Source organism: Sorex araneus, chromosome 2 (genome assembly GCF_027595985.1).
Source record: "Sorex araneus isolate mSorAra2 chromosome 2, mSorAra2.pri, whole genome shotgun sequence".
NCBI classification, from domain to species: Eukaryota; Metazoa; Chordata; class Mammalia; order Eulipotyphla; family Soricidae; genus Sorex; species Sorex araneus.
Genome location: NC_073303.1, coordinates 136,015,692 through 136,157,304, shown reverse-complemented (window position 1 = coordinate 136,157,304; position 141,613 = coordinate 136,015,692). Strand labels below are relative to the sequence as shown.

The following is a 141,613-nucleotide window of genomic DNA, read 5'->3' as shown; positions in this document are numbered from 1 at the left end:
ATTCTCAGGGAGCTGTGGCCCTTGGGCTGGGCACAGAAATACCTCTCCACAGGCAGAGGAGAGTTATCCCCAACCCTCCTCGGGTTTTCCACAAGCATCACCTTCTCTCACAGAAAAAAAAAATTTAAGAGGAGACAAAGAGTGAAATAAAGGAGTTTTATTTCAAGGACTATGAGAAGAAAAGAGAAAGTGATGCATTTAGAGAGAAGGGGGCTTCTCCGAAAGGGAGAGAGCTGGGAGTCCAAATCTCAGGTGCCAGCCGCCCCCTTTCCGAAGATGGGGAAATGTGCCGCTCTCCTCCGAGATGCTGGGGTGTAGTTTTACTCCCAATTGCCTCACAGGGACTTTCTACATAGACGAATCCATTGCTGGGTGTTGCCAAGGGGAGAAGCTTTGAAGTTTTGCCAGTCTACCTTCATGTCCTTATCACAGCTGAAGAGGAGTTTCTCCTCTCAGGAGGGCGCCAACCTTCTCTGGGTCAGCACTGGCACTGGTAGGAATCTCCAGGTCCCGTGCCCACAGGTGGGGCTTGCCCTCAGCTTCTACCTGCTTTAGAGCAGTGACAGAATAGCTTCTTTAAATCAGAGAAACTTTGGGGTGCAGTGCTTCCAGCAGGTCACCTGTACCTACAAGCGAGGGCATCAGAAGCCTGTGCCTATGGTCAGACCCCAACTACTTGGGACCGTTTCCGAGAAAATAAACAGCCAAAAGTTAGGTGTGCGGGAGCCACACTCACAAACCACCTCCGGCTCAGCTATACAAGCTCATTTATCAGCCTTGCTTCAGAGACCCATAAATAAATCCTGAAAGAGATCAAAAGCCACAGTTAATCTCTGCCCCACCATGGATGAATAGACCGAGGGAAATCGGTGGGGGCGGGTTGGCTTGATGTCTGCCCAAGCAGAGCCCCAGCAGCCACTTGCTTCCACAATCCAAAATCACTGCCATGCCCCCAGCCTGACTCCACCATCTAGGGACGGACCTCACCAAGATATAATCTGCTGAAAATTCTGGTATGCGGGTTTTGTAACTGAAATCTCCAGGCTTTCTCGAAGTTAGGATGGGCTACCTCCCCCCACTTCCCAATATTCCTGGAAGTACCGACAGTAACCCCCCCACACACACCATGAACCAACTCCTATAAGCACCACCGTGTAAGCTCTACTACCGGCCTTACTTCAGAGACCCATAAATAAGTCTCTAAAGGGAATCCCTGGCACCACATATGTCCCCCAGAACCCACCAGGGGTCACTGCTGAGCACAGAGCCAGGAACAGCTCCTGAGTCTTCCCCTCCGAGGAAACACAAACCCGTGGGTACGGTGGAGCTGGGGAGATGTCTCAGGCAGTAGAGCTCATGCCTTGCTTGTGGAGGCCTGAATCTGACCCTCAGCTGCGTCACCCCAGAGCCTCTCTAATGTGGTCCCTTTAAAAAACTAGAAGTCACCAACCTGGTGAAATCTATACTATGTGGATTGAACCACAATTTTAAAATAAAAACATGTGTAAAATGATGTCATTTCTATATTTAAAATGAAATTTTTGAAAGTAGACCCTATAGGGCCAGAGTAAGGTAAGGCACTTGCCTTGCACGCGGCCAAGCTGGGTTCTATGCCTGGCACCCATATGTTCACCAGAATACCACCGGAGCACCACCAGAGCACCGGAGCCTTGAGGGTAGAGCCAGGATACTGCCCCCAAACAAAAAAACGAAAAGCTGCCCTGATCCATGTTACAACTATTGTTACCACCACAGCAACAGGAGCTGAATCTCCCCCTTCGGATCTGACCCAATGTCTGCATCCATCAATTGCTGAGGGGAAGTCACATGACATACTGACTTACAGGTGGAATGTCTTCTGGAGTGGAAAAAACAGAGCCTTTGACAGCAGGAGGGCCCAGAGTAGAGATCTGGAAGAACCAGAGACTTTCTGGGGGAGTTTCTCTAGGTCTCTGAAGCTGGCACAGCCTCTGATGGTCTAGCTTCACTGCTCTGGGGTGGGCAGGGATTTGGCATTTGCCTGAAGTTTTCTGGCCACTCGACCATGCAGCCATGGGGCTACTGCACTGAGCCTTAAGGCTGCAACCCTCGGCCTCTCCAACTGGATTCTGGGCACTGCCGCTGCCAGTTGGTGAGAGGATCTAGCTATTTAATTTCTGTTTCTCCAGGCTTCCAATTTGGGGTAATAATGGTCTCTGCGTCAGAAGGTGGCAAAGAAAAAGCCTGCATTTAGCTAGTGCCTAAGGCACATTTAAATGCTAATTGATATTGTTATCAATAGAATTTGGATAAAACAGGGACAGAATTCTCATACACGTGCAAAAATTATGAAAATGTTTAAAATAACCTATCCAAAGTTTACCATTAACATTTCTGTCAGAAGTCAGGGAAAGACCTGTGTCTCCAGAAGAATTTTCCTTTCTAGTACATAAATCTGAAGCACAGTTTTTCTGCCAAGTTCCTGCAAACCCCCATCAGGCATCAGCAGGCGGTGGGGGAGGCTGAGAATAACAGCGTCCCTGCCCTTGCATTTCTCTAAACCCTGTGCATCCTTCATTGATTTGTGGTGAGTGCTGCACGGCAGCCACTGAAGGATGTCCTGACAGAGGAGAAGGGACAAGAAAACAACCCAGGGCTGCAGGAGGAAGCCTGGCTGCTTGAGTGAGACCCCTCCAGACCCAGAAGACAAGACAGAGGCTCACCAAGAGCCAAGAGCCAGCGAGCAAGGACTCAGTCAACGCTCGCAGGGAAAGAAGGTGCGAAAGGAACAGTCAGAACAAATGAAAGTTGGGTAATAAACTGGCACGCATTCCTCTGAGAGGCAGAACCTGAGGGAAATATAAATGAATTCACAAAGGGTCTGGGCAAATTAAAGCCAGAGATGCAAATAGATTCCTGAGGGAGCCGGCACAGCTTGAAGGTCAGTGTGGAGAGGGCAGTGTGTGGTGTGTTTCCTTTCCAGCCGCAGACTCGGAGACCAAGGGCTGTCCAATGGCACCTTCCCACTGTCCTGTGTCCCCAGTGAGGGACTGCGGAAAGAGTGTTCAGTGCAGGGATACGGGGAATGGTGGGTTGGCTGGGTTGGCTGCGTGTTGGTTTGTCTGGGCACATGACACTGGGTCAGAAGGAGGGGCTGAAGTAAGCCCAAGAACCACCGTATGTTATATCTGTTCTATTCAACCCTTTCCTTTAAAGTTAGTAAAACCTTGGGGGCCGGAGCGATAGCACAGCGGGTAGGGCGTTTGCCTTGCACGCGGCCGACCCGGGTTCGATCCCCGGCATCCCATATGGTCCCCCAAGCACTGCCAGGAGTAATTCCTGAGTGCAAAGCCAGGAGTAACTCCTGAGCATCGCTGGGTGTGACCCAAAAAGCAAAATAAATAAATAAATAAATAAATAAATAAATAAAGTTAGTAAAACCAGAGCAGAGGGGGACACTTGTCTTCCATACAGGAGACCCCCTCAGATCCCTGGAATGGCATATGGCCCCCGGGCACCACCAGGGGGCACTCTTGAGCACGGAGCCAAGAGCAGCCCTTCTCAGGTAGAACAGTGAAGACCAATCCCAGAAGGCTAGGGAGAAAGTGCCCTGACAACCTCAGCGTCAGTCCCTCTGAGTCTGCACACTAGCCTATGTGCAAGACCAGGACGCTGCATTTTGAGGGCTCCTCTCCACCCTGCCCCACACCAAGAGTTCCATAGTAATCGCTGCTTTCCCCAAAGACCCCCAGTTAAGTTCTGCAAACCCCCACAGAACCTGGGACCAGGCCAAGCTCTTCCCCTCTGTCCTCTCTTGCTTCCTTCCTTTCTTGTTTTGTTTTGTTCGGTTGGGGGCCACACCCAGCAATGCTCAGGGCTTCTCCTGGCTCTGCACTCAGGAACTACCCCTGGTGGTGCCCAGGGGATGGAACCTCAGCATGCCACATGCAAGGCCAGTGCCCAAGCCACTGTCCCCAGGCTCCAGCCCCACCGCCTCGCTGTCTCCTTCCTCTTGCTCTGCAGTGCCCACTCCTGCTGGGGTGTGAGGCCTTCCTACCAAACCGACTTCCACGCCCGATGTCTGCGGAGAGGAGTTGATCTCCCACAGTGCAGAAACTTCCGCCCGGATTTTCCTCCTACTGCCCTTCGTGGGGGGATCATACATGTCTTGGGAAGAGGAGGTCTCAGAGATGGGCCAGGCACCAGAGAGCACAGCAGCCAAGGCCTCCCATGCTGCTACCCAGGTTTGATCCCCAGCACTCCACATGGGCCCAGAGCACTCACAGGAGTAATTTCTGAGAGCAGAGCCAGGAATAAGCCCTGAGCATAGCCAGGTGTGCAGGTGTGACCACAACCCCCCCCAAAAAAAAGAATGGAAAAATAATGACTTTAGATTATAGCTCTGTATCACTGTCATCCCACTGCTCATCGATTTGCTCGAGCGGGCACCAGTAATGTCTCCATTGTGAGACTTGTTACTGGTTTTAGCATATCAAATACGCTATGGGTACCTTGCCAGGCTCTGCCATGCAGGCGGGATACTCTCAGTAGCTTGCCGGGCTCTCGAGAGGGGCGGAAGAATCAAACCCGGGTAAACGCCCTACCCGCTGTGCTATAGAAACAAAAATTCCAGGGAACAAGAAAATTGAAGGGAAGCAAGAGGCAACAACACAGAAGGGTCAAGCCCTGGGCGCCTCTGTGGCAGAGGCAAAGCATCTATATCCATCCCTGGACCCAACGCTGCTGAAAGCATGGGCTTAACAGCCAAACGCAGAAATGTGGACTGGGAGGAAAGCTGGGGTCACTTTGGTGGAGTGATGGGGTCATAGGGTGGTGTTTTGGGGCTGGGAACACTGAATGCCTGAAACTTTATTATAAACAACTTTGCAAGTCATAGTGTTAAAATAGAAAGAAAGAAAATACCACCCAAATATGCACATATATTACACTTGTTTAAGTCCTTTGTTGGTGTGGGTTTGCTCTGTACTCGGCTCTGGGTGACAGTGGCCCCACCTGCTCCTCCTCCAGGTTGGCTTCATTGCCTGTGGATTTCTTTCCCTTGGACCCCCAATGCCTGCTGCAGAATTGGGGGCTTTGCAGGTGAACGTGAAATATTTCTTGAATGAATGGGCAAATTTCTTCGGCTGGATTTTCTCTTCAAATTTAGAAAAATCAGTTAGCTTTATCTCCCCCACCCCTCCTCAAAAAAAGCTTCATGGCCAGCCAGGACCACAGGCTAAACGTGGCTCAGCGCACGCTGGTCTCTGTCATCACGGAGTGGCATCGAGCAGCATGTGCAGAGCAGAGCTGGGACACTGCAGGGGGCTCAACGCCACTTCATCACTTTCTTTCTTTTGCCTAACTAGGATCTCTGCCTCAGAAGGGGGGAACATCAAAGGCTTCGCACAAAGAAATTGATGTAAAATGAAAGCAATTTGGAGTCGGGGAAAATGACAGTGCATCCGCGACTGGTATAATAGGGGTATCTCAGAACCTCACAAGGGCTGCGGGGATGTTATTTATTACAGTTTTACTTTAGTCCTCATCTTTTCCCAAAGCGGATGAGAGGCCAGAATTTAAAAAATAAACAACCCAAGCACTCAGGAATGAGAGAGCGGCAGGCAAAGGAGAATCAGGCCTTCCAGATGGGTGGGTTCAGAGGGGTAGAATGGGACAGCCCTGGGGGCTGGGGAGGGCAGGGATGGGCCTGGGTGGATGCTGGTGAGGAACTGTCATAACCGGGGTCATGGGAATAGAAACTAAAGAAGCTTCTGGACGACAGGGAATTTCTTAGTATTCTTTGATGGACCTAAGAAGCAGAGACCAAGGGAGAGAGAGTTCAAAGGGCTGTCGCTCATGCCCCGTGGGAGTGAGACCCTGGGTATGTCCCCCGTCCATTCCCCAGGGGACAAGCACACAGAAGGGACCCTGGTGTCCCTGTGACACCGAGAGCTCCAAGCAGCCCCATGTTGCTGAACCACGGCACAGAGACATCAGAGGGGCTACTGCCAGAGGGGCCTCTCAAGAAAGAAGACGAAAATGGGAACCTGGTTAAACGGCAGCAAAAGAGGTATGTGGGCAGAAACGAACCTGGAAATGAAAAATACATTTTCAGTTTATACAGCTCTAAAGGAGGCAATTTGCACTTATGCAATTGAATGGTGTTTGCCATGTTAAACACCGGTTCCTCTCCTTCCCTCTGCCTCTCTGTAAAGGGGGAGAAAGCCTGGATTTTTGGGGTCTTGAAGTGACACAGGAGGATAGATGTGTGTCAATGAGCAGACAAAGGGTCATGGAGCATAGAAGCCAGGGGAGTCTGTGCTAGGAGAAGGTGTGTGGTCTGACTGGCCCAAGACACACACGAATGCAGAATGTGGCTAGACTCTGGTCCGGCACCAGCAGGGTACGGCTCCCCTGTAAGGGAGGGCAAACAGGATCCTGGCTAGGGCCAGCACGAGGCTGCAGACACACACACCTCACACTCGCTGTAGTGCGCACCAGCCCTCTGGGGGAGGGACACAGAGTCCAGAACAAACTTTGGTGGTGGGGTGGGCAGACCCAGCTGTGCTCAGGGCTTACCCCTGGTTCTGCACTCGGATTACTCCTGGCGTGGCTCAGAGACCATATGTGGTATCGGGGACTCAGCCCAGGGCCGCTGTTCGAAAGGTTTTATAAACCCCACTGTGCTATCTCTCCAGGCTCTGTAATTGACAATGTTTTGCATTTTAAATGAGTATGAAATACCAAATTGTAAGAACTGACTTGAAAGTGACAAGGACGCAAGGGTCTTACAACAGGGAAGACGGAGACTGGAGCTGGGAATTAACCTGAATGATGAGAAAAATGAAGTGACATGTTGGTGCCCCGTGGTGGTGGTGTGGAATGTGGACCTGCTCTTCTGGTTTGGATGGTTGCTGTTGCTATAGTAACATCTCAATTAACAGGAGAACAGACTTCCTGAAGCTCCCTCCCTGTGGAGGACACAGCTGTTTCGAACAGCACTAGCCCTTGACCCGGAACACAGTGCGGGTTGAAAAGTGTTGAAGGATTCCCACTAAGACTTGTCAGTCTGGGTGCCAGGAACCTCCTCTCTTCTACCACTGCTGAGTCTGGGACCTTGAAGATTCATTTACGCTCTGAGAGAAAGCGTCTGAGGGGAGCACTGTGGACATGCTGGGGAAACACGCAGTTTCAGGGTTAGGGGATAAGTCACTCTGGTTTCGGGCGTTGATGCTCCCTTGACTATGTCTCTCAGCCCTCGGTGTTACTAAGTGTCTGCTATATGTATTTTAATGGCATTCAACAGACTATCATGATCAAAAATAGGCAATCCCCTTAGAGAAGAGAGGGGGCTCAGGGCAAGCCCCTTGGAGCAGAGAGGGGGTTCAAGGCAAGCTCCTCAGAGCAGAGAGGGGGCTTGAAGTAAGCCCCCGGGTCAGAGAGGGGACTCACTCATATGAGTAAACATATTCCTGGACACATCATAAAACACTCCCTACCCATTCTCCATAATTACCACACCATGTTTGATGGGATTCAGACAAGAAATCATAGAGGGAAATATATATATATACATGCATATATATATATATTTTTCAGATATATATACCAAAGCTCACATCACCCAAACTTTAACAACATGTTAGTGATATCCTTTAGAATGTCTTAATGGCTCTTGCCAAAACAGAACAATCTTCACACTGTTTCCTATATCAACACTTTTTTGTAAGCATGTTCAGCAGTTCCTTATAATAGTCAATACGAAATATATTGTTTCGGTTGTGTTTGGGGACAGGGATTGGGGTCTGGGATAGAAACATCGAGAATTTGGTGGCGGGAAGGTGTCATGGTGGTGGGATTGGTGTGTGAATATTGAATGTAATCAAACATAGTGAACTAACTTATAAAACTAAAAAAACTTTTAAAAAAAGTAATGTGGAGTTCATGCCCAATTCAATCAGCTTAATCAATGGCTGAATAAATAGCAGTGCTCCTACATCATTAGAAAAAAAAAAGAGGGGGGGCTCAGAGGGCTGGAGTGCTGTTCTGCGTGCAGGACCCCCGGGTCAATGCCCAGCACTGCATGTTCCTCTGAGCATCATAGAGAGTAGCTCTTTAGCACTGCCAGGTGTGGCCCTCTTAAAAACAAACAAACAAACAAACAAAAACAAACTCATCCTGAAAAATGAGTATAAGGAGCAAGATAAGGAGAAGAAAAGGGGGGAATGAAGGAACAAGGCCAGGGGGTGAAGCCAGCCAGCCCTGCTGGCCATGAGGCCTGGGGCAAGTGAGCCCTTGGCTCTGGACATCTCTCTGCTCCCAAGGACTGTGCTGGTACTGCACGGGGCTCTGAGAGCGTGAGTGACAGGACTAAGTAGGAGGACTGCAGGTCCCAGACACTCCACAGGCCATGGAATCGGTCTGGTCAGTGAAGATTGTCAAAGGAAACAAAATATCTTGTCATCTACTGGCAACATTTAAAAACAATTACTTGGGGTTCTGGGACTCTTCATTTTCTAGAAGGATGTGTTAGAAATGGCGGAGAGGGTGGCTGGCGAGGAGAGGAGGGCCTGGCACCGTGCTTAGAACCACAGGCACCCAGGATAGGGCAGGACTCTTCTCTATCATGCCCAGGGAAATGGTGGTCTTTAAGCTGCACTCTAGAAACCCTCAAACATAGGAGCGGAACCTCAAACTTGCACTGGGAAGATGTAAGTGTAAAAACAGGAGAAACCAGGTATGTCATAACAGAGCAGGTGATGCAGGCTGGAATCTCTCCCAGGGAACACGGGTGGCAAGACTGAGGGCTGCTGGGGAGGCTGCGAGCAGAGAGTGGTGCCCAAGAGACCCAGCGGGCAAGTCTCAAAAACTAAAAGGCCTGAAGGAGACTTCAGGAGCTGCCTGGCTGTCCATGGCACCGAGGCAGCGCAGGCATTTTCCAGGAACCTGTTAAATCAGAACTTTCTTTTCCTCCCTTCCTCCCCCTTTTCCCCTGCTGAGACCACAGAGAGGAGGAGATCGGGAGGAGAGAAGCGAAGGCAGACAGACCACTCTGGTCACCGGAGGCAGATCGCTGCACTGCAGCCAGCAGGGAGGGCAGGGAGCATTTATCTGAGAGCAGAGATGGGGTAGCTGACAGCTTAACCGGCTAGTGTGGGATGAAGACTGCTATTGCCTCAGAAAGGACCACACACTGCGTTATTATCTAGGTTGAGTAGAGTTTACCCAGCAACAGCGGGCAGATTTCCTTCCCTGACAGGGTTGGAGAGCCCTGGGAAGCAGGAAGAACTAAGTTGTCTTTATTATAGCATCCTGGGAGCCCTGTTTGCTGATGGTGTGTTGTTTCCAGATGTGGACACTCTGGCTGTGCCGGGAGTTACCCACTGGGTCCTTTTCTTCTCTTTCCTTTCGGCCATCTCATTCTGGCCACAGGCAAGGGAAGACAAAGAGCCCTGAATTTGCTCTGGTGCATACCACGAGCCTAATTTCTGAGTGGCACAGAGAGTTAACTGAGAGACGGAAAGAAAGAATAGCACTGCCATTTGGCAGATGTGGCCCCTGAGATGCCCACTCTCCAGGTGGGACACTGACGCTACACTTTCCCACCTTGAGAGCAGGGCTGGTTTGGTGGGTTCATTCACCCCAGCAGCCAGTGAGTTCCTATACCAACCCCTGGAGCTACACTGATTCTATAAGCTGTCCCATATCCTTCAAATAAATGCCCTTTCCCATACGCTGAGCACGGCACTTTCTGCTACTTGCCCTGGGAAGATGTAAGTGTGAAAACAGGAGAAACCATGTATGTCACAACAGAGCAGGTGATGCAGCAAGTGTCAGCCGAGGAGAGGAGACCCTCAGTTCCTTTAATAGAAATGTCACAGAGCAGCACATCACAGCTGACATTGATGATGACCAGCTATAAAAGGGGGCAGGCAGGTAGATGGACACAGATCGCTAGGCACAGAAATAGATATGGGCAAAAATATATAGTCATCTTCTCCTTGGTTCCCTGCTAGTTGAAAAGGCAAATGACTGTAAATGAGCAATGGCAATTAATGAAGCCATGAATATTCTGAAGGACTGCTTTGGTATTTCAAAATGAGACAGAGTTAGAAAACTATGCCAAGTTAGTGAAAAGTTATCACTTCTTAGTCTTAAAGCCATAGGCCAAATTTCTGACTTTTGAAAAGTAACTCTTGGGCTAGAGCGACGGAACAGTGGGTAGGGCGTTTGCCTTGCACGCGGCTGACACAGGGCTGATTCCCAGCATTCCATATGGTTCCCGAGCACCGCCAGGAATGATTCCTGAGTGCATGAGCCAGGTGTAACCCCTGTGCATCACCAGGTGTGACCAAAAAAGAAAAAAAAAAGAAAAGAAAAGCAACTCTTTCCTGAAAACTCTCCTGAGCAGCTTTATAGAGCTTTCGTTTTCTAATCAGTTAGTTATATGTGAAACTTTATAATCCCTCTCAGTGTCTATGAAGCAAATGTTTTGGGCTTTGAGCAACATACAATAGACTCAAATAAATATATTAGTGAGCTGGAATGATAGTACAGCAGAGAAGACACTTGCCTTGCATAATTGACTGCATTGGGACCCCTGAGCACCACCAGGAGTGACTCCTGAGCACAGAGCCAGGAGTGGCCACTGAGCCCAGGCATAATAAACCCCAAACAAAGTAATATAAATTAGCATTGAGTACAGGCATAAACACTATTGGTGATCAGACCTACACCTGTTTCCCGTTTTTCTGCCAATAGAAGATGTAATGTTCAGAAAAGGCATCTTGTATTTTACAATCGTTCCCTTCCAATGGACAATCTTAGCCATTCAAAATAATTTAAAGGATATGTGACTAAACTTTTCTGTTCGTTTGTTTGATTGGGGGCCACACCAGGCAGTGCTGAGTGTTTACTTCTGGCTTTGTGCTCAGGGATCACTCCTGGTGAGGCTCGGGGAGCAATATGAGATGCTAAGGATCAGCAGGGTGGGCCCCACACAAGACAAGAACCCTACTGGCTGTGCTATCACTCCAGTCCCGAGTGACCGAATCTGCCAACGGGACGGTCGTGTTCGTCATCTGCAAAGATTGTTTGAAGAAAGTTTCTTTGTCCTAAGCACAGGAAAGCATGTGGTTCTTTTCTGTCCATTAGGGTGGTTGCCTTGTGAGGATGCAGTACCTGGAGAGTGTGCAGCCACCTTAGCACTGTGAGGAAAGTTAGCAAGTGTAGGTAGGAAAAACAGAACTTGGATCACTGAGAATGATCTTAAATTAACACATTGACCAACTCACAAATGGTTTTACCTCTAGCCTTTTTGCTTTGTGAATTAATAGTAAATTTATTGTTTTTTATTTAAAGTTTCCTCTTATTTGAAAGATTTTTCCCTTGGTGAGCTTGTGATAGTTTTTTAAAATGTCACTGAATGCATCTTTCAAAACTAAAGGCACCCGTTGCTCTCAGACAAGGATTTTTTCCTAACTGGAACAAACATCTTTTCGAACCTTCCACAAAAGCTTAAGAACCACAGAACTCCCTAGGTAAGCAAAGCTATTGTATTACTAGATAATTATAAAGTGCTCCCTAAGGTGATGGTCTGATAATATTTTTTCCCACTTACTGCCTTCCCTCCAGCACCCTCCCTCCCTCACTCCCCCCATGTTACTACTCTGATCTGACCTAGGCAGCAGGGGGATAGTCCAAATATGAAGTATTATTACAAAACAAATGTCACGAGCTAGCTGCTCTATTATGTAGGCACACAGCAGAGGATTTCTGCAGCCTGTGGCGATATTAAAGACCCAGCTTTCCTAGAGTTTGTGCCCAGACTCTGCAAAAGTCAAACATGAAAAAGAACTTTAAAAACTTGCGACCTGGGGCATCTGGAGATAATTGTTATCTGGTGAGGAGAGGAGGGATAACATCAGCATGTGTTGAGCCAGTTGCTGTCAAAACATTCCTGCATCACTCCTTGGCAAGACCTGGCTAATGCTTCTCTCCCTTTGTGTCTAAACAGTCTGCAGGAAGAAATGCAGTGGCTCTTCGCCTAGCTCAGGGGCTAGAGATGCAGAAATAACTGACATGTCTCCCAAACCCTGCCAAGCAATTCAAGACACTGGGGGCCACAGTGAAGGAAAAAAGGCTCTTCTGGAGGTCAGACTCACCGGGGAGAAGGCAGCTCCGACTTTAGTTTTGCTAATTAATTTTATGGAAGGGCAATATCAGTACATTGCCCCCAAGAGCAGGCAGACTACAACCTTCACTTGGCTCTAGAAAGAGAAGCTAAGAGCCCAGTGCAAGTTGACTCTGGGACTCTTCCCTGAAGACTGACGACTCAAAATCGAGAAAGGAAGAAGCAAGCGCCAAAGAGACGGCAGCTCACAGCGCTCTCAACTTCCCATGGGGGCACAGAATCTCTGCACGAGTAAACGTAGGTGCCCCTTGGATACTCTGGCTCAGGGAGACCGCCATTAAGCCAAACCAGCCGCTTGCCCGTGCAGAGAGCTGGCCGGAGTGGGCTGCGTGAGGACCGGTCCAGATAAGCTCTTCAGGCCCAGCTCTACTGCAGAGCGAGTGTTAAGGCCCCGGGGCTGAGGAGGCATCCTGGGTCTTCACCATGGGACCCCACCACCAGCTGGGCACCCCGTTGCCATTTCTTCCCTGGACCAGCCTGCACCATCTACAGCATATTATGGAAGAAAACCTCTCTGAGCCCCAACCGCCCTGAGCACCAACTGTCTGGAGAGGGGGCGTGTGCCCCTTGGTCAGGTTCAGCTAGCTGGTGACTGCAGCCCACCCAGAGTGCCCAAGCTGCCTCCTGTAGCAGCCCTGCACTCAGTTCTGGCCCTGCCATGTCTGCTACTACTATCACACTGGGGCCCAAGAGGTACAGAGCTGCCAGCAGGTCAACCTGGACCTGTGGGGCAAGTGCATCAGCAGCCTGATAGTGTCTGCAGGCTTCCTGATGCCTCAGAATTGCCACTGTGCCTCTGGCCAGACCCCCACAATTCAGGACCAAGTTTCCCTGAGAAATTAAATGGCCAAAAGTTTGGTATATGGGAGAAACTGCCACAAACCACCTCCGGCTCAGCTATACAAGCTCATTTATCAGCCTTGCTTCAAAGACACAAATAAATCTCAAAGAAATCAGAAACTGCAGTTAATCTCAGACCCACACAAGGCTGCACAAAGGGGTCCATCACAGGGGGCTGGGCTTGCCAGCACCCACCCAAACAGCAGCCGCTTGCTCCCACAATCCAAAATTGTTGCCATGCCCCCAGCCGGTCTCCACTGTCTTGGGACAGACCTCATTAAGATATTAATCTGCTGAAAATTTGAGTATGTGGGTTTTGTAACTGAAATCTCCAGGCTCTCTTGAGGTTGGGATGGGCTACCCTCCCCACCTCCTTGTACTTCCAGAATCCCTGGCAATACATCCACACCCCAAAGCTGCCACTCAGTGGCAACTCATAATGCATGAAAGGAGAGAGAGAAGAAAGGTGCCTGCCAGGGAGACAGACGGGCTGGGGCGGGAGGAAGGAAAACTGGAGACATTGGTGGTGGGAAATATACACTGGTAGAGAAATGGGTGGAGGAATCGTGTATGACTGAAACCCTATCATAAATAGCTTTCTGATGGTCTATTTGATGGTGATTCAATTTAAAAAAAAAATGCGAGAAAGAAGGGCTAGTGTCCTGAGAGTGAGGACCAAGCGGCATGAAAGGTGAGAGGAGCCAAGCTCTGCAGAAGGGAAATGATAGGCAGCATGAGAGAGGAAAAGGAGGAATGCAGAGAGAAGCAGAGAGAAGAGACTTTCCCTTGGTTTCCCCCAAGACGGCAGCCTGGCTACAGTCCATCCCCAGGGCGTGGATTCCATTAGAGACCCATCAATCTCTCCATGTTTGCCTTGCTCAGCAAAAATCATTTTCTGACACCTCCAACCAGCATTTTGTCATCATTCGACACATTATATATACAACGGGGTGTGTTGCACTCTGCAACAATTATGTTCTCAGTACCTACTCTAGAGATGGGGGTACACAGCCCCCAAAACTCATGGTACTTAGCGCCCGGTGGGAATCAAAAAACATTTCACAAATAATCCCTCAAATAAATGTATAGTGACTCTTGGTTCTGTTCTCATGGGTTATTCGAAGAAGCTAAATTGTATCCCATAGACAGCGGGACCCTCAAAGAGCCGGGAGCATCTGAATGGGGTTACAGGTCAAGTCCTGGCACTTCAATAGTTAAACTTCAGTCAACTGGAAAATGCCCTGATCCCAACAGCTCTGCCAGACAGGTGGGGTGTCTTGCCTATCCTGGGCTTCACACTTCTAGTCATCACCTTTATTGCTCTCTTTAAATCCTGGGGTTTCAATTTCTGTTTCCATCAGAACGATTCTGCTTTGAGCAATCCCAGGCTTTTCTCCCTGTGATTCTGTAGCCCGGGGCGGGCACATCCACCTCATGGAAGAGAGCCATCACTTGCTGCTCAGACCCCAAGGAGCTGCCTTGTCACTGATTTATGACTGCCTGTCCCCTGCTTGTTGAGGAAAATCACTTTATCCAGATGAAAGTCGGGCTGGGGGTGGGGCTGGGCTTCCGGTTTGGCTGCTCCCACGGGCACTTACATCAGGACTGCGTGCAAGAGATGCGGAGAAATGGCCAAATATTGATCAAAGGCGTGTGCTCTATTAATCATGCTTTTCAGGATTTAAATCCAGGATGGGGAGGGGTTGCAGGATTCTGAGTGTAGACAGAAGGAGCGGCTGCAGTCTGCCCCCAGAGGGACATGCTTCTGCCTCGTCATCCCAGCCTTGAAGGGAAGCTCACCTGGGCTCCTGAGCACCATCTCCACTGCCATGCTTGCGATGCATGTGGGGCTTTTAGGACCAGAACGGGCTGAGCACGGCCCTGCTCCTGAGATCATTTTTCTTTTCACAAATGAGGTCTCTGAGGCTCACTAAGGTCAGATTGTGAAACGGGGGCCAGATGCCAGCTCTTCTGGCTTCCCATCCAGGATTTGCAGGACTCCGCGTGGGGAGAAGCACCCAGCGGTTCCCCAGAGCACTCACATGAGTGAAAAATGCACAAGACGGTTTCCTTATAGTTTATTCCCGCTGAAGGAGTCGTGTAATCCTATTTGAAAAACTTGGAAAGTACGGTAAAGAATTAGTTCCATCATCCTAACACATTTTGTTCTTCTTCATTCTAATATTTTCTCTTGCACTTAATTCCCTGTGTGTGCTGTTATGATTAGCTACCCCCACACTGTTGGATCCTGTTTCTATTTAACTTTATGGCCTATGCATTTGTCCATGTTTCTGCTCTGTGCTCATTGCCATAATGTTAACAATGACTTAATATCAGTGTCTGACAGCTTATTTACCCATTCCCTGTACCATAGGCCATATAGGTTTCTCCACTTTATCATTAATATAAATAATGCTGCAACGAACATCTAATGTGTAGAGCTTTCCTCCTTGTATCCATGTGATTTCTCTCAGGAAGCTTTCAACCATGGAATAATTAGGTCAATGATTCTGAGCAATTTTACAGTTCTTGATGCAAATTGCCAAATTGTCTGCAAAAAGCCTCTTACCAATTTACATAAACAATTTTGAATAAGGGTCAAGAAGGTGACCAAATAAAAACACAGCAAGGAACAAACTAAGAGCCGTGCCGCATGGATGCAGGTGTACTCTGAGCTGATGGGGAGATTCCTCCTTCCAGGTAGGAAGAAAGGAAGAGAGGAAGGACCAACCCCCCCCCAGGCTGGTCACACCATCCTTTCCGGTTCTGAGTGTGTGTGTGTGTGTGTGTGTGTGTGTGTGTGTTGTATGTGTGTGGTACTTCCTGTGATGCTCAGGGGTTACTCCTGGCCCTGCGCTCAGGAACTATTTCCGGCAGTGCTCGGGAGACACATAGTATGGCAGGGCTCCAACCCTGGTGGGCCGTATGCAAGGCAAACACCCTACTCACTGTGCTATCTCTCCAGCCCCCTGATCACACCATTCTTATCTCCCAGCTCTGTGTAAAGAGACCAGGGGACACCTCAAGGTACATTCACTGGTGAGCAGCCAGGCCAGGGAAGAGTTTATTTGTGCTGAAATGTAATACTCTTCAAGATCATGAAGGAGCCAGGGAGACGGTTCAAAGGAATTGTCACATGCTTTGTATGTGGGAGGCCTGGGTTCAATTCCCAGCACCTTTTCATCCCCTAAGCACTGCTGGGAGGGACCCCTGAGCCCCGTGTTAGGAGTCGCCCTTTAAACCGCCCATGATATCCCCTTCCCCCAGAAGATGATGGATAAAGAAACTCCAGGCACAAAAGTGTCTGACTGAGGGACATGAAGAAACACTGCATGCGGCTTCACCTGCATGTGTATCAGAGGCATCCTAAAGATGCGACACACGGCCAGGGAGATGGCTCTGAGCACAGTAGACATCTGCATACGGTAGCCAGGCTGAGCTTGGGACTCGGCCATTGCTCCTGGTCATGCTGAGAGGGCCACGTGGTGCAGGGAACAGAACCTGGGCTGCCACATGCAAAGCCCTTTGAGGGTACTTTGCAGCCTCTCAACTTTATTGATTCATTTATTTATTTATTTATTTCAATTCCAGAGGTAATCAGGCGTTCTGGGATCCCTCCTGCAGAACCCCCCAAGGATGCCATGCTGTTTGGATCCCGGAGCCAGGGATTACCTGGGCCGCCCTGGTAGTTCTTGACAGTAGTCCTCGGGGCCTTTGGGCTGCACCCAGTGATACTCAGGGCCGGGTGATGCTGGGCATTTTTTAAAGTAATTTTTTTATTCAATCATCATGAGATACAGTTACAAAGTTGCTCATGCTTAGGTTTCAGCCATACAATGTTCCAACACCTATTTCTTCACGAGTGTACATTTCCCACCACCAGTGTCCCCAGTTTCCTTCTTACCACCCCATTCTCTCTCTCTCTTTCTCTCTCTGCTGAAAATTGAACTGTATCCCTAATCTCAAGTTTATCTTCCTTCCTTCCTTCCTTCCTTCCTTCCTTCCTTCCTTCCTTCCTTCCTTCCTTCCTTCCTTCCTTCCTTCCTTCCTTCCTTCCTTCCTTACTGTTTTGGGGCAACATCTGGCAATGTGCAGTACTTACTCCTGGCTCTGCACTCAGGGATAACTCCTGGTGGGGTTCAGGGACCATTTGGAGTGCCAGGGGTCAAACCTGGGTGAGCCACTCACAAGACAAATGCCCAACCCATTGTTCTATTGCTCCAGCCCCCAAGTTAATTTTAATATGGAGAAGACAGGGAAGATAAACAATAGTGAGAAGAATCTCATATATTTCTCTTAGAACTGTTACAGTTCTAAAAGGCATTAGCACTTTCTCTTGAGCACAGGCGGGTCAGTATTTTTCTTGTTTAGCAGGAGTGTATGGACTGGTGAGCAGTGGCTTGAGTCCAGGGCCCCGCTGCAGCCTTCACCCATCTCTTGAACAATTGCACATATCTGAATATATCCCATCCACAGCCGCTACCAGGGAAGCTCATTTACTGGCACAGCTTTACAGGCTCATGATTAAATCTCAGAAGAGGTCAATTAGCAGCAAGAATTCAGAGACACATGGGTCCTCTAGTTGAAAACTCTGGGTGCCCTTGGGAGAGGGTGGGCTGACTCCCCACCCTGCTGAAGCCTGGATAGCCTCACTCACACCCCAATAGCAGCTGCCATGCCAACAGCTGGGCTCCTCCACCGAGCTTCAAAGATGCAAACTGCCCAAAACCTTAGGCACACCAGCCTCTAGGCTGAGAACTCTGGGGTCTCCTCAGAGCAGGAGTGGGCAGCCTCCCCCCATCCCTCTATATATCCAGAAGCCCTGGAAGCCACACACACACACACACTCCAATCACTGCCTGTAAGCTCATTGCCCAGTTAAATATTCTGGAGTTTCTGAACATCTCTAAACTCTACAATGCTATAAAGTATTCCAGCAGGGAACATTGAATTAGATAGAAAAGTAACAGAGAAGCCAACGAAGCTCAAAAAACAAAAATATTAACACAGAAGGCTCAACTAGCAACAACAGTTTAGTAAACCTCAGACAAGGACTTAATGTTCCCATGGTGAGACTTAACGATTGTTACAAATTTTCTTTTACTGAAGTATGTTTTGATACTTGCATTAGCCATTTAGTTGTAACAAGCAGTATAAAATAAACTATTTTGTGCCTGCTAAGGAGACAGAATTGGTGGGTAGTTGGGTAAAATGGGGACAATGATAGAGGGAATGTCATACTGGTGGTGGGATTGGGGTTGGAATATTGAACACCTGCAACAAATACATCATGAACAACCTGGCAAATTGTTGGTGTTTAAATATAGGGGGAAATGTCACTGTCATCCCATAGCTCATCGATTTGCTCGACCAGTAATGTCTCCATTGTGAGACTTGCTACTGTTTTTGGCATTTTGAATATGCCACGGGTAGCTTGCCAGGCTCTGCCGTGCGGGTAGGATATTCTCAGTAGCTTGCCTGGCTCTCTGAGAGGGGCGGAGGAATCGAACTCAGGTCGACCTCGCGCAAGGCAAACACCCTACCCACTATGCTATCTTTCCAGCCCAGGGGGGGGGGGGGGGCGGGGAATAACAACAACAAAAAAATCCCAGAAGAGCAAAATTTCCATGTTCCAGAAACACTGATTCCCATTTGCCATGGCCCCGCCCTTATACAGTGGAGTTGTGAGTAGATGTTGGAGGGACCCCAGGGTGTGGCTCCCCCAAACATTGGGGTGAGGAGGAACTGGCTGGCTCATTGGAGCACCCCTCAAGTTATGACCCACCTTTTTGCCCACCACACCAGGCTGGCCACTGGGGTTGGGGCCTGGAGGGAGGGAGGAGGAGGGCAATGCTTCAGTCCCCCTCAGCTCCATGAAATGCCACACTCCTGAGAGAACCCGCTACAGGCCATCTGGAACCTGGTGTGCACCTGCACTCCTGCAGCTCTCCCCTCCACGCCCCAATCTGCTGTGCCTCGGTGGTCTTCCTTTCCTCCATGTGCCCCACAGCCTGTGTCCAGAGGCAGCCTACAACTCCGCCTTATGGATTGGGCAGATGCTCAGAGGGCTTCAGCACCCCCGAGTGCAGAGCTGCCCCCCAGTCCCAGCACCTCCCAGTCCTCTGAGCTCGGCCAGGACTGACCCCATGGTCACAGATGGCTCCCTCCCACACCCAAGGCTGCAGGAACAAAAGAAAAACAAAACAGCCTAAACATGCATCAAAGTAAATGGAATGGACACTGTCAAACGTGGGGGTGGCTAATAGCAGTCCTCTTAAAAAATTCATTTATTAATTGTAATGATATGCGCTTGATCTATAAATATAGAATATCCATTTTAATAAATTACTTATTTGCTAATAATTAATTTACCACTGAAATGTTTAGTTTTGTTTCATTCTGGGCACTGAGCGCTGCTCAGGACCCACTCCTGGCTCTGTGCTCGGGGGACACCTGTGCTCTGTGAGGCTCTAGGGGCTGTACGTGCCTACAGGGATCAACCCTGACACACCAGGCGAGCACCCTCCATGCTGTACGATCTCTCTGGTCCTATCATGACTGTTAAAAAAAGAGACTAGGGGCTGGAGCGATAGCACAGTGGGTAGGGCATTTGCCTTGTACGCGGCCAACCCGGGTTTGATTCTCAGCATCCGATATGGTCCCTCAAGCACTGCCAGGAGTAATTCCCAAGTGCAGAGCCAGGAGTAACTCCTGTTCATCGCTGGGTGTGACCCAAAAAGCAAAAATAAAATAAAATAAAATAAAATAAAAAATAAAAAGGAGACTAACCATTAATGACTCTTCTTTGCCGTTATTTTTTGGCAGGGGAGCCTTACCCAGCAGTGCTCGGGTGCTGTTCTGGGCTGTGCTCAGGGATCACTGCTGGTGGTGCTCAGGAGACGGGAGTTGGTGTCAGGAAGTGAACCAGGATCAACAGCATGCAGTGAGTACCTTCATCCCTGCACTGTCTCTCCGGCCTGTTTCACTTTGTGTGTGTGTGTCTTGGGGGGCACACTGGGAGTACTGGGAGGAGTACTGTAGGAGACCATCGGTGTAGGAATGAAATCGGGGGTCCTGTGCCTAGTCTCCTCAGCCCCTGCTGATTGGTGTCACCAATGGAGATTCTAGGTCCTACCATCCAACACACTGAGAGCTGGGGGTGGCCCCAGGCTGGCTGGGCAGTGTGATGCTGCATCTCCCTGACGTCCCGCTTTCCAAGGACACAGATTGTCTATGAGGGGTCAGCCATCTTCAGCAGGAGCAGGCTTCCCACAGAAGCTGGGGTCCTTAGGCAGGGGGATTTCCGGGGCGCTTGGATCAGGCAGGAGAGGGGGTGTTATGTAAAGAATGAAAATAAATCTCTCAAGCCACACTTAACACACATGCACGTTATTGTGCGCAGGTTATGCTCCAGTAAACATTAAATTGAGAGCGAGCTAGCACAGGGTCCCCTGGGCTCTGGTGCTGCCTTCCGGAGCCGGCTAAGTGCTTCATTCTCCTTCCCTGTCCCTGCCCTGGATGCTCCATGCTCCACAGCACCCCTGCCCCCACCACATACTGCCAGCTACCAGCCATTATCCCAAAAAGGAAAAAAAGGTACCCAATCGAGTCCCTGGCAAAGCTGGCATGTTTCCTATCAGCTTTCCATTCTTCCTGGAGATGTCCAGATGCCTGCATGGTCACCCCGCCTGGTCCTGGTGTTATGATGATGGCCAAGGGAGTCCCTGGGACCCAGTAGCCATGGGGAGGCTTTGAGTGGGTGTGAAGTCAGCAGGAGCTGACTTGTTGACACATGTGGGGTGTGCAGGGACCCGCAAGACTTTCTTGTGGCCTCTTCCCACTGTTGAGTCAGTCAGCAGGCCAGTGGGGGATGTAGGGGGCAGGGAAGAGGTGGGCAGGCTATTGTTTCACAATTCTCTGGCGCTGTCTTTCCCACTTCCCCTCATTTTTCTTTCTTTTTTCTTCTTTCCTTCTTTCTTTCTTTCTTTCTTTCTTTCTTTCTTTCTTTCTTTCTTTCTTTCTTTCTTTCTTTCTTTCTTTCTTTCTTTCTTTCTTTCTTTCTTTTGTATGCGTGGGGGGTACACCCATCTGTATTCAACCCTCCTGGCAGGGTTCTGGAAGACATAGAGTGCCAGGGATCGAACCTGGGTCAGCCACATGCAAGGCAAGCGCCCTCACCACTGTACCATCCCTCTGTCTCTCCTAACACCTTCCCGACTCATCCAAACACTCCCTGAGAGTCACTCAGCTGTGAATCCTCCCACTGGGGAGTGTCCCCATCCTCTCCGAGGGTTTTTTATTTCTTATCTGTGGCAGTGCCTCTGCCCCTGGTACTTTCGTGGAGGCTGGCCTCCCTTGCTGTAGTACTTTGTTCATCAGTGGAGTCTCCTGCTGAGTGACCAGTGCCAAGCAGGTACACTGGAGCAGTCAGTTCAGAGATGCTTGTTCTGCCAACAGCTCCTCTGGCCATTATTCCTCTGAGCTATGCCCACACTCTCCACCACACTCTCCAGCAGTTCTCTGGTGTGGTGTGACCTTCCACCCCATGCCCACAGGCACCACTATGCTAGAGGAGGTGAGCAAACTGCCCCCAGCAGGCTGGCTGCTGAGATTCCTTAGTTCAGCACCAGGGAGATGGCTCTGGGGTAAGGTGCTGGCCATGCATGTGGCTGGCCAGGGATCAATCTCCGGCAACACATACCATCCACAGAACATAGTGTAGGACACATAGTATCCCTGAGCCCAGAGCCAGGAGAAACCCCTGAGCACTACTGGGTTGCCCCCAAAACCATAATCAAAGAGGGGGGAGAGAGAGTTAGGAATGGCGGGACAGGGGCTATTGGTCTGGCCATCTCTCCTCCTTACCCAGAACCCCAAATAACATTAGAATCCTACCCCATATCCATGACTGTGGCCTTCTTTAGAAACTACCACAGGCCAGTAGTGGATACCCTGAGCCGTCTCTGGTGAGGTTGACCACTCTGACTGGTGTCCTTACTTACAGGGTACACCTAGGCCCAGAGAGACAGTATAGGGGCTACTCACTTGCCTTGCCTGGGGCTCACCCTGGTTTGATCCTCAGAACCACATACGGTTCCCTGAGCATCACCAGGAGTGATCCCTGAGCAGAGCCAGGAGTAAGCCTTGAACATGGCCAGGTGTGCCCCCCTCTGAAATAGAAATAAAAGATGGAAAATGTCATTCTAAGGTGGGGGGGTGACATAAGGAACAGGTGGCAGCCGCACCTGCTGGCAGACTACCAGAGAGTAGTCTACACTAGATGTTCCCTTCCCCTTTCCTCTCCTCATCGCTGCTGTGGTGGGGTGCACACACTTGACTGTGACACACAAACACTTGAGTTGTGGTGCTAGCACACATACTTGTTGGGAACCACACTTGGCAATGTGGGGGGATGCCAGGAACTGAACCCCAAGTCTCACACGTAGGTGATGAGTGCTGCATACGAGCAAAGTCTGTGTTCTTGCCACGCTGCCACATCCCAGACCCTCTCAGTCTAGTATTTTCCCTCTTCCCTTCATTGTAGTGGTGCCAAGGGTGGGGGCATTGCATATTTGTTTTCTCTGCTCCCTGGGAGTCAGCTATGTGGTTGGTGTGCCAGGTGACATAGGGGTGGTGCCAGGGATCACACTCAAGGTCTCATATATGCAAGACAGGTGCTCTACCTCTAAGCCATACCCCAACCCCTCTAAATTTATTATTAATTAATCAATTTAGGTCTGGGGGCCATACCCAGCGATGTTCAGGGTTTACTCTTGGCTCAGTGCTCTGAGATCACTTCTGGCAGTGTTTGAGGAATCATATTCCAGACTGGGATTGAGCCAGGATCCTGCAGTGTGCAGGCCATGCTGTCTCTCTGGCCCTTGCACCCTCATCTGGTCCCTACCCACCTGACCCAGAATGAGGCATGCCCGGAGCTGAGTTTATTTCATCTATTAGGCTGCACATTAATGATTTTTCATAATTGGAATTAGCAGAGGAGAGCAGGCCTTTCCAGACAGCAAGATTTATCAGGCGCTCCAGAGCCTTTTCGCTTGTGGGAGGAGCGGCCACGTTAGGGACACTCACAGGCAGAGATGAGGGATGGGGAGATTAACGACATCCAGGCCCTGTGACCCCCTGTCCAGGGGCCCAGCAGAAGCCTGCCCTGCTCCAGGCTTGTTTGTCAGGGCCCATAAATCAAGCTCTTGTCCGAGGTACTTAGGCTGGGTTTCCATCATCTGCAGCGGGCACTTTCCCCATTGCACACAGGACCGAAAGCCTGGTCCTCTTGGGGCGGTCTCTGAGTGCGGGGGTAAAAATAGGCCTTGGGTCCGGGGGGGCACTAATTTCCAAGAGGGCCAAAGAACGCTGGGGTCTGTGGGGGTGGGAGCCCGGGGGGACAGGGATGGAAAAGCAGAGAGCGCAGGGTGGGAATTGACAGAGCTGGGGAGTCCTGAGAACATTCCAGGTGTGGAGTTTGGCTGCACTGCTGCCCTGGCATCCTTTGAGACCTCCGCAGAGCCATGCCATCACCCCCCCACCCCCCCGCCCTTGCAGCGTAAACTGACATATGTCGGCTTCTCGAGGCTGCATGCAAAGCATCATAAATAATGCACACAGGGAGGAACTCTGCTGCTGAAGATAATGGGAGGTTTGTAAGCGAAGTAGTAAACAGGATGGAGACGATGCCTTAAGAGTATGGCTCAGAGGCTGCAGGGAGGCGAGATTAGTTAGCAGACTGTTGGCAGGGAGAGGAAGGGAGGTCAGAGCAAGGGAACTGGGTGTATGGGGTGGAGACTGTGTGAATGGACTCACGGGATTCAGCAAAGGAGGGGAGTGAAGCATGTTCCAAGGCAACTGGAAAATTGAGCCTGGCTTCTGAGGGGCAGGATGGTCACTTTGGAAGAAGGAGGGAAGGCAGGAGAGAAGACAGAGCTGCGGTATCAGTGATAGACTTAGAGGAACTGCAGAGAGAGAAGTGTGGGTGTGGTATTCAGGGACAGAGCTGGGGTGGGGGTTCCCTTAGCTGGGAGAGGCTGGGGCAGCTCCCCAAGAGCACAGATGCAGCACAGGCAGAGGCTCCTACCCAGGGCGACGGGGAAGCAGAGACTGCCGCCCTAGCAGTGCTGAGGCACAGATAGGGCTGTTTGCAGAAGGGGCTGCAGGGCGCCCGGGCCTGGGAACTGCAGGCAGCTCAGAACAGGGCAGCGCTGGGCGCCTGGGAGGAGGCAATTTAACCAGCAGGGGAAAAGCCAGAACTCTGGCAAAGCAGCAGAGGGTAAAGGTTTCTTGTCTACACCCATGCTCTCAAACCTTCTAGAGAAAGGAGATCTGATCCTCCAGGCCCCTTCAGAGTCAACCTTCAGAGGACTGACATCATAACTGCACCCCAGAGGGAGCCGAGCCCCCATACCAAAATCACCAGTCAAGCTGCTCCCCAAGGCCGAACCCACAGAAACCTCAGGAAAACAAATGCTACTTTTGCTGTAATCCCCTAATTTCAGGCGGAATCCTACACCATGGCTGTACTTCTGGATTCCGGGAGCCACTAATGAGACTTTCTGCTTGTTCTTTTCTGGAACTGCACCATATGTTGAGGAGACCAAGGTGTAGGAGACCTAGGAAGGCTTTTGGGAAGGGGCTTGGCAATGAAACGCCTCAGCTATCGGCACCTGCTCTTAGCTTCTAGGGACTGTGGGGCCCTCGGAACTGGGGGTGCCTCTGGACAGGCCACCTGAGCAGGAAAGGACATAGCTGGCTCTGCCTGACTGGTTTCTGCTCTGGAACAGGGTGAGGGGTGTAAGGCACACTGGGCAGGGGGTACTCAGGAGGAGAGAGAGTTAAAAGGGGGACCGGCTGGGCACTTGATGGTAAGCCAGTGACTGACCCTGGCTGACTAAAACCAGAAAAGAACACACAGAAAGGTTTGTTGGCGGTTCCCGGAATCCAGAAGTATAGCCATTGTGTAGGATTCCACCTGAAATTAGGGCCTTAAGAGCAAAAGTAGCATTTGTTTTTTTGAGATTTCTGAAGGTTAGGCCTTGGGGAGCAGCTTGACTGGTGATTTTGGTTTAGGGGCTCCCTCTGGGGTATAGTTATGATGTCAGTCATCTGAAGATTGACTGGGCCTGGAGAATCTCCTCTCTCTAGAAGGTTCAAGAGCATGGGTGTAGACAGGAAACCGCAGTTCCACACAGGTTATGGTACAAGGGGATTCATTTCCCAGGGCTTGTTCTGAGGGTCTGGTACCTGACTTCTCCAGGAGAGTGTGTGAAGCCAGAGGAACACAGCACCCTCAAGATTAAATTGGGGGGGGGGGCGGGCTGGAGCAATAGCACAGCAGGTAGGGCGTTTGCTTTGCATGGTGGCTGACTCATGTTCGATTCCTAGCATCCCATATGGTCCCCTGAGCATCACCACGGGTAATTCCTGAGTGCAGAGCCAGGAGTAACCCCTGTGCATTTCTGGATGTGACACAAAAAGCATAAAAAAGATTAAAGTGGTCTGTAGGAGGTGGAGGGATCCAATCACGTGAGGAGGGCAGGTGTTCTAACTGAATTCCGGGGTTGGATCTGAGGGACCAAAGGTTCAAAGGAGCCCCAGAGCTAAATCCATGACAGATAGGTGAGTTATCAGAGGCAGATAAGAGTCAGAGCCAGAAAAGACAAGCAGGAAGGCTCTGCCTTGAGAACTGGGCTTTTTAAAAAATTTTTTTTAATTAAAAAAATCTTTTTTAGTTTTTAAAAAAATTTTAAACGAATAACAGTTACAGTTCATTATACAGTTCATCACAGTATGAGGTACAGTTACAGTTACAGACTCACAAACTTTCGTGCTTATGTTTCAGAACTGGGCTTTTTAATGTGCCGTTTCCTTAATGAAATGTCAGTGAGGCCCTGCAAATGAGTCTATGATAAATGTCCAATCAATGTCCAATAATGAATTACTAATTATTATTCAATGACCAACCTCATTCTTGCAGGCCTACCCTAGAAACAGACACCCCAAATGACAGATGCCTCCACGCTTCCCTCCTGTGTCCCTGGTTTTGGAAGTACATTGCCATTCCCATTTTGTGAGAATTCTATATTGGTCTTAAAATGACTTGATCAGCCTGTTTATCCAAATTAATTTTAGGAGGGTTCTCCTTTTTTGATACTGTCAAAACATCTTGCTAAAGTTCATTTCAAACATTTAATGAGCTCCTACTGAGTGTTAGGTACTGGTCTGAGCACTTTGAGGATGGACAAAGATAAACAAGGTAAACCGGGTGCAGTGTGTTCTCAAGAGGGGTGTGTGTGTGTGTGTGTGTGTGTGTGTGTGTGTGTGTGTATGTCTCACACACATGCACACAGTATGGGTATTAGAGCATATGGATGCTATAGGTAATTATAAGACATCATAAAGAAGGCAGTAGCAAAAATAGAGATAAGTACCTCAAGTTTAATGAAGGGCTAGATATTTGGCATATATAATCTTATCCTATCTATATTTATATTTATCTATCTATCTCTTCATGAGGAAATTACCATGATTGTCCCCATTTTACAGAAGGGGAAAATATGATAGGTGACTTCTTTTCTGTTTAGTTTTATTTTGTTTTGAGGCCACACTCTGTGGTACTCAGGACTTACTTTTGACTCTGTGCTCAGGAGTCACAGGTGGTATCCAGTGTAGTTGCTAGGGATTGAACCCAGGTCAGCTGCATGTAATGTTAGCTCCTTGCCCCCGAATGACCTCTCCGGTTCCTAGTCACATGACTTCCTTCAGGGTACACAAGGACAGAGATAGAGTCAAATCCATGTCTTTTTAAGGTCACAGTTCAGAATATACTGATGAGCATAGTAAAATATACACAACATAAAAATTACCACCTCTAGCAGTAGGTATATTCATGTTGTTACTCACCTGTTTCCAAAATTCTTTGCATCTTGTAAAACTGAAACTGTACAAAACTAAAACTGTGCCTAATAAACTCTGTGCCTTTGGCCCATTGGCCTCCAACCTCTAGGAACCATGGCTCATTCTGTTTGTTTTTATTTTTTATCCCACTGACAGTGCTCAGGACTCCTCCCAGCATATGCTCAGGGCCCATGTGGTGCCGGGGACTGCAACTAGGTCACCCACATGCAAAGCAGGTGCAGGATTGCTCTGAGCCGCCTTCCTGGATCTGATCGACTTCCGGCTGTGAATTCCCCGCATTCTGAACTGCTAAAGACCATGTTCCACATGGGAAATGGTGGATCCCAGAGAAGGGATATAGAGGCTCAGTGGGTGGGGGGGTTGAGGGTGTCGGAGGCTGAGGTGACCCAGGGTCCTTTCTCCTCTGGCTGGCTGTTCAGTCAGGTGCCGCTTCCCAGCTGTCTCTCTGAGGCATCCCTTCCCACTTTGACCTTCCCTCCCTCTCCAGCGTTGGCTTGGTTTTCCCTTCCTCTCATTGCTTTTTTATTTTTTAGGCTAAACTTCTTTTTGAAATATAATCTATGTACATCACAATCCCTGTTTGTGATACATTTTCTCCAAGTGGACACCTCCAAGTGTCATGTGCTAAGATGGTGAATTAGAACCCCAGCTTTTTAGGTGAGTCCTTCCCAACCCACAACCCCAAGCTACTCTCCAAGCTAGTCACCACTTGAACCACATACTCTTGCCGTGTTCACAGTTTGTATGTACACAGAATGCTCTCTTTCATGGCTGGCATCTTGGCACAACATTCCTCTTGTTGTTAGACTCTTGGTCAAGTCTCATGCTGACTTGAATGTCTGAAAATGGTTATCTTGTTAGTTCTCATCCCAGCCAGGAGGATTAAGAGGAGGGGCTGGGGCACAAATAAAGGTGGAATTCTTTGATGTAATGTCTGATGCACAAGAAGCTAGAGGAGAAGTCTCTCTAGTTTGGCCTCTTGGGACTGTGGCAGGGAAATGATCGGTTCCTACTGGTGGCTGGAATGGAGGAAGGACTGGGCTGGCTCTGAACTATTCTTTTCATATTTCAAGGAGACTGAAGTTTAGAATTGTTAAACATTCCCAGAAGGGCCATCAATCTCATTCGAGCTAGTTTCAATTGCAGAATGCAATGGACTGTTTCCTTGGCAATTTTTATTTTTCCCTCCCAGGCCTTTGCCCTCTAGTTCTCTTGCTCTCGGGCCCACAGCTTCCTTCCTTCCTTCCTTCCTTCCTTGCCTTGTTCTCCAGGATTCCCCCCTTCAGGCAGTTATGTGTCTGCAGAGTCCAGCCTTCCTCTAAGTCAGGAGCTGCCAGGCAATCTTGGATGTCAGGCCCAGGAGTCCTGAGGATCAGCTCGTCACCAAGCCCTCCCATTTTTAAAAACATCAGTGTCTAAGAGAGGTGTTTTACATGTACTAGAATGTACGAATCTTAGTTCATACTCAAATAATTGATTCTGCTAATTATTTATACAATATTTAATATGTTGTGAGAGTCTTATTACTGAAGTACCAGCAGCTTTCATTTAATGAAGTGCCCAGAAGCTTTCCTCGTCTTTTCCTCAGTCCATCACCTCGGTTCTCTCTGCCATGGCAACCTCTATTTTTCTGCGATCACCATACATTACACTTGCCTGTTCTTGAACGTCAGTGAAATGGAATTATATAACATATACCTTTTTTATTTTTGCCTGACTATCTGATTTTAGGGGCACAAACCCTGTGGTACTCTGGGTCGACACCTGAAGTTGCGCTCTGGTATTGCTCTCAGAGGTACTCAGGAAACACGTACTACCAGGAGAGAACCCGGAGCACAGAGCGTGTACCGCAGCCCTTGAGCTTTCTCCCCAGCCTGTGTCTGGCTACTTTTGCGTAACACAATGGTTTGGAAATTCAAATATATGTACATGGACTTTGTTCTTTTTATCACAGAATACACTATCACTTGTTCATTTATTTTTCTCTTCACTAACGTTTGGGCTGTTTCCAGTTTGGTATCAATTTTATATGGGCTGCTCACCAGAGGGCTATTAATGGGGTGATTGCTTTTTCACAATTCTGGAGACTATAAGGGAGACCCTGGTGGTGCTCCAGGTTCTCCTAGCTCAGTGCTCAGGGTACTTGTGGTGCCAGGTCGGCCACATGCAAGGAAACCCTCTAACCCCTGTGCTCTATGCTCAGTCCAGTTTCTTCTTTTGGGGCACAGGTCACATTCGGTAGTGCTGGGAGCTCACGCGGTTCCAGGGATCAAACCCAGGCTTCCACATGAGAAATACGCTTCCCAGCCCTTTGAGTCATTTCCCCAGGCCCGAGTTTCTCCCCTACCCCCACCTCCAGCTGTCCTCTTCACAGGACCTTCCTAAATTTGTTTATGAGAATTTGAATCTCCAGGGCCAGAGCAATAGCACAGCTGGTAGGGCGTTTGCCTTGCATGTGGCTGACCTGGGTATAATTCCCAATGGTCCCCTGAGCACCACCAGGGGTAATTCCGTAATTCCTGAGTGCGGATCCAGGAGTAACCCCAAAAAGCCAAAAAAAAAAAAAAGTTTGGGTCGCTTGAGTTTAGTTCTGTTGAGTGTGTGATTTGGATATTTGGCGCCATCAGTCCTGGACACCACTTTGTCTCTGACTCACCATGCTTCTCCTCTTTCTCTTCTCCCCCAGCAGTTCATGTCTTTTTATCACTGAATAACATTCTATTTTCGGTATATGCCACCCATTCCGTATTCATTTATTTATCAGTGGGCATCTGGTTTATTTTCATCTCTTGGTTACTAGGAATAATGCTGCTACCAGAATTGGCGCACGGTATTTGCTGGAAAGCCTGCTTCCAGTTTTGGGTGGATCCTCCGAGTGGGGTTGCTGGGTCATGAGTTTATAACCTCGGCTTCACTTTTTGAGAGAGCACCAAACTGCTTTCCAGCAGCATACCCAAGTCTGGCTGAATAAATAACACAAAAGGAAGGGGCGAGGGCTTTTCCTATGCTGGACCACAGGCGTGCTGGCTCCGGTACAGCAGACTGTCCTTTCTGAAACGCTGGCCTCATCCTCCAAAGAGGAACAGTAACCTTGGGCGCAACGAGGTGATATTCCCCAGGCTCTGCAATCCCGGTGAAGCCTCTCATACTGATTGCCTTCCCTTCCTTCCCGACCTCACCACTCTCCCCTCACACAGCCGTGCTCCCGGTCCGCGCCCGGCCCCATCCCTGCCAGCCCGCACCCCCACCCCACCCACCCGCTCCCCCTCCTGCAAACTACAACTCCCGGCAAGCACCTCTTCCAGGCCGCCTCTGCAGCCTGGTGCGCATGTTTGGCAGACGTGGCACCGGGAACCCGGAGGCGGGGAGCGGCGGGGAAGTGGCCGCGGCTGCTCGGCCCGTTGAAGGGAGCGGGCGTGCGTGCGTGGGAGCCGGCCGTGGGCGGCGGCGGGGATGGCGCGGGCCGGACCGGCGTGGCTGCTGCTGGGCGTCTGGGTGAGGCTGGGCGGCACGTGCTGCCCCATGGCCGGGAGCGTGGCCGGGGGCGGCGGGGCGCCCACCTCCACCCCGGGCTGGGCGCTCCAGGGCGGGCGCAGCGGCGGGCGCGAGGGCGCGCGGGGCCGGGGCCGGGGATAGGCGCAGCGGCGAGCGCAACTTTGCAGGGTGCGTGCGCGGGAGCGGACCTCGGCCAGGGCGGGCAGCCACCTCGGGGCCCTGCACCTGTTTGAGTGCTGGCCGGGATGCTGCCTGGCCGGGTCACCCCCACTTTTTTATTGCCCCCCAGGACCACCTGGTTCTGGCTTGGTTCTGCCCCGCGCACTTGGGAAGCGGGTCCCCACCTCGGTCCCCCGCGCGCGCCAGGCTGGGCGCGGTGGCCACGGGGCGCGGTGCTCCCTGCCCGGCCCCTTCAAGGCTGCGGCGCTTTGGATGCATCAGACTTGGCCTTCGCCTCCTCCGCCGTGGGGTGGGGGCGGTGAAGAAAGTCCCCTCACCAGGTCTGTCGCGGGGGCCGTGAGACTCCAAGGAGGCTTCCGAGCGGCTTAGTCCTGATTCCCCCAAGAGCGAAGGCACTGCGGGTGGAGTTTGCTGCCTTCGAGCAGCACCCCGGCCTCCTCCCCCGAAGCACCCCTGAGAGGTGGGCGTGGCCGCAGACACCCCTGGCCCTCGCTTATCCTCGGCGTTTTTTGTGGCTGTGCGCCCCACATCGCTCCACTAACTTCTGGTCTCCCGTATCTTAGGTCTTGGCGGTTTTCCCTGCAGAAGTTCCCGGGAACTTCCTTGGCTGGCGCCCTCTCCTACCGAGATTTGTCTTCCCCTCCCCTTTTGGGTGTGGCAGGGATGCGGGGCCAGCGCGAGGCGTGGAGTGGCCAGAGGGGTTCGGCACTTTCCCTGTGTGGGGCCCACCCAGGTTCGGTGCACCCAGGTCCTGGAGCCCACTAGGGGCGATCCCCGGACACGGACCCCACTCGCCCCACCCCACGAAAGCCAACAGACAAGCGAGAGTCCCCTGCTCGTGCAGCGACTCTCTTCCTGGTTGCCTGTAGGTCTCCGGGTCTGACTGTCCTCCCCGTGGAGGCTGTGGGTCTTGCCAAGGCTGAGCGGCCCCCTGCCTCCGGGGCGCTGAGCCACTGCTCACTGCTCTCACTGCTCTGAGCCAGCTGGAGAGCCCCTTTGACACTCTCAAGATCAGTTTTTTCACTGGGGCTCTTTTTACCTTCTGTTTGTTTCGGGGTCACACCCTGCAGTGCTTAGGGGCTATCATTTCTGGCTCTGTGCTGTGGGCCACCCTTGGCAGTGCCCAGGCCTCAATCCTGGCTCTCTGCTCAGGGATCCATGTGCGGTGCTGGGGGCTAGTGGTTCTGGGGATAAGCCTGGGGCTCCAGCAGCAGATGCATCTGTGTCTGGCTGCTTGGCGGGTTTGAGGAGCTCCTGCTTTCCTCCCTTCCTGCTCCCTCCCTCTTGCTTCAGTGAAGGGCTCAGGAACCTGGGAACCTGTCCGGAAAGAAGTTTCATTCGCAAACATTTATTTATCCAGTACATTGTTTGGCCCTGGCTTGGATTTGGGGAGAGCAAAACACATATTGTCCTTGGCCTTCCTTACTGCCTTGGGTTGGGGAGTGAAGGGAAGTCAGTCCTGAGAACAAATAAATAGGGCGGCCGGGGCCAGTTCCCTCTGTCCCGGGGCCTCCTGATCTGAAGCCACACTTTAGTCTGGAACACTGTTCCCCTGAGAGGGCAGTCCTGTCCCCCCACACCCAGGGGTGGGGGTGGTAGTAGTCAGGCACATTTGGGGTGCTTCTATAAAATAATCCAGTGGGTAAGGCTTCGGCATGACCCCTGTGTTTGATTGCTGGCAGCACAATTGTCCTCAGGTCCCCGCCAGGAACGATCACTAAGGGCAGAGCCAGGACTGAGCCCTGGGAACTGCCAGGTGTGGCCCCAACCCATTCGCAGGTTAAGTTCCTGGGTGAGTTTTCCTCCTAAGGGTCCGGCCCCTCTGCTACAGCGGGCAGTGGCTGCTGTGCGCGGGGCTCTGGGGGTGGCAGCCGAGGCCTCGACATAGACGGAGGTTTCATTCTTTCTCCAGGCCCTGGGTTAGCGTCTGAGTACGAATCCGAGGGTCAGTGAGGCCCGGGTGGGGTGACAGGAATTGGAGCTTCGTGTTCATCTGGTCTGGGCCCCCAGGTCCTCGGAGTCGCTGGGCTTTCTTTGCTTGCTCAGTGCGTCCTGAGCACTGGTGCGTGCCCCGTGTGGGAGATGGGGAGTGTAAAGGGGTCTGCAGGGATTTGCAGAGTGGAGGCACAGTGACCACAATTTCTTTCTAATAGTAGCAAAAATATGTAAGGCCTGCAGTGCTCAGTGGAAGTACACGGTTGAGTGATCTCCGGGTTGTGGTGTGGGGAAAGGGTATTTACTAGAACGCTCTGTTTGCACTCAACTATTTCAGGATGCCTGTGAAGAGCCTGGAGGAATTGGCTGAGTGCTCAAGGGTGGTAACTCAAGGAAGGTGCGAGATGAGAGAGAAGCCTGGCGGGGCGAGGAGCCTCCTTCTGTGGCAGAGGAATTAGTGTCGGTGTTAACAGCGGCTGTTCGGGAAAGTGGAGTTACAGAGGACTATGGCTTTTGCTCTCTTTGCTCATGCTTCTCTGTGTGTTCCTAGTGTTTTGTGTGGATCATTTTTGATCAGGAGAACTGATAAAGGAACTTCCTATAGAGGGTTCTTGGGGCCTCTCCTGCTTCTGGAAGAGTATCAGGTGGAGTCAAAGCAAATAGGACAAGTAAGTAGGTTGCAGCCCCTCTGAGCTTGGCACCCCCTTCACCCACCGCTCACCCCCCTTTCAGGCAACTCCGCCCTATAGCTGACCCTTCCCTAGTATGTCCCAGGTGGATTCTTTTCAGATGGAGAAATGTCTAAGCTGGAGAAGATTCTAGATGTCACTGGGCTCAGGCGTGTCTCATAGCAGGAAGGCCAAGGACTGGAGCTGGTCTCTCGGACACTTTTCTTTTTTTTTTTTTTGGCTTTTTTTTGGGGTCACACCTGGCGATGCACAGGGGTTACTCCTGGCTCTGCACTCAGTAATTACCCCTGGCTGTGCTCAGGGGACCATATGGGATGCTGGGATTTGAACCTGGGTCGGCCGCGTGCAAGGCAAACGCCCTACCCACTGTGCTATCTCTCCAGCCCCTCTCGGACACTTTTCACTCGTGCCCAGAAAAATTGGAAAAAATAATAGTTTTTTTTTCTTTCCTGGGTGGGCTGGAGTGATAGCACAGGAGGTAGGGCTTTTGCCTTGCACGCGGCTGACCCGGGTTCAATTCCTCCGCCCCTCTCGGAGAGCCCGGCTACTGAGAGTATCCTGCTCACACGGCAGAGCCTGGCAAGCTCCCCGTGGTGTATCTGATATGCCAAAAACAGTAATAAGTCTCATAATGGAGATGTTACTAGTGCCCGCTTGAGTAAATTGATGAGCAACAAGATGACAGTGACAGTGACAGTTTCTTTCCTGAGCCCAACTCTCTTTAGATAGATGAAAGGTGTCTGTTTTCCTGACATGTTGTCTATATTTGGGGCTGGGAAGTTACAGTGTCTTTGGAAAACTGAAAGTAGTGCATTGAACTGTCTGGCCCTGTGACTGTGACCTAGGGTCACAGTGACTGTGATCAGGTGGTCCCCAGAGCAACTTCCCCCCAAAGAGAGTAAGTGATCTGTGTTATAATTTTTTTTTAGTCTTTTTAGTAACATTTACCTTAAATCATATCTCTCAGTTTGATATATAGGAACTAGGGAGACGGCTTAACTGGCAGATTATGCCATTCCTGTCCTGCCTCTAACCTCAGTCCTGCCCCCAGCTCTGGTGACTGTGGCCCTGGGGGACCCTGGGACCAGCAGGCTGAGCACTGAACCCTTTTAGCACTGCCTTGTTGTGCGCCCTTGGGAGGGGCCTCCGAGCTACCCCCCAGCCCAACCCCAGCACTGCTGAGGGTGGCTTCTAAATTATATATATTTATATATGAAATATTTAAAATTACATTTAAGAAATGCTTTATGACTGTGTGTGATTCAAAAGACTAAAATCTAATTTATTTATTTGGCTGTGCCAGGGATCACGCCAGCAGCTTGGGGATGGGAGGCCTTGCATGCATCCCACCATCAGGCCATACCCTGGCCCATGCCCTTCCTTTTATAAGAGAAAAGTGAAACTTGGAGAGGGAAGGAATTCACTCGGAGTCACCCGGTTCCTAAGGCAGAACTGGGAATAGAAGCCGCCTTTCTGAGTTCCAGACCTCCTGGCTGCTGTGTTTCTGACACTCACACACACACACACACACACACACACACACACACACACACACACACACACACATACATACACACATGCACACACGCAGAGCACAGGGCCACGCACGCACAGGCATGCACACGCGGGCTTCCTGCTCGCCTTAATGGGTCAGTGGGCGGGGGCGGAGGCAGCACCTGCCCTCTCCTGCAGAGCTTTCAGCCACTGCATGGAGGTTCTCCACCATTATATATTTAATAGGCTTTTGTGGGCTGGCCCGGAGGCCTAATTACCCTTTACAATGCTGTTTGGAACCTGGAATGCACTTCTCCGCAGAAAGTCATTACGGAGGAGGTTTTCAAGCAGGACTGGCACTCAGGCTAGAGAGAGGGATGGGTGCCATGTGAGCGCTGGGCGCGGAACCTGCGGTGGGCACTACCCGCCCCAAGAAGGGCCCACTCAGCCACAGGTGGAGAGGGGCTGACCCCGCTCTGGCCGCTGTCCTTTGCACCTCCCTGCGCCTGGCACACAGGTGTCCCCGGTCTTCACTGGACTGAAGGAGTGAAGGTGGCTGTGTGCAGTGATATATTAGACACAGAGGGTCTGAGTTGGGGGCGGGGGGTGTTAATAGCAGAGCTTGGGACTGGGGAGGTAGAGCCTGTAGGGCACTTGCCTCGCACGCGGCTGACCCTGGCTGGTCCCTGCCACCCCCTATGGTCCCTGAGCACTGCCAGGAATGATCGTTTGAGCATCAAGTGTTGCTCTAAGTACAACTCTCTACCCCCCAGCCCCCTCAGAGAGTATTGAGTCTGTGGGCTGAGGGGCCTGAGGAAGCAGCCCTGTAAGTACCTCGGGTCAGAGGCAGGTGCGAGAGCGTGTTCCTCTTCCGAGCTTGCTCTCCCTCTCTCCCGTGTTACCCCACGGACACGAAGTGTGGTGGGGGGCACCTGGGCGTTTAGCTGGCCAAACACCACTGGTTAAGTGGGAGCAGGTGGGGGTCCCAGCAGGTAGACTGGGGTGCAGGATTGCTGCTCTGGGGTCTGGGGCTTGTCCTGCTCCTGCCTCTCTCTGCAGAGCCCCAGTGAGGTGGCAGGGGTGTGGCGGCAGGGACCCGGGGTTCGAGCACTCTCTTCACTAGCTCACCTTCCTCCTGAAAGTGAATTTTCTCTTGGGAAGCAAAATGCCACCACAGGCCTCTGAGAGGGCCCGGGGGGTCCAACCCACCTTGCTGGGTGTTTGTGGGACGTTTGGGAGGCTCTCGGCATGAGTGTCAGCCAGCCAGGTGCTCGCAGCTAGGACTCAGATGGGCTCTGTGCTTCCCCACCTTGCCCCTTCCCTGTCCTCCCCTCTCCTGATTCCCCTGGCCTCTGGGGTCTCAGCGGGAGTGGGAGGCACATGCTGCCCCCCCTGCTGCCGGCCCAGCACTGGCCAGTGCCTCTGGTTGCCTGTTTGGTGTGTGAGCGAGGGTTGCAAACACCAAACATGTTTGCAGAGCCTCGCCCAGGCTTTCCTGTCTGTGCAGTGCCGAGTCTCGGAGCAGGGTGACCCGAGCTGGTTAAGTGGGCAGAGAGACCCCGAAGGCGAAAGAGAGTGGGGTGTGAGCTGGAAGGCTGGCAGCCAGCCACCGTGAGTGAGTTATACACCGCCCAGGCCGGCCTTGGTGATCCCAATGTAATGGGGCAGGGGAGGCGCTCTTGTTTGCTAAAACAGGTGGACTTACAGGGGGCATCGCTGAATGATTTTTTTTTCCTGGAAAGGAGACGGTTGTATGCTGGGACCCTCTGGGGTAGAGGGAAGTGTCTGGAGGCCTAAGTTCTCGCCAGGTTCGGGTTTCTGAAGTAGCCCTGGCAGTGTTGCCCGGGGATGCCTGTGCAGCTTGCCCCTCTGCTCCCTCCTGACCTGGGAGGAGAAGCTGCAGGCGGGTGCGGCGGGGGTAACACCAGAGGGGTGTGGGCTTAGGAGAGCCTGTTTGGTGGAGCGATGCTCAGCATGTGTGAGGTCCTGCCTTTGGTGCCTGCACTCCCCCCACCCCGCCCCTGCCACTGCCATCTGTGGTCCTGGGAGCCCCCAGGTCCTGCTGGGTAGAGCATCTCCAAGGAGTGACCTGGGGAGCCCCCAGCACCCCTGGGAGTGATCCCCGTGATAAATGGCTTCCTTGCATCTTTCTGTTCTCCAGGGTCACACTGTGCCCTCCGTGTGCTCTGAGCTCTGTTCCCGCCAGCCTGCCGATGACCAGCTTGCTGGGGTGGGGCTGCAGCATCTTCCCAGAGTGCGCCCGATCCCCCTACCCTTTGTTAGTCATGGGGGCCATGCCTCCTGGCAATCAGAGGCCTGCTGTGCCGCTCCGGCATGTGGCCCCCCATCCTCCCTTGCCACAGTGCAGGCCCAGCACGGATATTGTCCGTGGGTGAGCAAACCCCTTCCTCCTTGTTCAGGGAGGCGTTGGTGAAGATGCAAGCTGAGGGCCCTGGCTGGGACTTACACACAGAGGTACTGTGGTGGCCGTGCGAGCCGGGGGCTGGCTGGAGGGCTCCACTGCGGGAGTGAACAAGCTGGCATCGTGGGGTCTGACTGGACTCAGCCCTGGCAGCCTGTGCTCTGAGTGCCCGTGTCTCAGCACATGGACCGGCCTCCTGTTTTATGAATCATTTGTACCCTGCTAAGACATCAGGGACAGGATGTGAAATATGATGGACACCATCTTTTCCTCTCATAGCCCAGTGTGACAGTCTCTGGGTTATTGTTTAATCAGATGGTAAGTACTAGAAAGAAGTACAGGTGGCAAGAGAATGTGTACCAGGGATTTCTAACCTGAGAGAATGACACGGGGGTCACTAACCGAGGGCAGGGAACCAGGGGAGACTTCTCAAGGGCTTGTGGGCCCCTTTGTAGAATGATCAAAATAGACACAGTTATACATTTGTTTCAGTTGCACAACGTAGTGGATCAATATTTGTATAAATTATGAAATGTTCCCAATAAATCAAGCATCTTTCCCCATACATGATGCTTTTTTCCTTACGGTGAATTGTTCAAAACTGACTCTCTGGCCGGAGAGTAAACTCTAGTGCATTATTGTTAGTCCCCCCGCTGCACTTTGCACCCCCTAGGTGGAAGTTGGCTTTGTAGCCTCCTCCTCCCCTTCTGCCGTCTGCCTCTGCTGACTTTCTACCAAACTGTCCCTGCTTTTTGTTTGTCTTTGATATGTTTTTATTTTCTTTTATTCTGCAGAGCTTTTCAGTTTGATGTTGTTCCAACTTGTTTATATTTCACTTCTGTCGCCTTTTTGATCTTGGTGTCACATCTAAAAACATGTCTTTAAGACCAACGTCAGAGCCTCTGTTACATTCTGGAAGTTTCATGGTTTCAGGGCTTACATGAAAATCTTGCTTGTTCTGTGGAAAGATATACCTCTGTGTGTGGTGTTTGAAGGTGGTCTTCATTCTATTTTTTTTTTTGGGGCGGGGTGCTGTGCCCAGGGTTTAGTCCTGGCTCTGTGCTCAGGAGTCACTCCTAGGAGGCTCAGGGGGACCATATGGGGCACCAGGAATTGAATCTGGGTTGCCTGCTGTACTATTGCCCAGGCTCCATCTTTTGCACATGGTTGTACAATTTTCCCTGCACAATTATTGTAGCAAATGTCCTTTCTCCACTGTGTTTTTGGCCTGTCTGGTCAACAATAATGCTTTTAAATATATAAAACAGAATGCATAGGATTTCAAACGAGATTGATGAGACTGAATATCATATCAATATGATATGCTGTTAGAGTATGAAAAATATGTGTGTAACAAGTAAAAGTTATATTTCTCTTAAAGTGTTATGTAAAGAGATCCAGGTTGTATAATTTTTATAAATAATACCCCAAGATACTTGCAACAGGAATGTGATGAGACAATGCAATTTCTGGGGGATAGGTATGAGAAGAGAAAAAGAAAATGTGATTTCTGTTGGTGGCCAGCACAGATCTTCAGTTCCCACTGGACACTAGCTGGTCTGTGTCTCGTTCAACACCCCACGTCAGACCACTTGCCTTTTTTCATCTCAGTTGTGCTTGTAGTACTAACTCTTCACTTCATTTGAGGCACTCATTCTGGGGGCTGTTTTTTCTTCTACCCCCTTTTGATCTACCTAGGTCATACTATGGGTCCCTTAGTAATGAGTGAAATAATGCCTTTACATATGCCCATTTGTATGAAAAGTAGTTATTTCACTTTATTTTAGGCACAGTTGTTCACAGTACTGTTGCTGGGAATGTTTCTTGCAAAAATGATTCCAGCACCACGCCCACCTCTAGAGTGTCCCTCCATCATTGTCCCTCTGTCCTCTCCCTTCCATTCTGGCCCCCCCAACCCCCCCCAATCTCCCACACATCCTACTGGGACCCATTCTTGGCTTCTGGTGCCTTTGGTCATTTGAAATCCCTAATATATTTGTTTGTTTATATCTTGCCTATGAGAGGATCATCCGGCGTCTGTCCCTCTTCTGATTTACTTCAGCCAGCATGATACGCTCCAGATTCGTCCAAGCAGCAAATCGCAGGGTTCATCTTTTCTTGTAGCCAGTAGTATTCCGTAGTGTGCCTGGACACAGTTTCCCAGTCAGTCATGTGTGCTAGGACAGGGTTAGGTCTTTAGCCTTTGCCTGTCATACTTGATCCTCTTTCACAGCTGCCGAGCAAGGAGTCAGCGAGGGTGTGGCCGGAGGATGCATCTGGGCGTCTGGGTCGAAGTGGCCACTGGGGCGGCTGTTCAGGAGGTGGGGAGGGTTAGCAGTGCGGGGGTGGGGTGGCGAGCAGAAAGAGAAGGTGGCCGAGCAACCCCTAGGAGTGCCGGCATTTAGAGGTGATGGAGGAGGAGCGTTCCCTAAGAAAAACACGGAGTGACCGGAGAGGTAGAAGGACGTGGAGACAGCTGTGGCCAGGGCCGGACAGGGGCACGTGAGGCCATTGTCGAACAACCTCACTTCGAGCCTTTTCGGTCATGGTGGGGGCTGGTCTGATCTGGTGGGGGCTGCAAAATGGACAGCAAGGAGGAGAGATAGAACGTTTTGGCTGTGGAGGAGAGTGCCAGGGGTCCCAGGAGAGGACGCTTTGTTGCTTCGTGTTGCTGTGGCCACGCCTGGCATTGCTGGGGGTGACTGGCTTGGGGCTTCTGTGCTGCGGGGTGCTGGGGCTCCTCTCAGGCCCCCAGGCCCCCACAGGGAACCGTTACAAACAGGCCTGTAGTGAAGGTCTCCATCCTGCTAAAGCCTTGGCCTCCACCTTAAGGTTTAAGGGGTGCGTGTGGAAATGGACCCCCTTCCACACTCAGGGTTCCCAGTCCCCCAGAATGCTCTTCATGGGGAAGTACAGGGTTTTGCCAGCCAAGGTCGCTGCTCTCCACAGGTGTGGGGGCACGGTTCGGCTCCTGAGGCGTCCTGCGCAGAGCAGCAGCTGCCTCTGGTCTCTCAGAGGGTGGCAGCGGAAGGTGGATCAGGCTGGCACCGCAGCTCTGTTGCTTGAGTGGGAGGGAAGCCAACCCGAGGGCATGAGGGAACCGCAGTGGGGAGGGGTCTTGTCCTGGGTGCGGCCCTAGGGTACCAGCGGGAGGTACTCATACTGGCGAGTACTGGGCCGGCTTGGGCTGGCTTGGGCCGCGGGCATGGAGCCCTGCTGGGAGACTGGCCCCCCGGGGTTTCCCTTCCCCTCAGCTGTCCCTGCCCACTGCCACCTGGTCTTCCTCCTGCAGGGAAGACCCCTGCACAGGCAGCCCCCGAGGGCTCTGGAATGTGGCCGTCGTGGTTTCTGTTCCGTGGCCTCTAGACCCTGCTGGCGGCAGCCCCGAGGGATGCTGTGTCCTGGGCTGAGGCGTCCAGACTGGAAAGCTCGGGTTTGAGGCCCAGCTTGGGAAGATTGAGCGAGAGACAGCTCTCGCCAAGGTGCTGCACCCTTGCTCACAAGCACTTGGCTTATTATTTTCTTATCAATTAGCGAGCTTTGAGGCAGAGTTGAGTTTCCGGAGTGGGAATTCACCTGCCCCCCTTCCTCGCCCAGTTCTGCTGTGCTCACAGGCCTCGCGCCCCAAGCTGGCAGCAGCCCAGGGCCTTCTTGGCTCACAGGGAGGTTTTCCAAAACATTAAAAGCTTTAGGGACTTAAGTCCCGCTGAAACGTATTGCGGTGGCAGTTCAGAGTAGAGAGCCTGCATTGGTAGGCGCGCGTCACCTGTCCGGCCCCTGCTGCCAGCCACACTGGTGCGTGGGGGACTGCGGGCTGCTCGGTGCCCTGCGTCCAGCTGCGTGGTGCTGAGCGAAGTTTCTTAACTCCTCAGAGTCTCAGTTTCCTTATTGATAAGGCTTAATAAAAACACCAATTTAATGCACTTGCCAAGATAATTAAATTGATAATCATGTGCACTGTTTGCCGCGCTCCTAGTCACATAATAGGCACTTTGTGCTTATAGCCCTTATCGCCAGCACACATCAGCGCAGCCGAATCCCGGAGGTAGGCATTAGAAGGTCCTCTCTTGAGTTCTGTTCCCTGCCCAGTGCCTTTGCTCCTCTCTCTCTCTCTCTCTCTCTCTCTCTCTCTCTCTCTCTCTCTCTCTCTCTCTCTCTCCCTCCCTCTCTCTCTCTCCCTCTCCCTTGCCCTCTCCTTCTCTCCCTTTCTCCTCCTTCTCCCTCTTCTCTCTCCTCCCTCTCCCCCTCTTCTCTCTCTCTCTCTCTCTCTCTCTCTCTCTCTCTCTCTCTCTCTCTCTCTCTCTCTCTCTCTCTCTCTCCCCCTCCTCTTTCTTTCCCTCTTCTTGATGTCGGTGGATCCCACGGGTGGCTCATGTGAGTCGTGAGGAGAGAGAGAAAGACAGTCACCTTCTCCCACTCCGCCTCTGCCACAGGGTCCCGCTGAGAAGACTAGGACTGGGAAAGTGCGATGAGCCCCGCCAGGCCACACCTGAGTCCACTTGGTCTTCCAGGCATGGGAGTTGGTCCCCACCACCCGATTTCTCGGGGAGCCACGGACTCAGGCTGGAGCGAGGATTTGCTCTTTGTAGGAAAGGAGAGGCCAGTCCCGGGTGTGACCCGGGGTTTGCAGGGATCTTGTCTCACTCGCAGTAAAGAATTTCAGGAGCAGACAAGCAGTGAAGTAAAACAGATTTTGTTTGGAGGGTTATTTGAAGAGGGGAGAGAGGGAAAGTGAGAGAGTGAGAGGGTGACTTACAAGGGAGAACGCAGGCTTCTCCAAGGGCGGAGAGAGCCTAGAATGGGCTTTTGGACTGGCTTTTATATGGCTATTCTTGGGTTGGCTTGACTTGGAATGTTCGGGAGTTTTCTCTGGGCTGAATTGCCAAAGTTAATCGGATTAAGGGAGGCATCCAAGGGTATTCAGGAATTTCCTTCATAGGGAGGGGTCCAATCTCCTCAGGGTCTGCTGCTGAAGGTCTTATCAGGTCCTGTTTTCTGTCGTTGTCTTAAGTTTCATTGTGAGGACCTTTCCCTGTCTACCTGCCTACATCATTCTCTCTCTCTCTCTCTCTCTCTCTCTCTCTCTCTCTCTCTCTCTCTCTCTCTCTCTCTCTCTCTCTCCCTCTCTCTCACCCCTCTTCTCTCTCTCCCTCCCTCCTCTCTCTCCCCCCCTTCTCTCTCTCCCCCTTCTGTCTCTCTCCCTCCACTCCCCTCCCCTCTCTCATCTTACTAACTCCCTTGGCTGCTCAGTGCCCTGTCCTTCCCGGACCTGTACCACGTGTTTGTTTCTATTTTGAAAGAATTTTGAACATTGGGAAATGCCGCCTAAGCTAAGGCCACCTAAGTTGGTGTGTGCATTGACCTTTGTTGAGAAGACAGATGCTTAATCTTGGTGGTTGGTAAAATAACGTGCTTAAAACTCATCCTTCTGATTGGGGACTGGCCTTTTTTTCCCATCTCCCCGCCCCAACGGGGGCCTGGCTGTCATGCCTACGAACTGCCACCTGGTATCACTCCTGTGCTTTAACGGCCATGATCCAGAGTCTCACAAATGAAACGTAACTGTAGACATTTCTCTATTTAAAATTTTAGAATTCTGGGAGCGCATGGCCGGAATCTCATGCTATTCATTACAAGCAATACAAAATAAATTATCTAGTATCTGCCTTTTGGGCAGGCTTGAGTGGTGGTGAGAAGGTGTAATGGTGGTAGGATTGGTGTTGGAGCATTGAATGTAATCCACTATTGTGAACAAATTTTTGAAAATAAAATTTTAAAAAGAAAAAAAGCCCTCGCCCTTCTAAGGGGCATACATTCCCCATATATTTTTTTGAATTTATTTATTTTTTAATTAGTGAATCACCGTGAGGGTACAGTTACAGATTGACACATTTTCGTGCTCGTGTTTCCCTCATACAATGTTAGAGAACCCATCCCTTCAACAATGTTAGAGAATGCATCCCTTCACCAGTGCCCAGTCTCCATCACCAATAAACCCAGTATCCCTCCCACCCCCCAAATCCCATCTCCCCCCACCCTACCCTGCCTCTGTGGCAGGGTATTTTTGTTCTCTCTCTCCAGTTGGGTGTTGTGGTTTGCAATAGGGGTGTTGAGTGGCCATTGTGTTCAGTCTCTAGTCTACTTTCAGCACGCATCACCCTTCCCGCGCGTGGTCTCCAACCACATTATACTTGGTGTTCCCTTCTCTATCTGAGCTGCCTTTTCCCTGGAATGTGAGGCCAGCTTCCAAGCCATGGAGTCAACCATCTGGTACTTATTTCTACTATTCTTGAGTGCTAGTCTCCTACTCTGTTATTTTATATTCCACAGATGAGTGCAATCTTTCTATGTCTGTCTCTCTCTTTCTGACTCATTTCACTTAGCATGATACTTTCCATGTTGGTCCACTTATATGCAAAGTTCATTACTTCATTTTTTCTAATAGCTGCATAGTATTCCATTGTATAGATGTACCAAAGTTTCTTTAACCAGTCATCTGTTCTACGTCACTTGGGTTTTTTTCAGATTCTGGCTATTGTAAACAGTGCTACGATGAACATATAAGTGCAGATGTCATTTCAACTATACTTTTTTGCTTCTCCGGGATATATTCCCAGCAGTGGTATTGCTGGGTCAAATGAGAGCTCAATTTCTAATTTTTTGAGAATCGTCCATATTGTTTTTCAAAAGGGCTGAACCAGTCGGCATTCCCACCAGCAGTGTAGAAGGGTTCCTTTCTCCCCACATCCTCTCCAACAGTGGTTGCTTTTGTTCTTTTGGATGTGTGCTAGTCTCTGTGGTGTGAGGTGGTATCTCGTGGTTGTTTTGATCTGCATCTCCCTGATGATTAGTGATGTAGAGCACTTTTTCATGTGCCTTTTGGCCATTTGTATCTCTTCCTTGGGAAAGTTTCTGTTCATTTCTTCGCCCCATTTTCTGATGGGGTCATTCCCCATATTTTAAAGTTGATGTTCTTTTGTGTGTCTCATCCGAGCCATCTGCGGCGCGTGTTTCATGCAGAGTACCTCGGAGATGCTTTACAATAGTTTCTGTGCGACAGCTGCACGCTGTTAGACGAGCGGAGAGGCCTACAGTGGGGAGGGGCAGGTGGACCCCGAGGGCTGGCCGAGGGACCCAGGCGTGGAGGAGATGTGGGCTGTATTTTTCTTGGGATCTTAGTGTTTTTGGTCCTTTGTTTTTTTCTCTCCAGTTAGCATTTTTTTTTCCCCCCTAACTAATTTTGGAATGATTTGGGCCTTGGAAGAAGGGTTCCAAGAAGCAGACACAGGATTCTCATCTGCCTAAGACCCGGTTCCATACACATTAACATTTGATCACATTTGTCTCGTTGTACAGACCTGATGCTTCCTTACCTCCTGAATATTTCAGTATTTCCTAAGAGACAAGGACATTTTCTTCTCTGACCCCAGTGCAGTGATCGAAATCAGGACTGTGGCTTTTGGCTTGGGACTCAGTCCAGAACCATCCACTGATTTAATTGTCATCTCTCTTAGACTTCTCGAGTCTCGACCGTTTTCTAAGACTCTTGTGACCTTGACTTTTAGAAGAATGGCTTCTGGTGGAGTTTCCCTTTCGAGCATTAGGGGGAGGTGGGGGAGGGATGGGGGGGACTTGTAGAGCCACTGAGGCATCATGGAGCGGCAAGCAGTGGCCTTGGCTAAGCCTTGCTAGGCTTCCCCCAACTGTCAAGCTGGATTTTCTTGGTGGGGGGTGGGGAGATACTTTGAGTGGGTTAATTGCTTATATCAATTATAATGCTTAAATTAATGGCTGAGTGGTGGTTCCATTCCCCAACCCCCCATGAAATATTTAAATTGGAAGTGCATTTTCCTGCTAGAAAAATAGAAACAGGAAGAATAAAAACCTACCCAAAGGACAGAACCTTACTTGGGTGCATTGTTTCTGAGTCTTTTTATTACTTCCCTTTCCCTCACTCCCTCCCCCACCTTTTTTTTTTTTTTTTGCATAAAGTTGTGAGCATACCATGTACAACTTCAATTCTATTTTGAGACACTTAATACTAAAACTGGAGACACCAGCAGCTCGGCTCAGCCCCCTGCAGGGCAGGTCTGACCTCCCCCTTCTTGTACTATCCCCCCTGGGCGAGGGGTGCTCTCGCCCAGGGTGATCACGGTCCCTTCATTCACCTGGTAGCTGATAGCAGATGAACCTGAGACATGGGTCATGGGGGTGGATACAGCCTATTAAACTTCAGACAGTCTGCCTTTCTCCTTCCTTATTAACAGTTGATCTAGAGTATAGCACATGATTTAATGTCTTAAACACTTTGAAATTGCCCAACTGGAGCAGATGGCACGAGCTCCTTCAGGTTAAGGCTTTTGTTCCGGTGGGTGTTCAGAATCTATTTATGTGTTTGCCAGGAAGCCCAGCCTGATGATGCCTTTACAAGCTTGTTTATTGTGGAGGTTTGGAGGCTGGTGTCAGTACCCAGACACTTGAAAACTCTTGCTACTCGGCATTGTTGGCAGGTCCTCACTGTCTTGGGTCAGCTGCTTGAATTCCAGCCCTTTTTTTTACATTCCAGTTGATTGGTAGAGGGAAGGCTAAGACTCATACCGGTGTCATCCAGTTGGGGACTATCCCTAGAAATGGCCCTGGGAACTTCTCCTGACATTCTGGCACTCTGGACTTGCAGCCGGGAAGATAGAGAGTGTTGGCCTTTATTGTGGATGGTCGCTCTCTCTCTCGCACGCGCGCACACGCACGTGTGTGTGTGTGTGTGTGTGTGTGTGTGTGTGTGTGTGTGTGTGTGTTGGAAACCAGGGTCTCTTTACCCAATGTCACTGCCTCACATACCTCTGGCAGTGACCATGAGGACAAATGGCACTGTTTGGAAAGGACTTTGGAAATCACTTTTGGAGCAGAAGTGAGACCTCTGAAAGGAGAGGGGACTGGTCCAAGGTCACCTGGCCTGGGTTTCTGACACTTTGAACCAAACCTCCACCAGTAAATAAATTCTGAGCTCACACCAGTGCTCTGACCCTGGACTCAGGTCATCTATTTTTAACCTTTTTCCCGGATCCCTGTACCACCAGCTTCTTCTAAGAGTCTAGACTTCTAGATACTGACATTTCAAAACTATTTTGAGCAAAATGTGAGTTATACTAAATTAAACTGGTTTCTTCACAGCTCCCAACACGAATGGGCCACCTTTTTTTTTTTTAGGTGACACCAAAAAAAAAAAAAAAAGGTCAGGTCCCACCTCTGCCCTTTTGCCCAAATGTTAGGGGGTGGAGGTCCCCATCCTCCTCCTTCAGCAAGCTGCTCTTACATAATTGAATACCTCTGGCTTCCTGATCTGCCTTGAATTGCGAATCTATACCGGCAGACAGCTTGCCAGGCCTGGAGAATGCGAGGGTGCTGGCACACACCCCAGAGAACTGGAGCTTTTTAAAGCCGAGGGTGTATTGTGGCAAGGGCTGTTCTCCCTATTATTTTCCAGAATTGTGTGGCTCTTTAGTCTGCTGTGATTGTGGGTGGGTCCCTCCCTCAACAGTAAGGGTAAGTGAAGAGCGGGGGAGTTGGTGCCTGCTGGGCGTTGGAAGGAGGTGAAAGCCCGGCAGAGTGGAGCAGGGGCTGTGTGCCCCAATCGACCGTCAGAGCCCCGGTAACTGCCCGGGGGATTCTGGGCAGTTGTGTGTGACCCACTGGGGTCGCAGTGTGTGTGTGTGTGTGTGTGTGTGTGTGTGTGTGTGTGCATTTGTGTGTGTTTATGTGTGCGTGTGTGTGTGCATGTTTGTGTGTGTTTATGTGTGTGTGCATGTGTGTGTGTGTATGCGCGCGCGTGTTTGTGTGTGCATGTGTATGTGGGGGGGGGGGTGCAGGCCAGGGGCTGGCAGGCCACACTTTGGGCCTGGCTTTGCCCTTTGCCTACCTCGGGGCCTTGCTTAGCGATTGGCCCTAGGCCTCGGCCTCCCATCTGTCGGGTGAGGCTGTACCTGCCCCTCGGCTTACAGACAGGCCAGGGAAGTGCCGCCTGAGAGCTCTGTGGCCTCTTTCGCCTTCTGCACAGAGGGGTCTCCCACGGGGTTCACGGTGCCCGCGTTCGCGCGAGTGCGTCTGTGTGTACAGCCTGCGTCCAGCCCTGCCCATCCTCCCCATCTGGACAAGACACAGTGTCCTCTCAGGCTCACAGTGGCCTTCTCTTTCCCTCACTGACCCCTCAGGCAACCCTGTATGGCTGGTGTAAGCCTGCCCCCTGGGGACAGGTGGGCGGTGGCCCTCCGGGACTAGCTAGCTGACCACGGCGGTGCCTGGATCTGAGCCTGGCTCAGTCTGGCCCCAGTGGGCAGGCGCGCTCTCCCCCCTCTCTGAGTGGTGGGAGGGGATCCTGCAAGGGGAGGTGAGGGGGGCTGACTTCAGGATTGGGAGCACTCAGTGGATGAGAGGATACCCACATTTTCTCTAGCCAGACGGTGCTGTCCTCTGAAGGGCTTTGAGGGGCCTGGTTTCTGGTGCGGGGCAGGGGTCTCAATGCGCGGGGACCTGTCTGCAGACAGTGCAGTGCCCTGCCTGCCCCGAGTGGTCTTGTGGGGACTGTTTGCTTTGCTGTGTCTCAGTCTGGGCCATGAGCAGCTCAGCCCCCGGCAGTCAGCGTCGGAGCATTGAATCCATCAGCGAGTGAGTGTTCCAGCCCAGGGCTGGTAAGCAGACAGCAGGCATCGGAGGAGAAGGCCAGAGAGTCTGCATGGGGAACAGAGGTGGTTATTTTGTCCTCCAGCCTCCAAGGAAACCCTTGGGATGCTCTGAAGAGCCTGCGCAGCCAGGCACGTTTCCAAGGTGGGTTTGGAATGGGGCTGGCGTGGGAAGCACGCGTCCACCCCTGCCCTCTCCCCCAGAGCCTGGCGAAGGGCAGAGTGCAGAGCCTCCAGTGCGGTTCTGGTGGGAGTTACTTTAGTTATAGGGGGTTGTGGTTTCTGATTGTGGAGCTGCAGGAAAGCGCTGGGGCGCTGCGTTTCCAGGGAGGGCTGGAGAGCGTGCGGGGAAAGGTTGGGCTGGACTGAAGCGAAGGAAGGAGAATGCTGAGTAGCTACACGAGAGGCCCCTGGGCTTAGGGGAGGAGCCAGAGAGACCAGTGTTCACTGCTGCCCAAGGTGAGGCTCTCTCCCTGTGGCCAGATGCAAAGTACCTTTCAGTGGTTCCTTCTGAGGGGTGGCAGTGCGGGCCGCAGGGGTCTGGTTCCCTCTGACCCTGGCCTCCAGGCCTTGCCTCTTCCGTGCTGGTGTGCAGTGGGCGAGCCTCCTGTGCCCCTCTCCCTCCAGTTAGGAAAAGTCTCGAGACATTGATGGGCAGCTGGCCTCTGCCTGCTTCTCGGGCTCTCCTCCCAGAGAATGGTCTGTGAGGGCAGCGCGTGCTCCGGGAGAGCCCCCCTGAACTCTGCAGGCTCTTTCTAGGTTCCTGGATGAGCCCCCTTCTCCCCCTGGCAGCTGTCCACCTCGTCCCTCTGCCTCCAGCCTGGCTAGTGGCTGCCCAGTCACAGGTCACGGCCAGATGGAGCCTTTAAAGGTCCAGGACCTGGTCCCGCTGCCACTGCCCTCTGGCCCCACCTGACCTCCGTGTGCTGGGGGGCTGGTGCGGCTGGCTCCACGGGGTCTTGCCAGGACTGACTTGCCCGCTTGGCATGAGAGCTTCCTGACAGGTTGTTGCTGAGGGCCCTGCCTCTGCAGGGGGCTGGGGGCTGGGTGGAGGCGAGGAGAGAGCCCTTGAGTCGTTCCGACTGGCCCTAGTGGGTGCCTGTGGAGGCTGTGTGGGCCCAGGCATCTCTCTAGGCTTGTGCTGCAGGGGAGGAGCAGGGCCTGGGTCTGATGCCGGCAGGAAAGAGGCGTGTTTACTGGGGGTCCGGGGCCTGGGGGCTGCTGTGGCTGGGAGGAAGGAAGACCGGGCTCTTGCCTGGCGCTCTGAACACTTTGCGTGCAGCCCGGGCAGGTGGGCACTGGGCCCGCTTCCTTCCGCCTGACGCGGAGCTCAGGAAGGCTGGTCTCCGGGCTCGGGCACTTGTTTTTCTTGACTGGTCACGTTATCTGAGGGTTCGCAACAGCAGCATCAAATGTTTTTCCCACAGGGACTCATCTGTTTTTTCTTCCCCTCTTAAGTTTGTGTGTTGGGCTGTGGCTTTGGGAGCCTGGAGTCCATAGCTCCCTGGGGCGGTTAAAGACCCCAAAGAATGAAGTGGACTGAATTCTTGGGGAAACTTGAAGGGGGCCCCCGATGCCAGGTGTAGAAGCAGGGGAGTATGGTCACATTCCTATGCTGATCGAGGGCGTGCTAGAGAATCAACCCAAGGCTTCTGGATGCAGGGAGGCGGGGTGGCGGGGGAAACTCAGGGACCCGGGTTCCGATCCGCTGCTGCTGACTCGCTGGGCAACTCAGGTTGTTTGACCTCTTTAAAAACTTTGACAGAAATGAAACCTCCCTTTTAGCCGTCCCAGGCCTGCCTGCTCTTCTGTGGCCTGCTCGCCGGTGGCCCTTGTCCTCCAGAATCCCGTAGCTCCTGTCCTCTCAGTGCGGTGATGGTCTTGCCTCTCTCCCCGCCACCCCCCTGCAGGCCTGCTGTGCTTCCGACATCCAGGCTCTCCATTTTCATTCCCTTATCTGTTTGCCTCAGGAGATTAGAGCCACATTCTTCAGCCTTTCACCTGCAGACCCTTGCCCGTCCTGCCCACTTAAAGCCCAGATGGTGGGCTCCTGGCTTTCAGCCTTTCTCCCCGCCCAGGCACTGGCGGTTTCAGACACAGCTCGAAGTCACTGAGTCGTCTTCTGGGTCCCTCTCTCTGGGGATCATGACCAGTGGGATGGCCCTGGCCCCTTGGCTCATGCCCAGGGCTTGAGGTCACCAGGGGGTACTTTAAGCCACCGAGTCATCTTTTGGGCCCTCCTCTTGTTCTCTGGAGAGAGAGAGAGAGAGACAGAGACAGAGACAGAGACAGAGACAGAGAGACAGAGACAGAGAGAGACAGAGAGACAGAGAGAGAAGAGAGAGAGAGAGAGAGAGAGAGAGAGAGAGAGAGAGAGAGAGTGTGTGTGTGTGTGTGTGTGTGTGTGTGTGTGTGTCCCATTCTTTGCCAGGACCTTTTCTCTCATTCACTGTCTCTGTGTAGACAGTGAATGTCCCCATGTCACTGACCCCATGTCCTCTGCTGGCCAGGTGAGGGGCTGTGCTGTGACTTACTCACCCCCAGCGGTGCTGCCCCAGTGCCCACTACTCCTGTGGCCGAGTTCCTGGCTTGTCTGGTGACAGTGGTCTCCAGTCTCACTGTCTGTCTCCCAAGGTCACTTGGCTGAGTGGGAAGAAATGAAGACCCCTCTCCTGCCCGTGCCCACCCTGTCCATCCTGTTGACCATTCAGAGCTGATCTTGCTTCTTGGTGGGCTTCATGCTCTGCTGCCTGCAGTGGGAATGGGGGTCTCACCTGGTCCCGGGGTGGGGTTGGGGTGCCCCGCTGAGGACTGGCTGTGACCCTGCAGAGAGGTCCTGACGGAGTGCATGCGGTGGGTCATGTGGCCGCTGTCCTTGGCAGCCTGTGAAGAGCCAGGGTGGTGGCGTGGGGATTGTGGCTGGGAGCGGCCGGGCCTGTGTGGGGCTGGGGCTCACCGTCCTTGGCTCTCTGGTTCCCAGGTGGCTATGCCCGTGTGGCTGTCCTCGACCAAGGTCTCACTCACAGACAGAATCGAGAGACTGTCGGAGGCCAAGGACCTGAAGAAGCTGCTCAGGACCCGGAACAACTTGTTGGTGCTCTACTCTAAGGCGGGTGAGTGGCCGCTGTGTCCTCAGGGATGGGGGGGCGGGAGGGGCCTGGCAAGAGGGCCCTGGCTCCCTCTTGCCAGTATTTCTTGGGGACCGAGGGTGTGGGGAGAGGGGACAGGCATGGTGGCCTAGGCAGGGCTGTGCTGGCTACTGGACAGGCCTGGCCTGACCCTCTGTGGCTGGGTGGGTGGATCCGCTGGGAAGGCCGGTCACCCACTCAGGCGGCCTCGGGCTTGGGGGCAAGACCACTGGCTGTCTCGGGCGTCAGGAGCGGAGGGCAGGGGCCTGCCTCGCCTGACCTTGGGGCTGGCCCGCGAGGGCATGAGGCTTGGCTCTGGGCCGAGGCGCGGCCAGGGCAGATGTCTGGCGGCTGAGTTGCCTTTAGCAGTGCTGAGTGCTCTCACCGCTCCTGCATGCCAGGAGCGCCAGGCACCCCCGCCCTGCCACTCGCTGTGCGGGGCTGGTGGGGCTTCAGGCAGGGACAGCTGTGTCACCGTGTCCTCCCAGCCCCCCGGCACACACTGCCCCGGCCCCCTGCTCCTGAGCGTGCAGTTGGGATGCCCCCCATGTAACTCACGGTTCTCTGCTGTCCGGAACAGGAGGGAAGGGGAGGAAGACCCAGGCAGGGAGAAGCAGAGCTGCAGGCCAGGCCTGCAGGATGGGTCCTACCCCCTGAAGGCTCTTCCTGGCCCCTGGCTCCCAGTGGGCCCGGCAGGTATAGGCTGGAGAAGGGCCAGTGGCTCCTGGCCAGGGTGGGGGCCCAGGCAGCACATGACCTCTCCCAGGGATCGAAAAGCTACTGTGTAGCTGTGAGCCCAGGTGGTGCTTTGGTGAGTGAGAGGGTGGGCCGTGCTCTGGACCCCCTTCCGCCCTTGCCCAGCTGCTGTCTCCAGGGTCTTGGGTCTGGGCTTTGGGGGTCCTGCCTTGGGGGCTGCTGGGTGGTCCCGAGGGGGCTCAGTATATGTGTTGGGGGGGTCACTGCCCTGGGCTTTGGACAGTGCCCCTCAATGACCCTTCTCCCCTCCCCAGCCCCTGAGCCTTCCCAGCCCACCTTCTGCTCCACTGAGAGCCGGGCTGGGTGGTGGGTGACCGGGTGGACCCCGCCCTTACCGCCCTTACCTGATTCAGGATGCCCCACTAGGCCTCCGCTGGCAGCGCCAGACTCTGATGGGTTTTGTTCACTGCGGAGAAAGTCTCGGCGTGTCTTGAGCTTGACAGACAGCTGTCGTTCTCCGAGGGAGGGGGCGCCTCAGCCCTGCATTTCTGCTTCTCTGTGGCCTGTGGTGGTGTTGAGGCAGGGAAGGCAGCAGACTGCTCTCTCTGTCAGCCCCTACCCGGGAGCTCAAAGGTGTGGGAGCCCTGTGGCCTTGGAGCCCCCTGCCCCCACCTTCTCACAGTGCTTTTTTTTATTATTATTTATTGAAATTTTTTGCTATTTTATTTATTTTTCAATGAGTCACAGTGAGATACACAGCTACAAAGGTGTTGGTGACTGGATTTCAGCCATGCAGTGTTCCAGCGCCCGTTGCTCCCCAGCCCCACGGCAGACCCCAGGCTCCCCCGCCCTGCCCTGAGGTGGGGCCCCTTTCTGTGGCTGATCCCCTGGGACCGCTGAGAGGGCCTCCCCCTTCCTGGGGAGTGAAGTGTGATGGGTCAGCACTGTTCCCTCGGGGCTGGGTGGTGGGTCAGGATTCCCTCAGACAGTGAGGGGTGCTTTGTGGGGTCTGTCCGGGCAGAGTGGGCGGGGGACATGGGGAGCCGTACTGTGGGGAGCTGGGCGGGTCTCGGGGTATGGCTTGACTGCTTCTCCAGAGGCCGCCCTCACACGCCAATACCCTACTTCTCTTTCCCAGAAGCCGCCCCTGACAGTCTGCTCAGCCTGCTGTCCACTGTGGCCCAGGCGGTGAAGGGACAAGGCACCATCTGCTGGGTGGACTGCAGGTACGTCTCGGGCGCGTGGGCCCCGAGTGATGTATGGGGCTGAGGGGTGGTCCCTTGGTGAATCTTCAGGGAGAGCAGAGATGATGAAGAAACTGGGGCAGGAAGACCCCCAGAGAATGGTCCCTCTGATGGGGGGGAGGGCCCACCTCCCTCCTGTTCTTTCTGGCATCTCTCCCCTGTCCTCCCTCCCCATTTCTCCCCATTTTCCCATTGAGATTTTTTTTTTTTTTTTGGCTTTTTGGGTTACTATCACTCCAGCTCGGGGCTGGAGTAACTTTTCACTCTGAAATCACGTCCTACTTAATTTTTGTCTCCACATATTAGAAACTGGGTAGGTAGCAGAGGGGCTTTGCTGTTGGGTGGGGCCGTGTGCCCAGGGAGGCAAGGTGCATTTCAGCAGTGCCGGGTGGGAGCTGCTTCCCTCTCAGCCGGTCACTAAGCGTGAGGGCCAGCTTAGCCCGTCTGCGCTGGGCAGGTGGCTTGGTCCTCCCAGCTCTCTGCCCACCACCCCTCCAGCCTTTCTCCCCGAACGGGTGAGCACCTCCCAGAGTGGCAGAGGCCCGAAGCCGCTGCCTCCCTTGTTCCTGGTGGGGGAAAGGAGGCCAGGCCGGTGCTGGCCCCTGGCAGCACTGAGCAGGTTCGAGGCCCTGGGGGCATCCCTGCGCTTCCCCTCCCTGGTCTGCTCTGCTCTTGTTGCCTGAGGGCGATAGGAGCCATGGCTTCCGCCTGTCCCTGCTCTGCCAGCACGCCAGGCACCCGTGCACGCACACGCCCGCTCGGCCTGAGCTCTCGAGCGGCACGGAGACCCTTCCCGCGTGCCAGGCTGTGCCCCCTCCAGCAGCTCCCGGCTCTGCTCTGCCCGCAGGGTCGTGGGACAGCAAGGGGTATCCAGAGCCTGGGCACCTGCGTCCATCTCGCGTGGACCTGGAGTCTCTCGGGAGTGTGGAGGGGAGAGAAGGGATGCCTCTCCTCGGCCGCAGAGGGGAGTGGCAGCCCCCTGCTGAGGGCTGTGAGCCCTGTGGCACCTCTCCCGGGCTGGCTTCTCCCTCTCAGCAGGAACTACTCTGGGCAGAGGCTTTGCAGAGGGACACAGCTGGGCCACAGCGGCCCTATGTGCTCTTGCGTCCAGCTCATCTCTATGCTGAAGGACTTTCGTACTCATTCAAATGCTGAAAGTGACCAGGCGCTTTAGTTAGGCTCTGGGTGTGTGTGTGTGTGTATGTGTGTGTGTGAGAGAGAGAGAGAGACAAAGGCAAGGAAAGGAAGAAAAGAAACAGTTCAGTCAGAGAGAAGAAAGCCCAGTGGGCAGGCAAGAAACAAGAGACTGGAAAGACGCGAGCAGAGAGGTAGGGAGAGGCACTGCTCAGAGAGTGGGTGGGACAGCCCTGAGGAGCAGCGGCCAGAACAGGAGTCTGATGTTCAACAGAGAGAGAGGGTGGCCCCCAGCCCAGCCCAGCCCAGCCGCCAGATGCTGTCTGTCTGAGGGAGGTCAGGATGCTAAGGACGGGACCAGGAAAGAAGCGGCAGAGGCTCGAACCCGATGCCTCCCTTCTTCCAGCCTGCCTGGGTTTTCAGCAGCCTGGGCCCGCAGAGGACTCAGAGCCCTGGAGGGTGCCTGTGGGTGACCCTGATCTGCGAGCCCAGGAAACCTAGGGCCCCGGGCGGGTCCTCCCCTGGAGCCAGGTTCCAGGTAGATGGGACTGCCAGCCTGGGTCCGCTTGTGTGCAGGAAGATCTGTGAGCACAGCCACACCAAACAGCAGCTTCCAGGGCCTGGGCTTGGCACAGAGGGAGGATGAGTGGGGGGGGGGTGCTGATGCCCCAGTCCTGTGGCTTTTTTGGAGAGAGAGAGTTCACACCCACCAGTGCTCAGGGGTTCCTCGTGGCTCTGTGCTCATGAATTACTCCTGGCAGTGCTCAGGGATGTTGGAGATCAAACCCACGAGGTCAAGGCACATGCCCTCTTGCTGTACTGTCGCTCTGGCCCTGCCCGTGGCTTTGAGGGTGACCCTGGGCCTACAAGCAGTTGGGCACAGCCAGCCTTGCAGTCTCTTCCTCACTCTGCCTTCCAGCAAGGCCTCTCATTTCCAGGCTGGTCACCTTCATCTGCTTCCCCCACCGGAGACCTGGGTTGCTGGCCAGGAGGGCAGTGTGCGGGAAGTGGCCGCTAGACCATCAGTTAGTGATGCTTCTCTGGCAGCCCTGATCCTTTCAAGTCTCTGAGCTTCGGTGGCTTTGCTCCTCTTCTTGATTTTGTGTCCATGTGCGTACATGTATATGCATGTGTGTGCATGTGTGTGTGTATGTGTATGTTTGTGTATATGTGTGTGCATGCACATGTGTGTTGTGTGTGTACGCGTGTTGTGTGTATTGTGCATATGCTCATGTGTTATGTTTGTGTGCATGCACATATGTGTGTGCGTGTATATATGTGTGCATGCATTGTGTGTGAATGTGCATGTGTATGTGTGCATGCATTTGTGCATGAGTGTGATGTGTATGTGTGTGTGCATTGTGTGTGCATGAGTGTATGTTGTTTGCATGTATGTGTGCATGTGTGTATGTGTGTGTGCACACACTTGCTTACACACACACATGCCGTGGGAGAGAGTGCGGGAGGTGGCAGCTGATCTGAGAGTGCCATCAGGCATTGTCGCCTGGCAGGGTGCCCGCTCAGGAGCCAGAGTGCAGAGCCTCCTGCCAGCAGCGCCATGACAGCGTCACTCACTCACTCACTCTCACACATGCGGTTATTTATAGCCCCTGCTAAGTCAGCTGCCGTTGGAACCCTGGAGGAATGGCGGGAACAGAGCGAGCCCTGGCCTGCCAAGGGAGCGCTTCTGATGGGGGTGCCCAGGGAGGGTCTGGCTGAAGGTGCGGGTGCAGCCAGGGGAGAGGTGAGCCCCTCGAGGATGGAAGGAAGAGGTCTCCCCAAGTGTCAGCACTGAAAACCGTGGAAAGGCAGCCAGGGAGCGTTGGCTTGGTGGAGCCAGGCTGTAGGCTGCAGGCCCCTCGCAGAGGGGCAGAAGGACCCCTGTGCGCTCCCAGCTCTGCTCACGGGGGTGGGCCTGGGGGTGGCCTTGGCCTCATGGCCTGGCCTGCGGGAGGAGGTGGCCTGGGGCTGGGCAGGACCTCTCTCTCTGCTTGGTCGTGGTCCCTGGACGCTGCCTGATGGGGAGTGGCTGCATGTGGGCTGCTGGGGCTGGGCCTTGGGCAGTCAGAGCAGCTGTAGCAGGTGCAGTTCATGGGCCCTTTGAACTGGCGGTTTCCTCCCCTTCCCTCTGCCTAGGGCCTGCTCTCAGACCCCACTGCTCCTCACCCCTGCCTGCACCCCTACCTACCCTCGCTCCCCGCTGTCGTGGCCAGCCCTGACCTCTCAGGACAGCACCCTGCAGTGCTCCCGGGGAGGCCGCTCTCCTGTGCCCAGTGCTGCTGCCCTCCGTCCCAGCTCCCCCCACACCCTCTGTCCTCTACCTTCTTCCTTTCTAGAGGGGCCACACCCAGACCTTGGCCATGCAGAACCAGTGCAGCAGAACTCGGCCCATAGGGTCAGCAGTGCTTAGGCCAGTGGTACTTGGGGGTCAGCAGGGGCTGTCCCATGTCCAGGATGTCCATGCTGAGGGCCACCGGCACCACACCCAGAGGTGCCGCCATGTGGGCTTCCCTGGCAGTGCCTGGGATTCAGCTCGGGACCCTGAGACATGTGTTCTAGCCCGTGAGCTGTCTCCCCGGCCCTGGGGGTCCCCGTCTCTAAGGCCTTCCCTTCCCAGCCCACGTCCCTCCCCAGCCCCACACCCTCCTCAGGGATGCATCCTGAGTGGCATGTTTCCGTTCAGTTTGCTGGTCTGTAGGTGACAGAGGCCCTGGGGACCCAAGTGAGGTGGCCTGCCGAGTGTCTGGGTCACGAGCCAGTGGCAATTGCTGGTGGCTGTGTTGGCAGACAGGGGACACAGGATTTGCTGTCGCACCTATCAGGACAGTGTCTGAGGCTGGGTGAGCAGGAGTGGGAGGAGTTGAGAGATGGACAGCCTCTGCGGGGGTTGGAGGGGGTTGGAGGGGACAAGGTTGAAGTGGGGTCGCCCGGAAGGCCCCCTGAGCACACTTTGTTGAGGTGGGGACCAGGGTTGCCCGGAAGGCCCCCTGACCACACTTTTTTCGGGTGCTACAGTTTTGGGTCCATGTGTCTGCAGTCCTGTGGGTGGGCACTTGTGGCCCGCTGAGAGCCTTGCGTCTGAGGCGGGAACCAGGTGTACGCACTTGGGCTGGCGGGAACCAGGTGTGAGCTCTGGGCTGGCACTGCTCTGCCTCCTTTCTGACTGTTTCTTCAGCACCATGGGGCGGCTTCCTCTTACTCTGCTCAGGAGGATTTCTAGCAGGTGGTGCTGTGAGGGCCCCGACAGAGGTGCTGAAGCCTGGGCGGGGAGGTCAGAACCACTGACTAATGGCCGGGAGGCCGGGGAACAGCGGTTTTCATGAGTTGGCCCAAGTGGTTCCCAGGGGCTGTCCCAGGGTCTCCAGCATAGACCCGTGGCCTGGACAGAGTGTACTTTTCCTCTTGGCTGTCCTCTGCCTCAGCTCCCGGGAGGGCCTCGGTCTACCCTGTCTGGGGTGCCTCCTCCCCTCTACCCATCCCTGCCTTTCTTGGTTGGCCCTTAGCTCAGTCCCTGGAGAACCAGCCCTGCCTAGAGCCAACGGCCCCCCTAGGAGTGTCTCGGCTGCCCTGCCCCGCTGACCTGTGCATCCACTGTCAGAGCCTTGGGGAACAAATGGTTCCTGTCGTTTCTACCTTTCAGTGACGCAGAGAGTAGAAAATTGTGCAAGAAAATGAAAATTGACCCGAGCTCAAAGGACAAAAAGGTGGAGCTACTCCATTACCTGTAAGTACACAGGGCACTTCCTGCTGCCAGCCGAGCGCTGAAATCTTCCGTGGGTTTCTCCATGAACAGAGATTTTTAAGTTAAGTAAATTTTATTTCAGAAATGATTCCCTGCCCCTCCACCCCAGTTGTTTGTTTTAAACCACTAGTTCTTAGAAAGAAAATCCTGGGCTTTAAAATTTGATTTCTGGATTGGACTAAGCTGCTGGGGGTATTGGGGGTGCAGGTGTGTGTCTCTTCATGACTCTCGCCCCGTTTTCTCCTTGTTTGGCAGGGACGGTGTCTTTCACATGGACTATAACCGGCCTATGACGCTAAAGGTAATGTGCCGGCCTCCTCTGCACCACGTAGCACACACTCACACACCCGTGCACACACACACGCACACACGTGTGAGCACACATACACATGAACACAGGCACGCATGCACGCACACACACACACACACTTAGCTCCTGCTGGCAGTGGCTTGCTGAGGGCCGGGCTCTTCTGCAGGGCCTGAGGGATTCTTCCCTCTCTAGTATATATGGCAGAATCTTGGGAAGCGTGTGAGCACCCGAAGGTGGGAGAGAAGTGGAGGGCTGTCGGCGTGAGGGGGTGTCATGGGCATCGAGTGCCGCCCTGTTCGGAGTCATAGAGTCAAAGCCGATGCAGATGTGTCAGTGAGGGCCAGTGTGGCGGTCCTGAGCCTGCCAGTGTCCTGCCCCGGGACCCGCACCCCCACACTTTGTCTTTCCCCCAGACCGGCGTCCTGCGTGGCTGGCCACCCATGTCCCCTGCTGCTCCCCCACCCTGTATCCTTTCACCTGCGTCCTACCACCTGCCTGCTCCCATTGCCCCTGACTTCTCTGCTGCCCTCACATCCCTTTCTGTCCCATTCCCGCCCGCCTCCTCACTTGTGGTTTCTCTGTACCACTCATCCTTTTCATTCTTTTCAGTTGATCAACTCTGAATCAGTTACAAGTTATTCATGATTGAGTTTCAGGCAAATATTCCAACACCAGCCCTTCTGCCAGTGTCTACTTCCCTCAACCCGTGTCCCCAGAGTCTCTCCTGCCCCTGGCTGGCCTCTGCGGAGACACTTTTTCCTTTTTCCTGCGTGCACCTCTTTCAGGTGCCGTGGTCCACCTGCCATTACTGATAGGGTATCAGGCATGTCACTCGGTCTCCTTCAGCACTGAGTCCTGGTCCAGAGTGACCACACCCCTCTGCTACTGTCCTCGTGATCCTTCCCTGCCACCTCCCCCTGCCCCTACCGTGCCAGGCCTCTTCCTGAGGACCAGTTCTCCGGCTCTTCCTTCCATTCCACTCTCTAAGTGGCGGCAGCCTTTGCCAAACCTGAGGGGCCTGGTGACTCACCGTCCACACCCACTGAGAGTCCCAAGCAGCCGCCCAGCCCTGGCGGCTCAGCCTCTCCTTCCTCAGACAGGATGCGTGCTCCCATGGTGAGGTGGGTGGCGGCGGGGGTGGGGACAGGCTGGTTGTTTGGGGATGGGAAGTGGGGAGAGGGCATGGACACCTTGGCTTCCCTTTGGGGTGGCTGTGCCCCACGTACATTAGGGTCTCTCTGTGGAGTCTGTCCTGGGATCCTAGAGCGGCCCCCACAACCCCTCAGAATTGAGTTGCAAAGAAGTCTACAGTCTGGGGCTGGGAGTCCTGCAGCTCACTGTGGGTGGGGTCCTGCAGCTCACTGGGGGTGGGGTCCTGCAGCTCATTAGGAGTGGGGGTCCTGCAGCCCACTGTGGGTGGGGGTCCTGCTGCTCACTGGGGATTGGAGTCCTGCAGCTCATTGGGGGTGGGGGTCCTGCAGCCCGCTGGGGGTGGGGGTCCTGCAGCTCATTAGGGGGGGGGTCCTGCAGCCACTGGCTTCAGAGATGACCTTGCTGTGTCCTGCCCTGGAGTTCCCCAAGGGTGACCAGGAAGTGACTGGCTCCCAAACCAGGGGAATTCAGGAGGCAGCATGCAGGTCCCACAGAAGTCGGTGGGCCGCTCGGGGGTGGGGCCACGGGAAGGTGGAGCAGTGGCTCTGTGGGACTAGTGAGGGACCTTTATTCGGAGAGAGCAGGGAGCCGTCTTGGAGGAGCCAGCATTGAAGGGGAGCATGAATGTGCTCTGGCTTGAAGCAGTGCGTTTTCTTGTTTCCTTTTCTTGCCCATGAAGATGCATAGCAGATGAGGCACAGCTGGCCGGGGGAGGTGCAGTGTTGGGGTTCATGCAGGTGGTGCCCCTGCAGCCCCTTTCTCACAGTTGGGGTTCCTGAGCCCTTCACCCACCCGTCTCTCTCCCCAGCTCAACCCCATTCTCTTTCCTCGTTCTTCGCAGTCCATGGTGGCCTTTATGAAGGACCCCAAAGGGCCTCCTCTGTGGGAAGAAGACCCTGGAGCCAAAGACGTGGTGCATATCGACAGTGAGAAGGTAATGTCCGCCCTGCTGCCTCCTCCAGGCCCTTGCCCATCGAAATACTGAATTCCAGGCCTCCCCAGGTCACAAGAGCCACCATTACTGGGGCCTGTGGGTGCATCCTCCAAGCAGTGTGCGCTGAGGAGTCTGCTCCTCTGAGTTATAGTGTAACTTGGAACTGGCCATTGATTGCCTTGTTTCAGTCTTCAGATTACCCTGGCCTGCCCCATCCACGCGACTCTGCCCTTGGGCCCTACAGCCTGTGTGCAGGTGTGCATGCTCGTCTCAGGCTCTGCCTTCACCGGGGCGGTGCTCTCCTGCCGTGAGGGAGAAGGGCCTCTCACCCCAGCACAGAAGACATTGGTTCCTTCCTCTGCCCCCTTTCCCTTTGCATTTGAAACGATTGGCTCTTTTTTTTTTTCTTTTTGGGTCACACCTGGCGATGCACAGGGGTCACTCCTGGCTCATGCACTCAGGAATTACTCCTGGTGGTGCTCAGGGGACCATATGAGATGCTGAGAATCGAACCTGGGTTGGCCTCGTGCAAGGCAAATGCCCTACCCGCTGTGCTATTGCTCCAGCCCCCTTGAAACGATTGGCTCTTAAAGCAGTGCTTGCCGTGTCCATATTTTGTGGATCGTGTATGGTTGCCAAGTGAGCGTGTGGAGATTGCGACCAGGGGGCCTGGCACGGCACTCCTCTGGGCAGAGAGAATCTCATTTGGAGCTAAGCTGCTGGCCACCCCCTTTTCTCCTGAGGAGTTTTTCGGTTGTCCCCTGGCATATAGGGCTTATAGCATGATTTTGCAAATTGCACATTCATTGATAACAGATCATAAATAAATTTTATTTTAAAACAGATCTGCAAAAACACTTTGCGAGTCCAGCCCCGTGTGGGGCCGTGATGCGCACTCTGGGAAGCTAAAGGAGGAGTCCTCCTGAGGAGCAGCTGTAGGCAGGACGGGGGGCGCCAGGAGCTCCAGCACCGGGTCTGCTTGGACCCGGGCAGCCGGGCTGCGTGCTGTCCCTGGCACATTTGGGGAGAAAGGGTTTTTTCTTTTTCTTTATTTTTTACCTCTCTGGAAAGTGTTTGCCACCATCTCACTCCAGATGCCCCCTCCTGAAAGAGTGCTCTCCACTGCGCCGTCTCCTCGCCCGCCAGAGAGTGGGCAGATCCCCTCACGAAGCGGTGGAAGGTTCCAAATCAGTCTTGAGCTGCTGATTCCTAATCTGTAGGCTCAGCATTCCACGCATACGGGAAGTAATTAAGGTGCTCTGCATGGAACACTTTGTTCCTGCTCCAGGTGTGAGATCAGATCACGCAGGCACAGAAAACCTGCTTCTCCACACCTCTGCCGGTTCCGGGGGGGCCCCCAGGCTTCCAGAAGGTTGTTTTCAGGGTGCTGAATCTTCTACCCCTCACGTCAGGCCTAGGCTCTGACTCTGCCCTGAAGGACCACCTTGACCCCCAAGTCATGCAGACAAGAGTAAGCCTTTTTAGCGTCACCAGTGGCTGCCGTGCCCTAAGTGTCACAAATGTATGCTTGTGACCTCTTTATCCACTGGACAAAGGTAAGTCACTGATGGTATTTGTGGAAAGTGTTTAGAAAACATGGCCCAGGGGACAGAGGTGCCCGCGCTGTCCCCTGGAGGAGAACCACGCTGCCCTTGCCATGTACTCTCCCAGGCGTTCCCTAACACGCACAACACTTCTACCCACACCCGTGGAAGGGCCGTCCTTTTAATGTGCTGTTTTTGTAACTGGCATCCCCCCTGCACTTAACGTGCCATGTGCATCTTATTGTGGCATTAAACACTCCTCTTCACGGAGCTAATGATGTCGCAGCATTCCATTGTGTGGGATGCACTGTCATTTATTTACCCCTGGCCTCGTTGCTGCGGGGAAAGCTGCATTCCAAAATTTGCTCCTATTTTTCTTGTTCAAAAGAGCAAATTTGTTTTGTGGAAACGGATTACAAGAGCTTTTCTAAATCAAAATGTGTTTGCTCTGCCCTGGTGCAGGCAGTCACCTTGGTTGCAGATAGATCCACTTTCTGCTACAATGCCGGCTCTGACAGAACGACGTTCCCTAGTTCACTCTACCTGAAGTCTCTCTGCTGACCCTGTCATGACCCCGTTTGAATTGCACGTTTATTGTATGTATTTAAAGATGTCAGGCCGGAGTGATAGCACAATGGGCAGGGCGTTTGCCTTGCACTCTGCCGACCCAAGTTCAATCCCCGGCATCCCATATGGGCCCCCAAGCACTAGGAGTAATTCCTGAGTGCAGAGCCAGGAGTAACCCCTGAGCATCGCCTGCTATGACCCAAAAAGCAAAAAAATTTTAAAATTTTTAAAAAAAGATGTGTGATGCCCATGAACACACCAGGCACCATTCATAGGGCTTTACAGACCCAAGTGATGCACAGAGTGAAAGCCATAGGGTCTGGTGGGCGAAGAGGAGCCTCCTGCCACTCCCGTGCCAGCATCTCCTGGCACCGCCCTGTCCTGGGTTCTACTGGGCCTCCATCCCCACAGAAAATATTCCCTGGGTGGCTCGGAACTCCTTTTGGTCCCAGGACGTGGGGGTGGGAGGTAAAACCAGGGTGGAACTTGCCTGGGACGCATCCCCTTTGGAAGCCAGTTGGCGCTCAAGGCCTCTGCTCCCCATTCTGTAACGTGCAGGAGGGCCTGGAGTGGGTCATCACCTGGCACTTCTCTTCCAGGAGGTTCTTGCAGCCCCCAATGAGCCCTGACGACTGCCCTCCTGGCCCCCCCCCCCCCGCCCCGCCGGATTTCTCCACTGCCCGCCTTGCTCTGTGACGGTCCCTGCTGCCCATGGTTTGTGAGTAACCTGTGGTTCTCTGTTTGTGCCCAGGGCTTCAGACGGCTCCTGAAGAAGGAAGAGAAGCCTCTGCTGGTGATGTTTTATGCCCCCTGTGCGTGACCTTCTTTGGGGCCTCTAGGGTGTGGGAGCTGGGGGCCCCACAGGGCGCTGGAAACCAGCCATGCCCTCATTGGGATGGTCAGGGGTAAGGGGGCCGGCTGGGGAATGAACCCAGAGCAGTGATCCTTGTGACTTGAAATGTGGGTCCCCAGGACCTATTGCTTATTTGGTGAATGTTGACTGGACAGGAAACAGAGGGAAAGCCTGACTCGGGGGGTTTCAGAGGAGTCATCCGTCTTCTCTCTCCCAGCCTCCCACTAAAGGAGTTAGAGGTAAACTCAGATAGAGATCACAGTCCCAGCTCTATTTCTGGCAAAGTTAAATTGGAACCTGACTTGGCCCTAGATTGCCGTTACTCTGTACCCTCCCACCTCTCCTGGCCCAGCGGGCGGCATGTGAGTCTGGTTCCTTCCAGGGGCGCAGACAGGCCAGGCTGGGAGAGGGGCTGTTCCCGCAGGGACTGGCTGGTGCTCCAGCGCCTTGTTGATGAGTGTGGTGGCCCAACGGGCCAGACTCCTGCATCCTCACCCTGCCACTAAGGAAAGGTGGCCGAGGGCCCCCTCTCGTTTTTCCTTCCATGGTGTAGGGGTGGGGCAGGGACATCCTCCATCCCTGCTGGACATGCGGCCCCTGTGTGCTCTGCCTGGCGGGGCAGAGGTCGGGTAGCTGGAGGTCCTGCAGTGCTCGCCAGCATCTCCCGGCCTGCTTTGCGGCAGCGCCCGCCCAACCAGCAGAGAGCCCGCCCGGCCGTTGGCATCCTAAGGACTGGCTGAGTCAGCAGTAAAGGCCACTTGGAGCGGGGAGTGGAGCTGGAGGACTTGACTTCCTTGGCTGGAGCCCCAGGACCTGGGGTCTTGGCCTCTCCAGAGAAGAGTGTGACTTTGGGAGACGGAGCCCCAAGAATGACCAGGCCAAAGACATCAAGGGGACATCACTGGGTCCTCTGACAGAAGAGCTGGAAGGGCCCCCCTAGGCAGCCTGCCTGCCCCCAGCACCCATTTACTCGGGGAGGGGGGCTGGGGCAGGAAGGTTCCTGCTAGTGGAGGAAGGTGAGAACTGAATGTTCCCATCCCAGAGGCCTGTCCCCTGGGGCCAGAGCCAGGAGCCTTCCAGGCCTGGCTAGCCGCCAGCCACTGCATAATTGTCCTTGTTAAGGAAAGGAAAGAGGTGCGAAAACCCCCCAGCCATTGTTTCTAGAGCGGGCCATTGTCTCCCTAAGAGCAGTTGACAGTTCTTTGGCAGCCCTGGGAGGGGGGCCGCATGGTGCAGGGAAGTTCTCACCCCAGGGCGCTCCCCTGAATTCCTGCTGAACCCAGTGTCATCTCTGCCTTCTCCCACTGTCACCCTAGCTGACCCTACACTCCTGGGCACCCTGCTTTCCTGGGCGGTGGGGATGGTAGGGGGCAGTCCGCTGGGGCTCCGGGCCTCTGGGCCCTGTTTTCTCAGACTGGAGGCAGGCTGGGTGCATGTCGGGGGGAGGCCCAGTGTCCACCTCCCCACAACCGAGACGTTCCCTCCTGCCCTTGCCTAGGGTGTCCCAAGTGCAAGAGGATGAAGCTGCCTTTCCAGCAGGCTGCGACGCTGACCCGAGGCCGCTATGTAAGTGGGTGCTACCGGCTTAGCCGGCTCTCTGCACCCCTCTTGATGGGGAAGTGGGGGAGAGGGACGGGGAGGGGGCAGCTGCCCCCCTGCACCCCAGGGCCAGTGGCCATGGACAGCTCCACTTAGCTGCTATGCCCAGAAGATTGGCCCCTGTCAGAAGCCAGTGAGGAAGTAGCGGGGAATGAGTGGGAAGCACAGGAGGTGTGGCCAGCAGGACACCCTGAGGAGGCCGTGGTGCAGGATGGGGCCTGGAGTGGGCCTGGGTCTGGCTGGGGGCCACAGCACAGGCCCGTAGGGACCTGCCCCTGCCCCTCCACAGAAGCTCAGAGCAGCTCAGAATTTGGTGCCAGTCACAGACTCCTTCTGGAAGATTCTCTGCCACTGCTGCTCAGTATTTGCGGCCCCTCCTGCGCCCCTGTGGATTTGTACCTGCCAGCCAGGGTCCGCCCAGTTTAGCTCTGCTTCTCACAGCACTGTTACATGACACTAATGTCATCAACGGCGTGAGACAGTCCATGCAGAAGAATACAAGGTCTTTCTTCAGCGGCTGATCAGACCAGTGGATCTAGGCTGGCAAGCACCTGAGACCTTCCACAAAGCCCAGGGATCGCAGAGCCTGTTTTCATAGGGCATTACTGCAAACTCATCATCCCTCTGCTTCACACTCAGGCAGGACCAGGGTGCACACACATGGTGGCATCTTACGGCTACAGGGAGTTTCCTGAAAATCAGCATTTTCTTAGCTTGAAACAGGGAAGTTCATCCCAAGTGCAGACGGGGTGGACATCTTTTAAAAGCTTTCCACCCACAAGCAAAATCATCTCTTTGATTGATTATGAAACCAAAGATACATATAATAGATTTCTATCGTGACGTTAACCATAGTTTGATGATCTCACAGGCAGGGCTGATGTCAGGACTGGCACTCTATACCGGCTGATGGGGGAGCAGGTGGGCGTGGCTTCCACCCTGGTCACTCTGTCTGCAGTGGAAGGGTTGTGTCCCCTGCAGAGCGCTGACCGTCAGGGCCAGAGAGCAGGCAGGAAGGGCCCACGCTGGGCTGGGCTCACCTCAGCTTCCTTCCCAAGATTGGCCCTGAGAAGTATTAAGTGTACCAGAGAAGAGAGAGCATGTACCAGGGCCACATGCTTCAACCCCTTGTTGATCCCACGGACCCTGAGCTCTGCTGGGAGTTGTAGGGGCTTTCTGAGCACTGCTTGGGAGATGCCTCCCCCCTCCAAAAAAAAAACCAAAATAAAACTTAAAATTTTTTTTTCTTTAAGTTTCAAGGGTGACCTGCTTCCCACACCCCCTGAGTTCTTTGATAAGCTTCTGGAATAGTCAGCGGCTTCTCTGTGTACGGCACAGCCTTGTTGGTGAGCCTGACGGCCCAGGTGTCAGTACCTCCCCAGAGGCACCTGCATTAGGTGAACCCGCCTCTTCCTTGCGCCCATGTTTTCTCACTCCAGTGGAGTGTGGTGCTTTTGTTTTTTCTTTTTTAATTTAATTAAAATTTTTTTATAAAGTAGTTCACAATATTTGATTATATTTGATATTCAAGCATCAATCCCACCACCATTATACCTTCCCACCACATTTTGGATGTTTCCATCCCAAACCCTAATCCTTGCCCCAAAGCAGAATCGAAATAATACAGTATTTCCCTCTAAGGTTGGTTGCCTCCTACTTTGAATCCCATCAAATGTGGGGTGGTACTCTTGGACGGGTAGGGTGTCCTATGAAGTGTCCACACGGTCCAGGAAAAGGGTGAGGCTTGGCCTGAGCATGTGGAGAGTGGCCGTGAGCAGGGTGGCAATTGAGTCCTGGAGGTTTTTAGCTGCTGGTGCTGGGTCCGTTGAGGTGGGGAGGGGTCTCACCCGCCCCCCTCTGGGGTGCCCGAGTGAGAAAGCCTGGCTTGGGATCCGGTGGCATGGTTATGGAGATTGTCATGTTATGCTCCCTTCCAGGAGAGAAGGACATGCAATCTCGTTAATTTAATTTTTATTGCATTTTTTTAATTGAATGTCCATGAGATAGACCGTTACAAAGCTGCTCATGATTGGATTTCAGTCATACAATGATCCGTCTCTCCACCAGTGCATATTTCCCACCACCAATGTCTCCTGTTTCCCTCCCATCTTCACCCAGTAACCCACTCTCCACCCCCCAGCCTCCCTCTATGGGAGGCACTTTCCTTCTTTCTCTCTTTCTCTCTTCTCTCTCTCTTTTCTCTTTCTCTCTCTCTTTTCTCTTTCTCTCTCTCTCTGTCTCTCTGTCTCTCTGTCTCTCTGTCTCTCTGTCTCTCTGTCTCTCTCTCTCTCTCTCTCTCTCTCTCTCTCTCTCTCTCTCTCCCCCCCCCTCTCCTTTTGTGCATTATGGTTTGCAATACAGGTGCTAAGAGGTCATCTTTTTGTTCAGGGCGTTCAGTATTTTTATTGGGAAGTGAAGGCTGGAGTAGAATTTTAACAGGGTGGCAGCCTTGAGGTGTGGACACAACTGCTGAGGTTTCCTGAAGTACAGGAAGATGGGGAGAGGTAGCCCGTCCCAACCCTGAGAAAGCCTGGAGATTTCAGTCACAAACCCGCATGCCTGAATTTTTAGCAGATGATATCTCGCTGAGGTACATCCTGAGACAGTAGAGGCAGGGCAGAGATTTTGGATTGTCGGGGCAAACAGCTGCCAGGGGCTCTGCTTGGGCAGGCACCAGGCTGACCTGACTCCCTCCAATTTACCCTGGTCTGTTTAGCTTCTTATGGGTTCAAGATAAACTGCAGCTTTTGGTCCCTGTTGAGAGTTATTTATGAGTCTCTGAAGAGAGGCCCGTTGTAGAGCTTACATGGTGGTGCTGGAGTTGGTTCCTGGGCGTGGCTGCCAGTGCTCCCAGGAATGTTGGGAAGGTTAAATGTGGCTTTTGATTCTTTTTTTTTTTTTTTTTTTTGCTTTTTGGGTCATACCCGATGATGCACAGGGGTGACTCCCAGCTCTGCACTCAGGAATTACCCCTGGTGGTGCTCAGGGGACCATATGGGGTGCTGGGGATCAAACCTGGGTCGGCCATGTGCAAGGCACTTGCACACCTTACCCACTGTGCTATCACTCCAGCCCCTGGCTTTTGATTCTTTTCAGGATTTATTTGTGGGTCTCTGAAGCAAGGCTGATACACGAGCTTGTATAGCTGAGCCGGCGGTGGTTTGTGGGCATGACTCCCACGTACTAACTTCTGACTATCTTGGGAGACTTGGCTCTGAGTCGCTGGGGTCCGGCCACAGGCACAGCAGCAGTCTTGGGGTATCAGGAAGCCTGAAGGCCCCATCAGGCTGCTGATGCACCTTCCCCCGGCCAGGTGACCTGCTGGCGGCCCTGCTTCCCATCAGGTGTCGTTTCGAGCTGTTTTCCTGCCCTCTCTCCTTAGGGAAAGGCTTGTTGGAACCTTCCCGGCCACACGGAGGCTCAGGGTCTCGCTCACACAGAGCTGCGGCAGGCCCGTCTGGAGGCCGGGCTCATGGCGCAGAAGCCCCTCTGCTGTCCACCAGAGTCGCGTCTCCTCCTTATCCCCGTCCCGTGGGAACCGCGGCTGGCCGCCTGCAGCAGGGGTCACAAGCCTTCTGTCCCTGGATTTCCTGGGCACTGTCCAGCCTGATGGTGTCACCAGGACAGAGGAGAGGCCAGGCCAGGGAGGTGCAGCTCTTGCCATTTCCCAGACTCCAGGCGCCTCTGTTTCGCTGTCATGAGTGTCCAGTGCCTCACCGGCCTCTGTCCCACCTACTCCCGATAGTTAGCTCCTCGCCACTGGCCGCCGCTGCCCCTCCGCCCTCCTTTCAGTCACCCTGTCCAAAGCAAGCCTTTGAGCCTGACCCAGTCATGGCAACCTTAGCTGTGCTGGGCCACCTGGTGTGAACCACAGAATGTGCCGTTGGTCAGTGGGACAGCTTTGTGGAGCTCAGCTCTGGGGCTGGCTTTCGCCCACAGGAGAGCACACTCTGGGACAGGAAGTTCTTGGCCTCGGTGTCCGTTTTCCATCTGTACAGTGGGTTGATCGAACTCACCCTGCCCGTCCCCCTGGGTTGCTGTGCAGAGGCATCACAGATGCAGATGGTGGGCTGCCCGAGCCCCGCCCTGCTCTGGACCCCCTCTCCTGCCCTTGCACTGAGCAGGATTGCACTGTTCTTTCTTTCTTTCTTTCTTTCTTTCTTTCTTTCTTTCTTTCTTTCTTTCTTTCTTTCTTTCTTTCTTTCTTTCTTTCTTTCTTTCTTTCTTTTTTTTTTTTTTTGCTTTTTTTGGGTCACATTCAGCAATGCACAGGGGTTACTCCTGGCTGTACATTCAGGAATTACTCCTGGTGGTGCTCAGGGGACCATATGGGATGCTGGGAATCGAACCCGGGTTGGCCGTATGCAAGGCAAACACCCTCCCCTCTGTGCTATCGCTCTAGCCCCTACACTGTTCTTTCTTACTTACACCTTGGAGCAGGGAGCTGGGCCCTGCCTTTCTTGTCCCTTGGGTTCTGTCCCTTCAGGATTTTGTCTGTATCTGTAGCTTTCACATAACGCAGTTCCCTGGAGCCTCATCTTTCCCCTGAGGTCCAGGGATGTCTAGAGTGAAAGCCAAAAGCTCTCTGTGCTCTGTCCAACACATCCTGTATGTGCCCCGAGGTGCCACAGGAGCCCCCCGGCCCTCTGGCAGCCCCTACTGACGTTCTGCTTCCTGGGGCATGAGGTGGTCTCCCAAGCGGCATTGGGGAGCCCATCCAGCCCTCCCCACCACCCACTCCTGCATTCTGCTGGTGTCTCTCACGTCTTGGGCTGCGTCTTGCTTGCCCTCCTCCTCCGCTGGACTGTCCACTGTGACATTTCCCTGCTGACAGCGCCCACCACCCATCCACGGTGTGAAGCTGCCGTGCTCACTCCGGCCGGGTCAGGCCTGTGCTCCTCCTTGGCCTGAGACCAGGTTTGCCGCCTCTGCTCTCACAGACTCCAAAGAGTGTTTGGATGTAGTTATTTCAAGAGCATTGTTCCATTTGGGAGTGACTGTCGCCACAGCGGTACGAGAGATCTTCCAGAAGGCACCGCGAGCACTGGGGTTTGGGAAGCCGACCAGGGAGGTGCGACTTGCTTTACCTCACGGGAAGGATGAGCTGCAGTGGCAGCCAAGGACAGGCAGGGCCCGGACAGCCCAGCAGGTTTCTGGAACTGGCAGCAGATGTGCTCAGCCTCCCCGTCCAGACGGGAATCGCCAGCAATGCCAGGGAGTCTTTATTTGTCTTTCTCATTTTGTCTTCATCGAGACCACCTGAGGCGGCAGATGGGCCCCAAGGCCACCGGTGGCTGTCTGAGGACTTGCTTCTGTGGGGTGTGGGGCGCGGCCTAGAGCCCTGCTGCCCTCCCCACCCCCCCACCCCCGCTGGTGGGCATCCTTCCTGGCAGGAGCCTCTCGAGCTCCACTGGGGGAGAACGAAAAACCTCAGCCCTGTAGATGACACAGCTCAGGGGGTGTGGGAAAGGCATTTAATAAGCCAGGGGCCGCTGTGATGGGCTCGGGGGTTTGTGCGGGGAAGTGATGTCATACAAGGGGAGAACGGGGAGATTAATCTTGTGGAGAGTGTGCTGACCTCGGGGAGATCAATGAGAGAGAGAGAGAGAGAGAGAGAGAGAGAGAGAGAGAGAGAGAGAGATTACAGTATTACAGTAGACCAGCATTATTGAAACAGGCTGCTTAATCAGCCAGGGGGTGAACATGGCGCCTTTTACAGGGTCTGACCAGGGCTTCTAGTAAATTCTATTTTAGCGTCCAGGGCTTCTAGTAAGTTCTGTTTTAGCTTCATTTTCCTTCTGTTTGTTGCAGCTTCCCAAAATGGGCAAGGGCAGAAGAAATGTCTAGTGAGCACTTATTTTGTGCTTGAGTTGGGGCCGGAGGCGAGTCAGCCAGAGGGCCCCGTTCCCTCCCTCCCTCCCTCCCTCCTTCCTTCCCTCCCTCCCTCCCCCCTTCCTTCTCTCCCTCCCTCTGCCTCCCCTGTGCTGTTGCTGTCCGTTGGGGTTTTTATTTGCGCCTCACTGTGCTGACAGGTCCTGGTGCTCACTCCCTTCCCCAGCAACTCTCTGCCCCTGTCCCTGTGACTCCAGCTTCTCTTTCCAGCCCCGCACCCAGCCCACCCTCGGATGGAGGTTCCCCAGCCAGGAGTGGGTTTCAGGGGCCTTTCTGGGGACCTTTGTTTTCCAAGCGGTTCTCAGCCAGGCACAGTGCTGAAGTGCTCCTTTCTGGCTCAGACCCGGGTGCCAGGTGTGGGCCCCCGCAGCTGGATGCATTTGCACATTTGCACCTCAGCAAAGGGATGGGCGCACAGTGGAGATGGTGGGGAGGGGAGAGAAGGGGACAGGCAGGTGCTCAGTAGAACCCGTAGGCTCTGTCTTGACCAGTGTGCTCCAGGAGAAGGTGGCCCCGGGCACAGGCATTACACTGAGCACAATCGGGGGGGTTGTGAGGGAGTCCCCAGTGGCACCTCTCGGCTTGCCAAGGGCCCAGCAAAGCAGACTGTTCCCCGGGGAGGGGAGGTGCACGGCAGGTGTGACTTGACCACGGTAGGAGGGAGGGGTGAGGTCGGGTCCCGGGACACAAGGCTGGGCGGCTGGGCGGGAGGTGGACTCTGCTGTCCCCCCCAGGTGCTGGCCGGCATGAACGTCTACCCCTCGGAGTTTGAGAACATCAAGGAAGAGTACGGCGTGCGCGGCTACCCCACCTTCTGCTATTTCGAGTATGTTCCCAGCTCCCCCTCGGGCGGGCGAGGGTGGGATTCACCCCCCTGAGCCCCATTCCCGGGTCTTCCAGGAAGGGCCGCTTTCTGTTCTACTATGACCACCAGGCCTCCAGCGCAGAGGACATTGTGGAGTGGCTGAAGAGGTAAGTGGGTGTTGGCCTCTGGAGGGAGGCACCAGGGGCTTGGGGATGGGGGGGGGGGGCGGAGGGGGAGGGCAGGAAGGGCCTGGGGTGCTGCTCTCTTCTGAGCCAGGCAGCCCTTGAACTGGGCGGGGGGGGGGGGGGTGGCCTGGGACCCTGTCTCCCGGCTTCCTTCCCTCCACCAGCTCTCCCAAGAATAGCCAAGAATTTTCTGGAACCTTCCTGCCATCCTGATGGTCTTTCCCTCTGACTGTATGGGCTAGAGACAGAGGTTTTCCCCAAGGTGTCGGGTTTGAGGGCTCCTCTCGGGCACCCCCCTGCAGTGGGTGCTGGAAAGCTCTCAGGGGGGCCCACCCCCCTCTTTGGCTTTACACTGTGCCACGGCCCCTCACGAACCTGCTTCTCGGCCCCAGGAGTGTCTGTGAAGTGAGTGGGCCCTTAGGGTCCCCGTCCCACTCTGTGGCCCTTTACCGCCCCGCCCCCCACATCCCCTTGAGTGGTGGATGGGAGGGAGGGCATGGGAGGGTGGGGCACGATTCCTGTCCTCTCCTGGAAGCTGCCCACCCCAGGTCTTCCCAGTTGGGCGCTCACCTACCCCCTAGGTCACCGGGGCACTTGGTGGTCACTGGCGCATGGGCTTGTCCAGCAGCACCACTCTGAGGCTGAGACTGTTCTGGGCACTCGCCATGACTTTTCTGGGACCCCCCAAGCAGGTCTTGTCGGGAAGTGTCACTCCTTGTATTGATATTGTTGTGCTGTGTTGTTTTTGATACTGGATTTGGGAGCTCCGGGCCTCCTGCATGCAGAGCCTGTGCTCCTTCTGCAGTGCTCTCATTCCCTGTGGCCTTCTCCCCTGGTTCCACGAGGAGGCAGCCAGCACAGAGATGAAGGCTGGGCAGAGCCTGGACAGCGGGCAGGGCTGGCCCTCAAGGCGCGGTGACCCCGTGGCAGCTCCTGGCTCTCGCACTGTTCCCCTCCCTGAGTCCTGGGTGTTTAATGGCTTCGTTACCTGAGGGACACAGGACTAAAGAATTTGTAATCCACCCAGATGAGGATTGAAGATGTGTATTTTCAGAATGGGGAAAGAGATTAATTTTGTGTACAAAGGGAAAAAAGCCCCAAGGAACAAACTGCTAGACTCTAGAGGATGGGAGTTTCAGTCTCTTGTCCGGCTGGGAGAAACCCGCAGCTCCACTTGACCTAGCGGGAGCTCTCGGCCTCCTCGCCTCTTTCGTGGTCTCAGCAGGGGCCTCCGCTGTCCCACTGTCCCCCACCCAGGGACCAGCCTGCTCTCTCCTCCGCCAAGCCTTGCTCCCTGTGCTCAGAAGTAGTTTCAGCAAATAGCATCTCTTGCCAGGGCAGAAACTCCGCCTGCGCCTCCCCTTCTGGTTCCTAGACCCCCTGGACCTTGGGTGGAAGGGAGAATGAGGCTCATGCTTGTTCCAAAGCCTCTGAGTCACTTGCTAGCCTCCTGTGTACAAGGGGAGTGGGGGACTGTCTCCCTGTCCCCCCCATCCCTAACCTGCTACTTGTGCGTCCACCCCCTGCCCTGCACCTGCCCCCGGCTGCTGGGCTTGCCAGCCTCTTGCCAACCTCTGTTCCCACCGCCTCTGCCCTCCTGCTCTTCGTCTTCCTGTGGGAAGGGCACCTGGCTAAGGGGTTGCCCTGTGGCAGCCGCCCTTCACTGCTGGGGACACACGAGTGGCCACTCTTCTAAAGGTGAGGCAGAGGCCAGAACGCTGCTGGCGCCGCGGGTCAGGTGGAAACTCGCCTTGCACAGTGCCAAGCCACCGTCCGATCTCCTTGCCCCACAGGGTCTTCTGAGCACTGTCAGGAGTGAGCCCTGAGCACAGCGGGTGTGCTTCCCCCGCCCCCCAAAGCAGTGTGGAAGTGGAAGTGGCCTTATCACCACCCCCTTCAGCCCCACAGCAAAGGCCATTGTGCTGCTGAGTGCTTCATAAAATCTTCTTTCATTTTGAGGCAATTCAAATGCAATGTGCTACTAAATGCATATTATTATTATTAATATGCTGTTAGACCATCAGAAGTGCCCCCCCCCCTCTGAGATAAGGCCTGTGATTCATGGGTGGGTCTGCTCCCTCACTCCCAGCCGCCCTGTGTCCAGCTCTGGGGCTCTCCCCGGCCCTGCTTGCTTGCTCGCCCTCCACCCCATGGGAGCCTGACCCTGCCCAGCGCCTTTGTCAGGGCCCTCGAAGCTGTTCCCACAAACGCGAGGCTCTTCACGTACCCGAGGAGAAGGACAGGCCCGGGACCCCCGTGCACCGTGTGCAGGGGTGGGGTGGGGGCAGATGCTCCCTGCTGGCCTGTGGTCCGTGCCCTCTGTGGGCTCACCCTCGGAGGGGTGTGCCCGCCGCTCCCTGCCTGCTGGATGCTGCTACCCGCCCTGAATGGAAGGACACGCAAGGCTTTCTCGCCTCACGGTGCCCAGGGCTGCGTCCCCTGGTCGGTGGGACCCTGCTCCCTGCTGGCCGCCTGCTCTGGACAGCCGGGAAGGGCAGGGCCTGGAGAGGCTGCATGTGTGCTTAGCCCTCGAGCCAAGGTCACCGCTCTGTTCTGCCGAGGCCTGGGAAGGGAAGTTCTGGTCTCTCAGGCTGCCGACCCCAGCCTGGAAGGCCCTAGCGTTCGGTTCTGAGTGGCACTTGGGTGCCGTTTTGCAGATGCTCCATGTCTCATCTCTGTGACCTGCCCTGGCATCCTAAGGTCGTAGAGAAGCCTCCCAATAGACCCTGTTTGGTTTGGCTTTTATTCCTGTTTCTGGGCCACACCCAGTGGTGCTCGGGCCCTTACTTTCCCGCGCGCTTAGACGCTCAGACGGCAGCCCTGCCGGGCGGGGGATTGAGCCAGGGTTGGCTGAGTGCACAGCAAGTACTTTGCCCCCTGGTATTCTGTCTGCTAAGCCAAATGGGGTGCCCTGCCCCTCGGGCAGGCAGCGGAGCCAGCAGACAGGCCCTGGACTCTCGGGCTGCCCCTTCCCTTCACTTACTCGTGCTCTTTCTCCCACCGGGCTCAGGCATCTGTCTCCCCTTCATGCGGGTTCTCCTCCTAAGGCCACGCTGCCGCAGACAGCAACAGGAAGCCCGCGCCGGGCAGTGCTGTGGCCCTCGGGCAGCTCTCGGTCCCTCCCTCCTGGGCACCCTCTAACTCGGTCCCTCCCTCCTGGGCTCCCTAAACTCGGTACCTCCCTCCTGGGTGCCCTCTACCCCACGCCCGCCCTGCCCCTCTGCAGAGAGCACATGGCCTGCGGTAGGTCGCTGGGTGGGCGAGGCTCCAGGGCCCAAGCCGCTGCAGCCGTCCCTTTGCCTCAGGATTTGAGCCCCAGCCCGGCTTCCCTGGGCAGTGCCTCCTGTGGCGGCCCTGCCCTGCCCCGTGGCTGATCCTCACCCTCAGCTTGCACCCCTGCATCCCTTTCCGAGCTGCTGCAGCAGCACTGACCTGTTTTGCTCTTTTTACTGTGTTTCCTTCTCTGTTATTTTCTGTGTGTGTGTGTGTGTGTGTGTGTGTGTGTGTGTGTGTGTGTGTGTGTGTCCCTCTCCTTTGGTGGTTTGGGGGTGTGTATTTTTTCTTTTCTTTTTTAATTTTATTGAATCACCGTGAGATAGTTACAAGCTTTCATGTTTGGGTTACAATCTCACCATGATCAAACACCCATCTCTCCACCAGTGCACATTCCCCACCACCAATATCACCGATATACCCCCCTTTCCCCCCCTCCCCCTGCCTCCATGGCAGACAATATTCCCCATACTCTCTCTCTACTTTTGGGCATCATGGCTTGCAACACAGACTCTCACTAGGTTAGTGTGTTGTTTTATTCCCGTGCCTCAGCAGGGATCCAGGCTTCACTCGTGTGAAGCATGCGCTCCACCACCAGCCCCCAGATGCCTCTCCCACCTTTGCCCCTGCCATGGTGCTGGGGGATCAAGCCCATACATGCGACCAGACGTGTGCTCGCCCGAGGAGCTGCACCCCCAGCCCTCCCTTCATTCTGACTAGAATTTTCTCGAGTGCTTTCACATGCTTGTGAAGCCGCGGCTTCCTCGTTTTCTATGTGTGCATGGTAGAGTTTTAACAATTACTTCTATTTTAAAAATGCAAGCAATTTCATTTGCATGATGGAAAAAAACAGTTCTAAAAGACACTCCGAAGTCATCCCTTGAGAAGCCTCACCTGAGCAGGCTCCCGCTAGCCTGTTCTTGCGCCCCGAGCAGATGGCAGGTGTCGCTCAGTTTCCTGGCATGGGTGCCCTCGAGCGTGGGCAGCCACTCCTTGTCCCACGCAGGCGTGCACAGAGCGCGTCTGCTGTGAGCATGTGCTGCGCCCACTTGCTTCGCCAGGGCATTCCACAGAGGAGTTTCCGGTTCTATCCCCTGCGCTGTGCTCTGGCCCCCTGGCATGGACACGGCAACTGACTGGAGCTTCTCCGAGCAGTGGGCACAGTTGTCAGTGGGCTGTGGCTGGTTCTCAGCAGCGGCCCCCAGGGATCTTCCCTTCTGTGGAGGACTTCCTGCGCCAGGCTGTGCAGCCTCGGTCATGTAGCGCTATTAGCATGACTATTGATGTACAAGGATTCTTCCTAATTCTGTGTGTGTTTTTAGTTTCTGCCTTAGCCATCCCTATTTCCACCAGTACTTGGGTGTGAAAAAGGTTGAAAACTACAGGTCTGGAGTGAATGCCTCGAAATGCACTTGATTTTGAGGGTGTAGCTACTGTGTTGAGAAGTGAACTCTCGTCAGGGGGGTTATTGGTGATTTTGGGGGGTGGGGGGAATTGACGCCTGGGTTTCTTGGTCTTGCCCTGGGACTGTTGCCTGGCAGTGCTGTGTCATTCCCAGCCTGGACCGTGCCCCCAGCCCGTCCAACACTGGTCGCCCTCCCAGCTGGGTGGGGCTGGATGAGACGCCCTGTTGCAGGTTCTGTTGTGTTGTTCTCATGCCCTCTCTGTCCTAGTGTTTGTGTTTGGACCTTTGCCATCTTAGGGGGTGATTCAAAGTGCCAGTAACAGTGCTGGCAGGGCGCATGTGGGGGGCTTGTGACCGCAGTCGCGTTACTCTCACCTTTGGAGCTTGAGAGAGGGCACTGGAGCTGGTGGTGGGCACTGGGCTCTGGTAGGTTTGATGCCAGGTGGGCTCCTGCCGAAGCCACAGCTGGCCTCTGCCCCCTCTGCGCCCTGTCGGTCAGCGCCGAACACCACAGGCCCCACTTCCCCCTAAGGCCGCTCTTCTGCTGCTGCCAGCAAAGTCCAAGAGGCTGGCAGCACCCCAGGTGCCAGGGAGGAAGTGAGAGTTGCAGCAGGGCCGTAGGTACAAGCTGCTGTTGCCGCTGAGCCCTGCAAGGGCCCCGGGAGGGGGTGGGCAGGTCCGGCATCCCCCAGGGCAGCCGCTGTGTCGGGTGGGTGGGCTGGTCGGGCCTGCTCTGAGCTCTGCCTGTTTTGGTCTTCCAGTCCGCAGCCGCCACCGCCCCCGGTGCCCGAGCTTCCCTGGGCAGAGGAGGGGGGCTCCGTTTATCACCTGACCGACGACGACTTTGACCGGTTTGTGAAGGAGCACTCCTCTGTCCTCGTCATGTTCCACGCCCCATGTGAGTGGCGCCCAGCCCCGCCCTTCCCCCCGCTGCTCCGAGACAGGAGCGGGCACTGGCTGTCCAGGGCCCTCTGGGCGCCTGAGTGCCTGCATCTGGACAGCAGACTGAGCCTGGCAGGCGTGAGCCCTCCCTCCCCAGAGTGGGCCCTCGGGAGCCCCCCAGAGCAGAACCATCCCTTGTCACCCAGGCGGGAAGCAGGCCCTGCCGAGGGGGCACAGAGGCCGGGGCTGGCGCTGCAGACGCTCTCCCTAGCCCCACCGGGCACCTCCAGTCCTTTGGCGTGGCAGCGTCAGTAGCAGGACGGGGTCAGTGACGGGAGTGCCTGCCAGTGCCCGCGCAGCTCCCGGGCCTCTGGGCCAGCGCATCTCCCTGAGGGACGGAGAGTTGCTGCGGCGTGTTGCCTAGAGGGAGGGACTCCCCTGCACAGTGAGCGACGAGTGATGAGCCAGGGGCTGTGGGCCCTGCAGACCCCCGGGTTCAGGGTGGGGCAAGCTCTTCTGTCTCTCCATCTCCTCCCGCTGACAGCCCGGGATGATAGCGGAGGAGAAAACCCACAAGAGAATGGCCTCAGTTGTGATGATGCGGTGGTGCAGACCGACCGTGGGGACCCTCAGGCTCACTGACCCCAGGGTCATTGCTGGGCTGTGAGTGTGACTGTCCTGTCACAGAGCAGGAAACGGTCACACGAACACATGCACACACATGTACACATACACAGACACACACATGCACTCACCGGAAATGGGCCTCTGCCATGCTTGTCCCCTCCCCCTTCCCCTCCCCCTTGCCCCACAGTGCCAGCTCCGTTTTGAGGTGCTGAGGTCGCTCAGAGGGGAAGTTTTCCAGGGAGCAGGCTCCTGTTCCCACCGCAGGGTGCCTGGCATGGCCTTCCCTCGAGCAGCGCCCAGGGATATGTGCGGTCTGGCTGGGAGAACTGGAATGACCCCGCCTGCTCTCCAGGCTCGCATGGCTGCTGAGGGGGCAGGGTCACTGAGTGGAGAGCGGAGGTGTGTTCTGGCTGCTTCCCTCTCGGGAGCTGTGCCCACACCCCTGCATACCCCCCACAGCGCGCACACATGCGCACACACACACATAGACACACTTCTCCAGCAAGCCTCAGACCAGAGTCCACTGGCTCCGGAAGGAGCACTGAGGCTGGAGCTGTGGACGTGGTTTGTGCAACACATCATGAAGAGTCTGTTCCCTTTGCTGAGCCCCGGAACGTATCCAAAAGCAGCATGTCCCAGAGAGATGGGCGTTGTCTAATAGCTGTTCACTGAGCCCTTCCCGAGGACCCTGTTGCAAACGGCAAGTGTGTGTGTGTGCACACGTGCATGTATGTGCGTATGTGTGCATGTATGTGCACGCGTGTATGTGTATTTGTGTGCGCATGTATGTGTGTTTGTGTGTGTACATGTATGTGTGTTTGTGTGTGTGCATGCACGTGTGTGTATGTGTGCATGTGTGCGTGTGTGTGCGCGCGCGCGCGCGCGTGTGTGTGTGTGTGTGTGTGTGTGTGTGTCTTCAGGGTAGCTGATGCTTGCAGGGTCTGTGCCCTTCCCCTCCCTGCCAGACCCTGCACTCACCCATTCCCGTCTCAGGCACAGAGTGGGGCTTCATAAAGAAGGAAAGGAACAAATGAAGCTCTGAGCACTGAACTGGAGGCTGAGCCCGGGAAACCAGAGCACACGCGCTGTGTGCACCCCAAGTCTCCTGACACCTCCCCACACTTCCCCGAGCCTCGCCGCCTGTCCTGGGTCCCTGTGCCCTGTGGTGTGTGCCCTGCCACCTGGCTTGCCTTCAGCTGGGCCTGGCAGAGTGGGAGGGAGCAAGGCAAAGGTGTCTCCTCTGAGGCCGGGACCCCTTGACCTGTGGACAAGCAGAGGTGCAGTGAGGCCCTCGCCCTGGGTCCGCCCCCACCCCCACAGTTACGTGGGTTCCAGGCAGGTTTGTCCCAGCCCAGAGCTCTTCCTGCGTGGCCCATGCCTGCCCAAGGAGGCCTCCTCCTGCTCAGGGCCTGGTCATCAGCCAGGACAGGCTGCTGGAGGGGCTGCATCCCCGAGGGCGGGGCAGGGCCGCTCCCTGTGCCTGGTGCAGTGGCAGTTCTGGAGAGGTGGGGCCGTGGGCGTCACCTGTCTCCTCCCAGTGCTGCTTAGTGTGGGACCTGCCGCTGGGCAGCACCCCACTGGGCAGCGGGGGCTTCGTGTCCCCAGTGTCACACTTCGAGTGAGTAGCCCTGCGTGGGGCGTCCAGGGAGGGTGTCCTTGAGCAGCAGGTGCTCAGGAGCCAGCCGGGAGGGAGCTGCAGGGGCAGACCTCTGTCGGGAGGGAGCACAGCTCTGCCCTCGTCCACCCTACCTGCCAGCAGCTGGGCTGTTACTCCACATGGCACAGCCCCTCACGCCCCAGTTTCTGTGCCTCCAAGTTTATTTCTGTGCTAACCATAAAGTAACAGGTGATTTGTGGAAAGTCCGGGAGTGACAGGGAAGTGGAGCCGAGCAGGCCACGCCCTGGGCGCAAGAGGTAGGAGAGGGCTCCAGTGCTGGCCCTGCACACAGCCAACCCGTGTGACCCCACCAGGAATGACCCTGAGTGCAGAGCCTGGAGCAAGCCCCCATACCCAGGGGTGCCCATGCTACCCAAGAAAGGCAAAAAGCACCTTACTACCTGCTTGGGGTAGGAGGCTTTTCACTTTTTCTTTTTTTGCACCGTTCTTGCTGGCTTTATTTTCCACTTCTGTCTTTCAGTGAACACAGTTAAACCCTTTCCTCTGCTGCATGCAGAGCTGTGGCCTTTCATGCCGTGACATGTGTCATCCTTTTTCTCAGTGGCACCAGTTGCTTTAGACAGTATTAGCAGATGTCTTGTGGCAGAAGCAGAGCCGGGTGCCTGGGTCACACAGCTACTGCCATACCCCGGCCGCTCTCACCCCTTCCTCACCACACCCCTGCCACACCACACCACACTCCTGCTGCTCTCACCTCTCACCCCTGCCAATCTCACCCCTGCCTCACCACAACCTTGTTGCTCTCACCCCTGCCATTCTCACCCTGTCACACCACACCCCTGTGAACCCGACCTCTGCTGCTCTGCCATGTCACCCTGTCAGGCCCATCCGTGCTGCTCCCAGCAACAAGCTTGGTCCTGTATGTTTCACAGAAGCAGGATCATCCCTGTCTGCTTTTCCATGATTTGTTCCTCAGAGATGTTTTCATGTAAATGAAGGTGTTGGCATCTGAGCTTGCCTTCATGCTTGTAACCCTGAGAATATTGGCGATATAGCTGGGCCATACTTAAAAATTTTTTTTAATTGTATGCACTGTGGATTAGAGCACTGTTAGTGATATGTTCCATTGATGGCACATTCCTGCACCCCCTCCTGCAGTGCCACTCCCCTGCACGAGCTCCCAGGCCCCGTCCCTCTGTCCTCTCCTCTCTTCCCTGTGATGTGTTTCTGACTAAGCAGTTCCAGTTACTGATGCCTTTGGCCATTTCCTACCCCTCTGCCTTGTTTCTCTGTAGCCCATTCAGACCCTCTGTCCCTCTCCTGAGTAACTGCACTCAGCAGGATGCTCTCCGGTGCCTCCCCCAGCAGCAAACTGCATGACTTCATCTTTTCTTGGAGCCAAGTAGTAGTCCTGTGTGCATGACCTGAAGATTCTTACCCAGCCATCTATTCTAGACCTTGGGTTGTTTCTAGAGTTTAGCTGTTGTGAACAGTGCTGCAGTGAACATAGGAGTGCAAATATCTTTTCTTAATAGTTTTTAGGGCCTTTGGGGTAGATGCCAAAAGGCAAATTGCTGTGTCATAAGCTCAGTTTCTAGTTTTCTGAGAAGTGTCCGTATTGTGTGCCCAATAGGCTGGACCAGTCGACATTCGAACAACACTGAATGAGGGTCCCTTTTGCCCTTACCTCCACGCCAACATTGCTTGTTTTTGTTCTTTTAATTTATTTACTAAGCTTTTGGGGCCACACCTGGCAATGCTCAGGGGTTAGTCCTGGCTCTGCAGTCAGGAATCACCCCTGACACCTGGGAAGGAACCCAGATTAGCCTTGTGCAAGGCAGGCGCCCAACCTGCTGCCCATCTCTCTGGCTTCTGTTTTTGTCCTCTGTGGATGTGTCTCTGATGTGACGGGGTCTCTCATTGTTCTATCTGCATTTCCCTGATGACAGGGGTACAGAGCATTCTTTCATCTCCATGGACCACACATTTCTAGCCATCCCTCTGGTACTGACTCTGCAAACAGTGCCCCCACCTGTGATGCAGTGTTGCTGGCACCTGTCTGACTGTTCATGCTGCTGCAAAGTGTGCAGACGGGAGCTGGAGTCGAGGGGCCGCTGCCCTCCAGGAGGGACCCTCGGCCTGTCCTGCTGTGCCCCTGTGCCCAGCAGGCTCTAGGGGGACCCGGCACCCTTCTCTCCCCGCCCCCCACCCCCACCATGCTTGCACATTCCAGGCACCCTGGGCCAGCCCCTTGGCCTGTTTTGCTCTTATCTCATTTGTCTTCTCTTCTTGCCCTCAAACCTCATCCTTCCGGACATTCTGGGCTCTGTTCTCCATGCCCTGGATGTTCTTCCTCTCTTTGTCTTTACGATTGCTTCCACTGGATGAATGGCACATTTTTTTGTAGTCCAGCAAGAGTCTGTCTGTTCAGCGTGTGACTCTGGGCCAGCTTAACTGTCAGCTGGTCCAGGGAGTCACACGGTCTTCACCATGAATCCCCCAGATGTCCTTATCAGACCATCCCCAATCCCCAGTTTAGGAGAGGTCAGGAGGTCAAGAAACTTGCCCAAGGCCAGAGCCCGAAAGGCAGCTTCAAGGTCCAGCGCGGAGTCAGCCCAGAGGCCCACTCTCTGCCAAGCCTCCCACCCTGAGCTGGCATTGGCGGGCAACGTGGCAGGTACACCCCCAGAATATGAAAAAGGCGTCCTGCGTTTCACTTGCAGCATTCTGCGTTTTTGGTGGTTTTATTCATCTGGAGTTTTCTTTAGGTGGTTGTGCCAGGTGGGAAGAAGGGACCCACTGTTATTTCTTAAAGTTCTCTCCCGTGCATTGCTTTCCTGGTATTTTCTTATTTTTTATTAAGAACACTTTTGAGGGACGCATGCTTTTTGTGGTCACATAATATTCTGTTGTATACTGGTGCCATAAATTACTTAGCCAGCACCGTAAGGCTGACAGTTGGAGCTGCTTACCGTATTTCCCTGTTATAAATCACCCCGCGGAGAACATTTTCATGCATAAATATTTGTCCGCACGTCAGATAATTTCCTTAGGATAGAGGCCTGGAAGAAAAATGTTAAAAGCTTCTTATCTGCATTTTTACACCGATGTAGGGAAGGCAGGGGAGCAAATGGAGCCCAGCCCTTGCTCTGCGTCGGGGGGCGGGGGGGGGGGGGCTGTGACAGATGGGCCCCTGGCGGGTGAACCTGCCCCTGTAGAGTGGCTCAGCTCACGCGGCCTGACGCCCTGAGGGCCCCTGACACCTGGGGGTGTCATTGAGGCCCTCCTGCCCCCAGCGCAGCTCTCCACTCCCAGAGAAGGCAGCAGACCAGGACCTCTTGGCTCCCCGATGCCAGGGAGCTTTCCCCATGGACCTGGCGCCCCGGGAACCCCAGTTCCATCTGCTGAGCTATCAGAGAGCCCGAGGTGTGACAGATGCCTGTGGGAGGTGGAGGACCTGGATGCTGGGGTGGGCAGGTGCCAGGGTGTGCTGCAAGGCGGGGCGGCTGCCTTCTGGGCAGGTCCCGTCACATGCCAGCCCTACACGGGTGAGGAACACCCAGGGGGCCTGGCAGCAAGACCTAATGGGCGGTCAGATCACGGCCTGGATGCGAAGGGCACTGGGCCAGGGGTGCTCCCCCCATGCTAGCAGGACACCCTGAGGGCTGGAGGCCTTGCCACACATGCTCTGGAGTGAAGCATGTGCCTTCACCTTACTGTCTTGCTCAGGGCGCAGAGGGAATTGAGGCGTGAAGAGAGTGAAAGCCCTCACGCTGCTGAAGCTCTGTTCTTATGGTGGGTCACACCCAGCCTGGAGTAGGTCGGAGGGGAGGGCAAGGAGGGTGAGGGGGCAGGTGAAGAGGTTCGGTGCGGCCGGCTGATAGGGAGCAGGGCCTGACCCTTGCCCACACAGAGTCTGGTCACATGGAGCGGAGGCCTCTGCATACAGGTGCAGCAGGGGCTGTGCTGCCTCGGGCGGGCCAGGTGTGTAGGGCACCAGCCTCAGGACCAGAGTTGTCGTCATCTATGCGAGGTGGGCGCTGCACGTGGGCCGTGTGTCCTGTGTGTGCCCTGTGGTGTGAATGCCCTCCTGCGCCCTCCTGAGTGCGTCCCGCGTGTGGTCTGCGCCTGTCCTGTGCCTGGCCGGGCTACTCAGGACATGGAGGCTGGCAGTGCCAACCAGTGGTTTGTGGCATCGGGGAGGAAGCAGCCGGGGTCTGGACCCGCGCTTGGGGCAGGGGATGGGCGGCTTCCCTGGACTCCGAGCTGAGCCATCAGAGACCCCAGGGAAGCTGGAGCCCCCAGCAGCTGCCCAGGCAGATCCCTGAGGCGGACAGAGGCTGTGGGGGCAGAGAGGGGCCCCAGGTGGCTGTGGGGGCTGCAGCGGGACTCGCTGGTCTGGGGCTTGTGACTTGGGACCTTTTTCCTTCTTTCGCACGTGCGTCCTGCTGTCTCCCGCTCCCCACAGCCCGGGAGTCTGGGTTTCACTCTCGTAGTGGGAAGCTACTGGAAAGTTTCAACCAAGGGAGTTTGATGTGATTTACAATTTGGGGGGAAAAAAATGTCAGAAGACAGCTTTTATCACAGCCACAAGGCGGGAAAAACTAAAGGCCCCCACATGGCAATTAATTTGTGAGCAGCAGAGAAACAGGCGGGCTGGCGGGTCCAATGTGAGCTAGAGCCTCAGGGCGAGTGGTGGCGGGTTCGGGGCATGGTGGAGATGGAGTACGGGGGCAGAAACCCCCCACTGCGGTGGGCCCTGGCTGTCAGGTGGGCTATGGCGACAGCTCCAGCTCGAGGACCTACCTTCTGAGGCCACCTGGGCTGCTCACGGCGTCTGCCAGGGCCTCCGTGTCTGGCTTCCTGAGCTGGGGCCTCCTGAGGGCATGCAGCCTTCATGGGGATCGAGCACTTGTATTCCACTGCGGAGTCCAGGAGTCCTGGATGTCGGAGGTGGGGCTGGGGGGGAGCCTCAGGTCATGCTGAGAGCCGGAGAGCTCACCCCACCGCTCCCATGATCCATGCCGTGATCCCAGCTCTTCCTGGAAGCTGCTCAGTCACTGAGGTCAGGAGGCAGCCCCGGGGGCCTGTTTGCCACCCCGAGGCCAGGACGGGAGGCAGAGGGGCAGGTGTGGGACCAGCGCTGCCGTCTAAGAGTGGCAGGATTCTGCGATCCCTTGGGCATTGCCCTGCCGTGCCACTCACATCCTGCTCGGGGAGCGTGGCGGAGGGTCGGGGGGAAGGTGGGGGAGGGGTGTGTTAACAGCGCCTGCGGCCTGCCCGGGGCCTCCCCGGCTCTGCTGGGCTGTTGCAGGGGGAGGACTCTGGGTGATGGCACATCATAGGAGGTCCTCCGGGCTTCTCTGTGTGCGTTTCTTTGTTGTTGGTTTCATTTGTTGGCTTGCGCCTTGTTTGAGGCCGCACCTGGCAGTGTGTGGGGGCTGCCCCCAGCTCTGTGGTGGGCCTTGCTCCGCTCCGTGCTCAGAAGGGCCTGGCCCGCCGAGCTGCTCTCCAGCCTGCCGCGAAATTTCTGCAGTCACCCACGTCGTTGTCCACCCATTGTTGATCATGTCTGTCCCTTTCCGGCCCCTCTGCTCGTGGTGAGGGCGTGACAGTGGCCAGACCCCAGCCATGTTGCCAGAGTGTCTAGCTCTGCCTCAGACAGGCCTGCTGGGGTGCCTGGTCCTCCAACTCCTGCTCTGTACCACCCTCCTGCAGGGCCGTCCGGCGGGTGGGCCTGAGTGCGTAGAGCAGTGGCTGCCCACAGGCTGTAGTGTCTGAGGATGATGGCAGGATTTAATTTCTGCCCCTTGGGCTTCCTCCACGCCCTCCTCCCCACACCTTGATGAGCACCTCTTGGATGGGGGCACCTGTCCCCTGTCCCCTACCTACCCTCCCCACTGGGGCTTGTTCTTCTTTTCCTCCGGTCTCCAGGTGTCTGGGAGTCCTGGGACAGAGACACCCCCCACCTCGCCCCCCCAGCTGCATGCCAGGGGAATATTTCTCGGGGTTTCTCCCTGCAGGGTGTGGACACTGTAAGAGCATGAAGCCGGAGTTTGAGAGCGCAGCGAAGGTCCTGCATGAAGCAGACGGAGCAGATGTAAGCTCCCGCAGCCGGCCCGCTACCTCCCAAGACGGGTGGGGGGCCCATTAACAGGCGTCCCATAGCCTGGCTTGTGGCCCCCAGTAAACCTGCCCTCGCCAGACAAAAGGGCCTCTGGGGGCAGGGGAGACTGAGATCAGGTGCCCCCCTGGTGCCCTCTGTTGGCCCCTCACACTGGGAACCAGCCCGTCTGAGCCAGGTTGGTGGGGTGGGCAGAGCCCCCAGCCCAGGCGTGGGAGCATGGGGGGCGAGCGGGGGGCCCCTCTCTGCCAGCACGCGTCTGAGGCTGTCTGCATGGTTGGCCTCTCCCCCATCCCAGAGCTCTGGTGTCCTTGCAGCTGTCGACGCGACGGCCAACAAGGGCCTGGCAGAAAGGTTCCACATCTCCGAGTACCCAACTCTCAAGTACTTTAAGAATGGAGAGAAAATGTCTGTGCCCGCGCTCAGGACCAAGAAGAATTTTATCGACTGGATGCACAAGTAAGTGGACGCCCTCGACTCCAGCCGACACCGGGGCACCCAGCCCAGCCTGATACCCCAGTCCTAAGCCCCGCGCGTGGCACACTCAGCCCAGTGCTGCCTTCCCAGAAGCTCTGCCGTTCACTCCGGTAGCAGGTGGGGCCTTGGTGAGTGCAGCACCTTCCCCTGTGGCACCTGGGGAGAGGCTGCCTCCGAGTGCTGCCGGTGGAAAAGATGCCTGGCGGGGAGTGGGCTGGGGTGACGGTGGCACCGCCACGTTAATGCCCGAGAAACTCTACAAGTCGGGTTCTGGGTGAGGGAACGGGCGCAAGTCAGCCTCAGCCGAGCATGCAGATGTGGGGTGGGCAGAACTGGGGGGCAGGGGTGGACAGGACGGAGGGAGGGGACTCGGAGGGGTCAGCACGGGGAGCTGCGTGGGGCCAGGGAGGGTGAAGGCAGCCAGGACCAGCAGAGTGTGGGTGTCAGAGGTGAGCAGGAGCAGCCAGAGCAGTTCCCAGACTGGACTTGATGCTGGACTGAGGCACGTGGGGAGGGGCCAGGCGGAGTCTGGACAGTTCTACCCTGACTGGCCGCCGACGTCAGCGCGTCTCCGCTGGCAGCAGCTTCCCGGTCTGGGCTCCCTTTACCAACTCTGTCTGCTCTCCGTAAGGAGGCCAGGGCCTCAGAGTCTCGTCCCCGACTCCCAGGGGCGCGGGTTCAGTGACCTACCTGAGGGCCCCAACTAGTTGCCCGGGTTGGAGCCCAAGTCACCCCAGCCCTTGCCCGTGCCCGCCCCCCTAGCCAAGGCTCAGACATGGAGCTGGGGGATGCCGTGGGCCACGGGCAGCAGTGAGACCCTTCTGGACCAGGGCACGGAGACATCTCAGGGGCTGCCCGGCCCGCACTCGGGCTCACGTCCTCCCCGCCTCGTCTGCACGGGCGCCACAGAGGGAGCCGCACTCCTCTGCTGGTGGTGTGGAGGGGGTCTTGTTCTGGTTTGGCTCAGGGATCATCCTGGCAGTGCCGGATGGAACTGGGCTTGGCGGCACGAGGAAGCACCTTAGCCCTTGTACTGTCTCTCCAGCCTCTGAAACTGAGGCTGTCCACGGAGCGTGGTTTCCTCAGGGTGCCTCCCCTCAGCACCCCCTTCCCCCCACAGCCCTGAGGCCGCGCCCCCGCCGGAGCCCACCTGGGAGGAGCAGCAGACCAGCGTGCTGCATCTGACCAGGGACAACTTCCGGGAGACCCTGAAGAAGAAGAAGCACGCCCTGGTCATGTTCTACGCCCCTTGTAAGCAGCAGGGCGCGCTGGGGGCTCGGGGCAGGGCTTGGGGCGCCACTGCTGGTTTCTTTCTTCAGGCCCCAGGGCCTCCTTTCAGCTCTGCCTCCGTCGCTCTCTCCCAGCCTTGAAGCCCTCTGTGCCTCCGGGCAGTGACACCCCTGCACCCTGGGGTCTTCCTTCCTGCCCCCTCTGGCCACTTCCTTCCATCCTGGGCTTCTTCCTCCCCGTGGACATTGGCTGCTCCAGCAAACCTTATGCTTCAGCCATGTGGATCTTTTGGCGTTCAGGCCCTCTCGGTGACCGACCCTCCCAAGGGGTGCAGTGAGGGGACAGTCACTTCTTTCTTCTCCATCTGTGTCCCCCCATCACCAACCATTTTGGTGAAGCGTACGTTGAGGCGGCCTCTGCAGGTATGCATGTCACCTGGACTCTTGTCCCCAATTCCCTTTCAGTGGGGCTTTCGGGGGGCCATAGAGGGCCTCGCCCTTCCCAGCTGGATAAGTCTCTGGGGAGCGCGAGTGCTGTGCTCTGCTGCGGAGTCATAGCCTCTCTGGACTGTGGCTGGCCCGCCTGCTGCCCTCGCCAGTCTCCTGGGGGTGGGGTGGGGTGGGGTGGGAAGCCAGCGTCTGTCTCCAGGGCAGAGTGGCGCCCCGGCCCCGACGGAGCACAGAGACAAGCCCGCCTTTTTGCGGCCAGCTGCGGGGCGGGTGGGGGCACGCTACCTGTCATGGAGCAGAGGACAGAGCTCTTCACAGCATGCCAGCTCAGAGTCGAGGGACATCTGGCCCCAAAAGCAGGAGTCTTGGCCGATCGTTGAGCAGACTCTAAAGTCCACGAAAGGCTTTTTCCAGGACCTTCCCTTTCCTTCCCCTGCCCCCGCCTCACCCTCACTGGGCAGTCCCAGGGCCCCACCCACCCACTCAAGCCGTGCCCTCCGCCTCTGAGACTTTTCCTCTCGACGCCACATCTGCGGCCTCTTGCCCCACACCTGTGGGCCTCAGCCCCCGCATCCCTCATCTTCCCCAGCGTCTTCCTGGTGGGGCTTTTTGTGAGTGACGAGAAGGCACCCTGGCAGCTCTGCCGTATTGGGAGGTCCTGGGACACAGGGAGAACACAGACGCTGCTAGGCTTGGGGCTCACAGTCCTCCCGGGCTTCTGGCCCCCCCAATGGCCCCCTGCACTGCTGTCTCCAGGCCCTAGGGCAGGTCCTCAGACAAGTTCATCGTTGGACTCAGGGCAGAAGCAACCACCCAAAGGCGGTGTTTGGGGTTTTGTTTATTTTTTTTTCAGTGCTCAAAATAATTGCATATGGGGCTGGAGAGATGGCTCAGAGGTCAAGTACTGCCTGGCTCCCGCGAGCACACAGCCCCGGGAAACAGAAAACCAAGCCCAGACAAGCTGTGTGCTTTATGACATTCACTCTGTCACTTGGACTCAGGAATGAAGAGTTTCATGCAGAGACGGCAAGGGCATGGACAGAGCGGACAGGTGTAGAGGCAGTATAGCGAACATTCCAGCCGCTTCCTCAGGCGCCTGCCCCCTGCTGCTGTCTCCTGCCCAGCTGCGGGGAGTTCAGAATTGGGGTATTCTGCGCCAACCTCAGTCTTGGGGTGGGGAGGGGACAAGAGTGGTGCCAGGTGGGAGAAATCAGCTTGTGACTGCTGACCACTTAGAGACAGCCTGACGCCCTTTCAGACAGGTGCCTCCCAGGTCCTTCCCTGCACTTCTCTGCAGTAAGGGGGCGCAGGGTCCTGTGAAGGCTGGGCAGCTGGGACTGAGGGGCTTAAAGTAACAGGAACCTGAATTTTCAGGTGCCCGCCCCCCCATCTTAGATGTTTTCAGTAAGATGCAATGAGGTTCAAAAGAAGTGAACAGTGACCGGGCTGGAACGATAGTACAGCGGGGAGGGCATTTGCATGTGACTGGCCCAGTTTTGATTCTCGGCCTCCCATATGGTCCCCTGAACACTGCCAGGAGGAACTACTGAGCACTGCCAGGTGTGGCCCCAAAACAAAGATTTTTAACAAATGAACAGTGACCCTAAGGGGGAGCCCCTGCTTGGGCAGCCTGCTGCTGTCAGGCCCCGGGTGCTGCTTCTGAGTCCCCTTGGTGTCCACCTCTTTGTACCAAGGGCTTCTGGTGCATTCCCGCTATTGCTCCCACTGTGGGGAAGGCAGTGCAGTGTTCTTGTCATGGCCACAGGGGCTCGGGCGGAGCTCGCTTCTGGCCCATCTCCGTGGAAGATGGACACGCCTGGCCTGATCCGGGCTCAGGGTCCAGCGACCTCCACACCCTCTTGCAAGTTTACAGTGTTCTGGAATTTCAGGGTTAGGTCTCCTTCACTAAGCACAGAGCTTAGGGAGGCTTGCCCTGCCCATCGTGTGGCCTCCACCCCGCCGCCCCAGCTGGTGAGGGGTGCGCGTGGGGATGGGATGTGGCCGGGCCTCCTCCAAAGGCCGCAGCTCCCAGCACTGCCCTGGCTGCTGGTATGGGTGGCAGGGGGATGGACCCCCACTCGCCTGGGGGAGAAGCTCCAGGAGGGACGCTGTGACCCTGCTGTTCTACCCCCCGCAGGGTGCCCGCACTGCAAGAAGGTCATCCCCATCTTCACGGCCACTGCGGAGGGCTTCAGAGACGACAGGAAGGTAAGGCCCTCCCTGCCCCGCCACCCGCTGCCTCCTGATTCTTCCTCCCCAGTGCACACCCTGGCCGGGAGAGCACTGTGTGCGGGCACCAGGACGCTGTGTGTGCCGCCCTGCGCGCGCCTGTGTTGTACGCATGTGCACAGTGGGAGTGCCTGCTGTGTGCTTGCTGAGTCGTGCATGTGCCATGAGCATGCCTGCTGCATGTGTGTCTGTGCGTGCGTGTGCCTGCTGCTGTGCCTTATGTGTGCCATGAGCGTTCCTGCTGTATGTGTGTGCCATCTGTGTGCCCCTGCATGTGTGCATGTTTGTGCGCGTGTGTGTGCCTGCCATGCGTGTGCCTTGTGTGTGCTGTGAGCATGCCTGCTGTGCACGTGTGTGTGCACATGTGTGCCTGTGTATGTGTGTGCCTGCCATACGTGTGCCTCACATGTGTCATGAGCATGCCTGCTGTGTGTGGGGATGCATGTACCCTGCATGTGTGTGCCTGTGCGTGCATGTGCCTGGCATGTGTGTGCCTCACATGTGTCATGAGCATGCCTGCTGTATGTGTGCCGTGCGTGTGTCCCTGCATGTGTGCACGTGTGTGCCTGTGCGTGCGTGTGCAGGACGATGAGGCCCATGACAGATGGGTCATCACTGTTTTTTCCCAGGTATTTAAACCTTTTTCCAGGAGGGTCTGTAGCCATGCACTACTCTCATCTTAAACATACAAGTGCAGCTCCCAGCACAGTTTGTGAGGGGTGTGGCAGCCGTGAGCGGGCCCCAGCACCTGCTGCTGAAGCATGCAATGAACCAGGCCACTGACAATCTGATCGGAGAGCAGCCCGGGCAGCGCTGTGGCAGGAGCGGGTCCCCTCACTAAGCCTCAGGTCTCCTTAGCTCGAAGCCAGCGGGGCTGCTTTGCAGGGGCGCACAGGCTCTCCCTGGCCTGGAACCCTAGCCTCAGCCCCCACCAGGCCTCACAGTGAGGTCCGGATACCCCTAAAAGCCAGTCAGCTCACACACAGCCCCTCCCGCCCAGCCCATCTCTCCCGGGTGGAGGCTGCAAACAGGTGTCAGGACAGGTACCGCGGGGCGGGCGAATGGGGAGGGACATCCTGTGCCCTTCCCTGACTCCGGGTGTCCCTGGGTCCCCCACAGGCCTGGTTGTGCCCTCTCACCCCGCTGGGGGGAGTAAGGACCAGAAACACTCTCCCCGGCTGATCTGGCTGCAGTGAAAGAGTTGCAGCAAGAGGAGCCCCATCTCCCGTCTCCCCACCAGCCAAGCCCCTCCATCCCACCACTGCCAGCACTGCGGTATCAGTGTGTGGAGCCCGCCCTCCAGGGCCAGCGCTGCCGGGGAGCCCCCACACCAGGGCCCCTGCCCCCATCACCCGGGCTCCACCCACAGGACCCTGGGCAGCTCTTAAGGGTGGCCCCACACTGGCCCTGGCTCCTGTGGCCTGCTGTCTCGCGCCTCTACTCAGGCTTTGTCTTGGGGTCCCCAGAGCTGCCCTCTGAGGCGGCAGGGGTGCGTCTGGCGTTAGGGGTGCACGGTTGCTGGGGGCATCCTCCAAACACTTGCAGGGGGAGGCGTTGTGATTCTAGGAATTTGTGATTCTATTTTGCTCTTGGGGAATCGGCCAAGCAGTGCTCAGTGGGCCGGGGGCCACCCGGTGGATACTCAGGCCAGCAGTGCAGGGGTCACAGGCCGGCACTCGGGACCATGAGGGGAGTGGACATGCCAGGAATTGTACCTCAGACCCCCACACCTCTGTAGCTCCCTGAGCTCTTTGCCCAGGAATTTGATTTGTTTCTGTTCTTGGGGATTTTGGCCACACCTGGTGGTGCTTGGGAGGTGCAGCTCTGGGGGTGAAACCTGCAAAGTCTTGGGGCTTCTTCCCGCTAGACTGTGCTTTTCAGGAGCAGGGCTCGAGCCAGCCCCGTGGGGGCGGGCCGGACGCTCTCCCCCAGGGGCCGAGAGAGCTGTGTGCCTTGCTCAGGGATGCCCGGTGGGCTGCTGAGACCCAGAACTGGCTCTCCTGATGGCTCTGCTGCCGCCTCTTAGCCACATGCGTTTCCCCAGCGAGAAGCTGGTGCCTGTTCCTTCCCTGATCAATATGCAATTGGCTGTTTGCTTCTATTTCCATCGCCAATGTCAATATTAGCTCCTGCAGAGATTTATTTTACTGAATCAATAGAGCCGCAGGAAGTCGCTCCTGTTTTTGCTGGACAGCCTCTGTGTTCACCGTTGGCAGGCTGGGTGGGCAGAGACCGCACGCTGTCCAGTGGGCATGGAGGGGTGTAGGGACAAGGAGCGCGTGGAAGGCTGGGGGACGCAGGCAGGGGCTGCAAGGGGGGCATGCCTCACTGTATGCAAAGGGGTGCTGGGGTGCGGGAAACCGGGCTTTATCCACGCTGAGTGGCTGGCCTGGGAAGGGGCCTGAGGCAGCGAGAACTCCTGTGTGGTGGCCCCAGGCCTCTGTAGCACTGGTCTCTCGTGTGGTCACTTGTCCCTGTAGACTATCCACAGAAGGGAAAAGTCCCTCGGCACAGTGACCTCATTTGCCCTTGGCCCCTGAGACCAACAAACTGGATATTTGCTGGGACCTTCTCCCTCACGAAGACTTGGAAAATATGATGTCCTTGTGTCCCGTCACCTGATCAGCCCAGTGCTGTTACTCCCAGTGCACAGATGAGGACATTGACTCTTAGGCTTAGATCCTAGCTTCACACGGCTGAATGTTGCAGACGCCAAAAAAAGTTTTAAAAAAGTTTATTTTAAGGGGACTGGAGAGCTAGTCCAGCAGGTAAAGCACTTGTCCTGCACACAGCTGACTCGGGTTCAATCCCCTCCCCACCACATGATCCCCTGAGCCCTACCTGGAGTGACCCTTGAGTGCAGAGCCCAGAGTAAGCCCCAAGGCACCACCAGGTGTGGCCTCCAAGATAAATTGTTTCAAAATAATTTTAATTATTTTATTAGTGTTTTATTGCCGTACCTGTTTTATTCACCTATATACTTAGGGTCATAGAAGATGACTCAGGTGGAAAGAGGTTGCACGTGGCAAAAGTTTTAAGAAGTGCTTGTTTAAATGAGCATCTAGAAAGGGCAGCATCACAAAAGAATCTAAGCAAAGGCCCTGAGCTGGAGAGGTAGCTCAGGGGCAGGCACGGCTGGGAGTGATCCTGATAGCTGGACAAGAGTAAGCCCTGAGCACAGGCCCCAACCTACAACAGACAGAAATGCATAAGGCCCCTTGGTCATCCTAGAAGCAGCCTCGGGGCCGGGGTGGGGACTGGAGCTTGTTGGGAGGGGGTCTCAGGAGGCAGCCAGGGAGCAGGGAACAGCGGTCATTGCAGGGCTCCAGGTAAGGGGCCTGAGCCGGGCAGGAGGCACGCAGCTGCCAGGAAGCAAGCTGGACCTCAGTGTGTGCTGCGGCCGGTCAGTGCCGGCCTGAGTGCGTGCTGGGCAGTGCACAAGAGGGATCTGCCAGAGGAGGCACATCTGCGGCCTCCTCTGCCAGGAGCTGCGTGAGCACTGTCTGGAGAGCACGTCCCATGCTCGGCTCCTGTGGGGCCTTGTGTGCGGACAGCGGGTGGAGAGCCTTCCGAGGAAGTGCACTTTAAATTTAGTAGATTTATGAAGCCTACACCACCGCTCCCGGGCCCAGGGCATGTACACAGATTAAATTCATCACTTCAGAGCGGCTTCAGGAAGAGCATCCAGCCCTGAGCGCGTGCGATGCCCGCTCCCGAGGGTCCCCAGGGCCGCACCCCTCCACTCCGCTGGAAAAGGAACCCTGGGGACTGCAGGGAAGCATCTGCCACCACTCTTTTCTAGCTGATTCACAAAGTGCTTTAGAGGGCAAACAGGAGAGCAGCTGCTCTCCGCAGCCCACACCGCCCACCCAGGAGTTCTGAGCTCCAAGTGGACGCCCCCCAGAGCAGCCGTGGGCCTGCCCGCAGGCCCTGGGAGGAGGCGTGTGTTACCGCCGGAGCGCAGGGCCAGTGCTGTCAAAATCAGCTTTTAACCGAGAAACTGCCACGCCAAACTCTGACAGAACATCTCCTGGCTCTTTTTCCAGGCTGGCAGCTAGTTCAGATTTCGTTTTTAAAAATATGTTATGTGGGCCAAATAGAACAGGACTGCGAGCCAGAGACGGCCGCGTGCAGAGAGTTTGCAAACTCTTGGCCAAAACCCTCTCGTTCTCCAATCCAGTGTTTCCCCAAGGAGAAGCATCGCCACCCCCTCCCCACCCAAGGTGCTGAAGAGAAGTGGAGGGGCAGGGGGCAGGGGGTGAGGGTGCAGTGGGGGACTCTCTTTGTTCTATTTGCAATTAAGGGAGGTCGATTTCAGGAGGAGGGAGGGGCGCTGAGTGATTTTTTTTTCTTTTTCATTTTTTCCCCGGAAGGGGGAAGTAGACCAAGTAAGTTCAGGAACCTCTGCAGTCACGTCCTGAGGGGGTCGGGACACACTGGGGCGCCTTCAGCACGCAGTCAGGGCCAGCTGCTGCCGTGGCTCTGACTCTGGTGGCCCGTGGCACTCTCCTCCCACAAGGCCCAGCGGCCAGAGCTGTGAGTCCTACTTACGGACTCCTTTAGCCTGTGTCCCTCAGAGGGGCCCAGCCTTCCTGTGAGGGGCTCTGGAGGGGCCACTGCTTCCATCCTGGGCCCTTCTCTCACCTGCGGACTCCCCATCACTCGGGTCTCAGAGCACGTGCTCCCTCTTCGGAAAGGCTCCTGGGGAGGCTTCCCCGTGCCGCCCGCCACCAGTGTCCATCGGAGAGCCGACAGGCTCCCTGGGCCCCTCACAGTGACTTCTCCCGCCCACCCCCCTTACCCTATGTGTGGCTGCAGCCAGAACAGAGGGATTGGGCCAGCAGCCAATGTGGGGCCATCTTCCTGGCCCACCCTCCTCTCACTGGCGCGGCACTACCCTGCCCCTCACCTCCTCCTTCTACAGTACCTTCCCCCCCACCCCCTGGGTGCCTTACACCTGGGACCACCTCCATCCCCTCCTGCGCACTGTGCATGGTCCAGCTCCCTAACTCCCGGGTGCTGAGAGGGGACGAGGGCAGTGGCAGCCGGCATTTACCACTCGCTGCCTGCCAGGCTCTGTGCCAGTTCTCCTGGCCCGAATTCTCTCCCCAGAGCCTGCTAGCCTCAGTGTAGGCATCAGCCCCATTTTAGAGATGAGGAGACAGTGGCCCGACAAAGTGCGGCCCATTTCTCCATATGTGCCCTGCACCTGGACGTTTGACGGCAAAGCTCCTGGCGCACGCAGCCCCCTTAGGCCCCGTGGGAAATCCTGGTGGGTAACTGCCACGCAGGACACAGCCTAGGCCCACAGCACCGACTCGGTCATTCCCGATGTGGCTGCTGCTCTGTCGGCTGTCAGGGCCGACCCATAGCGTGCCGGACTGAGCCCCCACCTCGACCCTGCCCTGCCCATTGCCTTGGAAACCAAAAGCTGGCACCTTCGTCTCGAGTGTGTCCTGACCCTTCAGGTGGCAGGCACACTCAGCCTCTGCGAGGCGCAAGGACATGGAGAGAGTGGCCGCGGCCACAGGCACGGGATCCAGTCCCAGGCTGCTGCATTCGCCTTCCGTCTGCCCACAGATAGCCTGTGCTGCAGTTGACTGCGTCCAGGGCAGGAACCAGGAGCTCTGCCAGCAGGAAGCCATCAGGGGCTACCCCACGTTCCACCACTACCACTATGGGAAGCTGGCCGAGAAGTACGACGGCGAGCGCACGGTGAGCCCGGGGACCAGGGCGGGCGGCGGGCAGTGCCAGCAGCTGTCCCCACAGTCCTGCGCACCCTGCCCCCGCCCCAGGGCCATCTGACCAGGTCCGGAAGGGAAGAGAGAGCTCAGGTCCATGAGGGACTCAAGGGCCTGCTCTCTCTCTCTCTTCTCCTCCCCTCCAGGAACTGGGATTCACCAGCTTTATCCGCAGCCTCCGGGAGGGAGACCACGAGAGACTAGGGAGGAAGAAGGAGGAGTTGTGATGCTGCCTCAGAGAAAGCGTTTCCACTACACTGTGAATGAATGATACCTGTTGTTCTTTCCGAATCTCAACATGTTCTGAATACAAAGTTTTTTATAGCCACCGATGGCCTGTTTTGTACAATTTTGAAATAAAATTAAACCAATTGTTTGACGGCATGGGTTATTTGCACAGAGCTGGACACTGGTGTCTTCCCTCACAGCACACTGTCCTGCGGGAGGGGACTGTCAGGGTCTCACCACATGGGAGAGTTCACAGGCACTGGCAGTCACCTGAGGGCAGATGGGCAGGTCAGGGCGCTGAGTAGCCTGCCGGGAACTGATCTCCTGTGAGGAGCGAGGCGTGACGAGGGTGACAAGACCGAGGCTGAAGCATAGGCTAGCCACCCCCCACCCTCTGTCAGCCAGGCTGGACTCATTTCCCCAGTGCTCTTTCTCTGATGACTCATGTCCTCCTCTCCCTCTGCAGGGCCTGCTCTCCCTGAAGAAACTCAGTTCGGGTTGGAGAGAGTACAAGGGTTAAGGCACCGGTCTTACATGCAGCAAACCTGTGCCACATTTGGTCCTTTGAGCACTGCCAGGAGCCATTCCTGAGCACAGAGCTGAGAGTAAGCCCTGAGTACCATCAGGTGTGGCCCCCAAAATAGAAACAAACAAAAAAAAAGCAGTTCAGTTCACTTCCGGGATGGGGTCTCTTAGCATGAACTGAGAGGGTACTCACGGGTTTTGAGGGGACCTGCGTGGGACTGCCTGGCCTGCTGTTTCTGCTGGTGCGAGAGGTCTCAGGGTGTATGCCCAGGGGACACAGGCAGCAGAGCGGGGTTGGGCTAGCCGGCCTGCCTTCCCCGCAGCAGGAGCCAGGCCCTCCTGCTGTCACAGCGGACAGCTGGCCTCTGGGTTCCGTGCACGGCAGCTGGGAGTAGCACTGTCACCAGTTCCCTCACAGGCTTGCCACTCTCGCTCCACAGGGCCCAGCAGCAGCCTCCACAGAAACCCAGCAACCCAGCCACCCAGGACCTGTGTTTCTGTACACCTGTGTCCCCGCTCCTTGGCTGTTCTGTGGCTGATCGGTCACTCCTTATGTAATGAGATCTTGAAAGCCCAGCATTCTGATTGGTTTCAGTCAGATTCTATAGAACCAAGTCAGAGGTCTTGGTTTTCTGGCCTCGCCGTCCTCACTGGACTCTAATAGTACCACGTTTTTTTCAGGAGTGGCTCCACCCGCCTGCACATTTGACTCTTAGCTCTGGCCTCTGTTTCAGCGCTTTCCTGACCCTCTTTCCCCAAGCCCTTTCTTCTGCCTCCCTGTGGGGCCATCAGCCCTGTGCCCAGCTTGGCTGCCAGAGACCAAGCCCCCATGAAGCCAACCCCCCACAGCGGCCATGTGGCCAGCCCATTCTCACCGCACTGCTGCTGGCCAGCCTTGCCTGGAGTTCCTGGGGTGGAAGGAATGGGGCTTTCTCTCCCCACAGCCGACCCAGTTCTGTGGAGGACATGGAAGCATCTGGAGACATCTGTGGATACTGTTTTCATTTTATGTTAGGTGGGGTCCCTCGTGGGGGTCCTCAGCCTTACCCCTGGACTAGCTCTCTCCAGTCCCTCTTTTCACTTCTTTTTCATATCCTTCAGGCACAGCAGTTTGTAATGAGGTCCAGCTTATCTAATTTTTGTTGTTGTTACCTCGACTTTTGACATTATACCCAGCCAAACCCAATGTCCAAAGATTCCTCCTATGTTTTCCTCTGAGAGTTGTATACATTTAGCTCTTAAATTAATGGTTTGAATCCACTTTAAAAGAAAATGTGTGTGTGTGTGTGTGTGTGTGTGTGTGTGTGTGTGTTTATCTCTGAAGGCAGGACCCAGTTTCCTTGTTTCACTACCTTTCCTAAGTAGTCCTGACGACATCATCAAAAGAGGGTTTTTTGAAGGATTTATGTTCTATTCCAATGATCCCCCTAACTGCTTTTATGCCAATACCACACCATTTTGATCATTATAGATTTGTATTCAGTTTTGAAATCTTGAAGTATGAGTTTTCTGATTTTATTCTCCTTTTTAACATTGCTTGGGTGCTCAGGAAGATAGTATGGGGTTTCAGATGCTGACCTGGCATGCAGCTGACCCTGGTTTGATCCCTGGAATCCCTTATGGTTCCTGAGCACCACCAGGAATGATCCCTGAGCACAGGAGCAAATCTGAGCACTGAGCAATGCTCACCATGGTCCCAAACAATAGATGATAGCTTCAGGGCTTCAGGATTCTTTGAAATCCCATATGTCTATGCCGTTTATCTCCAGTTGACATAATGCAACATTCCATAGCACATGGATTTCTCTCATGCTGCCCCTTTATGCTCACACACATTCTCCCCGCCCCCCCACCCACCACACACACACACACACACACATTGCTGATCTCTGGTTGCCACTAACGTGTCTCCATGGCTGTAATGTGGGAGTTGGGGCACATGCAACAGTGCTCAGGGCATACTCCTGGCTCTGCACTCAGGGATCACTCTAGTGGGGCTTGGAGGACCATATGGGGTGCCGAAAATCAAACCTGGGTGGACCAATGCAAGCAAGAGCCTTTCCTCTGTAGCATCTCTCTCACCCTCATCTCCATAATTTGGTCAGTTGGAGAACATTCTATAAATAGGTTTATAATATAGAATCTCGAGTTTAAGTTTTGTAACTCTGCTTATTGCTCTTGACGTCTGTCCTCATTTTTGCACGTGTCAGATTTTGTTCTCTTTATTTCCGAGCAGTAGTTTATGGTACAGTGTAGAAAGCTGTTTGACTATTTGCTTCTTCAGAAATACCCAGTAGGCTGAGGACATGCTCAGTATAGTCCCCCACAAGCACCTCCTGGAGAGACCCCCTGAGCACAGAACAGAGGGTAATCCCCAAGCACACAGATGTATGCCAAAACTAAGATATAGATAGCTATACACACAACACACATTTTGGTTGCTTGGTTTTAAGAAATTTCTTTTCTAGGGCCAGGATATGGCCAGGAGTGGTGAGCTATACCCCTTGTAGGCACAGACCTGTGCTCAATACCCAGCACTACAAATAGAACAGAAACGGAAACTGTTATTCAAACTGTCTCACCATTTATGTTCTCATCAGTAACGTATGTGAGATCCAGTTTCTCATGTCCCCACCAACATGTGGCTTTGTGGATTGTCATTTTCTGTTTTTAAAACTTCAGCTGTCCAGTTGGAATGTAGTGTTAGCTTGACATGGTCTTCATGTTTATTTCCCCCTAATGATATGGGTAATATTTATTCATTCACTTATTGGCCTTTTGTACATGGTCTGCAATGGAATGTTACTTTAAATATTTGTTCATTTTCTAGCTGGGCTATTCAGTTTTTTAATGTGGAGTTTTGAGATGTATATGTATATGTATATGTATATGTATATGTATGTATATGCATAAACACACACTAAGTGGGTAGGCTGCTTTCCTTGCACACAGCAGACCCAGATTCCATTCCCAGGATCCCATATGGTCCCCCAAGCCCACCAGGAGTGACTCCTGAGCACAGATCCATGAATAAGTCATGAACACTGTCGGGTATGACCCCCAAACCAAAAAGAAATAAAAAAGGAAAAGAAATGAAACTAAAATTGGAATAGATAGATGAATGGGACAGAGATGAAATCTTATATTCTTCCTTAAAACGAAATAAGTCTGACGTGCATTTTTTTTTTTTTTTTTTTGCTTTTTGGGTCACACCCGGCGATGCACAGGGGTTACTCCTGGCTCTGCACTCAGGAATCACCCCTGGCGGTGCTCAGGGGACCATATGGGATGCTGGGAATCGAACCCGGGTCGGCCGCGTGCAAGGCAAATGCCCTACCCGCTGTGCTATTGCTCCAGCCCCAAGACGTGCATTTTTAAACATAAGTAAACACTGGGCAATAGGACAGTGGGTGAGGGATTTGCCTTGCACATGGCCGACCTGCAGCTGGTCTGGGTTCAGCCCCATCAGGAGTGATCTCTGAGTGTAGAGCAGGAGTAAGCTCTGAGCACGGCCAGGCCCCCAAAGTAAATGCCGTACAAAAAAGCATAAACTGATGTACATACCCCTAAGAGCAAAACAGTTTTCAGATTTATATATGCACACAAGTATATGCTAACTGCACTCACACATATCCAACCAAGCTACATATTTGTTGACAAGCACAACCTTGGCAGGATACTCACCAGAACACAGGAATTATTTCTGTCTGGCTGTAAAGGTGAAAGGCAGTGAGATGAGGCCGCCACTATCCATCTATCGACCTGTCTACTTGCTGCTCAGGTCTCACCAAAAATGGGATCTGTATGCTTACACTGTGTCTTTTTTATGTAGAGAAATGTGCATATGTGTATTTGTGTGTATGTGTTCTTTTGTGTTTGCATATGTATGTGTATATGTGCATGTATTTGTGTATATGTGTGCATGTGTATGTACTTGTGTTTGTTCATGTTTGTGTGTATGTATGTTTACATATTTCTGTGTGTATTTTTGTGTCTCTTTGCATGTGTATGTATGTGCTTATTTGCGCGTTGTGTTGTGTGTGTGAGTGCATGATGGCTACATTGCTCCCATACGGGGAAAGTCCTTTTGTGGTCGCTGCTAAATGCCTACCTTGTCAGTGTCCAGCCTTCCATGACATGAAGTGTGCAAAGAGGTTCACTTGGGCCCAGGCAGTGGGGGAGAAGGGCCCGGGTGCGGCACCCCTCAGCCCAGCTCCTGGAGATGCTCTGCCCTTGCACTTTGCTCGGGGATCTCTCCTGACAGGACTTGGGGGGGCCACTGTTGGTGCTGGGGAACAAACTTTGTAGGCTGCATGCAAGGCAAGCTATCCTATCTCACTATCCTATCTCTTGGACCCTGCCTTTCTTTACTTTTTTTAATTAAAAATAAATGAACGATTTAAACAGCGTGGTAAACAAAGTTGTTCATAATACAATTGTTTCAGCATTGAGTGTTCCAGCATCAGCCCTACCACCACTGTGACCTTCCCTCCACCATTTCCCCCCCACCAAGCCTGCCTTCTTGACAGGCACAGAGTAATTTATTTTGTATTGATGTTACAACAGGTAAGTGGAATTATTTTTAAAAAGTAGCTCAGTAGAAAAGATTTGTGAAATTGTTATTTCTCTAAACAATGTTATTAAAGTTATTGCCCCTTGGGGCTGGAGCTATAGCACAGCAGGTAGGGCATTTGCCTTGCCTGCGGCCAACCCGGGTTCGATTCCCAACATCCCATATGGTCCCCTGAGCACCGCCAGGGGTGATTCCTGAATGCAGAGCCAGGAGTAACCCCTGTGCATCGCCGGGTGTGACCCAAAAGAGCAATAAATAAATAAATAAATAAATAAACAAAAGAAGGGATCGGAACCCTTATTTAAAAAAAAAAAAACACCTTTTTGCTCGAGGATTCACTGAGCTGTCTGCTGCTAGCTGAGCCTTCTGTGTTACTGTTTTCAGTCACTAAACCTAATGGGCTTCTATACTGCTTTCTCATCTGATTTGTTGTACTCCCACAAGCTGTCAGTATTGTGGAATTTGAAGGTGTCACATGGCCACCTATGTGGCCACACATTCCTGGAGATGCAGGATCTGTAAAGCTGAGACTGTTCTCAGCCTGCCCCCATCCCAAGGAGTCTCCGGAGTGTTCAGCCAGAAGACCAATGCACCTGGGAGTTTCCTCAAGTTGGCTTCTCTTCTGACATTAGGCATGAAGCAGTGAAGCTGGGACATTTATATGGTGGCTATTGGGTGTGGGTGTAGCTGATGGGGCTTTATAAGAACTGAGCCCCCCCTTTCAGAGAGAGCCCAAGAGTTTTCAGCCTGAAGACCCTGTGAGTTTCATCAACTTGCACCTGTGAGTTTCATCAACCTGACGACTTGGCAGTGTTTCCGAGATTAGTCAGTCATGAAGCTGTGGAGCACGGCAGCAGCTGTGAAATGTGGGTGTGGCCTTTTTCTTTTTCTTTCTTTCTTTTTTTTTTTTTTAGAAATTTTCTGGCTCTTAGGGGGATATATTTTTTGTTACTTTTGGAGTCACACCCAGTGATGCTCAGGGGATGTTCCTAGCTCTGGACTCAGCAATCACTTCTGATGGTGCTCAGGGGACCATATGGGATGCTGGGGATTGAACCCTGGGACAGCCGCATGCAAGACAAATGCCTTACTACTGTACCATCACTTTAGCCCCTGGGATATATTTATTTTCAGATAAACTTTCTTATCTCAGGCTTCACATCCTTCTGACCAATGATGGTCCTATTCCAGATGCCTGGCATGTAGCAGAACCCAAGTTCTATGGCACCACATGGCATCCCCAGCACCACCAGGTATAGCCCTGGAGGTGTCCCAGAATTGCTGGCTGTAGCCGTAGTGACCCCAAGCACACCACCGCTACACAAAAAGGGGGAGACTGAAATTTTTTCCAGAACTTTCTCAGCCTGAGCCCAGAGTTAAACCCCCTGCTGCCCCCACCTGCATGCATAGGGTGAGGCAACAGAAGAGATGTCACCAGCAAGCTGAGCACTGAATGGCTCATTCTGTTGGCCAGGTATCATGCCGTGAGCAATGCTCCCTCAGGGCCCCCGAGCACTGCTTGAGAGAAACACCCCCAAGAAAAGTTGGAGAAAGGGGCCAGGGAGTTAGTATAGAGGTTAAGTCACTTGTTTTGAATATGACATCCTAGTTTGATTGCTAGCACTACATATGGTCCATGGAGCACCACCTGGAATGATCCCTGTGCACAGTCTGGACTAACCCCCGAGCACCAATGAGTTAGGCCCCCACACACCACCGCTACACAAAAAGGGGGGGGACTGAAATTTTTTCCAGAACTTTCTCAGCCTGAGCCCAGAGTTAAACCCCCTGCTGCCCCCACCTGCATGCATAGGGTGAGGCAACAGAAGAGATGTCACCAGCATCTTGTCAGTGGGAAGTGGCAGCCCCAAGGGCCGAGTTCCCAGTAGGATTCCCCGCCACTTCACTGCTGGAGAGAGCGTGAGACCCGAGGGCAGTGCTTCTCGGGTCTGGGGGCGTGTGCAACCCCGGGGGAGCCTTCACAGCTGTGGCTCCACCCCAGACAACTGTCCGGTGATGGCTTGGCCCCTGCCATGGATGTTTCCAAAAGTGGCTGCGTTGTTCTAAGAGCATGCTGTGGGGATCCGAGGGCTCAGTGCTGAGCTGCTCCCCGCTACAGAAATGAAACTGGCAAGACTTTGAAAGTTCAAGGAGAGAACATTCAAGGCAAAGACCCCTGCCCACAATTCAGACAAGCTGTCACTAGAGAGCAGAGCTGGCAAGGAGCAACTGAGTCTGGGCACCAGGACATACTCGGAATGCATTTGAGATGTCCTGGCATGGCCAGAGTCTTGCTTTGTAACCTTGGTAACCTGGAATGTATTCCAAGTGTGCCATTGTCCTTGTGGTGGCCAGACCCTGCTCTGCGAATGACGTGCTTGGGGATCGCTGCTTCTGTACTCTCTCCAGCTGTCTGCAATGCGCCAGTGCCCCTCAGACACTCTATAGAACAGAACTCTCGCTTTTGTTCAGGCCCGGTCTCTGGAGCAGGAGCCCTGCTGGGTTCAGCAGCATTGTCTAAACCAAATCCCCCCACTTCTGAGTCTGTCACTTGCTTTTTTTTTATTTGGTAAGAATTTCTGCAAAAAAAAAAAAATCTCTAACACATTAGGATTTGGGGTTGTGATTAAGTAATTAGGTTGCCTGTCATCTATTGTTACCTTTAAGTATCCAGAAAATTTTTTCTTTTCTTTTTTTTTTTTCTTTTTGGGTCACACCTGATGATGCTCAGGGGTTACTCCTGGCTCTGCACTCAGGAATCACTCCTGGCGGTGCTCAGGGGACCATATGGGATGCTGGGAATCGAACCCCGGTCAGCCGCGTGCAAGGCAAGCACCATATCGACTGTGCTATTGCTCCAGCCCTTAAAAATTTTTTCTGAGAAAAACATTCAAAAGGGGGACAGGGCTAAAGGGCATGTGCCCTGGATGCAAAAAAGGACAGAATTTCAATTTTAGAGTCACATGACCCCCAAACTTGCTGCTGAGTCCCCTGGAAGTCCCCCAGTACCCCCAGTTGGCTCTGGGTAACTCTGGCACCACCAGTCTCCAACAATTGACTGGTCAGCTGCCCAAGCACCCGTCCCCCACCCCCATCAAAAACTCACATACCCCGAGGGAACTTTCTCTGTGGATGTGTCCATGTTAAACAGCTTGGCTCTGGACGGGAAGGCGGAAAGTGCCTTCTCAGCGCTGCTGCACTTGTCACGACCACAGAACGAGCAGCGCGTGCAGACCACGAGGCTTCAAGTGCTGCCATCCCTGGGAGCTCAGCCTGGCATTTGGCTGGGAGCCTGCCAAGCACATGTCTTCTCTAACAAGATGTTAAAGCCTCAGCAGACACAGACTTTTATTCCTGTCATCGCAGGCTTTCAAGCCTTCCACTGTCTGCAGCCTGGAAAGAAGTGGGTCTAAGCTCCAAAATGCTTCCATCAGGAAATAAACGAGTGTGAGAAAGGCAGCTGAGGGGCTTATCTGAACGTGAGCAGATGCAGGGGCTGCAGGAACCTTTGGCATCTTGGAAGATAAAAGAGGAAGTGAAGAAAGTAAGCCACTACTGGCAACAGCTGATGGATGCATGTGCCAGGGGGACCTCAGTGCCAGTGACAGCTCCCTGGATCTGAGGCTAGAACATTTTGACGAGTGCCGGAGTCGATCCATCTTCCCATTTTCAGTCAAGTTTTCAGATATACTCAGGGCTTCCCAACCCTAGACCTGCCCAGAGCCCCAGAACCTGAATGTGCTTCTGGACTTTCCACTGCCAAGTTCAGCTTTTGGTCTGCTGAACCAGGACCGAGCAGCAGCAGGAGGGTCAGAGGACAGACAGACCCTGCCTGACTCCCTGCTCTGTCCTCCCTCTGAGTTACACCTCTCAGCCTCCCCTGCAGGCCGTGCCATCTGCCCCAGGGTTTCCCGGGGTGGAAATTGTGAAGACCTCCCCTCATACAGGTTAGGAGAAAAGGGGCTCCCAGTTGGGAACCAAAGCAAACACACCTCTAGGTGGAAAGAAGAGATCAGATGGGAATACTCGAAATCGGCACTAGACCGCTGGGAGTCCCAATCCCAAACAATGCCACGTTTTGGTTTATTTCCTTTGCAATGTGCTCAAACCTCACTAGCTAGAGGGTCCTCCTCCTACTGCTATCTCCACCCATCCCTCTGCCCCCATTCTGCGCTATTCCCCAGGATGCTGTATCAACTGTCTGCTTGTTGCCTCTCTCCCCTGTGCGCCCTGGCCCCTGCCTCGTTCCCTTTCCTCTATTCTTGCAGTGATCAGGGTTGTTGGATAATAACCCAAAGTGCTTTTGCTTCATCAGTGAATTGACCCTTCTCCTCCCAGTGAAGCTCACAGTGCTCTTGTGAGCATCCCTAATCCCCTGAGTTTATCTTTAACCTTTCCTTTGTGTTTTACATCTCATCGTCACAGTTCCCCAAGTCAATCTTGGTTACTTATTAGCCAAAACTTTCTGGTAATTCTGGATTTTGTATTTGTAGTGAATTACTTGCTTTTCTATTTCCCCTATAGCCTTTTCATATTTTACTATAGATCAATGTTCTGTGGTTAAACACAGGAAGACCTTAATGCTATGCTTCTAATATTTGGGAGTTGATTGACTCTAAAATATATCTACTCCTGGGCATAATTACTTGATCATAGTTACTTGACTCAGGCTTCAGTTGCTATAATTCCTAACATCCCAAAAGGAAGGTCCTGCTGTGGGACTGGGATGGACCCGGGACAAGTGGCAAAGCTACCCTGGCATCGGAATGGGACATTCTAGAAAGCATAAATGCATGGTCTTGATGCAAGCTGTTATGACTTAAGAGACAGGACCCTCCTGGGAAAGAACAAGTTGATCTGGCCTAAGGACTTAGTCTGAGATTTGTAGTAAAAGCCTCACTTGCTCTCAGAGCCCAGAGAACTAAGTTTTGGGATCTTTGTCTTTTATGGTGTTTATCTAAATGACTACAAGTATTGGTAAGAAGTAGAATTAATTGTATTAAAAGTAGAGTCAATTGTTTGACTGTTTGACTTAATTGTTTGATATATACCAAGGTTCCACCCCCTGCCTCTCCATACATTCGGACGAGCCTCACACATGATGGAACCGGCAGAGGAACCCAGGTGTCGGGACCTGGGGCCGAGATCTCCAAGGCTGCTCAATTCAGACTGTGCCTCTTTCTCCCAGATTCCCCATTTTCCAGTAGCTAGGCAGTCACACCCAGAAACTGCCCCTGGCCACTATGTAATCCCATCAACGGCCAACATCCAGAGATTATAAAACCAAGCTCCCGGAAGAGAGTGACACAGAGTCTCTTGCCCCCGCACCTGGCTGTTTTCACCGGGGTCCCTCGGAGGCGGTGGATTGAGTTTCCCTCCCTACCCCAAGCAGAATCCTGGCAGTTGAAGACCTCCAGAACCCATCCACAGACATGCTCAAGGCCACTCTCCACATGTTCAGAGGAGCCTCATGCATGAAGGAACCGGCAGAGGAACCCAGGTATGTGGGACCCATGGCTTAGATCTCCAAGCTGCTCGGATCGGAACTGGGCCTCTTCCACCCAGATTCCCCATTTTCCAGTAGCTAGGCAGTCACACCCAAGAACCTCCCCAATCCTCCCCCACCTCCCCGGCGCTATGTAATCCCATCAATGACCAACATCCAGAGACTATAAAACCAAGCTCCTGGAAGCGCATGGCTGTGATGCAGCTGCGTGACATCTGATAGCCTAGTTCTTCCTCTTGGAGAACCTAGCAAGCTACCAAGAGTTTACTGCCCACACGAGGGAGAGCCTGGAAAGCTCCCTGTGGCGTATTCATATGCCAATACAGTAACAATGATGGGTCTCATTCCCCTGACCCTGAAGAGCCTCTAATGTGGCACCATTGGGAAGGACGAGTAAAGAGAGGCTGCTAAAATCTCAGGGCTAGGATGAATGGAGACATTACTGGGCCCACTCAAGCAAATCAATGATCAACGGGATGACAGAGATACGGTGATATATATATATACATATATAAAAAAACATATATATATTATATATGTGTATGTATACACACACATATATTATATGACTAGAGGGAAAGAGAAAAGCAATACAGATGTCCCTGGGAGACAGAGTGTCTCCTTGAGATGATCTCCCCCAGAGAATTGCCTCTGCTGGACTGTTTTCCCTCTGTAAATCACTCGAACATGCAGTCCTACACTGTTGGAATATTTTCCCCTTTTCCAGCTGCCTTCTGGAGTTTTGTCACAGAAACCTTTTGTCACAGAAACCTAGCTGATCTTTGACCCCCAGATCTAAGGTGCTAGCCAGGCTTGATTTGACATTGTAGATTCCAGGCTCTGGCCCTGCCTAGTCTTTGGGATGTAAATCCGAGTGCTTTCAGCCCAAAGAAGGCTTCCGTTTTGGTTTTGTATCTTCTTTCCGGGGGGCCTAGATTAGCGGCCTGCAGATACAAGAGAATTATGTTGCCTCAATGTTCTTCCTGTAAGATCTTTTGGTGCTTTTGGTGATGTCAATGTATTGCACCCTTTAGAAGGGCCATGAGGAATAAAAGGGGTTCGGAGAGAAGGTGAGGGGCGGAAAGTGTATAGAGGGCAGAAAGGTGTAGAAAGGTCGGGGAGAGTGTATAGAGGGAAGACTGGAATAAACTGCAAGTGAGACCAACCATCATGGCTCCGTTCCTTCCTTCGCCTGCCACATCTTCGCCATCAACCTCCCCGGGGTGGGGGAGACGGCCGGAGGCTACCGAACTCGGGTGGCGGGAGAGACAGCTGCTGCCCTAGGCCCTGTGCCTGGCTCGGTGCGGTGAGGCGTCCCTTCCCTCGCCCGCGCCTTTTCTTTTTATTTTTATACACTACACCTCTGCCCCCTTGAGATGTCCTGTAAGTATGCTAGTAGCTCTGCATTAAACAGGTCATTCTCCCCATCAGGCTCTGGTCCCCGTCTCTCTGTCTCTCTGCTGGGGAGACCTGGGGAGAGTGGGAGGCGGCTCTTGGCCACAGAACGCACACACATCGCAGCAGCCCCTGCACACTGCCTGGTGAACTCACACAGGGTCACACACAGGCGGGCTTGCTGTGCTTGTAGGGGCACAGTGGTGCCTGCGCAGTTCTTGCCAGGGATCCCAGCCCCACACATAGCACTCACACATCTTTTTAGTGCACTGGGGGTTGCACTCTTTGTGGTGCTCACACACGCCTGGAGGGTGTGTGGCCAGGGATCACTTGTGGCTCCAGAGAGCAGGGCTCAGACAGCAGGCTACCAGGTCACACTGCGCCCTGTGACAGCATCACGGTTCCACCCCCTGCCTCAGGCTCACACGGCAGTGTCTCCCACCCTTCCTCTCATCCTGCCTTCCTCACGGGATGGAAATGCCATGACGAGGGGAAGACTTTCCTGTTCATTCCGTCTCCACTGCCCCCATCCCCCTGCCCCAACAAACAGACATGACCAGTGCTTGAGGAAGCTCTGCTGAGTGCTATTGAAAGTTTCACACATGGTCAAGATGGAGTACATGACCTAACTTGGCACTCCATGGTGTCCAATAAATCAGTGGGGCTCAGCTTTGGAAGTCGGAATAACAGTCATTTATTTTCCCACCAGAGGCGTTACCTGCCGCAGTGCTGGGAAGGAGTTTACGTTACTGATAGCCATACTCAGATCTCATACATGACACCACTTGAGCTGCCTGTCACTTAATCTAGCTCGGGCTGTTCCCCTAGCACATAATAGGTGTTTTTTGTTCGTTCCTAGTTTGTGTGTGTGTGTGTGTGTGTGTGTGTGTGTGTGTGTGTGTGTCTGTGTGTCTGTATGTTTGCAGTTTGGGGATTTGTTTTGTTTTGTTTTGTTTTGTTTTTGGGCCACATCAGCCAATACTTAGGATATTCTCCTCCCGCTGTGCTGAGGGACCTGGTGGGGTTGGGACCGAATCTGGCTTAATGCATTTAAGGCCAGCACCATAGCCACTATACAATGACCAAAACCTCTGGTGTTGTTTTTGCAGTTTTTATAAAATGAGAATGAGTTACTTTGAAAATGAAAATTAAAACATGAAACCTAAAACCAAACATTATCATTGAAAACAATGAGGGTTATAAAAAGCAGCACCGCTTAGCTAGGAATTGCGTTAGATCTGCAAAAGAGCAGGAGAACACAAAAGGCCCCCAGAAGGAGGGAACAGGAACCTTGATCAGATTTTGACAAAATAGAGACAGGAAAGAAAAGAAGGAACTCAGAGCCAGAGAGGGGCGGGCGAGCAGAGAAGGAGCACTGAGTTTTGTAAATGGGCCTTTCCCTCATTTTGATTCAAATACGTGCCCACCCTCAGAGCTCCCTAAATCTGAAAAAAAAAAAAAATTAAATGCAAACGTAAGTAAATGGATATAATTTTATAAATTCCTAATGAGCTCTTTTAAAAGCCATGAGGGAACAATGTCTTCTGAAATCTCGACCGCCTTCCTAACTCCAGTTTTTCGAGAGGCGTCTGATGCGATATTCATGATATGACGTAAATGCACATTAATTCCAGGTGGTGATGATTGACCATAACTGCAAACATTCTCTCGTGTCTCGGAGGACTTCTCAGTAATGGAATAATGATGATAATTAGAGTGTCCTGAATCCACCTTCTCACTAAGAAATGAAATACCAAATAGAAGTAGTTAGTATTCATTGAAAGCAGCATGTGACTAATCAGATAAAAGAGAAGTGCTTAGTGAAGGCACAAAACACTTAAAGAAAAGTCCTTGAACATTTATTTTTGTAACACCATAAAATTAAAATGTGGGTTAGTTTTAAAATTCATAACTTATCTACAAGAACTCCCTGGAACTTATTGCCTACATATAAAATTACTTTAAAAAGAAAAATAGAGACTATATTATAAAATGAAAGAAGTTCAAAGTGCCTTTTTAACTAGAATACACATTGATATGTAAAAGTCTTTTTAATTAGAGAAATTCAAATAAGCTATATTTAAAGTAATTAGATGCTAAAAATGTCTACAAAATGATGGGAATGTGGCTATAAAAGTTAACATGAGCAGGATCAAGACATAATAATACCTTATCAAAATGATTTTTTTTAACTAATCTGCACTTTCATTTCACTTGCCCTCTGCCTAAGAGGCAAGTAACTCAATAATATACAGACTTTTGAATCAGCAGGTATGTAGAAGTGTATTGGTACAGTGCTTCCCTGGAAAAGCTATAAACATCAATTAGCCATTGACAGAAAACTTCAAAGCAGTGGATCTCCTAAAATACATACTTATATTCATATACCTATAAATGTAGGTATATATACCTACAAATATAAATATATATCCACTATATGATAGTTCCGACTAATGTTCTTCACATTAAAAATATAAAATAAGAAAGTCCTACCTAAAAAGACATTTAAGTAGTAATAACCAGAGATGAAAATTAACTTTTTTCCACTTATATTTACAAGGCACTTCTTGGCAGGTAGCGGGTTTGGGCCACATCAAGTGGTGCTCAGGGCTTAGTCCTGGCTCGGGATCATTCTGGTGGCACCTGAGGGCCGAGGGGCTGGGTACCAAACCCAAGTCAGGCCTAAATAAGTCAGGTACTTGGGCCCCAAGAAAGTATGTCTTAAATGACAGTGTCCAAAGAATCATCATTGGTCCAGCATTAACACTTTAAAATGATTCAAACTCTCTGAAAAATAATCTGGAGAGATATATATTAGTAATCACAAAAATATGTATAACTTTCAACTTAGCACTTTCAATTCTAAGAATGTATCCTAAGAAATTAGTTCTGAGCATGGAAAGCAGGTGTAAATAAGCAAAAAAAATATATCATTTATACATTCCTCATAATAGAAAAAAAGAGGAGGGTGAGGTCTCTGGGGAAATGCAGGTAACTAATAAAAGATTACTTGTGTAAATTATAATACATTTGTTTCTATATATTTTTCAGCCAGTTAAATAACAGTTATTAAACTAGAGAGAACCATAGAAGAAATCTTGTGATGGGTTAAAGCTTTATAGCAAAATGCAAATGTATAAAGAAAGTGTTGTGAGGGCGAAACTGATGCCATGCCAAGATGCCACTAACATTAAGTCTCAGCTAGGTCTCAGTTTCTGTTTCTCTGGAGCAGGATTTGCAGTTTCTGGTAAATTCCCAGTTGAGGAATGTGCCTAGATAAGGAATTGGGCAGTTGGGTCTGGCCGTTCATGAGAGGTTACTGTACCCTCCTTAGAAACTGTTACTAACCATTGCCTAATTGCTGACCACTGTTGTAATAGGGCTGATGCTAAAAATAGACAAGTATATAAAATGCTTCTTAACTCTGAACCCTATATAAACCACTTGTGATTTGGAGTTGGGGTCCTTGTCAAGACTCCACTGTGTTGGATGAGACTTGGACCCTAGCTCAAGCTAGCACTGGCTCGGGCTAGTAATAAAGTTTCTTTGCTTTCTTGCATTATTGTGTGTGCATTATTGTATTGCATAATATTATGCCAAACAGAAGTACCAGAAGAAAAGTGATAATGCTAGGATTGTTACTATAACAACAGTATGGATACCTCCATTTATTTTCTCAGATGTCTACATTTTTATGATGGGATTATATTACCTTTTGTTTTTGTTTTGATTTGGGGCTGTACCTGGCCATGCTCAGGGGTCACTCCTGACTCTGCACTCAGGAATTACTCCTGGCAGTGCTTGGGGGACCATATAGGATGCTGGGGATGGAACCCGGCCAGCTGTGTGCAAGGTGAACACCCTACATGCTCTAACTATCTCTCTAGACCCTGAATTATATTAATTTTTAAATGAACATGGTATTTAAAGTTTGGACTGGTATCTACTGGTTTGGAATTGTATAGGGGCAATGTTTTCCCAGCAATTTTTCTAATCCCACCATATATATTCGAAGACTCACTAAAACTATGTATCAGAATAAAATTTGGGGGAAAATTTTAGTTCAAAAACAAGTGAAATTGCTTATAATGAAATATGAGATGGAAAGAGTGTGAAAGCAAAATGTGTGGTCTAATATGATCCTGATTTCTTTAAAAGGACTTCTGTTGAAAGTAAGATTCAATTTTACATTTGTACAATTAAAAAAAAGCCTTTTGTTGTTCAAAGGATTCTATAAAGAAAAGTAAAAGGCATTGCACAGAGAATAAACATTTACAAATCAGGGGCTGGAGGGATAGGACATCGGGTAGGGTGTTTGCCTTGCACTCGGCCAACCCGGGTTCGATTCCCAGCATCCCATATGGTCCTCTGAGCACCGCCAGGAGTAATTCCTGAGTGCAGAGCCTGTGCGTTGCTAGGTGTGATGAACCCCTCACCAAAGAAAGAAATATTTACAAATCAGGTATTGGAGAAGGGACTGTTTTCAAGAATACGTAAGGAAGTCTCATAGCTGAACAATAAAGACAAACTCAGCTCTCTTTCTCGCTCCTTTTATTTGGTTTATAGACCTCTCTTGGCAGTGCTTAAGGCTTGCTGGATCTGTGCTTGAAGATCACTCCTGGTGGGCTCGGGGGACCAAATGGGCTGCTGGAGGGAATGTGTAAGGGGTGCACCTGCTTTGGAGAAAAAATTTTCAAAACCCTAGGGATAGTCCAGGGTTTGAACTGTTTGTCTCGCACACAGCCATCTCTCCTTTTTTTTTTTTTTTGGGTCACACCGGGGATGCTCAGGGGTTACTCCTGGCTCTGCACTCAGGAATTACTCCTGGCGGTGCTCGGGGGACCATATGGGATGCTGGAAATCGAACCCGGGTCCGCCTCATGCAAGGCAGATGCCCTACCCACTGTGCTATCGCTGCAGCCCCAACACACAGCCATCTCTAATTTGGTCCCCAGCCCTGCAGGAACCCCAGCTCTCCAGCACTCAGGAATAATCTCAAGCACAGAGTTAGCAGTGAGTCCTGAGCACCGCCAGGTATGGGGCAGACTTCTCCTTCCTTCTGCAAACAGGCATGGACACGTGAGCAAACAATCCCACTTGTAGAAAAATGGAAATGTATGTCTACATAGAAACATAAGGCATAAATGCCCCAAAAAGTCACATACATTATAACTCCAAACTGGAAACAACCAAAATATCCTCAAGCAGATGAATAAATAAAGCAAAAGTGATAAAATACATACCATGGATATTATTCAGTAGCATGAAGTTCTAGTCTATGCTATAACTTGGGTGAATTTAGAACACAGATGTGCTTAGTGAAAGAAGCAAATCACAGAAGGCTGTGTAGTATATATTTCTGTTTATATGACATGTCCAGAACAGGAAAATTTATGGGAACAGAGTAGATTTGTGGCTTCTCAGTGCTGACAGGCAGGAGGATGGAGGAATGGGTATAGAGTTGCTTTTTAAAGTGATTAAAATGTTCTGAAAAGGGGCTGGAGCGATAGCATAGCAGGCAGGGCGTTTGCCTTGCACACGGCCGACCCGGGTTCGATTCCCAGCATCCCATAGGTCCCCTGAGCACTGCCAGGAGTCATTCCTGAGTGCATGGGCCAGGAGTAACTTTTGTGCATCACCAGGTGTGCTCCAAAAAGAAAAAAAAAAGGTCTGAAAATAGTGTGGGGAGGCTGGAGCGTAGTATAGCAGGTATGGTATTTGCCTTGCACATACATGGCTGACTCGGGTTCGATCCCAGTCACCTCATATGGTTCCCCGAGCACCACGAGGAGTAATTTCTGTGTGTGGAGCCAGGAGTAACCCCTTAGCATCACTGAATGTGGCCCAAAACCCCCCAAAATTTAAAAGGTTGGGGGGAGTGCCGAGAGATAGTTAACAGGGGTTAAGGTGTTTACTTGCGCTTGGCTGACCCTGGTTTGATCCCTGGCTCTGCATATGATCTCCTGAGCACTGCGAGGAGTGACCCATGAGTACCCATGGGTGTGGTTCCCCAAACTAATAAACAAAAAACAGTAATAGAACAAAAATAGCTGGTAGTGATGATTGTGCAAGTCCAAGCACACACAACAACCCATTAACTCCGTGTGCTTTAAAGGGGTGCATTATATAATATGAGCTAATTTCAAGAAATCATTTTTTAAAAAACTCAAAATGACACCTGTGTTCGCCCATTTTCACCCAAAACTTATAGGAAGCACATAAATAATGTGGTTGCCTCTTTTTGTTTGGAGACCATAGGGGCCACACCTAGTTCTGTACCCAGGCGAAAATAGGCAGTGCTGCAGTCAGGTTGACACAGCCAGTTACCTGACCCTTTGCAGTGGACACAGAGGCATTCTGGGTCGCCTCTTGATAACGTGCTTAAGTAAGTTGTGGCACAAACAGACCAGCATCACGTACTTTAGCTGTACCTCCTGGGGCAGTGCTCTGATCTCTGTGCATATCTGTTTCCTTTGCACAAAGCACATTTGAGTAGCAGTTCTAAACGGCTGTTTTAAGATTTAGTGTATGAAGATTGAGCACGCACTGTCCATGACACATACAAACTCTCCTCCCGCAGCTGAGAGCAGTCAGGAGCGGTCTCCTTCATGCAGAAACAGGGCTTCACATGCCAAGTAGATGCCAGTAACCCCTTGGTCCACATGCCCGCTCAAGTCCTCTCTCTACAGGTTAGTGGGTTTTTGTTAGTGAGGAAGGCCAAGAATACATCCCAACTCAGAATTTTTGCAAACAATATTGAGAGAAGCTAGGTTTTGGGTTTCTGGGCTCCTTGAATCCTTAATAAGGTGGAGGCAGCATTAGCGCTTTGCTGCTGTTCAGGTTGGCAGCTGTACCTGCCGGTGCTCCGAGCTATTCCCAGCTTTGTGCCCAGGTGCGAACCATTTAGCCACTTGCAAGGCAAATTCCTTGACCCTGTACCAACTTTTTTGGGCGCAATAGAATTCTTTTCTTGTCTTTATTTTTCCAGTTTTGTGAGGAACAATTCATTTGTTCCTTTTCCTTTCTGCTTTTCATAATTCATATCCAAACAAATGGTTGAATTTAGAACTCTTTCCTGACTGAATGAAATTACCTTGGGTTCCAAAGCTACATTTTGTAATGGGTAGAGATACCAAGTAGTGAACCAATGGTACTGAATAATGAACCTTAATGGAATATAAAGTTTATTTATCACGAACACTTCTGGCCCATCAGGGGCATCATAAATTCTACAATCTGACTGGGCTTTTCTGCATAACGGGGGAAAACACTCTGGGTTTTTGCTATCCTTACACTTAGATTTGTGGCTGAGTTCTTTTTTTGTTGGTGTTTACTTGGGGACTGCGCCCAGCAGTGCTCAGGGATTACTCCTGGCTCTGTGCTCAGAAATCATTCCTGAAAGGTGCTTGTGGGGACCACATGTGGCACAGGGATCAAATCTGAATGCCAGGCAAGCACCTTAAGCCCCATAGAGTCTCTGTCCCTATCCATTAACAGTTTGCATTCTGTGTCTGTCAGTGGCCTGTATTGTCACAAGCATCAGCAGGTAATAATGTTTAATTTCTTCAACACCTTCCAAGCTAGTTTTCCAGCCGGGTTGCAACAGCACTCATTCCTCTTGCTCCTCCTGGGCACCCAGAAGACCAAGCCTGCCCGACTCCTGGCAGCGCAGTGTGTCTCTAGCTTCATCTTTCCTTTACCCTCATTTCTGGGGTCCATACCAGTTAGTGCCTAGGGCTTACTACTGGCCTGGTGCTCAGAAGAGATCATCCCTGGCAGTGCTCAGGGAACCATTTGTGGTACTGAGGACTCCAAACCCGGTCAGCCATACACAAGGCAAGTACTTCAGCCCCTAAATGGTCTCTTCCTGGCCCCAGTCTGGCCTGTACCTAGTAAGTGCCCTGCGATCAAGTCAGTTGCCTTCTCCTCAAGCACCCAGTCTGTCCCTCAGTCTTCTTTCCCCTGGACCCGGGATCTAAGACCCAGCTTCTTAAAAATAGGGGTGTTGACTCAACCCGCCCTTGGCACCGTTAAGCCGAAACAGTCAGCAGTAAGAATCCGGTCCGGCGGTACCGCAAGCTGGAGAATACTCCGGACCCCAGACTGTGCCAACAACACCGGGGCGCCAGACGGAGAAGGTGCAGAGTACCTGCCTTCTCCGGATGGAGTCCCGGCGACACTGAGCTTCTACTAACACTCGGGTTTGTGGGACTGGCATATCTCTCCAAACCTTTCCTGATATACCAAAAAAAAAAAAAAAAAAAAAAGCCCAGGAACGGCTCCACCACCCCTGAGCGGCCGTTATCCCAGAGGCACAGAAACCCAGCGGCTGCTGACAGCTACACTCCGGGACTTTGAACTAAACTACGGCCCGTGCAGCCTCGGGAGGGAAAGGGTTTTTGTCCTTCGGCCTTTTCCCCTTTCGGCAGCATGGCGACTGCCACCGTTTAGAGCCAATCGGACAGAGAGGTAGGAGCTTGCAGCAATGGGACGCATGGCAAATCTCTTGATGGGGGCACAGAACTGGCCCTGCTTTCTGCCCAAATGAAACCCCAAGCGGCCACCCATGAAAACAGCTCTCCTGTTCCTGAACAGCCATGATCCCAGAGGCACACAAACCAATCTCAGAATGCAGCGGCTGCTGGCAGAAATACCTCTGGACTTAATACCAGAATTCCAAAACTGGGCAGCCACTTTCACGACTGTGCAACATCATATGCCCTTTGTTACCAACAATAGAAAATATACGATCTAATGATGCCATTCCGACAGGTCTGACTGTTGGGGGAAAACTCCAAATAATGATAGTGAGTTTCCTGTCGAAAATTCTCATCAAAGTAATGAGAGAGTAAAGTGAAAATCATCTGCCACACAGGCAGAGAGGGAGAGGGAGGGGGGGTCTGCTGGGTTTGTTGGTGGTGGAACATGTGCACTGGTGAAGGGATGGGTCATTGTATGATCATTGTATGACTGGGACTTGATCCTGAAAGCCCTGTAACTGTTCTCACGGTCACTCAATTAAAAAGCATTAAAAATATAATAATAAAATTAAATTAAATTAAATTTAAAAATAGGGGGATTGTACATAACAGGTCAAGAAAAACCTTTAAACTTTAATGAAATTTTTAGGATTTGTAATAAGTAAAATGTTTGCTTTGTATATCTATTTTACAGACCCAGATGCACTGGACTTGCATAACAATTTCTCATTTGAAAAGGTGTTAAGTAACATGCAAAAAAATGGGCTCAGACTTATACCTAACACCATGCACAAAAGTCAGATCAAAATGGATTAAAGACCTCAACATTAGACCAGAATCCATAAGGTACATTGAAGACAATTTTTTACCCATTTGTCACTATTCCCTTACATAGTCATCAGTCAGTATGTCTGGCAGGTGTTGGTAAATCTCAGTTTATCCTTATTAAATATGTATTGTCGGCATGGGTCTTTGAGTGCTGTCATTGTTTCTTTCCCATGGTTATCATTGTACAAAGTGCAGCCTAGCTGAATAAAAGTCTTGCTCCAAAGACTTTTAACATGCTGATGTTGACACTCTGCAACTTTATTACAGTTATATGGTGCTCAATGCTCTTTGAAAGGAAATTCATTCTTTAAAGGTGCTTGGCCCCTGATGACATCTATCACATAAATAATTCAATTCGATTCATCCTTCAGGCTGAACCAAACTTCATTTAAGTTCTTATACTCACAGGTGGCCTTGGTTTACTATTGTATTTTATTTATTTTTTATTTCTTAATTGATTGAGATTCTGTGGCTTATAATAATGCTAATAGTGGTTTCTTTTGAATAACACCTCACTGTCATTTGATCTTCTCACTTCATTTGGATAGTAAAAAGAGGTGACAAAGAAGAAACTAGACTGTAAGGTTTTGTATTAGAATATGTTACTTAATTCACTTGAAAATACTTCAAAATCCAGGAAAGTAGAGAGAAAGTTATAAAAGCATGAGTTTTTTCTTGAAACATATTTTATTCCAGATTATAAAAAGATGTCAAAATATAAAGTGATCACTCTTTTCCTTCCTCTGTTTAAGATCTTACAAGTCCAGCTATTGTGCATCTCTGGTTCAGGCACTCCATTCTCCCACCCCTTCCCACCCACCATTTTCCTAAATTTTGTGTTTGTTTATTTATTTATTTATTTATTGTTTTAAATATATATTTTTATTATTTCAAGTAACTCTATACCTTTTTATTACTTTTATATACATGCAAAGTGAGAGTATTTTTTTTAGGATTTTGTGCTTTAGTTGAATAATTCCACATTCAGTATCCTCCTCATTTACCTTTAAAATCATATATCTTCTTTTCATATTGGGTTAAAATGGGCAGATTAGTCGCAGATTGCATTATATTGGTCTGATGTTTGTGTAGATTGTGGAATAATCACAATTCTAGTCAATGACTTTTTTCTTATGAGAACTTCTAAGATCTATTCCTACCACCTTTGAAATGTGCAAAAAGTGCAACATATCATAATAACTATATTCCTCATGCTGCATATGGCATTCTAGGACTTAATGATTTTACACCTGGAAGTTTCTAAGTTCTGATTTCTTTCACCCATTTTTTCCCATAGACTATACGTTTTTCATCTTTCTGCCTTAAAAAAAAATCAAGAGACTGTGATTTACACAGTTATTGATAGTTGAGTTTTAAGCATAGCATGTTCTTTTTTTTTTTTTAATTTATTTATTTTTAATTAGAGAATCACCGTGAGGGTACAGTTACAGATTTATACACTTTTGTGCTTATACTTCCCTCATACAAAGTTTGGGAACCCATCCCTTCACCAGTGCCCATTCTCCACCACCCGTAAACCCAGTGTCCCTCCCACCCTCCCCAATCCCATCTCCCCCCCACCCCACCCTGCCACTGTGGCAAGGCATTCCCTTCTGTTTTCTCTCTCTAATTAGCTGTTGTGGTTTGCAATAAAGGTGTTGAGTGGCCACTGTGCTCAGTCTCTAGCCCTCATTCAGCCCGCAACTCCCTTCCCCCACATGGCCTTCGACTACAATGTAGTTGGTGATCGCTTCTCTGAGTTGACCTTTCCCCCGGAACGTGAGGCCAGCCTCGAAGCCATGGAGTCAACCTCCTGGTACTTATTTCTACAGTTCTTGGGTGTTAGTCTCCCACTCTGTTATTCTATATACCATAGATGAGTGCAATCTTTCTATGTCTGTCTCTCTCTTTCTGACTCATTTCACTCAGCATGAAACTTTTCATGCCCATCCACTTGACTACAAAATTCTTGACCTCCTTTTTTCTAACAGCTGCATAGTATTCCATTGTATAGATGTACCAAAGTTTCCTCAACCAGTCATCCGTTCTGGGGCATTCGGGTTTTTTCCAGATTCTGGCTATTGTAAACAGTGCTGCGATGAACATACATGTGCAGATGTTGTTTCGATTGTACTTTTTTAAGCATAGCATGTTCTAACTTCCCACCACCAGTGTCAGCTTCCCTTCACCAGAGTTCCCAAGTGCTGCCCCGCCCCCACCGCAGCCTGCCAGTTGATAGGCTCATTTTAAGTCTGGCTGTTGTCGTTTGGGTCTCGTGTGTGCAGTGTCTTGTGTGTACACCACATCCCCCACATCACTCATATGCCTGAGGCTCTTGAGCCGAGTTCCCCCATCAGCGCTCTTCCTCATATTCTTCCCATCACAATTTCTTTTCTTCTCTGTCCTCCTCCCAAAACTCTGGGGTCAAGGTTGATCTAATTATTTATTCTTCCCCCCCAAAACACACACACAACTTTAAAACATTGCTTTTCGTCATCCAGTTTAGAGTAACTGGATGTGAATCATTTATCCACAGAGAAATGAATCATCCTGTTTTTCCTTCTTCTGGCTTACTTCACATAACATATCTTCCAGTTCCCTCCAGGTTGCAACAAATTGCATTAATTTCATCGTTCCTTGCAGCTGCATAGGATTCTATCATGTGTATAAGCCCATCTTCATAATCCATTTGTTGTTGTACATTGAGCTTGATTCTATGTCTTAGCTCTTATATTGAGTGCTGCAATGAATAATGGTGTGCATATGACCTTTTCAATGTTTTTGTGTCCTGGGGGCCGATACCCAAAAGTCATCCCACATTCTTAAAGGGTGATTTTATACCTCCATTCTTTATTTGCCTTTTCTTCTCTTCCCTGGAACACACTCAGATCCTAAGACTTCCCCAAAAGAATTTGCCAGCTCACATTCCATCACTGATTGTTTCCTGTCATCTGACGCTGCTGCCTCTGAGGACATTGACCCCTGTCCCCGCTACCTCACACCTGAAGCTCGAAGTCCCTCGGCTGCTCATCAACCCCGTGAGGCCTCCCAACTTCAATGCCCAAATACATCATGTTGTGTGTTATATGAACAGCTCTGACCCAGATGGACTCTGTTGCGATTCCACCAAGCAAAATCCTATGGAGCTCATCCCAGAAAAAAACTCCAGCTTATAGGATGTCAAGGGCCACTGCTGGCAGAGTTTGGAGGCTCAGGGAGCGCCAGGGGCAGCTCCCAGAGGTGCTTGGAGGACTTGGTGGTGCTGGGGTGGAAGCAGGTTCTGATTCTCTCAGTTGCCCTGGGCCTGCCCCTCGGGTCTCACTAGCCGGCACCCAGCATGTGCCCTGCAGGGAAAAGCAGCTTTCTAGTTCCTGAGAATCCACAAGGCAGCTCGAGGGATCTTGCAAGGAGGCTGGGGAAGAGCGAGGGTCTTGCCCCAGCAGAAGGCAGAGAACTCCAGAGTCCCAAGCCAGCATCAGCAGGAGGGCAGGGGGTCCTGAGAGAACTCAGGCCTGCTCAGAAGAGAACCTCTTATGATGAAACCCCTCATTCCACACAGGAGAAGGATGTTTGTGCAGAAATAAAATGGGGGGAAGAACAAAGCTCCAGGAAAAAAAGTTTTCAGGAAGAAAAGAGTTTTCAAAGGGCCAAATCCCTTTCGGTTTTGCCCCAAGCCAGGCATCCCTCTGGGCAGAGGTGGAGCCGGCTGGTACCGCAGGGCAGGCAGGCCTCGGCAGGAAGGAGCAGCTCCTGAAACCTGCAAGCGTCCTGAGAGTCCCTCCAGATGACCGGACGGAGAAGCCTGGCCCACGTTCACCAGGGAGCACTACTCTGCTGTAAGGAGAGGCGGTCACGCAGTCTGCTGCCGTGTGAGTGAGGCTGGAGAGATGAAGTGAAGCTGGTGGGAGGAGAGGGACAACCAGAGTGACCTCCCTCACGCAGGCGATGTAAAGAAACAGGGGAATCGCAAATGCTGGAAAGTAGAACTTGAGAACTGGTAAACTCAAGCTGGGGGTGGGGGTGGGGTGGAGATTGACTGGATGGGGAGAGGGTCTAGGGCAACGGTGGAGGTGGAGGAAGGGGGTGCTGGAAGGAGGTAGAATCTCATATGCTATAGTACTGTGAACACAGTGTCTCAAAGGAAGAAAAGGAAACAGCGTCTGTCAGAGAGGCAAGGTGGGGGCTGGGAGGGAAACTGTGGACACTGGTGGTGGGATGTGGACATTGATGAAGGGATGATTTAGGAACATCCTATACCTGAGACTCAGTCATAACTTTGTAAATCATGATGCCTCGACAAAAGGAGTGGGGGGGGAGAGAGAGAGGGAGGGGGAAAGAGAGAGGAGAGAGAGACAGAGAGGAGGGAGGGGAGAGAGGAAGAGAGAGAGGGAAAAAGGAGAGAGAGGGAGGGAGGGAGGGAGGGAGGGAGGGAGGGAGGGAGGGAGGGAGGAGAGAGGGACAGAGAGGGAGGAAAGGGTGGAGAGAGAGAGGGAGGGAGAAGGAGGGAGGGAGAGAGGGGGAGGGAGGGATGGGGAGAGAAAAGGGAAGGGAGAGAAGAGAGAAAGGGGGAGAGAGAAGAGAGAGACAGAGAGGGAGAGAGGAGAGAGAGAGGGAGGGAGGGAGAGAGAAGGGACCTTCTGTGTATGTGGCGGGATCTCTGCTCTGACGGGCAGAGCCTGGAGAGGGTCTGGTGTGGACTCTTCCTACCACCACCACCCGCCCCCTTCCTCTCAGCGCAGAGGGAAGGGAGGGCGCCACTGCACTTGGCAACTGCTACCTGGGCTGCCAGGGACAGCGTGGTGCCCACAGTAATCTTGAGTCACCTGTAACAAGACACATCCATGTCGTCCACATCACACCCCCTCCTGTCCCAGGCACCCAGAGAGTGTCCTTGTCCCAAATGCCTAAACTGAATCTAATCAAGAAGGCCCCGGCACACCCAACCTTAGGGAAGTTTTACAAAGGAATTTAGCAAGTACTTTTCCAAAGTATCAAGGTCATGAAAAACAGGAAAAGCCTGAGGAAATGCCAGGGACTGAAGGAGACGAAGGGGATATACTAACTAATTGCAATGTGGGATCCTGGCTTGAACTCCAGAACAGAAAAAACATTTGTGGGAAAACTATTAACATTAGTGGGAAAACTATTAACATTCTGAAGGACTATGTTTGTCTGGTTATTGCACCCGTGTTAATTTCTGGGTTTATTAATGCTACAGTTAAGTAAATCATTCATAGTAGGGGAAGCTGGATCAAGATACTTCAAGGAATCTTTATACTATTTTTTGCAGCTATTTGCAAGTCTAAGATTATTTTAAAAATCAAATGTTTGGCTTTAACCTTGGGGCTACACCGTCTGGTGCCCAGGCTTACTCTGGCTCGGGAAGGGCCCGGGCCGTGTTGAAGGGACCATATGTGGTGCCGGAGATGCGCCGTAAACCTCATTATCCTTCTAGTTTCTAAAAAAGGTTTTTTAAAATCTAGGCCTAGGGGCCAGAGAAACAGTACAGGAGATAAAGGGCTTGCCTTGCCTGTGGTGGGTCTCTGGCAAGCCCCACCAGGGGTGGTACCTGAACACAGAGCCAGTAAGCCCTGAGCACCACCGGGGCAGCCCGAGCCCCCTCAACACTTTTGTAGCCAATTTTTGCTTATTGATCTAATTTCTTTATTAGCCATTTCTAGGCCTATGGCCTTTCCAGACTTTTTTTTTACTCATTGATATAGTTTGTTAATTAGTTACCCAGATTTTCTATTTTTGCTATATTATAACTTTTGTAGTTTTCATTTAAAATTCCATCTAAGTGGCCGGAGCGATAGCACAGCGGGTAGTGCATTTGTCTTGCACGCTGCCGACCCAGGTTCGATTCCCAGCATCCCATATGGTCCCCCGAGCACTGCCAGGAGTAATTCCTGAGTGCATGAGCCAGGAGTATCCCCTATGCATCACCGGGTGTGACCCCTCCCCCCAAAAAAAAGAAAAAAAATTCCATCTAAACTGTGCTTTTAGAATCATTGATATAATATAAATCATAGGTTTATATTATTCTCATATCTATTTTGAAATATCTATCAGGTTTATAGTTGCAATTTTCTTTTCATTAATGATATTCACTTGTAATTTCTCGAGTTTTGTTTTCACTTTTTTTGGTCAGAGGTTTATCTGTCTTAAAAGACTTTCAAAGACTCTAACTTGGTTTTATTTTCATTCTATTCTGTTTCTTACTTTAGTGATTTCTGATTTTTTTTTTAAATACCTGACCACATTCAGGCCCTTTTTTATTATTTTTTAAAAAATTTTTATTGAGTCATCATGTGAAAAATTACAAAGCTTTCAGGCATAAGTCTATTTTACAATGCTCAAACAACCATCCCTTCACCAGTGCACATATTCCACCATCAAAAAAACCCCAGTATACCTCCACCCCAGCCCCCACCCCCACCCCACCTGTGTAACTGATAAATTTCACTTTACTTTCTCTTTACTTTGGTTACATTCAATATTTGAACAAAAAAACCACTATTACTGTTTGGAGTTTCCCCCCTAGAATCAGACCTGAAGAGATGAGGTTGCACGGCCGTAACTGCGTGCGGTTTTGGATTTTTGTATTTTACTAAGTCCAGGGAAATTTGTGGCAGAAATTGGATCATTGCAAGCTTGTACCTCTCATTAGTGGTCCTCATAAGCTGGCGGTCGCCACTCCCTTCGCCCCCGGCAGGGAAAAGGAGAGAGAGAGAGAGAGAGAGAGAGAGAGAGAGAGAGAGAGAGAGAGAGAGAGAGAGAGAGAGAGAGAGAGAGAGAGAGAGAGAGAGAAAGATGCTGGGAGGGATGCTGGGACCATTGATGGTGTGCTAAGAGATTACTCCTGGTGGGGCTCAGAGAGGGCATACACAGTGCTGAGTTTGAGGCTGGGATCTCCGTGTGCAAGGCAAGTGGCTGACTCACTCTGCTGTTTCTCTGACCTGATTGTATTGTAGTAACAGGGTCACTGTCACTGTCATCCCATTGTTCATTGATTTACTCAAGTGGGCACCAGTAACCTCTCCATTGTGAGACTTGTTACTGTTTTTGGCATATCGAATATGCCATGGGTAGCTTGACAGGCTCTGCCATGAGGGCGAGATACTCTCGGTAGCTTCCTGGGCTCTCTGAGAGGGGCGGAGGAATCAAACCCAGGTCGGCCCTGTGCAAGGCAAATGCCCTACCAGCTGTGCTATCGCTCCAGCCCAAGACAGGGTATTCTTTTTTTTGGCATTTTGGGTTACACTCAGCAATGCATAGGGATCACTCCTGGCTCTGCACTCAGGAATTACCCCTGGCGGTGCTCAGGGGATCATATGGGATGCTGGGAATCGAACCTGGGTCGGCCGCGTGCAAGGCAAATACACTACCTGCTGTGCTATCTCTCCAGCCCCTAGACAGGGTATTCTTGAAGTCCAAACCATAGTACTATCATGTGGAACAAGGTTTACCATACAATCCACAAATCCACATAACAACTGTCCATCAGCTCTAGATGTTCATTCTAAAACAGCCATAGGGTGCCTAACGTGGGGTGAAAGTTTTCAAAATAGATTACGTATAATAGACTGAATTGTCTGAGGCTTCAGCTTTGGCTTGACATGTCCGTGCATTTCCCACAATTTTGCATACTTTGACTCCATATGTATGATTTGGGGCTGGGTGGGGGTTGTTTGGACCACACCCAGAAGTGCTCAGTAATTACCCTGGCTCTGTGCTCAGGAACTGACCCTGGAGGTGCTTGGGGTATAGGAGAGAGGTCTCCTGCATGTAAGGCAAGCACCTTGCACTCTGTACTATCCCTCTGGCCCCAATTTACTATGCTTTGGAGAGTACTGAAGCACATTTTAGCTTGATTTGTGATTCAATTTGCCACCTTCAAACAGTAAAAGTTTATAAATTAGCATCTCCTCTCTGGTACTTATAGGTATCAATGACTTTTCTGTGTGGGTAGAGGTTACGGAGATTTGTGATTGTGCCCAGGACTATAGGTGCAGAATCAGTACTTATTATTGCTGGTGTTAAGATATGACAAGTCATATCTTATTGAATTTATATATTCCCACTATTTGAAACATGAGCTAAGCTGGAATTTGAAGACAAGGTCAGAAAAGTTACTCTGGAAAAGGAAATCTAATGAGGTTTAATGTATAAGAAAAGGGAGATTTTGTAACATATTCTATTTTGTGGGTGTGGGTGTTCTCTATGAACCAAAGATATAGAACCAATAGGATGTTGGTTATATAGAGAGGAAGGGAGAAAAAGAGAGAGGGAGAGACAGACACAGACAGAGAGAGATAGAGACAGAAATAGAAAAAGAGAGATAGAGAGACAGAGGCAGAGAGAGAGAGAAACAGCAGCAAGTGATTTAAGAAATTGGCTCATAATTATAGTGACTGACAAGTCCAAAATCTGCAAGATGAACCAAATTAAAGAAGAATCAATGTCGCAAGTTCAAGTCCAAAGGCAGAATTCCTTTCATCCTTGTTCTGCTTTGGCCTTCCCCTGATTAGACGAAACCCACCCACCCACATGAGCAGTCTGCTTTCCTTCAGTATTAGTCTCACCCAAAACACAAAATCACTGAACACTGTTTGGGCAACCCCAGCCTAACTGGCAATTACCTTGCACCATCACCCTGGAGAAGAACGGGGCTCTCAGAGATGACCTTCCAGCTTGGGCCCCCAAAGGCCAGGATGTGCCAGAGGAAAGTGGCCCTGGATGCTTTACTCAGCTGTTCTGCAGGGCTTATGATGTCGAGCAGTTTAACTTGCCCTCTTGGTGCTCATATTCTTTCCTAAGTAAACAAAAGGGTTATGAGAGTTACATGCTGTGATCCTTACATAACAGTCCAGGATCTCTGTGTAGGTGCTCAAAGGACTGTTCCTTTTCCTGTGCTCCTCAATGAAGGCTCTTTAGTGGCCGCTGCCTCAGCATCCGTGAAGCTTCTGAGGAGATGAGCAGACCCCCTGGCTCTGGCTGCTCACATGGCCATTTTCTCAGCCTCATCACTCCTTCTTCCATGTACAAGACACAGACATAAGAAAAGCACTTTCATCAACATTGATTTACAATTTTGTGGATTGTCAGGAAGTTAGTTATTATACTCATCTATATGTGTGTGGGTATCATCACCCTATATTAAAAAACTCTCAAGCATGGGGCATAAACACAGTAAAGGGAAAAATGGCCAAAGTTATCAGAAGTGGAGTTTTGTCTATAGGATTGAGCTAATATGGGCAGGCAGTGGCTGGGAGGGTCCTAAGGGGCCTGGTGGAGGGGAGCGGGCGCCCTGTGACGGGTGTGTGTTGGAACAACGTATGATTGAAAATGGAATTAATAGTACTATAGATCCTGGTACCTCAGTAAAATGGAAGTTTAGGTTCAAAGCCTTGTTGGGACCAGAGGGAGCTCCTAGGCTGAATGTACTTTGCATGTGGGAGACCTGAGTTCAGTTCCCAGCACCACAGGGAGACACGCCCAAGCACTGAGCCGGGTATCTCCCCAAGAACTGCTGGTATGGAAAAATTGAAAAATAATTTCGTCGGCAAGGGCTCTCCCCTGTCGTGAACACAATGAAATCTTATTCTTGAGTGCATTATCACCTGGGTCAGCGTCTGAAATTGGGGTCTGAGTCAGGAATTGTTGGGAAGCAAACAAGTGCAACTCTTGAAAGAGGGCTGGCTATTGATTCCCACTGAGAGGGGCCCAGGAGACCGAATGGTGACAGGGAGCAGCTTCCTTCCTGCAAGCACCATAGTCTCTGAGGACGAGCGCTGTGAGTAAGACGCAAACCAGTGGTCCCAGCATTTCTACACAGTGGCTGGAGCCCACGGTCTGAGATCATGACAGACACTGAATTGTTTTTTCACTTTTTGGGTCACACCCAGCGATGCACAGCGGTTACTCCTGGCTCTGCACTCAGAAACTACTCCTGGCAGTGCTCAGGGGACCATATGGGATGCTGGGAATCGAACCCAGGTCAGCCGCATGCAAGGCAAATGCCCTCCTCGCTGTGCTATTGATCCAGCCCCCAGACACTGAATTTCCAGGAATGTGGGTCAAAAGAAGCTGAAAGTATCACTGGGTGTGGCAAGTAAAGTGATGTACAACTCAGTGCCCGATGTGGTCCCCGTTGGGTGCCCCTAGCCTCTGCTCTTGCCACCTCTTCTCTTCCTCAGCCTTACTTGGCTCTTACACTTGCTTCCTACACTTGCCCATGCTGTTTCCCCAACACCAGACAAGCTGAGACACCTCTCTCTGCCCCTTCCCTCCTGGTTAAGGCTCCTGGTGGCCTTTCTTTGGCACTGGAGAACCTTGGCACTCGTCCCGCCCCAAACTGGCGGCCCTTGTTTGCCCCATTCTCTGTAGCCCCATCTCCAGACTCTCCCTTCTTCGCCTTCTCTCTGCACAGACCCGGGGATTTTGTATTCCCAGTCCCTCCCCGCCCTTGACACTGATCTGCTCTAAGCAGCGGGAAGCTCAGAGTGTGACTCCCTTACCAGATGAACCAACTCCTAACATCAGCTTTCCGAAGTGCTAAGCTGACAGGTGGATCCTAGCACCCGGGAAGTGCCCTGAAGACCAGCTTGAAACAGCAGTTCCTTCTTCCCTGCTGCACACGCGCCCCCTGGAGGCCAGAGGCAAGTACCACAGGGCTTGCGAGTCAGAGGGCTCAGGGTTGGAATCTTGGCTCTTGAGTCACTCACTGACTGTGGGACCTTGGCCGAGATCCCAGAAGCTTATAAAATCATAGTAATTATAATAATCCAGGAAAATATGGGCTCTGAAACGAAATGAGATGAGTGCAAAGCAATTAGCACGTAACAAACAAGTGATAATGGTTTTTTTAAAAATCAGTATTAATAACTAATTCCTACAAAATAGAGAAGCTATTTCTACTGCATGCAGTCAAGATCTCATCTCTGAGAAACAGGCTTTTCTTCCCACCTCATCTATCCTACAAGGTCACTGCTGTATGGGGGTGGAGAAGGAACGGCCCGGTGTATTTATAGCAGTGAGGGAAGGCATTTTTGGGACTGGGAGAACTCCCTCCACCTAAAGCCCTCTTCTGTAATAAAAGTTTAAAGTCCTTTCTTTGCAGCTTACCTTATTTTTCCCCCTTCAGTCATAGTAGCAATGTCACACTGAGGTCACTCCCTCTGCAAACACTACGGTTAGTAAAGCATATTTCTTTCTGTGTTTTGGTTGGAGGGACAAGTGATTTTAAAGTCATTTTTCCCCCTAGAGCCAAGAAGTAGAGAGTAATTAAGACATTATTTGTAAACAGGGAGAAGAAATAATTTATAGCTTATATGCGATCATTTCATTCTTTCATGAGCTTACATATTTATGCGTTTGAATAAAACCCATGAATACTAACTGGCTCTTTATTCTAGTCAATGAGATTGGTGGGGAGTGAGTTGGTGGAGAAAACTGTGGGGCACATAATTGAAAAATAAGATGGAACGATGGATTTGAGAGGCTCGCCTGGCCCTGAATCGCTCTGTGGCTCCAGCTAAGTACATAGTCCGTGCTCTGCTTCTCCACCTGGAAGATTATGGTAATGCAGTTATCTAGGCTGTCTGACATGAGGCTCTAGTGTTTTATAAAGGGAGAGCATCTCAAAGGTGTTGGGAATTTTAATTTCAAACAGGCAAACTTTCACACAAGAATTTAGGAAATCAGAACCCTTGTGAGTTCTTAAACATTTTACTCTTGATTACAGGGGCAGAGGGTGGCAGGTAGGGGGGATGGGTGGGTTGCAGCATTTGAAAGAGTCATTTTATTTACATTTTTGAAGTTTGTATTAATTTTTACTTTGGGGCCATGCCTGGTGATGCTCAGGGGTTACTCCTGGCTTTGCACTCAGGAATTACTCCAGATAGTGCTCTGGGACCATATGGGAAGCCGGAGATGGAACCCAGGTTGGGCATGTGCAAGGCAAACACCTTAGCAGCTGTACTATTGCTCTGGCCCCTGAGAAGTCATTTTATATCTAGTGTTTGATCAAATTAATAGTATTCATGTATTGCCTATGCAAAGGGAAAGATGAAAAGGCATTTTACAAAAGATGACACACATTTGGCTGATCGGTGCAAAACCGCCATCCTCAATACTATAAAAACTGCAACTTAACAACAAAGGAATGTTTCTTTTCCTTTTAAGTGGGAATAAAATGTAGACAAGCTGATTTGCAGGCTGCGTCTTAGGGAGGGCTCAGGGAAGTGTCAAGGGTGAGGCAGCGGTTGGTACAGGACGGCGGTAGGGCACAGAGCAGTGCTCAGGAGCTGCTCCTGGCTCTGCTGGGGAGCTTTCCTGGCAGTGTGGGGCCAGGTGGGGTCAGGGACAGACGGTCTGTAGGTCCCTCAAGCCCTGAACTATCTCTTTGCCCCAGTTCAGAACTTTTGAGTGTACTGTGGTAGTAGCTCTAACAATTTTCTTTTGTTTTATCACTCGGCAGGGCCGGGCACATCCATGTTGCAGCCTGAGGAGACAGAGTGCTCCCGCCCTGCCGAGGGGCCCAGAGCCCACCAGGTGATTCACAGGAGATCATGCGGTGTGTCCAAACTTAAGATCAGCATAGGTAGAGCCTGCAACCTTGGCCACTGAGATATCCCCCCCACTGCCAGCATTTTTTTTTTCTGTTTGAAACTTCTTGCCTCTTGGAGAGCCCGGCAAGCTACCGAGAGTATCCTGCCCACACGGCAGAGCCTGGCAAGCTCCCCGTGGCGTATTCGATATGCCAAAAACAGTAACAACAAGTCTCACAATGGAGACGTTTCTGGTGCCCGCTCGAACAAATCGATGAGCAATGGGATGACAGTGATTGAAACTTTAGACACTGTGATTTACAAAGTTGCATATAATACAGTCGTTTCAGATATTCAATATTCCAATACCATTCCCATCACCAGTGTGACCTTCCCTCCACCAATATCCCCAGACACCCTCCTGCCCCCTAGCAGGCACAAACAAGTTCTTTCTAGTGCTTGTTGCAGCCTGTATCTCACAAGGGTGGTACCGAAGTCCCGGTCCAAGGATTGGCTGAGCTGTTTGATGTAGTCGAGGCTTCTGTGTTATTGTTTTTACTCATTGAGCTTGGCGGGCTCCCACAAACTTTCCCATCGAATTTTCTCTTTTCCTACTGGGCTGTCAGTACTGAGAAGATGTCCTATGGCTGCACATGCAGCCTCATGCTCCAGCTTCATGGCACTAGGACAAATCAGCAGACTCACACTCCAGCCCCGTGGCACTAGGATGAGTCAGCAGCCTGGCATTTGACTCAGCTGTGGCATCTCTCAGAGTACTCCAACTATTTTTTGTTCTTGCTGACCACACCTGGTGGCACTTAGATCTTACACCTTGGTCTGCACTCTTGGATCACTCCTGGAAGGTTGGGGGACCATGTGGGGTGCTGGGTATTGAATTTGGGGTGGCCACATGCAAGACAGGTGCCTTCTAGCTGTAATATAGCTCTAGCCCTTCCTCTAACAATTTTAAACTGTCCTTTGAGCAATAAATTGCACTTCCAGAAGCCCATGTTATCTAAACACACACGCCACCAAAGATGCATTTGGGCCTGAGTGTGTAGCTGCAATGTTTGTAATGGCTTGAAAAGGGAACCTAAACATCCCTTAATAGAAAGCGATTCAATAACTTATGGTGCATCCCCATTGCCATCTGCCTCTGTGAAAGGGAATGAAGAGAATCCACATGTACTGACAGATGGGGTACAAAGTGAGACTGTCCGTGACATATTGAGCCACAGAAACAAAACTGGAGAGACAACTCAGCAGGCTGGGCACAAGCAGTGCATTCATGAACTGTGTTCACGCCCGGCACCACATGGTCCTTTGTAGCATCGTCCCTGAGCAGAGCTGAGACTGCTGGGCGTGGCCTCCAAACCACACAAGCAAGAAAAAACAGGTTGTAGAACAAGCTGTAGGATATGATTTCATTCTTTGGAAGAGCTTTGTGTGGAAAGTACTAAAACAGAGGAAGACTGGCTGGAACAAAAGTTAAGGGACTACTTTTCCCTCCCATTATGTACTTCCACATTAAGGCATTTTCAATTTCCCTTCATTGTTGTAGGTGTTGATATGATGGCTGGGCTGGTCCCACACTCACCTGGGTGAGGTGCTCGCAGGGCATCACATATCAGGTTGTGGTGCTGGCACACTTGCCACAGGGCACGCTGGGACTTGACCTCCTTCAATTGGGGCTCACACTCCTGGTTGAGGCACGTCCCTTTGGTTGTGTGCTCCCCTAGGTTGCTGTGGCGCTCACACGAATTCAGGAGTCACAGTTTCTGGTCACTCTGCTTTGACATCTTTTAAGCTGTGGTGCTTCCTAGGAGTCGCACCTTTTTTAGTGGTGCTTACACACCTTTTAATCCTATGAGTAAATAATAAGTACATGTGCTGAAATAATTGCATATAATAATAATGTTGCATAATAATTGGTTGCTTTCACATAATACCATTGATCTTGAGTCTCTGTATTATCTATAGATGGGAAATCAATTCTAGATACATAATGTTTTCAGGCTAAACATTTCTGGACAAACACACCATAGGTGGTATGTGCCTCTCAGCATCATGTTAGGGCCTGATGTGTAACTTTTTATGGCCGGTCATCAGGGATGTAGTGGTGGCTTTCCTGCTGCAACTGAACAATGGCCAGCCTATGTACTCAGGCACCTGAAGAATGTCCTTTGTCCACCTACCACTCATCTGCTGATTGTACGTGAGAGTTCATTGACTAACGTCAGTGTTAAGTTCAGCAATGATGATTTCATGATTATATTATTCCATCTACTATATTTTCTATTATTCTCCCAAGTAAAGCTTTTCTTCATCAGCTAGGACTTCTGTTTACTCTGAAATACATCTAATAGAAAACCATGATACTTAATGTCACCCTACCATTTGTTTTCATTCTTTTGTGAATTAACTTTCAGGTGTCTTACCCGTTTGCAATGGAGTGTCCCTAAGTCTTATGTTGATATGTTAGCAATCTTTGTTATATGTGACTTATATTTCCCTCAGTTCATTGTCTGACTTATTTTTGTGGGTTTTTTTTGTATTAGGGACACACCTGCAGTGTTCAGAGGATACTCCCTATTCCTGTAAATTCTGGGGGCACCATGCTTAAACCTGGACCTCTATACGCAAAGCATACGCTCTATTCTCTGAAATATTTTTCTGCCCTAAGATTCAACTTATTTGTTCATTTTTTATATATAGATCTTATATACTTTGATTTAATCTGGTCTTTTAATCTTTTCCAATATGGTTTCTTCATTGCTTTTATGAAACTTAGAAATCCTTCCCCTACCACCCTTCTCCCAAAGCCAGATCCATATTTATTTCTTCTATGTCTTATAGTTGTTTTATAGTTGAAATTTTATAACTTGCATGGGCCACACCAGAGTCACAGCCAGGGGTGCTCTGAGTGGATACACAGAGTCAGAGGTGGAAGCCAAGAACCTCACACATGGAAGACATGTGCTCTACCATTTGAAACACATACCTGGCCCCTATAATTGAAATTTCTTTTTTATTTTTTTACAACTATAGAATTAATTTATTTTTAGTTATTTATTGTAGGGCTAACATGGTTCTGTCAGGGGCAACAGTCATTTCCAGGAATGCTCCTGATAGTGCTTGGGGACCATTTGGTGCTGGGGATCAACCACCCCCCCCATATGCTAAGCAAGTGCCAAACCCCTTGAACTATGTCCTCTACCCAATACATTTATATTTAAAATATCAACCTGATTTTATTATTTTCTGCTTCAAATTCTTTTTTTAAAATTAATTTATTTATTTTTAATTCATGAATCACCATGAGGGCACATTTACAGATTTATACACTTTTGTGCTTATGCTTCCCTCATACAAAGTTCGGGAACCCATCCCTTCACCAGTGCCCATTCTCCACCACCAGTAAACCCAGCATCCCTCCCACCCTCCCCGATCCCATCTCCCCCCACCCCACCCTGCCACTGTGGCAGGGCATTCCCTTCTGTTCTCTCTCTCTAATTAGCTGTTGTGGTTTGCAATAAAGGTGTTGAGTGGCCACTGTGCTCAGTCTCTAGCCCTCATTCAGCCCGCAACTCCCTTCCCCCATATGGCCTTCGACTACATTATAGTTGGTGATCCCTTCTCTGAGTTGCCCTTTCCCCAGAATGTGAGGCCAGCCTCCAAGCCATGGAGTCAACCTCCTAGTACTTATTTCTACAATTCTTGGGTGTTAGTCTCCCACTCTGTTATTCTATATACCCTAGATGAGTTCTGCTTCAAATTCTTGACTGTCTTCCCTTTGCCTTCAGGAAGTTAATGTTGGTAGCTTTTTATGTGGACTCTTTGGAAGCCGGTTTTTCTTTTGGTCTCACTTCCCACTTGCTTCATAGCAACAGGAAGCCAAGAGCAATTCCTGCACTGTCAATGCTATTTCGTGTGTCTTTCCATGTGGGGAGCCCCCACAAGTTCCACAGCCACAGTCCTTCTGAGAATCTCTTCTTTTCAAGAAGCTCCTCAAATGCCACCTCCCCTGCACCTAGTTTTCCCTCTATCTCTCCAGCTCAGTCAGTCACTCACCCCTTTGTCACCCTCTCAGAGCTTTCTAGTCAGATTTCTATGGATGTCTAGCTCTTTGGACTGTCACTGTCTTCATACAATTTTCTCCCTGTGACTTCGTGTGCCTTGAAGGAGAAGCTGTTGTCTCTGGTAGCATGCGGAGGGCACACACTTATTGGATGTGTGACAGGTTCATGAAAATAGTTTTGGGTGGTAAATTGAGCAGACCCAGGTTCAATTCCCAGGATCCCATGTGGTCCCCCGAGCACTGCCAGGAGTAATTCCTGAGTGCAGATCCAGGAGTAACCCCTGAGCATCGCTGGGTGTGACCCAAAAACTAATAAATAAATAAATTATTAAATAAAAGCTTAATCTTAAATTTATTTAAAGTGAAAATGATCTAAAGCGGGACAATCAGCACTGAATACCGAGATTGTACCTAGTTCATGGTAGTCAAAGGTTCCCTGTAGGGATCTTTACTGTAAATGGTGCAGCATTTACTCTTGTGCAGTTGACAGTCTTCATACCTGTTTCTTCACTCATTCAGGATCTGATTTAGATTCCTGCATTGCATTCAACTTTCATGTATGTTTCAATCTGGAAAAATATTCAGTTTTTACTTTTCTTGACGGAACGTTTTTGAAGAGTTTGGGTCAGTGTTATGAAGAATGTCCTTTAATTTGGGTTTGTCTAGTGCTTCTAGAGGATGCTATGGAATGTTTCTGTTTGGGCAGGAACCCCACAAAAGTCTAGAATGCCACAGGGTGCATGTACCACTACCGCTGCTCAGTCCATGTCAACTCTCCCCTGCACTGTGGTGGTGTTAGGGGAGGAGGCGACTGGGGGGAAATGAGGCCATGAGGGTGGAGCCCGAGATAGGACTCAGATCTTTTCAATAAAGGGAGTCCCAGAGCTTGCTTATCATGGGAAGGTGCCCAGCTGTCACCATGCAGGGAGGGACCTTCTCACAAACCAGATGTGTGGGTTCCTCCACCTTGGACCTCCCTGCCCAGGACTGGGAGAGCAACATTCATTGTTTAGGCTTCTGGTCTACCTTCTTCTGCTACAGCATGTCCAGCTCACACAGCAGACCTGTCACTCCTCGTAGGGAACTCGGGCAGCTTTAGGCCGAGCTCCTTCACTGTCACGGTTTCAGAGAGCCACTCAATGATGTCATGCCTTGTCCCAAAGGAGTCCACGCCTGGTCCCTTGTGAGGGAGGAAATGCAATCCTGATGATTGGGCCCAGCCTAGAATGATGCTCCAGCAGGCAGTCCTGCTCTAGAATGCACCATCACACCTGCATCAGAGTCACGTTCCTCTGCCTAGTACCGTCTCTCTCCATTCCCTAAACAGGGTCTGCTCTCAAGTAAACATTCTGCACCCAAATTCAACCTTCTTATCTATTTCCAAAGAGCGCAAGCTGTGGTAGTACCAGGAATAGGGTGTTGGCAGAGAATGGGCAGTGCTATGGACACTGAATCACTCGGCACCAGATGGAAGTAGGGGTAGGCAGAAACTAATGGAGCATAAAAAAGCTCCCCTTGTTAACATCTCCAACAGTGGTAGATTGAGGTGTACTTAGGCGGAAGTACATTATGCATTATTGCTGCATGCAGAAGTGTCCTGTGGGCATAATCTATTGGATTTGCTGTTGCACATCACTGAGGTTCGGCATAGAAACATAATACTCGGTTAAAGATTATTAACAGACAATTGTAAACCAGCTATCAAGCTAGAGGACCGGGGCTAGAGCAGTAGTACAGTGCGAGGGGCACTTGCCTTGCATGCAGCTAGCCTGGGTTTGCTCCCCAATCCCAGACAGTCCTCAGAGACCAGCCAAGAGTGATCACTGAGTGCAGAGGCAGAGCCAGGAGAAAGTCCCGAACACTGCCAGGTATGGCCCCAAAACCAAATGACAATAATAATTAAGCTAGAGTACCACATCAGTTGCATATTTTTTAAAAAGAGGAAATCTGTAAGAAGACAGAGAAAGCCGAGTCTTTAGAGGCCAGGGTGCCAGGTATGTCCCGCTGAGGAAACCCTGCCTGGGGAAGCAGTGCCTGGGAGGGGATTGTAACTCTGGGTCTGGTTCTGCTGGAATCCTTGGAATCTGCAGCAGCCCACGGACGCAGCCCTCTGAGTAGGAGCAGGTACCTGTGCCCCGTCCTCCGTCCCCTTTTGGCCTCCATGTATAGTGTGAGAGAGAGGTCACAGAGTGACCCAGCTGAAGACAAGTGGAGTTTAGAAGGAAGGAAAGACACAAGGACTCCAAAGTGCAGGTCTAGACAACAAGTGCCAGCAAGAGTGAGACCCTGGGGTTGTCGCTGGCATGACGCTGGCCAGGGAAGCATGAATTGCTCTGCGAGCACCCTGCTGAGATGCGGAGTGAAGCACCTCGCAAGAGCCCAGCCAGCACATCGGGCAATACAAACTCACTCTGTGATGAAGAAAAGGGATAACCACAGTGAGGCAGCCATGCCAGGACTGCAGTAGCAGGCAGCAGAGGTTGAAGTTAGGAACAGAAGTGGGAGTGCTGGGATGGCCAAACCACTGAGAATCGGAAATGTGTCCGATGCCTGAGCTCATGGATGACCCAGAGGGAGGAGCTAGGAAGAGAGATGCCTGGCTAAGAGGTTCCCTGTGGGCTCTCACTGCCAGCCAGCACTGTTGGAGGCAGACTGTTACAGAACTGGTCCTGCGGCAGACTCTGAATAATAGTGTCCATGGGTCACCCCCAGAAGCATCCAGGGGACCATGATTCGTGTAATGGCGACAAATTAAAAAATGACAGACGCAAAGAAAGGTGGTCTACCCACAGAGAATGACGGAAATGGCTAACAGAACATGGCCTCCACTTCAGCAAGGCATATTAGGGAGACAGTTTGTTCTAGAATTAGCAGCAGTAACCTGGGTTCCCTGCGGTGTCTTCCAGGCCTCTCTTTGCAATGTTCCTGTTTTTATCTTTGTTTAATAGGATATTTAGGAAAACGATTTGCAGAATAAATAAAGCTTCTTTTCCTTATTGAATTTTTGTTCACTGACGAGACCAGTACCCACCAATGATTTTTAAACTCCATTATTCTTTTTGTATTTATTGTCTAAAGTTCAATGTAAGAAAAAGCCTTCCTTACATTATCTGTTTATTTACATTTTTATCAGTTCAGACTCAGGAATTATACAGCTCATTAGTTTTCATTGTTTAGTTTGATGTGCATCACATCCTGATCAGATAAGCGGGATTCCTTAAACTTGGCCCCTATATCCGTTTTTTTTTTTTTTTTGGCTTTTTGGGTCACACCCGCCGGGGGTTACTCCTGACTCTGCACTCAGGAATTACTCCTGATAGTGCTTGGGGGACCATATGGGATGCTGGGAATAGAACCCGGGACCGCCGCGTGCAAGGCAAATACCCTACCCGCTGTGCTATGGCTCCAGCCCCAGCCCCTATATCCTTTTGACAAACCTGTTATTCTTGGGCACTTTGCTTTCTGACCAAAGTTGGTCCAAGCGCATACCATTGTCTCTAGACTGCATACTGTTGTCTCTAGACCCCCCAGCCTGAAATAAATGCTTCCCCAAATCCCCGACCCCACCAAAGCTCTGCTTCTTCCTATCCTCAATAACTCACTTATTTTTAGGACTCACCCTTATGTTAAAACAAGCCCTTTATTTTGCGAGATTTTTGGGTCACACCAGGTGGTGTGCTCACATGTAGTTCTGGGATTTGAACCACGGTTGTGGGTGCAGCCACAGGCAGGCAAGTGCCTTAGCCTTAGTACTACTTCTCTGACCTGGCTTCCACTCTCCTCGAGGTACTTACTAATTTGTTTTAGCCTAGGGACAGAGAGTAAGTGCAGCAGGCAGGGTGCTTGCCTTGTTACCCGGATTCTATCCCTGGTACCCCATATTGTCCTTGAGTGTGCCAGGAGTGAGCCGTGAGTGGAGGGCCAGGAATAAGCTCTGAGCACAGCCAAAACAAAACAAATTTTTTGTTCAAGCCTAGAAGACACAAAGTAGTTCAAGAATTGCTATTTAGACTTTAATATTTCCATATATTTTTTTTCCTTTTGAGTTAAAAGTTATGCACAATGAAACATAAAAATTTTAACCAAAAAATTGATTGAATTCTTAAAACTGTATACGCCCATTGAATCCTTATAAAAACTGAGAACATTATATTCCTTCATTCCTCTTTGTAGTCAAACCCAGCTTCCAGAAGCAATCGTTTTTATTATTTTCTTTTCACATACAGATGAGTTTTACTTGTTTAGAATTTAATTTAAATGGAAAAATACAAAATGTACTTTGAAATGTCTGCTCCTTTTGCTACACTGTTTTATTTTTTTATTTTTTATTTTTTGCTTTTTTTGGGTCACACCTGGCGATGCACAGGGGTTACTCCTGGCTTTGCACTCAGGAATTACCCCTGGCCGTGCTCAGGGGACCATATGGGATGCTGGGATTTGAACCCGGGTCGGCCGCGTGCAAGGCAAACGCCCTACCCGCTGTGCTATCTCTCCAGCCCCTACACTGTTTTATTTTACTTCTTTATTTTTATAGTAATTTTTGGATGTAAAATAGTTTGGGTTTACAGGGTTGCTTCACCTCCACTTCCCCAAAGGATTGAGACCCTCCAAACAATGACTTTATCCATGTAATTTGTGTGTGGCTTTCGGTTGGTTTGTTCCTTTGGGGGCCATACCCAGCTCTTCTCAAGCAGCGCCCCTGGCAGTGAGCAGGGGACCATATACAACGCATGTCATCATATCCAGTTCAACTACATGCAAGACAATTACCTTACCTACTCTACCATCTCTTTTTTTTTGCAAGTGTGAAAAGCTTTACTAAAAGGAAAACTCTGCCCACAGACACCCCCAGAGTAAAGGCGCCCCAATGCTGGAGTCAGGGTGACCTCTTTGGATAGATTTTAAGTTGCAAGGAGGAAGGAAGGGAGGGGCATCTCCTCTCAAGCACAACAGTAGCTTTACTCTACCATCTCTTGACCCCCATAAAATTTTTAAATTTTCTTTACATATAAAAATTTTTTTAATTGAATCACTATGAGATACACAGTTACAAAGTTGCTCCTGGGTTTGGGTTTTGGCCAAAATTGTATTTCAGCCATACAAAGTTCATCACCCTTCACCAGTACCCATGTACATTTGCCACCACCACACCAGGGTCCCCAGCATAGCCTGCTTCTATGGCAGGCTCTTTTCTTCTGTTTCTCTGTCTCTCTGTCTCTCCGCACGCCCCCCCACCTTTTTAGGGCATCATGGTTTGCAATACAGTGATGAAAGGTTATCAAGTTTGTCCCTGAAAGTAGGTAACTACTTTCAGCACTCAGTTCTTATTCAGAGTGATCATTTCCAACTATCATTGTCATAGTGGTCCCTTTTCCATCCTAGCTGCCCTCTCCCCACCATCACTTGTGGCAAGTATCCAACCATGGATATTCCTCCTGGCCTTTGTTTCTACTGTCCTTGTGTGTTAGTCTCATACATATGTTTTCCCACAAATGAGTGCAGTCATTCTATGTCTGTCCCTCTCCCTCTGATTCATTTCACTAGCATGATACTCTCCACATCCATCCATTTATAAGCAAATATCATGACTTCATTTTTCCTGGTGGCTGCATAGTATTCCATAGTGTAGATGTGCCATAGTTTCTTATTTATTTGTTTATTTATTTTAATTGAATAACCATGAGAACAGTTACAAAGCTCTCAAGTTTAAATCTTGGTCATACAATGATCAAACACCCATCCCTTCACCAGTGCACATTTTCCACCACCAAGAAAATGTTGTATGTTGTATGCCCCCATCCAACCCCTCCCCCCTGCCTGTGTGGCTAATAATTTCCACTGTACTCTTTCTCTACTTTGATTACATTCAATATTTCAACAAAAGATCCACCATTATAATTTGTAATTTCCCCCAACAATCAGAAGTGCTGAAAAGTCATCATTAGATAATTTATTTTATATTGCTGATTATGAAGGCATATGATGTCATGTGGCCACAATAGTGGCCACACAATTTTAGATTTCTGATATTTTCGTAATAAGTCTGGAGGGATTTCTGCCAAAAGCCACTGGGTTCTGAGATTGGTTTGTGTGTCTCTGGGATCATGGCCATTCAGGAACTGGAGGAGCCGTTTGTGGACAGCAACTGGGAGTCTCGTTGGGGCAGAGAGAAGGGCCAGTTCCAACCTCCATCCCGTGAGGCCGCTCGTGTCTCGTCACTGCAGTCTTGTACCTGGCTGTCCAATAGGCTCTGAAAGATGGTGGCCACCGTGCCTCTGGGAGAAAAAAGACAGAAGGGACAACACCTTTCCCCACCTGGGGTGATGTGCCATAGTTTCTTTATCCAGTTATTTGTTCTTGGGCAATCGGGTTATTTCCAGATTCTGGCTGTTGTGAACAGTGCTACAATGAACATAGAAGTGCAGATGATATTTCTGCAGTGTGGTTTTAGGCCTCCAGGTTATATTCCCAGAAGTGGTATTGCTGGACTGTATGGAAGCTCAATTTCTAGCTTTTTGAGGAATACCTGTAGGATGACATTACTTTGTCCTTTCCCTCCTTGCCACTAGTAGCTTGTCCAGGTTTTTCCCAGAGTTTAGGCTTACCCCAGTCTCACCCATCAAGGTGTTCCCGAATCTCTCCCATCCCTTTGTTTAGCTATAATCACTTCTCCATGCTCTCTTCCCCAAAAGAGTTAATCCGCGGCTTTCCCTTAATCTGACTCTGCTAATTTGTAAGGTCAGACCTTCCTAGGATACTGAATTTATATTATATAAGTTAATATTGCCTTTCTCCTCTTCTTGTGCCTTTTGAATAATTTACTTTAAAGCTATGTCTGTTTTGTATAGACACAAGAAGACAATATTATGTTTTTATAACTTAGAAATTAATTGGCCTCGAATATTATTCCCTCCCGGGCCTCTGCTTTCTCCACTTAAGCCTCAGTTGCCCTCAGTTCCTAGCACCCCAAAGTAGGGTCCCTGACGTGGGACGGGAAGGATCCAGGGCAAGCGGTGAGTTATGTGCTACCCTGGCATCGAGATGGGCCTGGCCAAAGTGCCTAATTCTTAACTATAAGTTAAGAGCTTGATCATAGACAAATGCTGTCATGATCCAATAGTAATTATGAGACTGGGACCCTGCCCGGGATAGGAAAGACTGATCTGGCCTGAGCACTGTAGTCTGAGATTGAGATGGCCCCAGGAGAGCAATTCTATAAGCTTTAATGCATCTCTTATTGTGTCCATACAAAATAATTAATATTATGAATTCTTATATGTTTGCTGGCTGAGGAGAAGAGAAATACATTCATGGGACTCCGCCCTTGGGTGGATCCTCCTGCTGAAAGAGAATTAAGTCCTAGGAGAAGCATCCCCTAAGGGAAAGGACCTTACACCATTGATGGTGACCACACCTATGTGTACGCCCCAACCCCCTCATGCTGGAGAGATTTAACTAGGCTGTAAGAGTGGGTTGGGGGGCGAGATCCACGGGGCCAGATCCACAGATCCAGAGAGAGACTGAGAGCTGGGAGAGAAGCGGAGAGAGAGAATGAAATAAACTGATCGAGCAACCAGTCTGGCTTTCTTCCTTCCATCGCCTTCCCTCTACCAACAGCACACACTGCAGTTCCGGGGCACCGAACGCGGGCGGTGAGACAGAGCTGCCCGGAGAGCCCGCGAGTGCACGCGCCCCTTGGCGAACCTTAGTTTTTTACAAATACCCATATTGTTTTCCAAAAAGGCTGGACTAGTCAGCATTCCCACCAACAATGAATGAGAGC

At 52.1% G+C, this 141,613-nt stretch overlaps 1 protein-coding gene across 4 annotated transcripts; it reads left to right on the top strand.

The window, feature by feature from the left end:
* Positions 1-30,291: 30,291 nt before the first annotated feature.
* On the top strand, positions 30,292-96,042 carry PDIA5 (protein disulfide isomerase family A member 5). 4 transcript variants are annotated; one of them, XM_055128247.1, is made up of 17 exons: positions 30,292-30,430; positions 50,807-50,939; positions 52,792-52,876; positions 57,669-57,752; positions 58,026-58,071; positions 60,074-60,166; positions 63,029-63,089; positions 64,629-64,696; positions 71,356-71,447; positions 71,522-71,593; positions 77,051-77,187; positions 85,440-85,516; positions 85,839-85,999; positions 87,138-87,268; positions 89,834-89,904; positions 95,506-95,640; positions 95,813-96,042. In XM_055128247.1, exons 1-17 carry the CDS (start codon positions 30,389-30,391, stop codon positions 95,891-95,893), a joined length of 1,569 nt encoding a protein of 522 aa, XP_054984222.1. In that variant the 5' UTR covers positions 30,292-30,388; the 3' UTR covers positions 95,894-96,042. The 4 variants fall into 4 exon arrangements, with proteins under 4 accessions (XP_054984222.1, XP_054984221.1, XP_054984224.1 ...); XM_055128246.1 differs by having other exon boundaries at positions 52,789-52,876; XM_055128248.1 differs by lacking the exon at positions 30,292-30,430 and adding an exon at positions 39,433-39,438 and having other exon boundaries at positions 52,789-52,876.
* Positions 96,043-141,613: the final 45,571 nt, after the last annotated feature.

Coding starts and splice junctions, on each gene's coding strand:
- PDIA5 (XM_055128246.1), top strand. CDS start 30,389: ATGGCGCGGGCCGGACCGGCGTGGCTGCTGCTGGGCGTCTGG. Junction 64,697..71,355: donor CGCTGACCCGAGGCCGCTAT/GTAAGTGGGTGC, acceptor TGTCCCCCCCAG/GTGCTGGCCGGCATGAACGT. Junction 86,000..87,137: donor TTTATCGACTGGATGCACAA/GTAAGTGGACGC, acceptor TTCCCCCCACAG/CCCTGAGGCCGCGCCCCCGC.